Here is a 144,179-nt window from a genome sequence, read left to right as displayed (position 1 = left end):
TTTTCTCCTGCTTGAAAGAGAGGGGACCTGCAGTTGATGCTGTCATACAGTGTAATCTTGATAGGTATGAAGCTTAAAAGCAATGTAATGGAAGAAACTATTTTGGACTTGTTCAAGTTTCCTAATGTAGACCAAGACCAAGTAGTGTGGGGACCACACTGAAGAACAATACTCGAGGTGAGACCTGACCAAGGAGAAGTAAAGAACTCTAATACTGGATACGTTTGTAAAATCACGAGTTGTTCTTTTTACAAAACCCAGCATTTTCATAGATGTTTGAATGACATTGATGATGTGAGTATTGAAACAAAGAGAATTTTCCAGTGTAATCCCCAAGTCCTTGATTTTATTTACAGTGTTGAGCAATTGGCCATCAATGTAATAGTTTGATAATATTGGGTGGTGAGTACGATTAAAGTTAATTACATGACATTTGTTGGAATTAAGGTTCATACCGTTAAGTGAACACCATAAGAGTGGTTAGTCAGTTCTAATTGCAATATGGCAGCACCATAATGATTTTTTATAACTTTAAAGTACTTTCAAGTCATCAGCAAATAGCAAGGCGTTACAATCGTGAAAACAGTTGGTAATATCATTAATAAATATATTAAAGAGTAATGGACCCAAATGGGACCCCTGTGGTACACCTGACTTAACTGAAAAAGTTTGTGAGTAAAAGTGGTTCACTCGAACCTGTTGAAATCTCTCAGTTAAATAACTCTGTAACCACTGCAACAAAGGTCCACTTATGCCGTAGGAGCTAAGCTTTCGAATCAGGAGTTCATGATAATCAGGTACTCTTATTAAGTTGTAGTTTCATGTTAACATTATTGCTGAAGTATAATATGTATTGATGTTTTAAAGTTATTAAATATTACGTTTATATGGAATTGAACTAAAATTGATTGTAATGAAAATTACATTTTTTTACTAATGTTTGATGCTTCAATAGATTGAATTGACCAAATCAAATGGATGCAAAAGGACGAAAATTCAGCAATATATTTTCAACCTGAAAATGGAACATGGATAATATATTTCCAATTATTAAGTTGTAGTTTCATGTTAACATTATTGCTGAAGTATAATATCCCTAATAGCACAAGGACGTCCAATGGACGTCCATTGGACGTCCTTCACGTACTTTAGGGACGTCCATTGGACGTCCGTTTTCGTCCGAGGAACGTCCTTTATACGTCCTATTTTGGTCCAAATGTCGCGCTACCGAACGTCCATTGGACGTCCATCTAAGGTCCGAGGGGACGTATATTGGACCTTAATCGGACGTAAATTGGACCTTAATCGGACGTCCTAGGGGACGTAAATTGGACCTTAATCGGACGTAAATTGTACCTTAACCGGACGTAAATTGGACCTTAATCGGACGTAAATTGGACCTCAATCGGACGTAAATTGGACCTTAATCGGACGTAAATTGGACCTTAATCGGACGTAAATTGGACCTTAATCGGACGTAAATTGGACTTTAATCGGACGTAAATTAGACCTTAATCGGACGTAAATTGGACCTTAATCGGACGTAAATTGGACCTTAATCGGACGTAACTTGGACCTTAATCGGACGTAAATTGGACCTTAATCGGACGTAAGTTGGACCTTAATCGGACGTAAATTGGACCTTAATCGGACGTAAATGGGACCTTAATTGGACGTAAATTGGACCTTAATCGGACGTAAATTGGACCTTAATCGGACGTAAATTGGACCTTAATCGGACGTAAATTGGACTTTAATCGGACGTAAATTGGACCTTAATCGGACGTAAATGGGACCTTAATTGGACGTAAATTGGACCTTAATCGGACGTAAATCGGACCTTAATCGGACGTCCTAGGGGACGTGAATTGGACCTTAACAGGACGTCCAATTTTGGTCCAAATTCCACTTTGCCAAACGTCCAATGGAGGTCCACCTAACGTCCAAGGGGACGTTCGGTGGACGTCAATTGGGCCTTCATAGGGCGTCCCAGTTTGGTCCAATGTCTTGCTGCCGAACATCCATCTAACGTCCTGGGAGGACGTTCGGTGGACGTCTATAGTTGATATTTAGACCTGTGAAGAATGTATTGTGGGAAATAAAAAATATATTTTTTAAGAAACTTATATTACATCTTATATTAAATTACAATTATTGGATATTACATTATTTACATTAAATTACAATACACTTCTCCAAGAAATTAACGCACCACCTTAAATATGGGGTATTTTTGATGTCTCGTATTTCCTAAACCTGTTGTCCCATCTAAGTGATTTTTTTATAATATTATAGCCTAGGCTATAGGTTACCTCCTTAAGCTTGTCATGCACAGGGAGCTATGCTGTAATATATGTATATTATATCATATCGCTCTCTATAGTAATGAGTGAGCCTGCAGACAGGAAACAAATGGTTCCGTATGTGCAGGCTCACTCATTACTATAGAGAGCGATGTGATATAATATATACAGAGAGGTCCTAAATTATGGAATAAATTAATTTTCTCTAAAATGGACGACTATAGAGAAAAATCCGGAAACAGGTCGATTTTTGTGTTTAAATTACAACTTTTTGACATATATTTCATACTAGTGATGTCACCCATCTGAGCGTGATGACGTAATCAATGATTTTTTTAAATGGGAATAGGGGTTGTGTGGCACCTCAGTTGAAAGGGTTTTCAATTCTCTATTCAGTAATTTTGAATGTGTACGTTCCAATTAAACTATTACTGAGGTACCATTAGTTAAACAGAATGTTTTTAAAACTTTTTTGCCTCTTTGTATTTTTTTCGATAAGGCACGTTTTATCGAGATCTGGCTTCTTTTTTAATATGGTTCAAAATATACCTAAAAATGTAAAGCATAAATAAGTTTGCATAATATTACCAAGTCTCCATAATGGTACTTAACCATATACAAATATGTGGTGGATTTGACAAATATTCAAAATATTTCGATAAAAATTAACTTTTCGAAAAAGCAATAACAGGCAAAAAAGTTTTTAAAACGTTGTGTTTAAATGGTACTACAATAATAATTAATAATAATAATAATAATAATAAAACCATATCTCCAAACCGACCATCTCCCATATTATCAATACGTCCCTGAGAGTATGCTTGAGGATGGCAACTACAAGCTATACTGGGACCCCACTGTGCTCACAGACCAAACAGTGGCGCATAATAGACCAGATCTCGTATTAGTCAATAAATTAACGAGACAAACAACCCTCATTGATGTGGCACACGGAACTAATGGTTCCGTGTGTGCAGGCTCACTCATTACTATAGAGAGCGATGTGATATAATATATATTACAGTATATAGCTCCCCGTGCATGACAAGCTTAAGAGGAAACAGTAGCGAGCAACAGGTAGCGAAAACGCGTTCCAAGATTGCGGCTGTAATTTTGAATATTTTTTTGAGATATTTGGCACACGCATTCGTAATATAATAAAGAATGGCGGTACAGAGCCCAATTTGAAAAATATAATAATATGTGAAAATTACTCTGTAATTAAATACAATATTAAAAAAACGAGCCTGTACCGCCATTAAGAAGAACAAAAAAATACACTTTCTTCAAATAAACTTTTTTATCCAATGCCTAGATGTTGTGTCATTTTGGAACTACTAATGAAATAAAAAATTTTAGTAGTTCCAAAATGACACAAAATCTAGGCATCGCATAAAAAAGTTTATTTGAAGAAAGTGTATTTTTTGTTCTTCTTAATGGCGGTACAGGCTTGTTTTTTTAATATTGTATTTAATTACAGAGTAATTTCCACATATTAATATATTTTTCAAATTGGGCTCTGTACCGCCATTCTTTATTATATTACGAATACGTGTGCCAAATATCTCGAAAAAATATTCAAAATTACAGCCGCAATCTTGGAACGCGTTTTTGCTACCTGTTGATCGCTACTGTATCACCTTAAGGAGGATATTATAAAAAAAATCACCTAGATGGGACAACTGGTTTAGGAAATTCGAGACATCAAAAATGCTCAATTTTTAAGGTGGTGCGTAATGGGCTGTATATTATACATATATTTCAAATCGACACCTTGCTCATTTGGAGATAATGGACAATTTCTTAAAAAGAAAATATTCTATCTATGTATACTTATTATATAGTGTAATATTATATTATAATAATCATTCAACTTTTGTCTAATTTTTTTTCATCCGCCTTCGCTTAGATATTTCAATATTATAAATAGATTATAAAATACTGAGATAAATACCTTTTGCTTACCAGGTACATACCAACCCAATCTGTTTGACAAAAGAACCGTTGGGTAGAAAGTAGTAGAAAGACGAACAAAGGGGCCACCGAGCTAGCGGAAATTTCCTTTAACAATAAATTTTAAATTCAAATCCAAGAAGTTACATTGCAGTAAAAATTCAAGGAAGTCTATACTTTATAGAAAATCAAAAAGATTGGCTAGAATGCAATTATGTACTTATACAGAGTGTTTGGTAAAGAATAGGCCATAGATTAACCTTAGATTTCGGAGGGTAAAATAGGTCGATTTAAGTTAACTTACATTAGTACTAAAGTTGATAATAACTGAAATACAAGGTGTCAAATTTAAACTTTTATTTTATTTATTCTTGAATATTTCCTAACAAGCATGGGATAATATCACGAAATTTGGTAAGCGGGGGTTTTTTGGGACAAGAAATCTAAATTCAACACCAAAAATGATGTATTGCCCAGGAAATAATCAAGAATAAAATAAAAGTTTAAATTTGACACCCTGTATTTCGGTTATTATCATCTTTCGTACTAAAGTAAGTTAGCTTAAATCGACCTATTTTAAGCTCAGTAATCCAAGGTTAAGCTATGGCCCATTCTTTACCAAACACCCATAAGATTGAAAAATGTATGAAAAATATACCAGAAAGCATAAGAAATATATCAAAGAGCATGAAAAAATATGTAAATGTAATAAAAAACGTAAATAATACCAATGTTTGGATACCAGTTGTCCTGGCTGGTGGTTTTGTCCACCATTCTCGGCGAGTTTGTCCTCTAGGCCATCAGGAATCGATAGGCTATGTCCAGACGGTGGTAGCAGCAGAGTCTGAATGCTTCCTCTTTGGCGTTCACTTACCAAGAAGTGACTGGCTGCAACGTGGAGCTCCAGTAGCTGTCTGGGGTTGATGGCTCCGAAAACTTCTCATCTGATCGAGGAATCAGGAACATAGACTGTTTCGGCACTTCAGAAAATCTCCAGGAGCAGGAATCCTCAGGGTGGTAGATTAAAATGTTGTGCGCCTATGTCAAAGGGGCACATAATAATCCATTGGATGGACTTATGCATTGATGCTCTAAATGGCCCGATGAGGCGGTCGGACTCTGTGTTATGTTGTGAAACAGCGTCTTCATAGTTTTACGTAATATATAGTATATGTATAAGTATATTACACTTTAATTCGTATATAATATAATTTCTTACATTATGAAAATCAGTGGTTAATGAATAAAACTCTACGCGGAGCCCTAACGACGACAACGACTGAGAGATCAACTCTCCAACTTCGAACTGATACTGATATCGGTGGGTGAATCGAAAATCTATCGCCTATCGCTATAGTTTTGTCAACAGAGGAACCAAGTAGTGGGGGTGATTTTCAGACGTCCACAAAAAGTCCGTATTTCGTCCAGTACGGACGTCCAAAGGACGTTCGTATTTATTCCACCATCGGACGTCCACCATCGGACGTCCGAAGGACGTACATATTTAGTCCACCGTATTCATATTTATTCCACCCGAAGTACGTCTAACGTCGGACGTCCAAAGGACATCCATTTATAGTCCATAGACATTAGGACTAAGACTGGACCTATTTTGAGCACGTATATTCAACTTCAAAAAGATGCTCTTAAGATTCATTTGTAGTACGGATACATTGATAAAAATTATATTTTTGCTTACTAGAATTAATTAGCAAACTTATGTGATCTTGGTAACTAGAATAATAAAACATTGTAACAAATAATTTACAAATAAGATTTTCACACTTTACAAAAAAAAAACAAAAACATGTTTAGAATATTAAACTGTGCAATTTTGAATTAAATATAATTATCTTTTCGATGTAAACTATTTTATTAACATAAAATATTTTATTGAATTATTTTGCTATTTTATCCCGTAATTCGTATAATATGTCCAATATAGACGATCAGCAAACGTCCGTATTTCGTCCAGTACGGACGTCCAAAGGACGTTCATATTTATTCCACCCGAAGGACGTCCAACATCGGACGTCCGAAGGACGTACATATTTAGTCCACCGAAGGACGTCCGAAGGACGTACATATTTAGTCCACCGAAGGACGTCCAACGCCGGACGTCCAAAGAACGTCCATTTATAGTCCATGGACGTTAGGACCAAAAATGGACCTATTTTGGACGTCGTGTGCTATTAGGGAAGCGTTCATAAAACGTCCGTATTTCGTCCAGTATATGGACGTCCAAAGGACGTTCATATTTATTCCATCCGAAGGACGTCCAACGTCGGACGTCCAAAGGACGTCCATTTTTATTCCGTCCGAAGGACGTCCAACGTCGGACGTCCAAAGGACGTCCATATTTATTCCTTCCGAAGGACGTCCAAAGTCGGACGTCCAAAGGACGTCCATTTTTATTCCGTCCGAAGGACGTCCAAAGTCGGACGTCCAAAGGACGTCCATATTTATTCCTTCCGAAGGACGTCCAACGTGGGACGTCCAAAGGACGTCCATTTATAGTCCATGGACGTTAGGACCAAAAATGGACCTATTTTGGACGTCCATTGGACGTCGTGTGCTATTAGGGATGTATTGATGTTTTAAAGTTATTAAATATTACGTTTATATGGAATTGAACTAAAATTGATTGTAATGAAAATTACATTTTTTTACTAATGTTTGATGCTTCAATAGATTGAATTGACCAAATCAAATGGATGCAAAAGGACGAAAATTCAGCAATATATTTTTCAACCTGAAAATGGAACATGGATAATATATTTCCAATCTTTAAATTCTGTTTTTTGTAATATTTTTGCCACTGCAACATCTATAGTAGTTTTACCATATGATTTAAAGGTTGGGGGAAACTTATAGAAAGCCTTAAATCAAGAATAAGGTTCAATGAACCAAATCATGCAAAAATACAACGATTGCACTGGACAGGTCACCTTATAAGAATGGATAATGACTGAACAACTAGTAGAACACTTAGTGGAACTATGGAGGGATGTCGGCCAGTAGGAAGGTAGATATTGGAAGGTAGGTATTGAGGGTGGATAACTGGAAGAGAGCAACCAAAGACAGAGATACTTGGAGGCAGATGCTGGGGAGCGGGGGAGGCCAGGACACGACTTGGGCCCTAGTGCCATAACTAAAATATCTATTCAAAAGAGTAAATACTATTCAATCATATTTAGACTGTGCACCAGATATCAGTATAAAACAACAAAAAATAATGATTTCACAGAATAAACGAAAATTTCTTAGGATTTATGAAAGTAGATGACTCAACAGGCAGCAGTTTATTTGACGAAATAACAGCAATATAAGATAAATTGAATATTCCCATTATTGATGATATATTATGGAAAATGGACGGTAAAATTTAATTTTAAGAAAAAATCCTCAGGATTCTTTTCTTTCATGTGTTGCGAACATATTAAAAACAATAATTGATGCTGCAAAAGTAAATTCTGATATAGTCTGTTCGCTAAACTCAGACGCAACCGGCTACATATTTTAGTCGATAATTTTTTTGTTTTTTGCCAATTTTGCAAAAGTTGGCGAAATTACTAACTATTTAGTGATTATTAACTATTTAGTAATTATTTTTTGCCAATTTTACTAAAATTGGCAAAATTACCGACTAAAATATCTAGAAAGTTGCGTCTGAGTTTAGCGAACAGACTATACAATAAGTTTTTTTTAACAGTTCAAGAAATATACAGTTTTTTTCATTTTTTCCAAAACGTTACAACTACGATTCTATTACAATTTATATCAAAAACTCTAAAGCCTTTTACAATATCAGTCAGGAAAAATTGATGATGCTCTTTTGGAAATTTTAAATAATGATAACTTTGATATTGAAATTAAACATGAAGTAAAAATTCGATGCTTTAAGGGCGTAGGCGCAAAATTTGGGCTGTAATGATTTTTAAATGCATTCATTTTTTTCGAATCTTTCAAATTAAAGTATCTTTCGAATCAAAGTATTTTTGAAAAATTTAAACGCAGAATGAAAGTAAGACGGCTATCTCCATGCCATATTTAAGTTGAATTATAGACTGCTTTGTAAACTGACGACTTAATTTTTTAGACGTCAGGGTCGGTTGGGTTAAATAGACGGGGACAGATTGGTACAGTGTATCAAACTGCCCCTCAAGCTAAATTATGGATTTTTCTAGCTGATACAGGATGATATCAGCTCTAGGTATACTTAAACTTGACAATGTAGCTAAACTGTCATGTCCCACCGAAATGCCAGAGAGTACCAGAAAGCTGACATCTTATTTTAAACTATTTCCTCTTTCGTTTATGAGCTGTGGTATAAACTTTGGATTGTTTTATGAAAATCACAAATAACTTTATCAAAAAGATCAATTTTATTATTAGTTCCAAGTTTCTCACCATTTGGGCATGAGAATATGTGTTCCAAACTGCCCCACCATGGGGCACATTGGGAAAATTATGTATGTAATTTTATTTAAATTTTTTTCATAAACTATTTAAAAATGTATACCTATTTCACAAAAAATAATATCGTTAAACCTCATACTAACTATTTCCATGTTTACTGGATTTGTTAATATGTACAACCAGTACCAAAATATAAGCTCCCGAAAAAAAGTGTGCTTACCAAACTACCCCACCCTCCCCTAAGCTGTAGAAAAAATGTTTCAAACAAGAAATGTAGCTGAGATAATTTTGAATAAAAATGTTTATTACGTAGCACTTTTTGTGTAGATAGAACCATTCTCTCACAAACAATGCTTAATTGAAGCGACCAGCGATTTTGAATGCCGGTTACGTGCGCGATATCAATTTTTTAAATAAAATGTGTATCAACTCGAGGGTAAAAATTCGATATCTTTTGATTAGTGTGTCCTATCGACAAAAATCAAAATTTGTTTTAAAGCTGAAAAGTGCAGTTCGGTATGCAATTTTTCATTTTGCCTTTGTCACAAACTAATTATCATTTTCTATAAAGCTGTTGATACTGAGATCAGGGGCGGCCCGTGCTAGTACAAGATGGTGAGGCACACTACACTTGAGGAATATTATTATTGTGGTTAGCTTCTCTTTAATGGGCGAAAGGTCAATTTTGTGACGTCATAAACGTGAGGCCGTCTACAGAACATTGCTGTATTTATTAAAACCCTTGCAAATCATATTAAATAAATATTTTATTGGCAAAAATAGCAACGAAAGCTCGGATACCATTTTACGTGGCAGGATGGTATTTAGAGAGAGACAAATTATTTTCTGGTCAAGTCTGTGATAGGTTCATAAATAGTAACAGTTTTTTAGCTAATAATAATTACTTATCACCATCATCATGGTGCTAACAGCCCTTAGAGGGCCTCGACCTTCTCAAGCATTCTACGCCATTCTGTTCTGTCCCTTGCCTGCACTTTCCAGTTGCCGACTCCGATCTTCTCGGCATCTTGTGTTACACCGTCCATCCACCTCAACTTTGGTTTACCCCGTCTTCTCATTCCCACGTGTTGAGCTGTTAGAATCCATTTTATCATGTTCGATTCAGGGGCTCGGGCTACATGTCCTGCCCACTGCAGGCGATTTCGCTTAATTATAGTGATCATATCTTTTCCACCAAACGTTTGCTTGTAGATATTCTGCAGTTCAAAGTTATATCTACGCCTCCTAATAATTACCTATACCACATAAAAAACAGTATGCATCACATATTTCGTCCTTCCTGGGTCTCATCAGCGTTGTATAGCCATATTAAGCAAAATTTACATTAGAAACTACATGAGAACAACGGACAACAACTGATTTTGTTTAATCAGTTGCCAAAATCAAATTATTGTACGCAAACAATATATGTACCTACAAACACGTGATAATTTAATTTTAGAACCAATCTTATATTGTAAATCCTATTGAATATAGGGCAATACAAACAGTCAAGAAACAAATTACTGTTTTATTATAAGAATGATTTTTATGTTAAATAAACTAAGGGTTAAATTTTGTTTTTTTATATAAAAAGTGTAAAAGAAAATTAATTATTATGAAATTAAAATAATAAAATGAAAATAAATGAAATAAAGTTATTTTTTACGAAATATAAAGGTATTGTAGCGTGATTAGTGTAATTACTTCTAATTACAATAAAACTAGCGGTTCGTAATTTATATACGACTTTATTTATATAAGTTACAGACGAATTTATCTTATACACTAAACTTATTCACAAAATATGCCCGTATTTATACCCAGTTGTTATTCTGGAACAATCGACTCCCATCTCGAGCTATCGGCTTGTTCCGCCTACGTGACGTACCTTCCAGAATTCTCCGGCGAGGCCTAGCACATCCGATTACGTCATTCTCGAGGTGTTTACTGTTATACGGGGATCGGCCAAGATTTCTCTTCCGCTACACTGCTCCCCTCTTAAGATCTGAGCGTCTCGATCAGCAACTCTAAATGAAGGCCCAGGATGGCGGAATCTACACGACTCTCCAGCTCTGCATACACCCTTCAAGAAGAAATAACAGTCTACTGTCTTTGAAGGGTACGACATCTTCGGGTTCATGCAACACACAGTGATTTGTACACCAGTTCCTCTGAAGACCACTTCAAGCATGCTTCTCACAATCTTCCAATCCAGATTTTCTACTGCATGGCCTATTTTTGGTAAAGCCAAATTTTTGATGTCATAATTACACACGATTTTCTTCAAATTAGTTAGAACACGCCATATGTTCTCGTAGCTTGGCGTGTCCGTATAAGACTTTCTGGTCACCATATACAGCAAAGATCGAGGACCATCTTCCAATCGCAGTACTCTTCCAATTTTAGGCTGCTGATTTCTTAACTCGTCCAGGCGGCCGAACTTTCTATTGAATACGGACGATATTCCTTTAGTCATCTCGAGGTCTTGGGCAACACAGTGGGCCAGAGAGACGTTTTCTGGAACACCAAACAGATCTTGCTGAACTTCTGTGGTCACGCCGAATCTAGCACTCTTTCTCGCTGCGTAATTTGACATAAATTGATTAAAACTTGGCTGTGCGACATCTTTCATCTCCTGTTGGAGGACTCGTGCTTCTTCTGTTTCATTTGAGCCAGCATATGGTGCAAGACGATTTATGTGAATAACTTTTGGTTTACCGTTTGGCAACTTCTTAATTCTATATATTACGTCATTTATTTTCTTCTTAACTTCATATGGACCTTCCCATTGTCTTTGCAGTTTAGGACATAAGCCTCGACGACGTTGCGGATTATAAAGCCAGACAAGATCACCTACTTCGAAGCTTTCATTCTTGCATCGAGAATCATATTGATCTTTCATTCTGTCACTGGCTATCTGGATGTGTTGTCGGGCAAGTTCATGAATGTTGTTCATTCGTAATTTCAGGCGGTCAACGTAGTCTTCGCCTGCAACATGTTCCTCGGAAGGTCCGCAGCCAAACTCTAGGTCGCAGGGCAACCGAACTTCACGACCCAACATCAGGCAGGTTGGTGTTTGACCTGTAGTTTCATTTACGGCCGAGCGGTAGGCCATCAGGAATAAATGAATGTGTTGGTCCCAATCTCGCTGATGTTCAGATACAACTTTGGACAAGTGTTTACCCATCGTTCGGTTCATCCTCTCGACCATCCCATCTGATTGAGGATGCAGGGGTGTTGTTCTGGTCTTATTGGCACCAATCAATTTACAAACGTTTTGGAAAAGAGCTGACTCAAAGTTTCGCCCTTGGTCGGAGTGGATCTCCAAGGGAACACCAAATCGGCTAAAGAATTCTTTAACAAGTACCTCTGCAACGGTAGCAGCTTCTTGATTTGGTAATGCATAGGCCTCAGTCCATTTTGTAAAATAATCCATGGCTACCAGGATGTATTTATTTCCAGCATCGGTTTCTGGAAATGGACCTGCAATGTCGATAGCTACTCTTTCCATAGGACTTCCAACATTGTACTGTCTCATGGGAGCTCTCTTTTTACCAACCGGACCATTACCGGATGCACACGGTTCACATTTTCGGCACCATATTCTTACATCATCTTTACAGTTCACCCAATAGAACCGTTCTCGAACCTTTTGCAGAGTCTTCGTAATACTAAAGTGTCCACCTGATGTACCGTCATGCAACTGACGCAATACTTCTGACACTTTACTTTTAGGTACAATTAACTGAAGCTTAGACTCTGTACCATCATCGTTCTCAAAGGTTCTGTACAGAAGATCATCTTTTAGTACCAGGCAATTCCATTGGCTCCAGTAGGCCTTGACTTCTGGACTACATGCACTAATGTTCTGCCAACTAGGTCTCTCACCTTGCCGCATCCAATCCAATACTCTTTTTATACATGGATCATCTTCTTGGGCGTCTTGTAACTGTTGGGGCTGCCATTGCTCATTAATTACGGTGGTTCGTCTCACGGGGCAAAATCGTTCCTCTAATTTGGCACAGTGATTACAATTCGCACTGCATGGTCGTCTCGAAAGGGCATCAGCATTTGAGTGAACTCTTCCGGCCCTGTGTTCTATCTCGTAATCATATTCTTGTAATCGTTCTAACCATCTTGCCATCTGGCCCTCTGGATTACGGAATTGTATGAGCCATTTTAGAGCAGCGTGATCGGTGCGAAGAAGGAACTTTCTGCCATACAAGTATTTATGGAAATGTTCGCAAGCCTTCACTACACCCAGCAGTTCTCTTCTGGTAACGCAATAGTTTCTTTCCGGTTTCGACAGGACTTTGCTGAAATAAGCGATGACTTTTTCCTGTCCGTCCTGGATTTGGGAGAGAACAGCTCCTATAGCACTGTTGCTAGCATCGGTATCCAAAACAAATTTTCCTGCCTGTCCCGGGTAGCTTAATATCGGTGCACTGATCAGAGCCATTTGTAGTTGTTCGAAAGCTTTTTGGCACTCTTCACTCCATGTATATTCTTTGCCCTCCTCCGTCAACTTTGTTAGGGGCTTGGAGATATTGGCAAATCCTTTGACAAATCGTCGGTAATATGTACATAGGCCAAGGAAACTTCTAATTTCATGTTTATCTTTTGGTACTGGCCAATCTTTAATTGCTTCAATCTTTTCAGGATCAGCTGTTACACCATTACTCGATACAATATGTCCCAAATACTTAACTTCTCGTCGAAACATGTGACATTTCTTCGGACTTAACTTCAAGTTCGCTGCCCTCAATCGTTGAAAGACTTCTATTAGATTCTTGGCATGTTCATCAAAGGACCTTCCAACCACAATTACATCATCCAAGTAAACCAGGCATGTTTTCCATGTTAGACCTCTTAAAACTGCCTCCATTAATCTTTCAAATGTGGCAGGGGCATTACATAAACCAAACGGCATAGCCGTAAACTGCCAAAGCCCTGATCCTATCGAAAATGCGGTTTTCTCCCGATCGGCTGGCTCCATGTCTACTTGCCAATATCCACTTTTTAAATCGAGTGTGGAAAACCAACGAGAACCGGAGAGAGTATCCAATGTATCGTCTATTCTGGGCAAAGGATAACTATCTTTTTTTGTTACCGCATTGAGCTGGCGGTAGTCGATACAAAAACGCGTTGAACCATCTTTCTTCTTTACCAGAACTACTGGTGATGTCCATGGACTGTTCGATGGTTCAATTACCCCTTGTTTGTCCATATCCTTGATAATCTCTTCGGCTTCATCTCTTTTCGCAAATGGAAGTCGTCTAGGCCGTTGTCTGATTGGCTGAGCGTCTCCGGTATTTATTTTATGCGTTACTATGCTTGTTTTGCCCTTATCCTTCTTATCAATAGCAAAAACATCTTGATACTCTATCAGCATAGACCTTACTTTTTCCGTTCGTTCATAGTCAAGGTCTTGGCATCTTTCAATGATCATCTCGACAAGGTCTTTTGGATACTTTGACTTTGATGATTTCTCATTGGTATTCATAGAGCAAATTGAAGCCACGGGAACACACTGTCCGATCAAAGCTCCTCTACTTAACTTAATAGCAGTTTCCCTTAAATTCATAACTCTTACAGGGATGACATCTCGAACTTTTACCAAAGTTTTCCCCGTTAGGAACTCGACATTTTCTACATCTTCGACCATCCTTAAACTTCCCTCTCGGCAGTGTCCATCAAGCATGGTCATCAGAATTTTCTCACTATTACCGGGTATGGTTACGTCGCATGTAGTTAGTAAGCGGATGACATCTTCTTTGTCGTCGTGAAAGGGCAACTCTTCACCGTTGATCCTGAGAACTCCATTTTGAACATCCAATATTGCCCCCACTTTTCGTAGTACGTCCATCCCCAATATGAACTCGTCGGAGATCTCGGCAATTAATACTTGATGTTCAACTGTGGTCTGGCCAATGGATACTGACATATTAGCCTCGCCATATATATTAATTAGCTCACCAGTCGCTGTTCTAAGCTTTACTGTTGCAGGTGATAATTTATTATGGTCTCGTACTACATCTGGACGTGCGATAGTTCTCGTTGCACCTGTATCCACCAAAAATGATCTACATCTATTACTGATACGACCTTCGATGTATAAGTTGTGGATTCCACCGGAGGACGTAAGGTTGACAGTTACTATGGGGGCTCTAGTTCTCGAGGTCGGCAGTTGCCCCTTGGTGTCGACCCGCTCTAGTTTTCCGACGGCTGAACGATCTTCTTACAATTACGACGAATGTGGCCTACGTCTCCACAATTCCAACATCTAGGCTCGCGTCTCTTTGGCATCTGATTACTTAATACTCTCCGTATCATTTCCTCCAGACGTTCATCGTTGTGTTCGTCACTTTCTTCAATGGTTCTTACTCTATGGCCTCGTGAAGTTTGACTAGCCGTTTCGTGTTCCAATGCAATAGCAAGTGCTTCATCTAAAACTTTCGGTCTTGCTAGTCGTAAAGCTTTCTGTAGTTCATTATCTTTCAGCCCATTGACGAAGGTATCTACTGCAATTTCTTCTAAAACGCTGTCTGGCACCTCTGGATAAGCCAACCGCACCACACGAGCCACATCTGCTTCAAATTCTTGCAGATTCTCACTTGCTCGTTGACTTCTACTTCGCAGTTGTGCTTTGTATACTTGTTGTAGATGGGCATCTCCATAGCGTTTTTCTAGACGAGTGAACAAGGTCTGGTAACAATTTTCTTGACCCTTGGGAATTGACCTTAATATATCTGCAGCATCACCTCGTAAAGCAGCAGTCAAGGAAACAGCCTTTTCTTGTTCGGTCCAATGATTGGCGGTCGCAATAGCTTCAAACTGTCTAAGATATATGGACCAAGAGGACTTTCCATCAAATGGTGGTAATTTGAATCTCATATTATGCGACGTTTCGTCTCTCGGTAGTTCATCTTTCACTAAAGGATCTAACGCTGCTGCATTAACTGATGGTTGTACTTTTGTATCGGTTATCCTGCTCTCTAGCTGTTTGATCTTTTCTTCTACGGTCTCTACACTTTTCTGCATCTTATCGAATGTTCTAGAAACTTCTTCAAATTTCTCATTGTTCTGTTTACAAACTTCTTCTAGTTTTTCGTTGTTTTGCCTACAGACCTCTTTAATTATTTGAGAAGTCTCATCGAATCTTGTAGCAACATTTTCGAATTTCTCGTCGCTTTTTCTAGAAGTTTCATCGATCGTTTCAGAAACAGTTTTTAATTTCGATAAGATTACTTGTTCTGCTGACTGGAAGTGGAACGTCTTTGGGTCTTCTCCGTTCTTCGTGAGGACATCCTCGAGTCGTGCTTGTAGGACTATCTTGAGCCCACTGCTGTCCAGATCCCGTTCCTCGAGCTGTTCACGGAGCTGTTTTACTGTAAGTTCTTGTAGCAACATCTTTGGTCGGCACACACGTACTTTCCAAAATGTCTTTTAACAGTCTTTCCGAATACCGAACAATCAACGCACTTTAACTATTCCCGACGAATAAAGTCCAAAAGTATTTTAAAGTCTTTCCGAATACCGAACAATTAACGCACTCCGGTTATTCCCGACGAATAAAGTTCAAAAGTCTTTTAAAGTCTCTCTGTAATTCACTTATTTATATCGCACTAAGTTAACCGAACACCGACACCAACTGTAGCGTGATTAGTGTAATTACTTCTAATTACAATAAAACTAGCGGTTCGTAATTTATATACGACTTTATTTATATAAGTTACAGACGAATTTATCTTATACACTAAACTTATTCACAAAATATGCCCGTATTTATACCCAGTTGTTATTCTGGAACAATCGACTCCCATCTCGAGCTATCGGCTTGTTCCGCCTACGTGACGTACCTTCCAGAATTCTCCGGCGAGGCCTAGCACATCCGATTACGTCATTCTCGAGGTGTTTACTGTTATACGGGGATCGGCCAAGATTTCTCTTCCGCTACAGTATATATTGAGCACTGAGTTTTATTCAATCTTGTCCAAGTATACTTTCGCTCCTAGAGCATCTACAGGGGTATTTCGTCAAAAAGGAAGGTATCCTCGAATATCATTAATTGTCTGAAGTGGTGGCAACTTAAATTAACATATATCTAACAAATATTTAACATACACTACACGAAGGACAAACAGATAAATTTGAGTGCAGGTAATTTTGGTACTTATACATTTTGAAGTTGGAGGTACAAACAGATAAATGTAGGTATCTGTTTGTACGTTACAGTGTTGTGTAAGTTAAGTATTTGTTAGATATATGTTAATTTAAGTTACCACAACTTCAGACAATTAATGACATTCGAGGATACCTTCCTTTTTTTGACGAATATGCCCCTGAAGATGCTCTAGGAGCGAAAGGATACTTGAGCAAGATTAAATAAAACTCACTGCTTGATATCTGCCTTTTATTTCGTAAAATTCATATATTCGAACCACTTCCTATTTTGAAGTTATTTTAGTAAAACACTTCATAAAATATAAATGATAAATAGAAAACGGAGTTCTAAATTCTTTTTTTTTATTAATCAAAGAAACTTTGCGAGACTTCTGTTCTGAAAAATTATCTATTACCTCGTCTATAAAAGCGTTCTCATCCTGTGCTTTTATAAATAATTTTTCAATTGATATTTTTACCATATTACTCAATCGTGTCTATGCAGTTAAAAACTGCATACAAAGTTCTAAATCATTATCGCGAAAAAAGTCTCTCTCTATCGTGAAAAACGCCATAGTAGATAGAGGATCCGATATAAGATCGAACTGCACCGATCTGCTTAATGGATAAAAATTATTGGATAATATCCATATATTATATGTCATTTAGTAGGTATGTTAATATTTATAAAATACAAGTGGTGCCTATCTCATTTTGTTGATCGTTTGATTGTTTTCAAGTTATAAACAGTTTAAAACTGAACAAAGAACGAAAGATGGCGATTTTCATGGCTCAAAATAAAGAGTAAATAATATTATTTTTGTAATCATCGAATACTTAAATTCAAGTTCAAACCTTCTTATATCAGGTCCCGGTAAAAATGTTTACCATGTTCTATTCTAAAATGTATTTTTTAAATTGTTAATGAGGAAGGTTCCTTATAGGAAGACGGGCGATCGGGCTGCATTAACAACTAAAAACAATGCTTTATAATGAAATAACTCCAAAATAATTATCAAGAACTGATAGACTAATGTTTGAACTTGAATTTAGGTACTTTGTATTTTCAAAAATAATATTTTTTTCTTGTTTTCGAGCGTTGAAAATCGTCATCTTTCGATCTTTTTTCAGTTTTAAATTATTAACTCTAAAACGATCAACAAGAGAAAAATTACAAAAGACGATTGTTTAGAATGATTCAAAAAATCTAAAATAATATCTGCCTGGGCCGAAATGTTTTTTAATTTATAGAAAGTTATTTTTTAATAAAAAAATAATTATTATTCATTATAGACAGAAGAAAATTAGATCGGACACCTCTTGCTTTTTTGCATTTTATAATTGTTAACATACTAAATTACACATCCAATAATTTTTATCCATTAAACAGATCGGTGCAGTTCGACCCTATACGCTTAATATATCGTATTTTACACTAGAGAGGCATGCTTCAGGCAGGATATTTGAATCGCCGTTCGAAATTGTTTGAATTTTGTTGCTGGTCGGTCTAGTCCCTTTACGAAACCGTAAGCTAGACATAGAACCGATGCCGGCTGGCCCAGGCTTGCCTCTCCAGGGCCGTACGTATTTTTATTTTATATCATAAAAATAAAGTTATTTAACAAATTTCAAAAAGTTAAATTGTATTTAATGAATTGATTATGGGATAAAGAAATAACGTAAATAGTGGATTGATATACTGGTGAGGCACTGCCTCACCTGCCTCATAGGACCAGCCGCCACTGACTAAGATCAGAAAACAGATAAAAGAAGCAAAACAAATGGCTGACTTCGAGGATCATCTGCCAAAATAGAAAAACGCTAGATAGACAATGTAACGATTAGTGCGCCCCATTAGTCTGATGATATTATACTAAAAGAAGCAGGAATTAACAACCAAGATCTGAAAATAATTAGAAACTTTTACTGGAATCAGACTGCAAACCTCAGTTGACGGTGAACACACCGAATATGTGAAAATCATGCGTGGATTGAGGCAGGGCTGCATTTTGTCCCCCCTAATTTTCAATCTTTACTCTGAAAGAATATTTATCGAAGCTTTGCACGAAACTGAAAAAGGTATTCTACTATAAACGGGTACCGGCTGAATAACATCAAATATGCAGATGACACAATAGTATTTGCTGACAACCTAGAAGACCTACAAGTCCTCATGAGCAAAATCACGTATTACAGTCAACAATAATATGGACTCAATATAAACGTAAAGAAGACAAAGCTTATGATCGTCAGCGCAAGAAAAAGATAACAGAAGGTCAACTCTATATCGACCAAACCCCTGTATAGAAAGGATGAGGCACTACAACTACCTCGGCACCATAATAAATGAAGAATGGACCAACAACCAAGAGATAAGAGCGCGCATCGGAAAAGCTAGATCAATCTTCAACCTTTTTCAAGAGCCACACGACCTTTCTCTTGGTATAAAAGTAAGAATGCTGAGATGCTACGTCTTCTCTGTCCTTTTTTATGGTGTTGAATCATGGACCTTGAACGACGATATGTGTCGAAAATTGGAAGCATATTAGAGATGAGCATATATACCGGACAATTCTTAAAATCCCATGGACTGTTCGGGTCACAAATGAGGAGGTCCTTAGAAGAATGGGGAAGAACCGAGAAGTACCTACTAACCATCATAAAATCTCGAAAGTTGGAATACTTTGGACACATTATGCGAAATGAATCCAGATATGCCCTCCTATACAAGCCATCCTGCAAGGAAAAATATTTGGAAAGCGAGGTCCAGGAAGAAGAAGAACATCCTGGTTAAAGAACCTCAGAACCTGGTTCAATACAACATCGGTGCAGCTTTTCAGCGTAACTGCAGATGAAGTGAAGATTTCCATGATGATCGTCAACATTCGTCACGGATATAGGCACATCAACAAGAAGAGGTCCGATGTCTCATATACTGAAAATGTTATCTATTAATATCCAGAGATGGTTGGATATTAACCGAAGCGTCTGTTTAATATATTACAGGCTTTCAATAAGATCCGTCACAAACACATATAATGGATGCCCTAAAAATAAAACAAATAAACTATAACGACCTTTGAATAATTATAGAGAAGAGAATCTATATTATGATTGCCAACATCACGCAAGCCAGTCCTGACATATCTAGATGCTTCTATGGAGACCGAATCAAACGAACCGAGAACTAGTTTTGACCCCTTTTAGACGCGAGGCGCCAATTCGTCTGAAGTCTGAATGTATTCAATTCGATTTTATTCTATTTGTTCCAGGCCCGGTCTAGTATACATTGGAGAACAAAGTCGGGGAGTATGTACTTAAATTGAAGATCGGATTGTAGACATTCATTGATATTTTGACTGGTAATTGGGCGCTAGTATAAATGTATTGAATAAATTAACGTAATTAGTAAATCTAATAAATATTTAAAAAATAAGTAAATAACGACTATATAATAAATAAACTGTTCTACATATAAATAAAGAAGAGGAGAAGAATAATTATTGCTAAATTTAAGGCAAATATAGAATATAGCGCCCGCTACGAACAAGACGACGAAGATTGTGTAGGAGCGAAAGGGGCTAGGTAATAGCGTTGATTGAAATATCGTTGATTGAAATCCTGAATCAACGGTAATAGGTACTACATATTGTCATTTTCTTAAGGCTTTATTTTAGAAAAGCAAAATATTAAAAGATTATTATTTGAAAAATATTAACATTCATAAAACATGTCTTTGAAAATAATCTCCATAAGTTCATGCGTCTTATTAAAAATATGCACATTGCACACTTTTATTAAAAATTAGGATAAAAGTTATTGTGCATGTTCTAGTAGGTATGTATAAGTAAAAGATAATGTAAGATAACTTATATATAACGGTTCAATTAAATGTAAATGTTTATTTATCTAAAATTATCATGTTTCCTCAGAGCTTATTTTACTTCAAATCAGGCCGAGGCACTACATAATTTTCGGGCCCCTAACAAAAATTTAATATTAATGATAATAATAACTTTTTTAAATGTATTAATTATTTAATAGAAATATAGTTGCACCAGAAATTTAAATTTTATTAACAATAAATAAAATTTATATTTAAATAATTAAACAATGTTTAATTGTTTAAGGTGCAAAAATTACCGTGGAATTTCTCTACTATGTACAGCATATAATATGTATGTATAAAGTCCTCACGTAAATATTTTATAAACCAGCGGCTTCAACCACTAGCAGATAATATTATTGGAGACTATTGGAGAGTATCAGTATCAGACCGGCTTCAGACTGGGAAGATCGATAATGGAACGTATTTACAGTCAAGCAGGTCTTGAGTAAATCATGGGAACGCGACATTGATGTTCACAACGTGTTTGTAGATTTCAAACAGGCATACGATTGAGTCAAAAGGAAGAGACTATACTATATATTGGCTGAATTGGTAATAACATACAAGCTAATTAGACTCACAAATGGATGAAACTCAGGCATGTCTACGGGTACAAAACCACCGGACAGACTTTTTCAAAATCTCGCAGTGACTGAAGTAGGGACATGGGCTGGCCACAACATTGTTTAACCTGGCACTGGAGTATGCGGTTAGGCAAATGCAAACTGGACGAGTAAACCTACTGACCAACAGAACCGTTCAACTGGCCGCCTATGCCGATTATATTAATATTATGAGTAAAACATCAACAGGAGCACAGAAAACACACACAGAGTTAAAAGCGCAAACGAAAAGGCTAGGTCTGGAAATTAACACAGAAAAAACAAAGACAATGATACAGATGAGAAGAAATATATTCCCACAAAACATTATACATGAAGATGACATTGAAACGGTTGGAAAGTTTACATACCTAGGAGTAGAAATATATGCCGACGGATCAGAAGATGGAGAAAAAATACGAAAGAGAATAACGCAGGCAAACAGAGCTTATTTTGCCCTCTCCCATATATTTCGGTCTAAAAGTGTCCACCGAAATACAAAAATGAGAATCTATAAAACATAAATTCGACCAATAGCATGCTATGGCAGTGAAGCATGGGTCCTGAAAGAAACATCCAAAAACAAACTCGACATACTCGAAAGGAAAGTACTGAGGAGAATACTAGGACCTGTGAGGGAAAACGGAACCTTCAGAATTTTCGATGCAACAACGAGCTTTATCATAACTTAAGGAAACACCAATGTCAGACTTCATTAGAATACAAAGATTGCAATGGGCCGGCCATGTGATAAGAATAAGAAAGAAAAGGCCATCAAATAGAGCAATGAACGTTAGGATGCAGGGGAAGACACCGGTTGGAAAGCCAAGAAAGTGCTGGGAAGACACAGTAAGCAGCGATGCACAATCATTTATAATAGTCCGTGTATGGAGAAGAGCAGCCACAGATAAATAAGGGTGAAGGCAAAAAACAAAGGATGCCAAGGCTCAATTTGGGCTGTAGTAAATTAGAAGAAGCAGAAGAACAGGATGTGAGGACGAACTTCCTGTGCACTGTTTTGAGATGTAAAATATGATAAATGGGATCTTTTGGTGCCTGCCGTTCCTATCCTTTTAATTTTTGTTTTTTTTTTCGCTGCCACTTAAGTGTTTGTAACTCATGATAATAATGAAACGATTACTCAGTTAAGAGTAATGAGCATTTAAAGGAATTTAATAAAACGACTAATGATTAATGAATAGATTAATTGAACTTTGAATTAGCTTAAAAATCACAGGACTGAAAACTAATATGTACAAAAGCAAGCAATACCTTATCTTTGCAAGAAAACGGCGTCAAATCATCAAACTTAATATTAAATTTAAAAGTGCATTTTGAATAAATATTATGACAATACGTGACGATACCTCTTGCTAATCCTACCTCTTGATAATCCTTCGGAGTGGTGTCTAAATTTTGCTTATTGTTATGCCGACAAGGCAATCTACCTACTCTTATTACAGTTTTATGATAAGAATGGTTTATGTTGGTTTATGGTTTATGAATATCACTCTACCCCAATTTGTTATCATTTATCATTTCCTGTTCGTAAAATGAAATAATTTTGAAAATTTATTTTGTTTTTTCAATAAAAATTTTCTTTCAGTGATCTTTTCGGGCCCCATTAAAATGCGGGCCCGAAGCAGGGGCCTCATAGGCCTAGTGGTAAAATAGGCCCTGTGTTTCCTAAAATACCTCATATCATTTTGGGAATATTGGTGTGAGTCTTATTAACTTATGAAATATTTTTAAAATTTTTATGCACAATTGGAGTTTGCAAAATAAGATAAAAAAATTCTCATTGCTTCTAGTTATTTCGGGTTAATACAGAAAACGTATTGAGTAATAAATTGAGTACAAAAAAAATCATAATCAATAATACGTTTATAATTTTCTCAAAGATCCGTCTTCCATCTGCAGGTCAATTTCAAAAGCCATTTCCTGCTTCCTGCTAAATTTGACATTTGACAGACATGACACTAGTGACAGTGACATTTCTCGACAAATGAGAAATGAACATAAAAATAAAGATTTTGTAAACAGAAATCCCCAACATTATTTTAACATGGAACTGTTTCGTACAAATGATTTCTACATATTTGTTAAGGGAGAATACTCTTTGTGGTGGGACCGGCAAACAGGTGCTTTTATTCCGAAAACAGGTTCGTTAAGTTTTCATTCATTTTGCATTATTTAAAAATTTATTTCTTAAACGTAACGCCCCCGGATTCATTTCAATTTGTGGAATTAGCTTTGATTAAAGTTTTACGTTTTATTTGTTAATCAATTGTGGTTAATACGCGTTTTATTCATTTATAATCTCTGTAAAGAGGGGCCAATTGTTTAGTATATCTACCTGTCCTGTAATATTTAATTAATGATTAGGTATACACATAATTAATATATTCATTAACCTTAAGACTTTTTGCTCTAAAGTACATTTAATTTTAATGTCATGGAAATTTTTGATTTGCAAGATTTCTCTATTGATTTGCTCTATTGATTTCTCTTACAGGAATAATCGAAAAAATAGAGAATTGATTGATCAGAAAATTATGTAAATTTAGACAGGAAACGCATACATTTCTTTAGAAACTAGTTTCATCAGAATAATGCTTCTGATTGCTTAGAGGTTTTCATTCAAGAACTGATGTAATCTAATATCTCAGTACAGGCTGAGTTGATACTCCATGAAAAACCTTTCATTTGGTATAAAGTATTAATATAAATGCTACAAAGACTTCTTGTCATAACTAGAATTAAGTCAATACATTCACTGCCTTGTTGGTCCTATAGAACCAACGTTGATGCTGCCACAGCAGTCCACATTGGTCGGATGACATTGTACACATATCTGCCTTACCAGGCTGTGTAGGTACCCTCGGATCCACTTATTTTATAATAGCTGCTCTGCCATTAGAGCATATTTAACTGTGTATGATTGTAGAAATGGGTCATCATGGTCTAGACCAGTGGTTCTCAACTTTTTTGAGTCATGTATAGGGTTACCATACGTCCGGATTTCGTCTGGACAGTCCGGATTTGAAAGACATGTCCGGATTGGCGTCCAGATATAAGAAATGTCCGGATTTTTTTTTTAATAAAAAAATATGGAAAACACGGCCCAACGGTGGGAAATTTTATTCTGCGCAGCACCTAGAAGTTGGTCACTGCTTGTCATGTTAAAACATAAGTGTAAGTATACATATTTTAAACTGGCAGAGATTTTCAATGTTGCGAATTGCAATTGCGAATTACGATGTTGCACATTGTTGCGAAACAGCTGTACTTTTAATTGTGCCATATTCATTTCGCATATATGTAGAGGTAGCAATGTAGAGGTAGCAACACAGTCCAATTCACATTTTACATTTTCTACAACCCCTTGGACTACCCCTGTCCGGATTTGGCTTTAATAAATTATGGCAACCCTAGTCATGTACTATTGCAAATAATGATATGTACCACCTGTGGTACATGTACCACAGATTGAGAACCCCCTTGTCTAGACACTATAATATGGCACACATACAATTTTTTAGATTAGATTTTTTATCATGAGAAACATGGTTCCTATTGGAACATGATCCATATAAAAATCATAATACAGTGGAACATTGATAGGTCAGATTAATCAGGACAGCGGCTGATCTGGGTTATCGAAAATCTGGGTTAGCCGGAGAATATGGTAAAAATTAATAAAATACGGTATCCTTACAGATCATATATATCCTATAATCTCCATTATAATTGCAAAAACATGAAATGCATAATATGCACAATACATCTAGATTACGTACAGTTGTATACAGTATTGTTCATTTCTTGGTAAAAAAATTAAGTCAGTTTCAGTTTTGTCAGTATTAAGTTTTTATTGTTGAAATGTTTGTCTGATGAAAATCGGGGTCTGGGTTAGCCGGACTTCCGGGTTATCGGAGGCTGACTTATCAGGCTTCCACTGTACAAGAGGGTTCTGGCTTAAAATAAACTTTATTTAACAAATAAACATGTTGACATGAATAAAATAATGAATAAACATTAAGTAAATGCTATACAAAAAAAAAAAAAAAAATGAAAATATGCATCTTATTGTGATTAATTTTTATAAAGTTCATTAAAACACTGTATGCACAAAAATTGCTCATTTGCACAACTTTTATAAAAGGTATCTACCTTTTATTTTTATTAATTGAATATTGGTGCCCTCTTCACTGCCATTCAAGCAACTAACCCCAAAAAATCAAGTATTTTTTGTCGGAACCTAGTCATGCAAGCTAGAGCTTGGTTTTGCATCGGTACTTATAAGACTCTGTGTTGCATACATATTTGTTTGATTACAAATCATGTGGATAACTCTGTTGTCGATGACTGCATCAAAAAAATCTCCCAGTTTACCAATTAATAGCCAGTAATGCTGCTACTTCTGAATTTACTTCTGACTCGATGAAGAGAATTCTTACCATATTGCAGTACTTTATACAAATATCTAATATTTAATATGTATTTTGGTAGCTGTTATATACATTTTTATAGTGTTGTTTTAATCATTGTCATTGTATGGCCCTCAGAGCCACAATTTGAGCATTTTTAGATTAATATATCAATAAAAGGCAACATGAGATCTTCAGATTAACAGGTGCCTACATAACCTACCTCTATATTTGGCTAGATGGCACTACATAATTTCTTGTTGCTTCAACAAATATAATGGAAATACAAATTTAATGCAAAGATTGCATTTATCTCAAAACTTCGTTTTTGGACTTAGACCACTGCTGTTCTGATAGCTTCTTATTATTTTACTTTATCTAATCTTTATCACTTTTTTGCAGGATGGGATTTAACTGACGCAGATGATCCAGCATGCCTGGGTATCTGTGATGGAATAATAGGAAAAGTTGAACACAGTCCACTCTTTGACACCAGACTGTTGCTAATTAAAGAAAGTCTTCCAGTAGGCAAACTCCATGGCGAAAATATGGTCTACAAAATAAAAAGCGTTGTATTTCTACCTCTAGGCCCAGAAAACGTCGACCTCAATTTAACACCATGCCCTAAGCACAAAATAATGGAATTGAAACAAAACCCCAACAGCTCTTTGTTATTTGATATACAGAAGAATAGCGCTTTTACCAAAACGTGGGGCACTTTGAAGAGTGCTGGGAATACGTTGAAGTACACAACTCAGCAAGCTGCCATGGCAGCTGCCGGTGTGCAGAAAAAGAACAATTTCAAAGACAAAGAGCGATTCGAAAAACAAATTGTCGAAGAATTTTATAAAATATTTAATGATACAAATTCTTTCTATTATTCGCATACTACAGACATCACAAATTCTCTGCAGAGATTATGTAATTTGTCCAAACAGGGTGCAGATTCTCAATCTATATGGAAAAATGTGGATGAGAGGTTTTTTTGGAATGGCCACATGCTAAAAGGCATCTTAGAACTGGAGGTAAACCTATAAATTTGTTGTATTTGATTTTCATACCATATTTGGGATAATTACTTAGGTTTTTCATAGAATTCACAATTTCTATCATTTTCTTGAATATTTCTGTTATATGCTTAACTCAATCTACTGTAGTATGATCATCTGCGATATTGTTGCAAAATATCCAATGTATTGGATTGGATTTAGATATTGAATGTGTTTTGCAATACCATGTATAATGCTTAAAGCCAATCAAATTGTTTATTAAAGCACCAATCCATGTTTTGGGAAAATATTTACAATCATTCCATGTTTTTAGAACCCTTTATGTGATCCATGGATATTACCTATTATACAGGGATATATTCAAATCGAGGATTGTAAAGTAGAGATGGATAGAGATTTGGTCGAAGCCAAAGAAAAACGATATGATACTTTTACATTATGTCTCATATCTCGAAGAAGTAGATATCGTGCTGGTACAAGGTAAAATCTTTTTAAACATGAAGAGGTATTTATATTAATTCGTTAATATAGTACAATCTTTATAAAAGCAGTATTTAAAATACATACTATCAGCATTACCAACATCGTCAGAAAAAATGGTAATAAATTATAGTGCAACTTAATACTAACTTACCACAATTTTTTAACTTTAATGTGACTTTGGTGACTGTCATCCTGACTGACCTACCAGAACTTGTATTGTTGTTAAATTTGCCCTTATTCATTTTTTGAAGAAATTTTTAAAACATATTTGGTTCATCAGGTTTATCATACTATAGCAGTACTTGCAAAATAATGAAATTTTTAGGTATAAAAGGCGAGGTGTAGATGATAATGGCGAAGTAGCAAATTATGTAGAAACTGAACAGATTATTTCGTATCAAACACATGAAGTATCATTTGTCCAGGTACGAGGATCAGTTCCTGTATTTTGGTCCCAACCAGGATATAAATACAGACCCCCTCCCAGAATTGATAAAGGTATTAAAATTTTAGTAATTAATATTATTATTATGATTATGAAGATATAATTTCTTAAAGAGAAATGTAACCATAATTTCTATGTTTTAATAATGATCAAAATTTACTTCTTAAAAAAATACCTCTTATCTCTCATAGTAAGGAAGATATCAGAAGAAGTGATTTCTCTTGTTTATATCTTTAACTTATAAATGATTTCCCCTATCTTCAACTTATCCATCATTCCACAGTTCCTCATTGGTACTATGTGATCTATGATACACACTTTCCTCATATTTATTTAAGACTAATTATTTTTAATGTTTGAAATTTTAGGTGAAGCTGAAACACAGGTGGCTTTTGAAAAGCATTTTACTAAAGAGATTCATAGTTACGGTCCCATATGTATAGTCAATTTGATTGACCAAATGGGGAAAGAAAGAGTAATATTCGATGCTTATTCCAACCACGTTTTTCAGTACAATAGTCCGTTTATAACATACGCGACGTTTGATTTTCATGAGTACTGGTAAGTAAAGTTATGTATGACTAATAGTTATTTGGTAAGTAGGCAGGAATAAAATGTTAATATACTTACTTAAAAATCTGTTTATTTCTGTAGTCGCATTCTGAGTTCCCTTAATGGCAAAATTATGAGTACTTTTGCAGTGTAACCGATTTAGAGTAATGGCACAGATGACCTTTTTTTCTCAAAGTACCTATTAAAAATGTTTATATTAACATTTTCTAAGCTGTCTGGTTATAGAATATAAAATACTCAGAAGCCAAAATTTGTACATAGTTTTGTATTAGAATGGCTGCGGATGTTAATTTTGTCTTTTGTAAGTCTATCTATTAATTAAGCCTAATTAACTGTCTGCTTTTCGCCTTAACTAGGCGAAAAATCTCAAGGACCTTTTTTCCTTTTTTAGTTACCGCTGTTCTATCCTCTTACCAATTTTTGACTCGCTGTCTTTACAAATAGAATTTCAGCTTATATTATTATATTGAACTTTTTTTTATTGCAGTAGAGGAATGCATTTTGAGAACGTTTCGATACTTATAAATGCTGTTAGTGATATTCTAAAAGACATGAATTACTGTTGGAGAGATAGCCAAGGACATATTTGCTCTCAAAACGGTGTTTTTAGAGTAAACTGTATCGACTGTTTGGATAGGACTAACGTAGTGCAGGTAAATTTTAATTCTATACAAAATAACAACAAATAGTTCTTAATGTTGTTGTAATAGCTCAGTTTATTATTTTTTTTTTGTTTTTAGACAGCAATAGGTAAAGCAGTTATGGAAATACAGTTCTGTAAGTTAGGATTAATTTCACCAGAAGGAATTATACCAAATAGTATTAAAAATACATTTCAGTTGTTATGGGCCAATAATGGCGATACTATTAGCAAACAATATGCTGGAACAAATGCTTTAAAGGTAATCACAAAAGAAACAATTTTAATAAACACATAGGTTTGGAATTAAAAATTTAATGAAAATGACCTGGTAAATAGTAAATTTTAAAATGTTCTCTATAATAAACGTTATTCAAAACAAAAAAACAATGAAGATAAAAAAATATAAAACAAGAATTTACGTTGGTCATGGTCATGTAGTAAAAAAAAACATTTTATAAAAAATAACAAAAAAAAAATAATAAAAAAAAACAAATTAACAATATAAAAAAATGCAACAAAAAATACAAAAAAAAAAAATAAAAATTTATAAAAAAAAAAAATGAACAACCAAAATAGAGTATTATTTAGATAATAATTGTAGCTAATAATGTTAGTTTGTTATGTATTTAGAGTTAGAAATACAGAAAAAAATTCCTCTGATTGAAAAATCAAATTTGTTTGTTTTTAAAATAACAAAATGTCTGGCTAATTGGCTCGGCCAAGGCCATCAAATTCACTCAAAAAAAAGGTCATATCATGATATAAGAACAATAACAATTTAAAATATACCTCTGACATACTGATAGGTACATGTTTTTAACAGTTCACTGCTCACTGGATACTTTGAAGGGAAGAAAAATTTAGCATATATGTTAAAACTTCGGAATCGGTACCTTTTAAGCGGATTATTATAGTGGGTAGTCGAAAAATAAAAACTTTATGGTTGTTTTGTTGGGAAATATTAGTGGTACCTATAAAATAATTTCTTGAGAAAAAAAACTAATATATACTGAATATTATAAAAAAATGGTATAGTAAAAGAAAATTAGAAAAAATATAACACATTAACTTTTCGGCATGTTACAAACAGTATCAATGTATCAAACATATAAAATGTAGCTAGGTGTATAATATTCTATGTTTTAGGGAGATTATACGAGAACTGGCGAAAGAAAATTTACCGGTATCATGAAGGATGGAATGAACTCAGCTAATAGGTTTGTTAATTGTATGTATTATTAAAATAGATTAAAACGAAATTGATAAGAAACATAAATGATATTAGTATGCTCTTCTGGTTAAATTGGATTACTTACGATATTTTATTGCAATGGCCACTGGATATTTACGACATACAACATATATTTAAAGATAAAAAACACATACGCTGATTTAAACCGTCAATATGACCTAAACTTTTTTGTCTGTCAAATTACGTATCCCTTAGGTTGAAAAAAGTGGTTTCTATTTTGTTTTTTCCTATCATTCTACGGCTATTTTTGGTTTTTATCAAATTTTTATTTTTTTTCTTCCCTTGTACAATTTCCATTGATTATTTTTTTATCAATCTCTGTGACTTTTATTTTTCTTCTAATTCTGTTTTCCCTCTTTTCTTTTAACTTAATTTCGTATGTTTCTTCTATTTCTGAATCCGTTTCCTCTTGTTTAATATTTTATTTCTTATTTTAATTTTTATTATGGCGCTGATGACAACTGGCTGATTATAATGATAATGTTTGAACAGTACTCTACATCGTCATCTGAGTTGGGTATGGTACCGACAGACCAATAATTTGTCACCAAATGTTAATTTAATGTACGCGAACTGATCATTGATATAATTGTCTAACACATCTATATAGAAACAAACTATAGTTTTTTTACTACAAAATACGCTTACGCAATTCAAGATTTCTGACGTTAGAGCATTGCCAAAACATTAGAATATTACTTTTCATCATAGCCATGTGCCTTTTACAGTGAGAAGCTAGGCATCATTACTTGTCAGAGATATTTTTCTTTGTTCTTGTTTACTATATAAATAATCCACGAGGAACAAAGTTTTCCTGTAGCTGGCTCTATACCATATATTACAAAAAACAAGTAAAATCTTTTATAAAAGGTATATTTATTATTAAAATTCCCTAAAAAGGGCTACATCACAAGCAGAACTAGTTTTCAATCTGATAACAGATCATCATCAGTGCTGACAAGGTGCTGACATGCTAACCACCCAAATACAAAAATATTAGGATAAAAACCCTTTAAATTTGATCAGTCATGGAAACATTGACTATAGTTGTGAAATTAAACATGGATGCACAAAATATCACATGTATTATGCTCAGGGTACCATTTGACCCCAAATTGAGTTGTTCACATGTTGGTTCACATTCAACCATATTGGAGTTGTCACCAACCATTCAACATGTGATCAACTCAATTTGGGGTTAAATGGTACCCTGGGCATAATACATGTGCTATTTTGTGCATCCATGTTTAATTTCACAACTATAGTCAATTTTTCCATGACTGATCAAGTTTAAAGGGTTGTTTTTTGGTCAATTTTGGTGGTTAGTATGTCAGCATCTTGTCAGCACTGATGATGATCTGTTATCAGATTAAAAACTAGTTCTGCTTGTGATGTAGCCCTTTTTAGCGAATTTTAATAAATATAAAGGATTTTACTTGTTTTTTTGAAGTTATACTTCTTTAGGCGCGATTGAGAGTAAAATTTCATAATACTGCGCGCATGCGCACACAGACAGTATGGCGTTTAGTTGCTGAATCTTTCAAGTTATGTATAAATATATCAGTGCAAGAAAAGGTGTGAAAAGAATATATTAGTGTTTTTAGTAAATATATTTATTTTAATTTTTGTGTCTTTGGATTTGTTTTCCTCAGGAGTAAGATGAGTATTATTAAAACATTTTATTGTATATTTATTATACTTCACCTTGCTTGTTTGTTACCGTGAATTGTCAATAGGTACGTCCGAACCGATACAGACACAGTACTCGTAGCGTATTTGGTATTGGGACCGTGCAAGTTCGGCAAAGCGACCTCTATTTCTACGCTCTGTACTTTTATTCGCACTTTTAATTATATTGGCCAATTATATTAGTCCTGGTTGCTGGATAATTGTCAAGACCATAGTCCAAAAAAATAATAAGAAGAAAAAATAAGATACAGGTTATGTTTAGCAAACGTAAACAATTGTATGTAGTAAATAAAATCAGTTATTAAAATGCAGTACTGCAAGCAAAATACAATTAATTAAATTTACCTTTATATAATAATTTCATATCATATCAATATTGTGGAGCAATATATAATTTTTCTGCGTCAATGACAGAAGGTATGAAATATACGTCAATTTGACAATTTCAATTGACAATATGAATTATTTAAGATAGATGCAATATTTCTCCGCGACTCGCGCACGGTCGTTTCTCGTTTCCCTTTCCAAGTACTTGCACACCGCGAATAGCAATCGGCCAGAGATGGAGAGGTCTTGAGTTCGAATCCGGAGCAATCCTATACTTTTTTTTAATTTTTTTGAAAGCGGTAAGCACAAAATTAGTTTGGTGTTTAAAAAAATTAAAACAAACTGTTTAAAGTATATTTCATTTTAAGAAATCATATAATATAAGTATAACTTCTTACGTGCGTACAAAGTACACACACATTCTTTTTATATAAATAATATCTATAATTCTTTATTCAAATTAACGTCAATCCGTTTTCATTATATTCAATATTATCATAGTATCTATATAATCAATAAAATAGATTATTTCATTCATAGGAGATTCTGACCAATAGAAAGCTACAGAAATAAAAATTACAGTGATTATTTTTTAATGATTTTAACTTCCAATCGTATAGTAAGATATTTGATCACGTGTTTAATTCTGTCCAATCAGATTAAAATTATACTGAGAATTATTTACTGTAGAAAATTACCGATATAATTTTTTTAAGTAGATTGTTTCTGTTTAATGGCAACCAGTTTCCTAGTTTTGACAACTGTCACATTTAAGAAAATATCCATAATATACGTATTAAAAAATAATCTTACGAATATCACACGACAGTAAGAATAAATAAGAAAATAATGCTTCATTTTTACTCAAATTTGTTGTCATTGGGCAATAGCCACTCGAGCCCTGCGGGCTCTCGTGTCTATTGCCAGACAACAAATTTTCGAAAAACTGTCGCATTATTTTCAATTTATTCTCACTCTCTTGTGATATTATACCCGATAATTTTTGATAATATCCCGTCGTCAAGCATTACGTCAGATGCCCGTCGCCGTCGCTACTACGCAAAAATGAACATTCAGTGACATTAATGACAATTAATGTCCGACTGGTGTATTATTTGACAAATAATGACATTATTTCGAAGCTATTAAGTACGATATAAGGCCCAAGGGCGTGTTATTGAAAAATAATGCCCTAGGGTCTATTAAATTTAAATAACGAGTTAAATACTGTCAAGTTGACAAATAAAACTCTAAGTAAAACTATGGTTACCACAATTACCTTACGACTATTGCCGCTAAATGTACTTATTTAAAAACTAATTAATTCAAAATTCATTCAAATCTTCTGCGTATAAAGAATAATTTTGTCGGACATTAAACGTTGAAGGCACCACGGGCATTATAATAATAACGCTTTCGGTCAACGTATATACCTCGGGCCAAGGGTCCTCGGTCTATACACCATTGACCTCAAGCGTTATTATCCTTATAATACCCTTGGTACCTTAATAACTATAATGTTTTACAACTTTTCACAGAGAACACCAAGAAACAGGTTTATCAAATATTCAGGTGAAGATATCAATAAAATATTAGTTAAAATTATTTAAAAAGACAGTTTTATTCATGAAATAATCTCAGCGAATTACCCTTGATCTTTAAAATTATTATAGACTTGTTGCCCTCGTGCCACTTTGACATAATTTCACTCCTCTTCGGGTCGTGAAATTAAAACTGTGAAAGTGTCACTCGGGAAATAAATCGACAATTTTAGAGCTCTCGTCGTGCAATTACTAAGATAATTTAATATTTTAAGGCTAAGAATGACAGATGCATGTACTGAATAGTATCTAATACAAGTAAAATATTGTAGGTATAATAGCACGAGGTTGTTTATAAAGTTATAAAGGTTTTGGATTTTTTTATCTAAATTATGTGTTTACAGGTACTTTATTATTATTCATATTACTAACCTAACACAAAAATACTAAAGTATAGCTATTGAAATAAAAATACAAATATCTATAAAGAATACATTTCCTCAACTAGCAAATGAATTTTTTTTATTTGATTATTATTATGGTACTTGTACTAAAACAAACTACGAAGTCCACCGTGTCGTTATGGAGTGTGTAAAGGTAGGGCCACACATATCCGCACCGAGCCCGCACCGCGTCCGGGCCAGCATGGCCATTGGCCAGCCTGATTGGTGCGGGCGCGGTGCTGACTCGGTGCGCATATGTGTGTCCCGACATTAAGACTAATACACGCTATAAACAGTGGCGGCGCCTGGTGTAAAATATTGGGGGTGCACACATAATGTTAACATATAAAAAGACTTTGAGACCCCATTTCCGTAGGTAAAATTTTTTGAGTGTCTTCAAATTATAAAAATCAGAGGACCTTATTAAAAATTACAATAAATAATGTATTTTATTGACTTAAAATTATAATTTAGTGTTTAAATGTTACAAGGAAGTTGTAACGAAAGTCAGTGGCCTGTTATTTTTTAGAAAAATTATTCACAAACAAACTCAGTAAAATTTGGAATTTCTTGAATCATTTTTTTAAATTGAAAACATTGCGAGTGCAGTTAATCGATTCTGGCCCATATCTATTCTAAGGAAAGTTTTGATACGTTTCAATGCAGAGAGACATCGGTCTGTTTCTGCAGTTGTCACTGGCATCGTAACAAGTACATAATTGGAGAATTCAAATTATTTCAGAAAAATCGTCTTGTAAATTATTTTCAATCAAAAATTTAGTTAAGTGGACTGCGCCGGATAGTTAAAATCGTATCTTCTATTTTATTCATTATGCTTCCTCTTCTCCAAATATGTGCTTCACAGCTACACAATTTGTAAGTTTTTACACAAATCTCCATTTTAAATAATCATTTATAATCCCGACGTTTGCACTTTGGTACATTCTTAATTAACAAATTAGACCAGTAAGGATCTGTTTTTAGGTGGATGTGAGAGGTGGCATTCAGATTTTTGCGGATAAAGTTAGGTGATAACTTCGTTAATAATAATTGATTTATGCTCCTTCTCAAATATGCCCGGAACATTAATAAAAAAAAAAAATATTCAAAAATTTCGTTTTTTTTTCTACTTTTTTTTGCTTATAACTTAAAAATTATTCATTTTAAAACAAAGTCGTATAAGAATAATACAAAGATAATTAAATTTTCTATCAGATGCGATTGGTTAAAAATGTCTTAATTTATCACCCTTACTTCAAAATAGCAACTAATATAAAATAAGGGGGCAAAACAAGCCTGTCCTTATTCAATGATTTTCGATCACTTAGGTTACACTTGGAACTTCCTAATTCGCTTAGAAAATTTTTGTAATGTGCTAAAACCTTACACCAAATTTCATTAAAATTGACTTACTAGATTTTGCATAATAATTTTGCAATCTAAACTTTTTTTGAAATCTTGCACAAGAAAAACTAGAACATAAAAAGATTTGTCAATTTTTTCACATATAAAGAAGTACTCCACCTATTTAATACACTTTAAAAAATTGAAATCGGATTATTTAAGCAGCCTGGGCAATGTTTTAAAGTTATTAACAATTTTTTGGCTTATAAACAAATTAGTGCTGTGGCCAGGAGGGGGTGCTACGGGCTCCTTTATTTAGATGGACGTACCCAAGTTTTTTTATGTATTTTGACCCGTAGAACACGAATTTTTTGGGTAACAGTTGATCCGGATGTCGATGAGATTGTTATAAACAAAGAACTTGAGGAATTACATAACATCGATTTTTCGCAAAATAAAACATTTTTTTTGTATTTCTTGGGTAATTCTAAGCAAACAATGTTCTTACAAGTTTTTTCGTAGGATGCATAGTTTTCGAGATAAACGCGGTGGAACTTTCAAAAAATCGAGAAATTGCAATTTTTGAACGCGAATAACGTTTGATTAAAAAATAAAAATAGCAATTCTGCTGACAGCATTTGAAAGTTTAATTTAAATTAAACCGGTTTGAATTATTTGCATTGCTGAAAATTAATTTTTTTATTTTTAAACAAAGCTATTTGTTTATAAGCTAAAAAATTGTTTCTAAATTTAAAACATTGCTGAGGCCCCTTAAATAATCCGATTTTAATTCTATAAAGTGTATTAGATAGGTAGAGCACCTCTTTATATGTAAAAAACTAACAGACTTCTAAATGGTCTACTTTTTGTTCAGAAAGATTTTAAAAAATTTGAACTTTTTTAAAAACATTTAGATTGCAAATTTATTCTGCAAAATTTATTAGATCGATTTTAATGAAATTTGGTACACGATTTAAGGATGTTACAAAGAATTTCCTAAGCGAATTAACAAGGCTTTAAGTGCCACCAAAGTGGTTAAAAAATATTGAATAACAACAGACTTATTTTGCCCCCTTATTTTGTATTTATTGCTATATTGCAGAAAAGGTAATACCTTAAGACATTTTTTACCAGTCGTATGTCATACAAAATTCGATTATCTTTATTTTATTTTTCTACGACTTTGTTCCAAAACGAATCGTTTTAAAGTTATAAGCAAAGAAGCAGAAAAAAATCGATGTTTTTCGAAATTTTTAAATATTTTAATTTTTTTATTAATGTTCCGGGCATATTTGAGAAGGAGCATAAGTCAATTATTATTACTGAAGGTGTCACCTAACTTTATCTGCAAAAATCCGAATGCCACCTCTCACATCCAAAAATATACGTTTTTTCGCAGATCCTTACTGGTATAAATTGGGTTTCGGCATTTTTAATTTTTCTTCTAAATATAATGAGGAAAATTTAATTGATTTTAAATATTCCACGCTAACATTTACATCCACAAATCCTTATAGTTCAAGCAAAATTTAAACATACGTGTGCCGTGCACGTTGAAAACACCATAAGATCATGCCATAAGATCACATCCGACTTGTGATCCTATGGCCATCTAAACTTGTGGGCTATAGCGGGTAGCGGGGCGGGTGGTGAGTTGTATTTTGCGGTATGAAAAGTCATTGGTATAGGAACCACCTTGAGAGCGGTGAACGCGGGGTTCTGTCTAAGGCCTCGCATCCGTGAAGTTTCTCCTTTGAAATAGAATAAAAATAATTAAATGTTACCTATTAGATACCTACTTATAAACTCCTTGAATCTGTTATTTCGAATTTAAATTACTGTATAGTTAGATTAAAATGTTATTTATAGAATGATAAATATTACATATATGAATGTTGATGTGAAAATAATTTTGGGGGTTCACGTGCACATGTGCACTTATGGAGAAACCGCCACTGCCTATAAATCATTTAAACACTACACATTATTTTATAACTTTTCCAAAGTCTTTATTTATTTATAAACAATCTCGTGCTAATAACTATACAATATTTTATTTGTATTAAATACTATTCAGTACATGCAACTGTCTAGCCGTAAAATTTTATACGATCTATTTTATTGATTGTACGCTATAATATTGTTGTTAATTAATAGGTATATTTCGGGAAACTATTCATAAAGTAATGAAAAGCGATTGACATCATTATTAATTAGAAAAAAGAATTATGTATTATTTGTACAGTAAACAAGAACAAAGAAACATATCTCTGACAAGAAATGATGCCTAACTACTCACTGTACGAGGAACATGGTCATAATGAAAAGTCCTGTTCTAATATTTTGGTAACGCTCTGACGTCAGAAATCTTGAATGACGTAAGTGTATTTTTGTAGTAAGAAAACCATACAAATGTTTTTTTTTACACATTTCTATTTCTTATTTGGTATTAAGAGTAATTAAAACTTTTGATTTTACACAGTTTATTATTGTAGATATTACAAAAACCACTTCAAAGATACCCTACGTCAGTATTGCTTAGATCTTATGCAAGGGGTAAAGTTATACGAAGTAGAAATACAAGATTTTTGGTCGAACTTACTTAGAATTGGCGGCATAGCCAATGAAATTCTACCGGAGGAGATACCCTCCGTCGCACCCCATTTAGCCCTTCAACCAGAATTTGAATTTGCACGTGCCGTTTATCAAATTTCTAGGTCAGTCCCCGATTTGGAGAAACATTTATTGAAGTCACTTGTATCGAATGAAATTAAATATAAAATATCAATTTAATATTTTGTTACTGTTATTAACTTATTTAGATAGAAATGAGTTTCAATTGGGGGTATGAAGGACGGTTTTCTATACAAAATTCAATTTAAAAATTTAGATAAATAATCATTTAGTTGTAAGACGAAATAAGAGCCATTTTATATTTCAGTTCGTTCAGAGAGGTTTCAAACCTTATTAGATTATCATCAGAGAGTGCATATATGATGATCTCTGAACACACTAAAATTTGGGCTGTCAGTATCGATTCACAACGAAATAACATGATGGTATGGATGTCGTGGCGACATCTGCTTAAAACTATCTGATGATAACCTAATAAGGTTTGAAACCGGTTAGGGCGCTTATGATGATCTCTGAACGAACTGAAATATAAGAGGGCTCTTGTTTGGTTTCACAACGAAATGGTTATTTATTTATATTAGTTTTGCTCCTATCTGAGTATGCGGGACCATTTTTCGTTGGAGTATTTGCCGCGCTGAACAGGCGAGAAGTGAGATGTAACTTTTAGATCAACCTCAGCCTTCTGTGTTCCAGCAATTCGTTGGTTTACAAATTTTAGAAACCACGAAGGTGTTATCAGAAAATTGGTCCCAATAAAGTTTTATTTTTAATGTTATTTTAATTTTATTAAAAGTAAAACTTTTGTGTTATAAATTTACATTCAATTTATAAAGACATCTGGAACAAATTCGCATGCTTAATCTTAAGAATTTACGGAGAAAAGTCACTAAATTACGTACGAGATTTTAGATAGAGATTTTATGATGAAATGAATCCACGCTATCATTGTCACTATCTTCGTGCAAATGTATGATGAATTCATCACAATATTTAACACCATTTTGAAATTAGAAATCCACCTATTGATCTATCACATATTGTTTTAGAGCAGCTCACACTAATTAAATTGGACTTGAGTTCGGCTGGTGAAGTGAATGATTGTCTTCCATTAAATTTTTTTTGTTATGCGTCGCAAAGTAGGAACTCGTTTTGCGCGACATTAAAATATTATACGACAAAGTAAACCTGTGTCAAAATCGTCCAAGTCGGATTTTGGACTTTCATTCTTTTCTTTGACCTCGAAAATTATATTGAAACGAGTAAACAATGGACTACCCCAGCTAATTGAAATAATATTCGAAAATATTACTTCAACCAACCAAGATAGCCATCGTTACACCCTTAGCTTAGCTCAGTCACTTAGGTGTGTGTTCGTCTTGTCTTAACCTCAGATATGAACTCTGAAAATTTAGAATGGAAGCAAACAAAACAGTATTTTTAACTAATCATGTTTATTGTTCATAAAGATATAATAAAAATATGACTTAGTAAATTGCATTAACAAATATATTCAAATTCTTGCCAAAAACTAACAATTCTGGATTATACTTATGGCTTTTGGCAGCTGATGGTAACTTCTTGACGTCGTATGGTACTGCTGTAGACTTCTTGTAGGCCTGGACGGATCTTCGGCCCTAGGCCCCTGCAGTTGTAGATGGTAATTGTTGCAGTCTAGTTGCTGGTCTCCATTGTGTCAGCCTTAGTTTCATCACCGGTGTGGATGGCTTGAAGCTCCCGAAGGGAGAAAAGTTTGATTTCTTTCCAAAAACTGTAACATTAAAACACATATCAACAATCAAGAAGTTAATAACCAAACTGTACCTTTGCCAAATAGTATTCAGAAATAGTAAATGGCAAGGGTGAATTAAATGGAATTTAGATGAGGAGAATAGTTAAAATTTTGATTACTAAACGTGCATACATGTAAATTAGAAAGAAATATTTAATAGATGAGAATGTAAAATATAGAAACTAAACACATGGTTTAACATTTGAAGGTTAGATATAAAAAATATTAGAAAAACTGTTAGATGTTGAACTGTGATTACAAAAAAATAATAATGATTTCTTACCCCAAGAGAGTGAAAGTCTGGAAATAGATAGGGCCTTATGGGCCCCTCTTTAAATAGATTTATTTTTCCCTTTCATTTTGATCTTGTGTCAGCGAGTAGGGATGAAGTGTCACTTTCCAGTGGCGGGCATGTTCCGTATTGAGACAGATACTTCCAGAGTAAGAATACGGGGTATGTTCAGTATGTTCAGTTGATGATTTAAATAAAAAAAGATATAGTAAAAGAGGATAATAAAAGAGGGCGCCAACGAGTTTTTAACGAAGAAAACTGGTAAAACAAATAGAAGAAAATTATTGTTAGTGAAATATAAAATAAAATAAAATAATTATTTAAAAATAAAATATCAAAGATGTGACGTTTGTAACGTTACAATATCGAAATACCTTCTTTTCGGTTTTTTATTTCTTAAAATCTTTTCAACAGGCTGATTTTGTACCGCTTTTTGCTTCATAGAGCAATTAATAATAGTCTGCCTTTGTACCGCTAGCAAAGCTTTAGGATTATAGCAGGATAGTCTCATATCTCTTGGACCTACGGTATACAAGGAAGATAACAGGACAAATGCTACGCTTCAACCGCCTAATATTACCCCTACTTTCAGCTCAGGTACTCATTTTACTCAGACTGAGTCGATATTCTCGCTGGCGTTGGAATGGATCCTCGGTCTTATGCCTGCTAGTCAGACACTCTACCGCCTGAGCTATCCGGCCGATGTTATTTTTTAACCTCCCAATTTATTTACAATCTGTAAAACAAGTTACAATGAGTAAATGTTGTGACCACTAATGTAGGAGACTTAGAGAAAATGATTCATTAATCATTTTCTTTACAAATATTTTACATAGATATAAAATTGTTTGTCTCTGGGAATTACGGCACATATAACTAAAATCGCGATGGTAAATCACTAGATGTTGTGTCAGTCTGTCTTCGTATTTCTGTGCGAAGTTAGTAATTTCTTCTTTTACTGTTGCAATTTCTAGATCGCGTCTAATAATATTATTTGCAACATACCATGGGACATTTGTTATTATTCGAAGAACCTTTGATTGGAACCTCTCCAAGATTTCGATATTGGAGTTTGATGCAGTACCCCAAAGTTGGATCCCGTAACTCCATATTGGCTTCAAAATTGCTTTGTAGACAAGTACTTTATTTTTCATCGAAAGTGATGATTTGTGACCAATCAGCCAGTATAGATTGTGTAATTTGAGACAAGTTATTTACGCTTCATAAAAATGTGTGTTCTCCAGTTTAATCTTTGGTCTAAGTGCATTCCAAGGTATTTGACTGTTGCTTGCTGTTTTAGTTGGTGGTTGTTGCCCATGTATAAAAACAATTAAATTTGCTACAAACTCCCTCGTTTGTACAGACAAGACTCTGCTTTCAAATCTTAATTGAAAATTCATGTTAACGATTTAAACACTCAAATCTATCACGGTAACACCTCTTAAAATACAGGCAAAAGAAAAAACAATACTTTTTTCGCAAACTGTACAACTACGTCTCTTTTAGTAATCGCAAAATAATAATGACGAATTTTGTTGCTGTCCACTGCGCATCGGATGTGGAGTCTAATGTAAAAAAAAACAAGTCTCAAGCTATATTTGTTAAGTAGTACCGGATATACAAGTACCTATCTTTTAGTAATCGCAAAATAATAATGACGAATTTTGTTGCTGTCCACTGCGCATCGGAGGTGGAGTCTAATGTAAAAAAACAAGTCTCAAGCTATATTTGTTAAGTAGTACCGGATATACAAGTACATACCTATCTTTTAGTAATCGCAAAATAATAATGACGAATTTTGTTGCTGTCCACTGCGCATCGGAGGTGGAGTCTAATGTAAAAAAACAAGTCTCAAGCTATATTTGTTAAGTAGTACCGGATATACAAGTACCTCTCTTTTAGTAATCGCAAAATAATAATGACGAATTTTGTTGCTGTCCACTGCGCATCGGAGGTGGAGTCTAATGTAAAAAAAAACAAGTCTCAAGCTATATTTGTTAAGTAGTACCGGATATACAAGTACCTATCTTTTAGTAATCGCAAAATAATAATGACGAATTTTGTTGCTGTCCACTGCGCATCGGAGGTGGAGTCTAATGTAAAAAAAAAAAACAAGTCTCAAGCTATATTTGTTAAGTAGTACCGGATATACAAGTACCTCTCTTTTAGTAATCGCAAAATAATAATGACGAATTTTGTTGCTGTCCACTGCGCATCGGAGGTGGAGTCTAATGTAAAAAAAAAACAAGTCTCAAGCTATATTTGTTAAGTAGTACCGGATATACAAGTACCTCTCATTTAGTAATCGCAAAATAATAATGACGAATTTTGTTGCTGTCCACTGCGCATCGGAGGTGGAGTCTAATGTAAAAAAACAAGTCTCAAGCTATATTTGTTAAGTAGTACCGGATATCACCCTCTTCTTACTTGATTGTAAACTATATGAAAATAACAATAACCCACATCATGACTGAATTTTGTGGCGTTGTGTAATTTTGGGAAAATCATAGCCGTTTAAAGATTTCGCCCTAACTCGATTTCATTTATATTTTAAAACCTTTTTATATACTTGGCTTGGTTGGTGTCACGGACTCCGCAAATTTTGTAATCCATTTTAAAAATATTTCTAGGCTACCTAGACACCTGAACTTTTCAGGACAGCTTAGAACTAGCTAACAATGCAATATTTAACTGCTATTATACAGGGTGATTAATTATATAGTGGGGTGAAGCTCCGTAGATCCGTTATAGTAATGTATAGCGATAAAACTTAATAACAAAAATTGTAGCGAACTTTGAGCTTCATATTACAAAATTAGTAAGAATGTTACAGGGTGTTCGATAACATAGTGGCAGACCAAACTTATGTCTTTTTAAATAAAACACCCTGTATTTTATTTTATATTCGAAATCTTCGTAACTTTTCGATTACAAAAATATTAAAGTTTGGTATGTTATACGGGGTATTTACAAAGTTACAATAAAAGCAAGAACAAGGTCAATAGTTTATTGACGTCATAATTTTTTATTTATTGTCAAAATTTTCGTAAATGTTTGTTTTGCTATTTTTCTTTATATTGAATACAGGGTGAGTCAAAACGCAAGTACATTATTTTCTCAGTAATTTTAAATAGAACACCCTGTATTTTATATCATTATCGAAAAGTACCATTACCATACTATACTTTTTGTATAACATTCCCTATGTGTAAATTTATTAGTTTTCGAGATATTTTCATTTTTCAGAGCAAAATTATTAATAATTACGGGTCTAAATCTTTCCAAATTTTAAGTAAGCCATGGCTGAATAATTGTCTAAAACTTAAAATTTACGATTACTTATTATCAATCTGTAATCAAAGTTGACTACAATTTTTGTTATTAACTGTTACTTATATAACGGATCTACAAAGCTTTACCCCATGACCAATCACACTGTATGGATAAATCGCTTTTTTTTTAATTTCAAACTATTTTAAAAATGTGACTAATGCAATGATATTTTAAAGTACGTTAATAAATCGATATCTACAAATTGATGGTGCCTCAGTGGCATTAGACTGCAGATCGAGAGGTCCCCAGTTGGAACCCGGCTGTTGCGTATCTTTTTTTAATTGTTTTAATAAATAATTAAAAGTTTATATACTTAAAATTATATATACCATTTTAAACAACCGTGGTATTATAAAAAATACTATTTTATACTAGTGTAATTTTTGGAATGATAATTATAAATAACAGCTAATACACCTACTAAAAATTCATATTTTATAAGTTAATTATTCTTTCCAAACATGTTGTGTCCTACATAATATGTACATGTACATATTATGTACATGTACAATAACAAAACCGTGATATTATAAAAAGTACTTTTTATTAAAGTGTAATTTTTGGATTTTAAGCATTTTATCGTTAAATCGTTTATCGTTAAATTATTTTATATTCTTTCCTATAAATAATAAAAAGGTTTTATTATAAAAAAGTTCTTTTTTATAAAAGTGTAATTGATTTATTATTTATATGGCAAATAAGCCACAATTAAAATGAAAAAATAATTTTATTAACGTTTCGACGTTTTTCCTGGTTTTCCCTTGTGATTTACTATGAAGTCTCTAACACGAGAATTTTACTGTCGTTGCATTTGGTTGTCTTTTTAAAGACAGATCACATGCTATAATTTTCTTGTGACGGATATTCTTGACCTGGGGTTGATTTCATGTAATCGAATGAACTATCTTTCAGTAAGTCGTCCCAGGAACGCAACTCATAAATATAAATGAGCCAGATTAAATAAATTAGTAGAAGAATTTTTTACTTAGCAACAACATTTCTGTTTATTTTAGTAATATTTTGTATTTTGACAACGGCACCCGATTTGGGCGTCGAAACGTTAATAAAATTATTTTTTCATTTTAATTGTGGCTTATTTCCCATATAAATAATTAATCATAAAAATGCCACAAGGAAATAGCTTCAAAAGTGTAATTATTTACCACACAGCTTCGAAGTTTGCCAGCTCTAAATTAGCTGTTAATACTCTAATAGCTGTTAACTATAAATACAGTTTGTGTACACTGGTCATAAAAAACTTAGAAGTGTTTCTATGTACAAAATTGACAAAATTCGATAAGTTAGAAAACAGTCCTTCATTTATATGTATAATAAAACAGTGAATGATTGCGTTGGTTTTTAACAGAAAGCTGGATTATAAAAAATAGTTAAAAGAGGGGACGATGCATTACTAACTGTCTAACCATATTATTGGAGCCAAAAAGTGCTGCTTTTTTTGACTTGCTTAAATTTTACTTTATGAAATGTTATAAAACGAAGGTAAAGAATATTAATTTAGATTTAGTAATAGTTTTACTCATAATTACTTTGTTTTAGATATTACCTAAGTAGATTTAAGGATACTACTAGACAAGGAACAATAGATTTGATGTTAGGTAAGTAAACCCACTGGATTATTCTAACACCTAGTTATTTCTTTTTTTTTTATTATTTGCGTAATTAGGTCGACAGTAACATTGTAGGATTCTTTGTTTTGCTTCTCGTTTTGTATCACATTTTTGGGCGTTATCGCTCCTCCTGTACAATTGATTGTTCCCTTCTCTTTGGAAAGTAGTGCAAGCAGAAATGAAGTGTTCTGCGTCGTCTATGACGCCACAATCTATACACAAATCATTTGTGGTCTTCTTTATTTTATACGTGTACAACCTAAAGGAGCCATGACCGATGAGAAATTGCGTAAAATAATAATTTATTGAATAATAATTTGTAAATTGCAACTTTTAAAATTCCCTCTTGTCTTCACTGCAGCATCCATCTGGCTTGCAATTTTTAGAAGCCATGGAGGTGTCACCAGGAAAATGGTCCAATAAGTTTTTCAATTAAATACCTTTTAAAAATACTTTTAAATATTTTTATTAGGTTGAAAAACTGACTTTCATTTAGAAGATGTCGCTAGGCACCTATTCGATAAAGTCAGTTGCAGTGCGAGGACTAACTCTCAGCGTTTGTCACTTGGGGCAGAGAACAGCAAACCTACGCCTCTCTGATAATGCCTCCAACAAGAGGCGAAAATCGTCGATTTAGAGTGCTGGTTTGCGCTCTCTGTACTAAGTGAAAAATAAGACAGTTTTGCCTTCGCATTGCAACTGAATAAAAATGGTATACCTACAGTTTTATTTTTCTATTAGTATTACTTCTATAGAGTAACTAGGTCCATTTTCCGTTGGAATTTACCAAGCTGTAGACTGGGTTGTGAATTGCAACTTTTAGAATCCCCTCTTGTCTTCACTGCAGCATCCATCTGTCACCTGAGGTGTCACAGGAAAATGGTCCAATAAGTGTTTCAATTAAATATCTTTTAAAAATATTTTTATTAGGTTGAAAAACTTTGACTTTGACTTTAATAATTTAACCTTCTGAATCTACATTTGAACCATGCTACCACATCAACGATTAATATTTGGTCCAATGAGCCCTCGCTGTTTGTGCCTCTCATTCACTTTACCATATTTGAAGCATATGTTACTTACAGTCCGTCTAATTTACTTACCGTTGAACGTCATTATCTACGCCAGAGATCTAAGTTGACATAGTTGCCAAAGTATAAAAAAACCCTGAATCCATTTTAAATCAAATAGATCACATTCACATAATTATTGTAAACGTGGATTATACAACAAAACAAAATAATATTCAATGTAAATAAATAAAAACTTTAGAGATAGAGAACAAGAATTAAGTTATAATCTTACGTTAAAGTAAATAATAAAAACAGTAAATATAATAAAACAAATTCTTATAGTAAAGAATATAAACAAATATGAAGTGTCATCACCGCAACTGTCAAATAAATGTTACCAATTTATTATAAAATGTTACCTTCGTTCGATTACAGTTACAGTGTGTTCCGAGCAAATGTGCTTCATAAAAACGCTTTATAATCCATTTATACAAATTAAATGAAACATATTATTGTGTATTTCTTTAGGTTAATATTAATAGAAATCTTCAAATATTATTTCTACGCGTATATAATAAAATATGTCTAGTGGCTGTAATTCTAGTATACTAGGCAAAATGATTCTAAAAAGGAACACACCTACCGCCTAAATATTTCGTGTTGGTATCATGTGACATCACAGGCTATGACGCGGATGATGTGCAACGGTAAGTAAATTAGACGAAGTATATATGTATCACTGAAGCATATGTATTACTTCTGATTTTATTTCTGGTAAATGACCGTTTTCTTTGTTATACAGAATTACTCTTTCTTTAGCTAGGAGGTGAATGGGGAGCGTACCCGTTATGACCTGTGTAGGGCAGTTGCAGAAGTAGTGCGGTAAGCGCTTGCTACCTTTATAGGGGCTTTTATTGTGTCTTTGTAAGCAGTTCTTTATATATAGCCATTCTCAAGGTTTCATACCATATGGGGCGCCGTATAAGAGGGTAGAATGTACAATCTGAAGGTACATTCTTCTTTTGAGATCTAGATTTCTTGAATCCATACTCTTTGTCAGATATACTTCTGTCGTTTTTAACCTAGTTTTTTTTTTCTTTTTTTTTTAACCACTTTTAACTACTGATCTGCGCTCATGTTTCTTAATTGATTTCTATGAATGTTTTATAGTATTATATATTTATGACCTTAATCTTTATGAACGTATATTTGTAGGTAATTATGTACCAGAAGATATTTTCAACGAATCCAAAGCGTCACAGTTTGAAGAAGACAACGTGATCACCGCTGAACATGTCAAACTTCTGATCGAAGATTGCAAGAAGATGCTAATCAACCAACCGGAGCAGGTAGTCGGAGCTTGGGGTTTGATAAACGCGGACCCGTTCACGGGAGATCCGAACGAAACCGAAATGGATTCCATCCTGATCCTGACCAGGGACTCATACTTCGTAGCAGACTACGACGACCAGGTCGACAAAGTTACCAATTATCAAAAAGTGTTGTTGGAAGACGTTGTTCTGTTGGAGTTCGGAATGGCGGAATCGAGTACTTCGTTGTTCAAAACGTCCAAACATCGATATAGCATTAGGATTAATTATAAGGTTAATAACGTTAGCGGATATTATCACATGTTTAGGTCGACGAACTTTAGGTTCTTCAATAATATGGCAGTTGTCGTGAAGAATATAGAAGAAGAGATTGGTAAGTAAAATATTGTGTATTTTCATAATGGTTTACTATTTTGTTGGTAACTAGTATTAGTATAAATTTTTGCTAGTGTTACAATTGGCGCCCAACGTGGCGTTCAAAAACACCTTTACCACTATACTTGGTTAATATACAGTTGTTCCAACGGATCTTTGCACATGCACGAAATTATTCACGAATTACTGTATTGCTAGGTCTCTTTTTTACTTACAGAAACTAATATCGCAAAATTAAGCCGCCACAGACATTTTTCGAACGGATTAACTTAGACTTTTGAGGTGCTATGTCTTCTCTGTGCTGCTGTATGGAGTCGAGGCATGCACGCCAAAAAATAGATCGCCGATAAATTGGAGGCTTTCGAAATGTGTGCTTAAAGAAGAGTATTTAGAATCACTGAAATCACTGAATTTAGAAATCTCATTAGGTTTTTAGCTTTGGTGCATTGTGTGACTCTAGCTGTAAAAACAACAACTTTAATATCCTTAATGCCCGACTGGTGTATTATTTGACAAATAGTGACACGATATCAAAGTCAGTTAAATATGATATATTTCCTTGGTGCGTTATTTTTAAAAATAACACCCTAGGCCCTATTAAATTTACGAATAATTTGGCAATAAATAAGCCATCAAAATCGGCGACACAAGCGCATCCACAGCTTTAGCAGCTTTCACTAAAATATCTTGGGGGAGATCGGCTTTTTCGGACATTTCGAACATTTTATGCCTCAATCGCAAAATTATTTTTTACGTACTGTGAAGTTAACAAATACAAACCTAAGTAAAATTATGGTTACCACAATTACGTTACGACTATTCAGGTATAAACACTGGTACTTGTTTGAAAACTAATTTATTCAAAATTCATTCAAATTTTTCTCATATTATAAAGAATATTTAGTCGGACATTAAAGGTTGAAGGCACATGGGTATTACGGGTAATAACGCTTTCGGTCAACCTATACAGACCGTTGACCTCAAGTGTTATTATCTTTATAATACCCTTCATACCTATTAACTATATACAGGGTGTAACAAAAATACAGGTCATAAATTTAATCGCATATTTTGGGACCAAAAATAGTTCGATTGAACCTAACTTACCTTTGTACAAATGTGCACGGAAAAAAAGTTACAGCCCTTTGAAGTTACAAAATGAAAATCGATTTTTCCCAATATATCGAAAACTATTAGATATTTTTTATTGAAAATGGACATGTGGTATTCTTATGCCAGTAGTATTTTAAGAAAAAATTATAATGAAATTTGGACACCCTATAAAAATTTTATGGGGGTTTGGTTCCTTTAAACCGCCCCAAACTTTTGTTTACGTTCCAATTTAATTATTATTGTAGAGCCGTTAGTTAAACACAAGTTTTTAAAAACTTTTTTGTCTCTTAGTACTTTTTTCAAAAGTCAGTTTTTATCGAGATATTTGAATATTTGTCAAATCCACCACATATTTGTATATGGTAAAGTACGGTTATGGAGACTTGGTAATAATATGAAAATTTATTTATGATTTACATTTTTAAGTATATTTTGAACCATATTAAAAAAGAAGCCACATCTCGATAAAAGATGCTTTATCAAAAAAAAAAAATACAAAGAGGCAAAATAGTTTTAAAAACACTGTGTTTAACTAATGGTACCGCAGTAATAGTTTAATTGGAACGTACACAAATATTTGGGGGGTTTAAAAGAACAAAACCCTCATAAAATTTTTATGTAAACATATTAAAAAAGAAGCTCAACTCGATAAAAACTGCCTTATCGAAAAAATAATAAGAGGCAAAAAAGTTTTAAAAATATTGAATTTAACTAATGGCACCACAATAATAATTTATTTGGAACGGACACAACAGTTTGGGGGGTTTAAGGGAACAAAACCCCCATAAAATTTTTATGGGGTGCACAAATATCACTATAATTTTTCTTTAAGATGTTCTTTCCATAAAAATGCTACATGTCCATTTTCAACAAAAAACCTCTAATAGTTTTCGATATATTAAAAAAAATCGATTTTCATTTTGTAACTTCAAAGGGCTGTAACTTCTTTTGTGTGCATATTTGTACTAAGGTAAGTTAGGTTCATTCGAACTATTTTTGGTCCCAGAATATATGGTTTAATTTATGACCTGTATTTTTGTTACACCCTGTATACTACACTTTATAAAAGATAATCCATTTTTTTTATAGAATCCTTGAAGTCCATCTGTGAAGGATATCTGGTCGCACTAGACATTTGTGGATTGAAACCTGTTCCCTTCGTTCAAGGACAAGCATTAGATAGACGAAAATCGAAAGTTATCAGTGTCGGTAGGTCTTCTAATAGTATCTACTTAGATATAACTTCTTTACCTCAAATGACTCGAAATGTTTCTGAAAGTCAGTTGCTCTCGTTAAAGAATGTTGGTAAGTTCGTAACCTACTTGCATGAATATTAGTTGATTTTGGGATTAGTTCAAATGCTCCAATAAACAAAAATTAGAGGCTTGAAATTTAATTAACTAATGGTTAATATACGACACATCTAACTAGAATACAGGATCAGCACAGATATATTCATGGTTTGTCAATTGCACGAAAAATGCATGAACTAACTGCTAACATAAAAAAATATTAATGGTTTACATTTTATTTGTTTTTTTTATATCATCTACTTATTACAAATTTCATCATTTTTTTTACAGTTACAATATTGTAATATCTACTATTTTTTTTGGGAAATAAGCCAAAATTTTTGTTTGAAATTAAATTTGACGTTTCGACTTCCACTTCGGAAATCGTTATTAAAGTACCAAACAATAAATTAAACAAATTTTGTTTTTGTTTCTTGATAAAAAAAATTCTTCTTATAGTTAGAAAAACTATTATACATTTAAAAGTAGACGACTCTAAAATGATATTGCCAATATTTGAGTTGCGTTCCTGGGACAACTTTATTGGAAACTAGTTCATTCGATTACATGAAATCAACTTTAACTTACGAATATCCATCAGAAAAATCAAAACATGTGATTTGTCTTTAAAAAGACAACCACATGCAATCATGACAGTAAAATTCTGGTGTTAGTGATTCTATAGGAAATCGCGAGGAAAAAACCAGGAAAAAACTCATGATACTATTCCGATATGGTAAATATTTGGTCTTACATTCAGTTTACTCTCAAAATTAACATAAAACTCTGATATTATATGTATGTTAATTTAAAATATAAATGATGTATCTTCGATATGGTATTGACTTACTGATCGTGGTATTTTCTTTCTATTGATTTCCTCTTTTAATATGGGTAACCACATCCTACTGCATTCTGCCGAGGAATTTGCGATACAATTGGTTTCATTTAACATAATTAGAGCCGCTTCTTTGATTTTTCTCTTTTTATCATCTGTTTCATATCACATATTTCATTGTCATATCATTAAATAAAGCTTTGATCCATTCTAAACCTTGTATTTATTTTGATTTAATATAATGAACTTGTTTACTGAACTAGTTCTATTATTAAAGTTTCTTTTACTTTTTCAAAAACAGATAAACAGTGGGTTTTTTCTAATCTTTTTTAGTTATAAAATAAACGGTGCATTTGATGTTTTCTTTTGGATCCATTTAACCTGACCATACCTGGCATTCGCTGTATTCTTTTTCTTATTGCACCATCTTATTTAAAAGATTGACATTCCAAATGGCAATTTTAGCTTTGGGAACTGCGAAAAATTTCTGCGAATGAGCGGTCAAACCATCTCATCAGGTCTTTCTGCTACCAGTTCTGTCGTCTTCCTACTGATATTTTGCCCTATACACTAACTTACAGTATGATTTGGAGTAATTCATATCGTTCAGCTTTCAACCTCTCAATTTGCTGTATGTGATAACTTTATTATACTTTAGTCATAATTTAATAATCATGATAGCAAAATCACATTGTTGGTAATTTCATTGTAAATGATGAGGAATACCAGATGGGAATAACTGATGGTAGTGTGAGTCATGCTTTCCAATGAGTTTCATGATCACGCCCTTCCGGGTTTTATGGGGGGATCTATGGAGGAGTATCACCAAGCCGCAAGCCCTTATCTCTTGCCGTACTGCTTCACCATTGGTCGATCAGACACCAGTTGTATTCTAGTCTCCTTTTTCTTCGTAGTTTGCCTATCCCTGACGAATATTGGCGATCAATATAGCAATCTTTATCTTGTCTACAGTAGCGCGGAAAAGATGCACAGATGTTGTGTTAAACCAGGTTCTGATGTTATTTAACCAGGATGTTCTTCGCTTTCCAAATATTTTTCATTAGATGACTAAAGAAAATTTCCTATGAATTAAATTATAGAACAAGTCAATTTCAGTTGAGGATTTTGTTAAAGTTTATATATTGTGACATTTGAACTACATATTTTTTGCAAGTAACGTAAACCGATAGATAATTAGATCTTGCATACCTCTGGATTTTAGTACATACACCACCTGCTTCTTTGAAGAATGTAAGTAATTGGCTGCATAATACTTGAAAATTTGTTTTTAATTCTAGTTGATATGTAGAATACTAGTGTATAAAGTATATACAGATTTTTGAATGAATAGATGTAGATATTTGTGAAATTCGGTAAAGATGATTGCATAAAATTTTTTTAGTCTAATTTTTTTTGTCCATTTTTTAATTTTGTTTCATACGTACTTAGTGTAGTACAGCGTAAAGTAGAATATTTCTAGGAAGTATGTGGAATTTGCCTCTTTCATAATTTAGTATATTGTAATATATCTATGGTGAATTTTAATCGAAAATATGTAAATAATTTTTGCATAAAAGGTCTTTGCATCTAATAGTTACTGAGTAAATGTAACACAGGACATTAAAATAAACAGTGACTTAACGAGTAACATAAGATATGCCAATGACACGGTGATCCTTGTCAGCAGTATAGATGAATTACAACAGTCAAAGGAAAGGGTTAATGCAATCAGTCGGAACTTCAAGAAGATAAAATACATGCTGATTAGCAAAAATGCAACAACCTGCTCGACAGTTACTGATAAACAATCTACTAATTGACGATGTAGAATCTTACGTTAACTTTGGCACTAATCTAAATGCAAAGTGGGAACAGGCCTCAGAAATTAAGGCGAGAATAGGACGAGCTAGAGCCTTTAATACTATGAAAAAGCTCCTCATAAGCAAGGATTTGTCTCTTCCTCTAAAACTACAAGTTAAATTCTACATTTTACCGATCTTATTATATTGTGCAAAGGTCTGGACGCTGATCGAGACGCTCATGAATAAAATAGAAGCATTTGAAATGTGGATGTATCGGCGGATTTTTGGTATATCCTGGACGGAACATTGTGAGCACAATTGTACAAAGAAAACTTGAATATCTAGGCCACATATTGAGATACGATAAGTACCGCCTAATTCAATAATTGATTATCCAGGGAAAAATAGTCAGTTGGCGTGGGCTAGGCAGGAGAAGACACTCGTGTCTCCAAAATCTGCAGAAATGGTTCGGGCTCGCATCGGTGGAACTATCCAAAAGTGCCGCTAGCAAGATCAGAATTGATATTTTAAGAGCCAACGTTCGCAGAGAAGAGGGCACCCGAAGAAGAAGAAGATAATTCGTATTTTTGGAAGCAGCCTGATCGAAAACAGACAGTTGTGTGTTGATGCACCAGAGATGTTTATTTTTATAGCGTTGTGTTACACAGGTTTACAAAAAAAAAAATAAATGTTGGACTATTTGACGAAATCATCTGACTAGGGGGTTTTTGGGGTCGCCGATCACGAATCCGGGGTTCGCTAACCTCTATCACGTCAAGTACACGTCATTTCAAGGTCAAATCAAGATAAATCGACAATCGCTCTGAAAAAGTATATTAGGGGGTTTTTGGAGTCGCTGATCACGAATCCGGGGTCCGCTGACCTCTCTCACGTCTAGCTCAAGGTCATTTCAAGGTCAAATTAAGATAAATCGAAACACTCGCTCTGAAATAGTATATTAGGTGGTTCTTGGGGTCGCTGATCACAAAAACTGGGGTCCGTTGATCTCTACCACGTCAGGTAAAGGTCATTTCAAGGTCAAATCATGACAAGACCACAAAACTGATTTGACCTTGAAATGACCTTTATCTGACGTGGTAGAGCTTAACGGACCCCAGTTTTGTCATCAGCGACACCAAAAATCCCCTAATATACTTTTTCAGAGCGATTGTGTCGATTTATCTTGATTTGACCTTGAAATGAACTTGAGCTAGACGTGAGAGAAGGTAGCGGATGCCGGATTCGTGATCAGCGATCCCAAAAACCCCCTAATATACTTTTTTTAGAGTGATTGTCGATTTATCTTGATGTGACCTTGAAATGACCTTTACCTGACGTAATAGAGGTCAGCAGACCTCGGATTCGTGATCAGCGACCCCAAAAACCACCTAGTCAGATGGTTTCGTCAAATAGTCCAAAATTTTTTTTTTGTAAACCTGTGCTATTTAAATACATTTTTAAATTCCGCATATTTTCTAGTTGTACTATTACTATATTCTATTTTTGAATCACAATGTAGATATCTATAAAAATTACTTCTCATTCTAAAGTTCATTTCAACTTTATATTTCCATGGAGTCGTAACAAAAAGTTGCATTTTACAACTTTTTTAGATTTATTTTGCTCGTCTCTTCTATAATGTTAGTAAGTTGTTATACACACGTATGAGTTGAATTTGAATTTCATTTCGCATCGATTAGTATGAAAAACATTTCTTAATTTTAAATTTCGTTATGATCGATCCAAAACAAGATTTCTAAGGTAGGTTATGTAGCTGAGATATTTTCACCAGCTCCTAGAAATAATTTTCACGAAACTAAGGTCGTTGAAGTGTAGAGGAAAGACAGGATGCGGAACCCCAAATGAAAATGTAATACCGGGAATAACGAGAAATGAAATTCTCGAGACTTTTAATATAATGAAAAATCGTAAGACAGTAGCACCTAAAGGCGCATTTAAATTCGTTCGTTAACTTTATTGTATTTGTACAGCGAATTGAGCACGACCGAACGAATTCGTTCGCATTCGCACATGTTCCAACCGATGTCGGTAAGTGAGCGAATCATCAAAGGAAATCGTCGTTCAATGTGGACAGTGGATAGACGGTAGCGAACAAATTCGTTCAGAAGTACTGATTTAATTTATTTACGAACATTAGTTTGAGAGGGTTGTTTATTGTGTAGTCGTGAAAACATAATTTTGCAATATGGAATGGACTTTGTACAGCGAATCGAGCACGATCGAACGAATTCGTTCGCATTCGCACATGTCCCAACCATATCGGTAAGTTAGCGAATCATCAAAGGAAATCGTCGTTCAATGTGGACAGTGGATAGACGGTAGCGAACAAATTCGTTCAGAAGTACTGATTTAATTTATTTACGAACATTAGTTTGAGAGGGTTGTTTATTGTGTAGTCGTGAAAACATAATTTTGCAATATGGAATGGACTTTGTACAGCGAATCGAGCACGATCGAACGAATTCGTTTGCATTCGCACATGTCCCAACCGATATCGGTAAGTTAGCGAATCATCAAAGGAAATCGTCGTTCACAGTGGATAGACGGTAGCGAACAAATTCGTTCAGAAGTACTGATTTAATTTATTTACGAACATTAGTTTGAGAGGGTTGTTTATTGTGTAGTCGTGAAAACATAATTTTGCAATATGGAATGGACTTTGTACAGCGAATCGAGCACGATCGAACGAATTCGTTCGCATTCGCACATGTCCCAACCATATCGGTAAGTTAGCGAATCATCAAAGGAAATCGTCGTTCAATGTGGACAGTGGATAGACGGTAGCGAACAAATTCGTTCAGAAGTACTGATTTAATTTATTTACGAACATTAGTTTGAGAGGGTTGTTTATTGTGTAGTCGTGAAAACATAATTTTGCAATATGGAATGGACTTTGTACAGCGAATCGAGCACGATCGAACGAATTCGTTCGCATTCGCACATGTCACAACCATATCGGTAAGTTAGCGAATCATCAAAGGAAATCGTCGTTCAATGTGGACAGTGGATAGACGGTAGCGAACAAATTCGTTCAGAAGTACTGATTTAATTTATTTACGAACATTAGTTTGAGAGGGTTGTTTATTGTGTAGTCGTGAAAACATAATTTTGCAATATGGAATGGACTTTGTACAGCGAATCGAGCACGATCGAACGAATTCGTTCGCATTCGCACATGTCCCAACCATATCGGTAAGTTAGCGAATCATCAAAGGAAATCGTCGTTCAATGTGGACAGTGGATAGACGGTAGCGAACAAGTTCGTTCAGAAGTACTGATTTAATTTATTTACGAACATTAGTTTGAGAGGGTTGTTTATTGTGTAGTCGTGAAAACATAATTTTGCAATATGGAATGGACTTTGTACAGCGAATCGAGCACGATCGAACGAATTCGTTTGCATTCGCACATGTCCCAACCATATCGGTAAGTTAGCGAATCATCAAAGGAAATCGTCGTTCAATGTGGACAGTGGATAGACGGTAGCGAACAAATTCGTTCAGAAGTACTGATTTAATTTATTTACGAACATTAGTTTGAGAGGGTTGTTTATTGTGTAGTCGTGAAAACATAATTTTGCAATATGGAATGGACTTTGTACAGCGAATCGAGCACGATCGAACGAATTCGTTCGCATTCGCACATGTCCCAACCATATCGGTAAGTTAGCGAATCATCAAAGGAAATCGTCGTTCAATGTGGACAGTGGATAGACGGTAGCGAACAAATTCGTTCAGAAGTACTGATTTAATTTATTTACGAACATTAGTTTGAGAGGGTTGTTTATTGTGTAGTCGTGAAAACATAATTTTGCAATATGGAATGGACTTTGTACAGCGAATCGAGCACGATCGAACGAATTCGTTTGCATTCGCACATGTCCCAACCATATCGGTAAGTTAGCGAATCATCAAAGGAAATCGTCGTTCAATGTGGACAGTGGATAGACGGTAGCGAACAAATTCGTTCAGAAGTACTGATTTAATTTATTTACGAACATTAGTTTGAGAGGGTTGTTTATTGTGTAGTCGTGAAAACATAATTTTGCAATATGGAATGGACTTTGTACAGCGAATCGAGCACGATCGAACGAATTCGTTTGCATTCGCACATGTCCCAACCGATATCGGTAAGTTAGCGAATCATCAAAGGAAATCGTCGTTCAATGTGGACAGTGGATAGACGGTAGCGAACAAATTCGTTCAGAAGTACTGATTTAATTTATTTACGAACATTAGTTTGAGAGGGTTGTTTATTGTGTAGTCGTGAAAACATAATTTTGCAATATGGAATGGACTTTGTACAGCGAATCGAGCACGATCGAACGAATTCGTTCGCATTCGCACATGTCCCAACCATATCGGTAAGTTAGCGAATCATCAAAGGAAATCGTCGTTCAATGTGGACAGTGGATAGACGGTAGCGAACAAATTCGTTCAGAAGTACTGATTTAATTTATTTACGAACATTAGTTTGAGAGGGTTGTTTATTGTGTAGTCGTGAAAACATAATTTTGCAATATGGAATGGACTTTGTACAGCGAATCGAGCACGATCGAACGAATTCGTTTGCATTCGCACATGTCCCAACCATATCGGTAAGTTAGCGAATCATCAAAGGAAATCGTCGTTCAATGTGGACAGTGGATAGACGGTAGCGAACAAATTCGTTCAGAAGTACTGATTTAATTTATTTACGAACATTAGTTTGAGAGGGTTGTTTATTGTGTAGTCGTGAAAACATAATTTTGCAATATGGAATGGACTTTGTACAGCGAATCGAGCACGATCGAACGAATTCGTTTGCATTCGCACATGTCCCAACCGATATCGGTAAGTTAGCGAATCATCAAAGGAAATCGTCGTTCAATGTGGACAGTGGATAGACGGTAACGAACAAATTCGTTTAGAAGTACTGATTTAATTTATTTTCGAACATTAGTTTGAAAGGGTTGTTTATTGTGTAGTCGTGAAAACATAATTTTGCAATATGGAATGGACCAATGAAAAGATACTTCAATTAATTGAGTTAGGTATATACAGGGTGAGGCAGATAAAGGGCCTATTAGAAATATCTCCAGAACTAAAGCAAAAAGAATCTTGAAAATTGGAATACAGGGGTTTTGAGGTATGAACTATTTAATGAAAATATTTTCTTCTCTTTGCTACTTCCGGTTATACCGGAAGTTGATTGTAACTTCGTTTTTTTTAAATAGGACACCCTGTATGTTTTTACATTTTTGGATTCTCCTCGATTTCTTCTTTCTTAAAATATAAGGTTTTGTAATATTATACAGGGTAGGTTAAAAGATAATTACGTTTTCTTATTAATTTCGTAGCAACATTAACACCCTGTAGGATTGTAGTAGATTGTCATAATAAAATCTGTTAATGTTCAAATGATTTTTAATATAGTCTACTATTGTTAAGAGTTTTGGTATAGTTAAATTTTTCATTTTAGTATACAGGGTTGGTCGAAACTAGGAATGAGTATTTTCTGAGTTCTTAAATGGAACACCCTGTATTTTAGTATTGTAATAAAATGTTATTTTATGGTACTTTTTAATTTCTTAAGCATTCCCTATACCTAACTTCTTTAATTTGTGAGTTATTGGTGATTCAAGCCAAACATTAATTGCAACACAAAATAGGTGAAATTGTATTAGGTTGGCCGTGAAATTATTTAGTCACAAATAATTTTTTGGAAATAAACCCATATTAATCTATACTGATACTTAAAATTGCCAATAGTGGTTGAGGTATCAAAATACCATCGAAGTTAAGATTGTTGGTGCGATTAACAATTAAGCACAAACTAAAGCAGTTAGGTATAGGGAATGCTTAATAAGTAAAAAGTACCATGAAATATCATTTCATTACAATACTAAAATATAGGGTGTTCTATTTAAGAAAACTCGGAAAATACTCATTCCGAGTTTCGACCCACCCTGTATACTAAAATTAAAAATTTAGCTACCCTAATAGCTGTTAACAATAGTAGACTATCTTAAAAATCATTTGAACATAATAAAGTTTATTATGTCAAACTACTACAATCCTACAGGGTGTGAATATTGCTACGAAATTAATAAGAAAACGTAATTATCTTTTAACCTACCCTGTATAATATTACAAAACCTTATATTTTAAGAAAGAAGAAATCGAGGAGAATCCAAAAATGTAAAAATATACAGGGTGTCCCATTTAAAATCACGAAGTTATAAGCAACTTCCGGTATAACCGGAAGTACCAAATAGATGAAAATATTTTCATTAAATAGATCAGTCTTCAAAACCCCCTTATTCCAATTTTCATAATTCAGTTGTCTTTGGTTCTCGAGAAATTTCTAATAGGCCCTTTATCTGCCTCACCCTATAGAAATGAAGAATGCCTATGAAACCCGAAATCGAAGCTATAAAAAAAAAAACTATATTTCATATCGAAACTATATTTTATATATAAAATAATACACAGAAAAACTGATGCTTGTTTTAACATTTAGACGAGAAAGACAAAAAGAGGGTTCGAAGTGGTTTGCTTTTAAAAGCCTAATGGTTTTATTGGATAAATTTCAACTCAGAAAGACTAATGAGGTAAGCAAATCAAATTAATTGCTAAAATTAATTAAAAGCAAATTTATTTTGATACACCAATTTTACAATTTATTATTTGAACATAATATAGTCATAATGCCAAGAACAAGCAACTTTTTTCGAGGAAGAATTTTAAGAAAGCTGGTTCTTTAATATATTATTCTCTATGCTCCCTCAAACAGCGTATAATACCTGCTACCTGGCTGCTGATACAGATTGCGTTCATTAGTTCGAAGCACATTACAGGTACCTACCTAAATATATTGAATTCAAAATTATTTTAAGAAGATAATTTTTTTTGTCATTACTTTTGTCATTATTAGAAATATGAATACAAATATTTTGTCAGTAATTTATATGCTAAAAAGTGTTACGTTTGACCTGTGCTCTTGTGCGGAATGGCAGCATGGGCGTTAAAGGCCAGTTCCATTAACAAATTTGAAGTGTTTGAAATGTGATGCCTACGTCGAATGCTTAGAATATCATGGACGGACAGAGTCAAAAATGATTAAGTACTAAGAAGAGCGGGTTTACAGGATAGGGAACTTTTTAATTATGTTAAAAGTAAGAAGACTGCATACTTGGGCACATATTACGAGGGGAACGATACACTTTCAGCAACTGATACTCGACGGAAAGATAGAGGGTAAGAGGGATCTGGGAAAAAGATGTCATGGCTGCGTAATCGCCACCGCCAGTGGACAAGAATCCACGGCTATGAAATGCTTTGCAATGCTGCTAAAAACAGTAATATTTTATAAACAAGAAATGCACGGCATCTTAACAAGAAGAAGAAATATGAATTTATAATTGCTAGACATTTTTGGACGTTTTATTTATCTCACACTTTAGTTGATAATGCCAGATTTAAATAAAATATTAATAAATAAAGCTTATCAAAATTTTTAACAAAATTATAAAAAAGATCGGGATAAATTATTTTTGAGTGTGAAAATAATTTTTATTTTATTTTAATTATTAAAATCAAATTTTTTAAATTAAATAATTATAGAATAGAGACAGGACAAAATGAAATTATTGAAGTCGTATCAAAATTTATACTTATATTTATGAATATGGCATATTTTTTTCCTTACAGAACACACATTGCATTTTATAAGCTATTATTGTATTAAAATGTTCCCAACAAGAAACACGACAATAAACTTACTGACACAATGTGTGACTGGCCATCTTAAATACATCTGCGGGCAATATGCACTCGCGATCATCAAAGAATGCGAACGTTCGCTTCAATGTAAATGGTCCTACTTTGTAGCGAACGAATGACCAAGCGAACACCTACGAATTCGTTCCTTCGTTCGTGTTCGCTTTGATTTAAATGCGCCTTAATAGAATACCTGTGGATTCATTTAGCGGTAGGTCTATCTATGGATATTTACCAGTACAAAGGCGAAACAGTTCATTACAGAACATTCGCCAAAATTACGGTAGACCTAACAAGCAAAAACAGGGAAACAGCCAAAGCCATAGTAGGTCTGCTAACAGGGTACTCTAAGCTGAATAGGCAGTTGAAGCTGATTAGATTGGCAGATGATGACCCATGCAGATTCCTTCACCTAGAAAAAGAAACAACAGCACATTTTATGTCAGTGTGACAACCTGGCAAATGTGCGGTTATTAGAAGGCAAAGTTAGATTAACGGAAGAATACGATGGCTACTTCCCTATTAAAATACTACTCTGAATGATAAACTTTCGATAAATGTCAGGTACTAACATTTTATATTTGATTTTTTCCAACACGAAACTCGTTTTCAAATTTTTTTTAAATAACCATTATCTTAGCCTGTAAATACTTAGTAGCGGTAGTTAGTAATACCAATTTGACATTTGACTAGTTGGCGGTCAGTTACAGAATCTCTTTGCATACCATTGATATCATGTTTCAGTTACGGGTATTATTGACTTTCAGACTTTCATATACAGTGAAGTTGATATGATTATTGTTACTTGCCTCTACCAAAAGGTTTTTATGGTTTAAATTTTCAAAAAAATGATTTGGTGTGAGTATTAAGTAATAACTAAAGAAGTAATTTTTATTTTTATAACATTGTGAACATTACTGTGATCTTATTTATAATTTAAACATATAGCTATGTTTCAATTTTAGGTTCAAAGGCAATTTCAAATGTGACTCAACAATTTTCCAAACTGAATAAAATCGGCAACTCATTCAAAACCAGTAGGCTAAAACCGAAGTTCACTGTTGGCCAGAAGAATAAAAATGAAACGTCCAGCGATTCAGATGAGGAATACGAAAATTCTATCTTCCAGCCTGATATTCAAACAGGCATTTCCCCACAGAGTATGGATTCGCCTGGAAATCGTAGCATTGAACAAGGTAAATAAACAATATGTCAATAATACTTAATGAAATGTAATATATAGTCAGTTGCGATATGACAGCTGAAGAACTATTTCGCGCAATACCTAATAGAGAAACCTCCCAAAAACATAAAAATGATGATAGCCAGCGTTTGATCGCACACAAGGCACAAGGTATCTCAGAAATAAGATTTTTTTATGCTTCAAACGCCTCATTGGGCGTCTTAAAACCTTTACCGCGTAGCCTGATTTTGATTTTTGGGAATACAAAAAAAAACACACACACACACACAGTGCCAAGTCCGGACTGTATGCAGGATGGTCCACATCCAAATGTCAACATTTACGAAATTTATATACGAAGTTGAGTAACTTCCGCTAAATAGCTTCAGGTCAGTAAACTCATACGTAAAATTCGTTTTAATATGCTCAGTATTCGTTATCATCTAAAGAATATAGTCTAGAGAAATAAGATTTTTCTCGTGACATATCCTCCTCCAAGTCGAAACCAAATTTTTTGAGCAGTATGGACATCGATATTAATAACCTATATGTTTCCTGCAAGCGATTTTGATATACATAGTTATAAACAAATGAAGATAAAAAAACAGTAAATTTTCACTTTTTTCATCTATTACCAAAAATTTAAGCATTTTAAACAAATTTGAGAGTAAGAAACTCATAAATCGTATAAAAAACTTCAATATGGCGTTCGCTGAATATGTCTATCCTTATTTGTTGCTTAGAAAATTGCAAAATAAGTCATAAATTTTGAGATTTTATAAATGTACATAACTTATGTAAAAATTAAGTTAAAACCTTCTTATTACACGGAATGCTGAGACTTCTTGTGCTTAAATCATATTTTAAATTTCAAAGCAATTGGTCAAATAGTTTAAAAGTTATTTAATTTGCTTATCCCAAATTCATTTTTTTTTGCAACACTGTCAGAAAATTATGAGGTTACAGTAATACTTCGGACAGTTTATGAAAGAAGGGCTTTAATTAAAAAAAAAAATGACAAAATGTAATTTTAAACAGTGTAAAATTATTTTGCAAACTCATGTCGATTTTTTGCTTATTTATAAACAATTAGAATAACTTTTTAACCGTTACCCGTAGAAAAATTATTTTTTCTTATTTAGAAAGACTGAATTTTTATACACATTTAGAAAGAAAAACAATTCTTCTTCTTCTTCTTCAGGTGCCATCTCCGCTACGGAGGTTGGAAATCATCATAGCTATTTTAATTTTTGAGGCAGTAGCTCTAAATAGTTGTTTCGAGCTGCATCCAAACCACTCTCTCAGGTTCTTCAACCATGAAATTCGTCTTCTTCCGATGCTTCTTCTGCCATCTATCTTTCCTTGCATTATGAGTCGTAGGATGCCATACTTCTCGCCCCGCATCACATGTCCGAGATACTGTAGCTTCTTTTCTTTAATTGTAAGTTCAACTTCCTTTTCTTTACCTATTCTTCTCAGTACTTCATTGTTTGTAACTCTATCTACCCAGGAAACCCTCATAATTTTTCTATAGGTCCACATTTCAAAGGCGTTAAGTCGTCTCATTGTCTCTACATTTAACGTCCATGATTCCACTCCATAGTATAGAACACTGTAGATGTAACATTTTGTTAGGAGTACTTTAAGAGCTAATGTTAAATCTTTGCTACATAGGACCTTTTTCATTTTTATAAAATTAGAACGTGCTTTTTCGATTCTGACTTTTATTTCTGCAGTGTAGTCATTATTTTCTGTTATAAGTGTTCCTAGGTAAGTGTACTTTTTTACTCTTTCGATCTGCTGGCCCTCTACTATCAAGATTTCGTTAGTATTATGGTTGTTTTTACTAATTTTCATAAACTTCGTCTTTTTGATATTGAGAGAGAGTCCGTACTCCCTACTACACCTTACTATTTTACTCATGAGTCTTTGCAGGTCTTGTAAACTATCGGCTATTATTACTGTATCATCTGCATATCTGATGTTGTTAACTAAGACTCCATTTACTCTTATGCCGACTGTTTCATCTTCCAGAGTTTCTCGCATTACCTCTTCAGAATAAGCGTTAAATAATAGAGGTGATAGTATGCAGCCTTGCCTGACTCCTCTCTTTATTTCCATTTCTTCAGATGTTTCTTTTTCAATTCTTACTATTGCTCGCTGATTGTAATAGAGGTGTGTTATTAGTCTTAAATCTCTTTCATCTAGGTTTTTATTTTTTAGGATTTCCATGAGTCGATCATGTTTTACTTTATCAAACGCCTTATTGTAGTCTATAAAACAGACGTAAAGAGGATGGTTAACATCCAAACATCTCTGTGTCAGCACGTTGAAGGAGAATAATGCCTCTCTGGTACCCATACCATTGCGGAACCCATATTGAGTGTCACTAATATCCAGCTCCAGTTTAGAGTGTATTCTGGCGTGGATAATTTTCAAGGTATGTGACATTAAGCTTATGGTTCGGTAGTTACTGCATTCTTTTGCATTCACCTTCTTTGGCAAACACACAAAGGCTGATGTCAACATTTCTCTAGGGATGATTCCTGTAGTATAGATAGCGTTGTACAGTTCTACTATTATGTCCAGGTTTTTCTCGTTGACCAACTTTATCAGCTCGCTAGGCAATTCATCTGGACCAGCAGATTTATTGGTTTTCATAGAGTTTATTGCCTGACTAACCTCTGATTTGGTTATCTCTGGGCCTACATCTCCCGTTTGGCTATCTACGGATGTACTAGCTTCTCTCTGGTCATGAAATAGTTCCTCGATATACTCTTTCCATCGTCGTAGTTTTCGTTTTGTCTCCATTATAATATTTCCATTTTTGTCGAGCAATATATTTGAGGTTCTTCTATTTCCTATTCCGGCTAAACAAAAAACAATTATCCTAGGACAATTAGGGACGAAGTTAGCTCCCCCTTTTTTTTAATTCACATATTCTTGCAAAATAATTTTGCAATATTTAGAATTACTTTTTGTCATTTTTTTAATTAAATTAATAGTGTAAATCTTCTTCTTTCATAAACTATCCAAAGTATTACTGTAACTTCATCATTTTCTGACTTATTAGTGTTGCAAAAAAAATTAATTTGGGATAAACAAATTAAATAACTTTTAAACTATTTGACCAATTGCTTTGAAATGTAGAGTATGATTTAAGCACCAGAAGTCTCAGCATTCCGTGTAATAAGAAGGTTCTAAGTTAATTTTTACATAAGTTATGAATATTTATAAAAACTAAAAAATGTATGATTTATTTTGCAATTTTCTAAGCAACCAATAAGGATATACATATTCCGCGAACGCCATATTGAAGTTTTTTATACGATTTATGAATTTTTTGCTCTCAAATTGTTTAGAATGCTTTACTTTTTAGTAATACAGTGGAACTTGGTTATAGCGTCATTGAAGGGTCCAGTAAAAAAATGACGCTATATCAGAGTGACGTTATAAAAGAGGTAGAAAAAAAAAAGAAATTTTAACAAGGCAAAATTTTATTACAGTATTATTTGCACTATTTTATTACAGCAGAAAATTTGACTCTATGATGGCACTGACAAATAATAAGAAATCATAAACTGCCACTGTACACAAAGGGATAATGGGCCTTTGTCACATTCTTGGAAGGAGCAATGTCGCAAAGCTGGAAACGCATTGCACTTTATTCTTCATAAAATGAAAAAACAACAACCTACTGTAAAATTTTATGACGCTATAGACGAGGGTTACTTTATTTTTACCGTTAAAACCGGGTTTTTAATAATGTTATCGAATAGTTTTTGGCCGGACCTATTAAAAATTGACGTTACAACCGAGGTGACGTAACTACCGAGGCCGTAATATCCAAGTTCCACTGTAAACGAAAAAAGCGAAAATTAACCTTTTTTGATCTTCATTTGTTTATAACTATGTTTATCATCAAAATCGGCTGCAGGAAACATATCGTTGGTATACTACGAAAACCAGATAAATGTCGAAATACCGAAATCGAGAAAAAACGTTTTAAAGTTTAGTGCTTTATTTTGAATTAAGCGTACCAGTTGTGTTTGATATTCGATATGCTAGTGAAAGATGCATATATCAGAAATAATATTTTATCATTAGTTTGAAATAGTTAGGAGACCTAGCTGATTAAACCTAAATTTAATATTGAGGTGCGATCACTTACCTGGTTTTACCTGTAAATCAAAATAAATCACACTGTATTAAAGACACTTATCACCTTTTTACTGAATATGGTAGATATACAACAGTAGAAATATATTGTTGTCCGGCAAATATATATGTGCGCTTAGTTGGTTTTACATGCAACCGAACTTTGATTTTATGGAAGTAAGTAGCGATCTATTGTTTTATTTGAAAATGAAAAGTTGGTTAGGTGTAACTTATTTGTTTATTACACAAATTATCTGCTGAATGGTAAGTCGATCATTTATTGGGTTTTACCTGTATGTAGAGTGTAAAAAGCTGAAAATTTTGGTATACTTAACTTAATATTTTAAAATTGGTCATTTATCTGGTTTTCGCAGTATACCGACGATATCGCTTATTATTATAGATGTCCATAATAGTCAAAACATTTGGTTTCGGCCGGAGGGGGTCGTGTCACCAACAGGATATTTTTTTCCTTATTTCTCTGAACTAATGAGCAATATATCCTTATTAGTGTATATTGAATCTAATACATAGTTTTATTTATTTTAATATACATGTATATTTGTAGGCCTTGAAGCTACTGAAGACATAGACATTACTCCCAAAATCGATGCCTTCCTACCGAGCGTAGGCATAGTCATGGGCAACACAACCGATAATGTAGACGGCGTCTTAGAGCAAAGACATAATTTATTAACTAGAACAGACTCTTCTCACATGGACGACGTTAAACTATCCAGTATTATGCAAAGCGTTTCTATTAGTTCTGGCTTGAGTCCAACGCCGGAAATTCAAATTAATTCCGAAAATATGGACGACTCTTCGAAAAAGAACCCTCCAAACTCGTTGGCTTTGGATAAAAAGTTTAGCAAATCGTCAATTGAAGTGAATGACACAAAAGATAAGGTAAGTATACAATTTTTTATAATCAAAGAGTATGAGCTAATCACTTTGGTTCTCGTTATTCGATATTTACGTAAATCTTTTTGGATGTATATTGTCTGGTGTCGCTTGAAGTATATAACTATTAGTGGAGTTAATGGAGTTTTTACTTACGGAAAAAATCAAACAAGATAGAAATTTATACAATTTCATTAAGAAATGTATAATACATATCAAAAAGTGGGTGCTTAATTTTTTATTAAAGAAATGAACTGTGAGATTATTTGTTTTTTAAATACCTACAAAAATATAATTTTTAGAAAAAATTGACTTAGCCATTGAAAAATTCAGACAATTTTACACAAAGAACCTTGTATACAGATTTTTATAAAATTAAATCTAGAGCTTCTATAATTGTTTATTTATAACGCTCGAGTCACCCCTCTCACAAACATTAGCACACGGTATAGTAACGTTCGGCGGAGCGCGCTATTGAGTTAATTTGACATAATTTTTTAACTAATTGATCAAATTAAATTTTACATTTAATTGGAAATGAAAGAAGAACATTAAAGCTATCTCATAGTTATATTACAACGAAAAAAAAATATGTGAATAAGTACAATATAGGCGGAAAGTGAGACAAATTACTTCCCAAACATCGTACTAAACGATGTTTCATTCAAAAAAATCTCAAAAATTTAGTTCAAATAATACGACGTCTCAAAAAATGTAATTTTTGAAAACTTCTTAGTTTTACAGAATTACTACCACTTTAAGAGGATATTACTCAAGTTTAAAGGTATATTACAATTTTATACGTGTTTTTAAAGCTGTAATGTAGTCTTTAAAGTGTACTAAATTATTTTATTTTGAACATTAAAAAAACAACTTATTTTTGAGAAAATTAAGAAACATAAAAAAATGTAATACAAAAACAGAAAAATATCAGTTAAACAATGTTTATACAAAATCATCAAAACTTTTTTCTGTACTACTTACCAAAAATATATTTAATAACAAGCTTTTGAGCTCTTATACAGTATGTCTGCGTAACTTAGAACCTATGGGAATAATTTTTATTATCAATTCTACGAAAAATTCTTACGTATTCGTAGGTATTCTTCATAAAATGCTCTGCATAGTATAAAATTTAAGATTCAACCATCAGATATTGTCTAAATTTTACCAATTTTTTACGAGGTATGTCAAAAAATAATAATTTCGCTTAAGAATAAAGTACCTTTATATTTCACAATATTGAAAAATATTATTATAAAAAGTTGTTCGAAATTAAAAACTGTTTCAATATGCCATTGGATCCTCCTAATTGAAATATTGTGAACTATAAAGGTAGGTACTTTACTCTTGAGCGAAATTCATATTTTTTGACATACCTCGTATAAAATTGATAAAATTTGATATCTGATGATTGTTTCTTAGATTTTAGACCATTCAGAGCATTTTATGAAGGATACCTTTTTTTCGTAAAATTGATAATAAAGAAGTTTCCCATATTGTTCCAAGTTACGCAGACATATTGTAAAAGTACTCAAATCTTTTTATTAATTTTCAAATTGTAATGTCAGATTCAAATTCAGCATAATCAAAAAGAAAATTAATAAAAAAATTGTGATCAAAGTAGAATGATGAATTCACCGATATTTTAAAAAAATTGATATGACGAAAGTTAAAATGGTCGAACTAAAAATAATCTTGTCCAGTAGTCCGTATAATATTTACAATGCATAATATACAACTATTGTATATATATATATATATATATATATATATATATATATATATATATATATATATATATATATATATATAATAATATACAACTATTGTATATATATATATATATATATATATATATGGATAGTTGGTCAGCTCAATAGGAAAATTTGTTTGATTCAAATTGAGATAGTCACCCCACAATAATTCTGTCAGGGTCGCAACGTCAAAATGCATAGACACCAAGTTGGATACGATTCTATTCATAACACCCCAACTCGCATATATATTAAGAAAACTAAATATATATGGAAGAATACATTTAGAAATTGAATTAATGATGTCATGCTATTACATATATAATATATAGTAGCATGACATCATTAATTTAATTTCTAAATATACTCTTCTAATATATATTTATTTTTCTTAATATGTATGCGAGTTGGAGTGTCATGAATAGGATCGTATCCAACTTGGTGTCTATGCATTTTTACGTTGGAACCCTGACAGAAATTGTGGGGACATCTGGTGATTGTCTCAATTTGAATCAAATATATTTACCTATTGGGCTGACCAACTATCTTCCTATATAAACAATGATACAACTTTTCTTACAACAATATATTTTTTAGATCGAATACAAGCCCATTGACCGTTCAACTTCCGACTATGATGTTCAGCTAAACATTTCTCAATCCCAAAGTGAGTCCGCTTTGAGAAAAATGAGCACAATGACTCCAATGGAAACCACCAAAGACTTAGTAAGTCATTCTTATGTATAAACGAGTACTCAACAAAAATGGTACATTCCATGTCAAATCACTCAGGCAAAATATTTTGGATTTCCGATTTGTCTGAAAATCGGTATATAGCTTCTGCGGGACGTAAAAATACGATATTTAAGGTCAAAAAATCTTCTTTTTTCCTCAAAATGTTATTTTATGCGATTTTACAGTGATTTGGTGTTTATTTAAATAAATTTGCATTTTCTATCGTAAAGTATCAATGAAAATCATAATATTTTAATAGAAGGGACTCAAAAATGTCATTATATGGCATTATAACAAGCTATTTTGATTCAACACAAGTTTTTGATCAAATTTTATAGTGTAGAAAGCTTTAAAATACCGTTTTTACATTTTCCTCCATTGCCAAAATACATCATCATCGATTTGGCTGAAAATTTGCCCACAGATAGCCAAAATATAGGACTTTAAGCGGTTAGAAAGATTTGAATTATATTACAATGCCAAAAAAGCTACATGCAGTAATATCAGACTCAAAAGTATATTAGTCCAATCGGGATAGCATTTGACCTTGCATGCCGAGCTGCCCAAAATTTTATTTTTCTAATCTATACTAGTCTAAATTTAAAATCACGAATGAATTCCTCCGTTACGTTAGCCGCCATCTTGATTTTAAAGGAGAACCTGTTTTGCTCAATATATCCGCCATTTTTAACTTTTCTACAAAAATGTTAGGAACTGAAATTGTTCCAAATAAATCGTATTTACAATTATTACAATTTCTTTTTAACAGTTTTTGTCGTGAGATCGATATTTTCGAGTTAATTGTACTTACAGTAGACGCCTATATTTTTGACTATGATATTGCATGTAACTTTTTTGGTATTGTAATATAATTCAAATAATTCTCACCACTTAAAGCAATATATTTTGGCTATCTGTGGGCAAATTTTCAGCCAAATTGATTATGATGTATTTTAGGAATGGAGAAAAATGTAAAAAAACGGTATTTAACGTTTTCTACACTATAAAATTTGATCAAAAACTTGTTTTGAATCAAAGTAACCTGTTATAATGCCATATAATGACATTTTTGAGTCCCTTCTATTAAAATATTATGTTTTCCATAGATACTTTACGATATAAAATGCAAATTTGTTTAAATAAACACCAAAACACTGTAAAATCGCATAACACAACATTTTGAGAAAAAAAGAAGATTTTTTGACTTTAAATATCTTATTTTTACGTCCCGCAGAAGCTATATACCAATTTTCAGACAAATCGGAGATCCAAAATTTTTTTAGCTCCAAAATTAAGTGATTTGAAATAGAATCACCATTGTTACCGAGAAAAGACCTATATTTGACAACTCAACTTCATTTCTGTTTAATAATAGCAAACGACATATTCTTTCCTGTAATTCTATTTATACAGTAGAGTAGTAGAGCTTAGATTACTCTTATTTTTTCAGGTACTATCCCCGTTGAGCAAATTGGCTAAAGGCGTTCAAAACATCGGTGCCAATTTGGATCCAAGAAAACTGAGCGGACAAGTACGACACATCAGCGAAAGAGAAATGGAGGAACACAAAAAATTACAGCAGCGTTGGCAGAATAGTAAAACTAGACTTATTGCTCTGTAAATTTTAGCGCTAGCTTTGAGGTCATTTTAAGCTTCATATCTTGTTTAATTTATTTGTCACCCTTAGTCTTACACAGAAAAAATACTGCGTTAAATATACAGGATGTTAGTAAATAAGTATGAAAAACTTTAAGGGATAATTTCTACATGAAAAAATAATGGCAGTTTGGTCTATAAACATATGTCCGCAAATGCTTTGTTTCCGAGATACAGGGTGTCGAAATTTTTATTTCAAACTGTCAATTTTTTATTGCTCTAAGACCGGTTGAAATATGAAAATTAAATTTGGTGGGTATCAAGAGGTAGTTATTGCGCATTTTTTGGCAAACAAATAACAATTTTATATTCATCATTAGCGCGCCTACGGGTAATGGTCTGAATTTTTTTAAAGAAAAAAATGGTACGCCACTGAGATATTTCAAATTAAAAATTATTTTTGTATTCCACGTTTAATTTATGAAAAAGAACCTTTCTTGTATTTTTTTCCTATGGTGCACCGTTCTTATGCGAAAAAATAAAACATCTTCGAGCGTATTTTCATTTCTTAAAAGTTATTGTTCTCAAAGTAGAACAATAACAGAAAATATTACTAAAAAGATTTTAACTAGGTGCAAAGCTACAACAAATGTTCAAAATTACCTCCTTTAAAGGTGACGGAATAATTTTATATTCACCATTGGCACCCGCACAGGTAATGGTCTGAATTTTTTAAAGAAAAAAAAAGTACGCCTCTGAGAAACGTCAAATTAAAAATAATTTTTGAATTCCTCGTTCAATTTACGACAAAAAATCATTCTTGTCTTTTTTTCATATGCGGCGCCGTTTTTATACAAAAAATAAAACATCTTAACGCTTACAAATAATTCGAGGTAGATTCCAAATGCATAGAAACTTATTTTAAATACTTTGTAAACGTTAAGATATTTTATTTTTTTGCATAAAAACGGCGCCTTATATGAAAAAAAGACAAAAACGATTTTTTTTCGTAAATTGAACGAGGAATTCAAAAATGATTTTTAATTGGGCATACCTCAGTGGCGTACTATTTTTTTCTTTAAAAAATTCGAGCCATTACCCGTACGCGCGCCAATGGTGAATGTAAAATTACTCTGTCACCTTTAAGGGAGGTAATTTTGAACATTTGTTGTAGCCTTGCACATAGTTAAAATCTTTTTAGAAATATTTCCTGTGATAGAGTGGTCATTAAGAAGGATATATTGGAAATAGGTTTTCAGTAGGTATGGCAGCGCCTTAGTACATTATCTTGGCCTTTAACTAAGAGTAATCAAGAAACATCAACGAACCTCTAATAGACGGAGAGGCAGCACTGAAAAATCTCTTTGAATTTACTAAAGCTAAATTTTTCACAGTTGATTACTGTGATTGTGTAGAGAAACATACTGCGGTCGGTCAAGCGAAACGTAGAACAGGGGTTACTGAGAGGGTATCAAAGTTGCTTTCCCACGAAGGTAATTAAATCCATTTACTAAGGCTGAAAATTAGTACACACATTCTAAATTAAATATAAATAAAAGTTATTATAGTCGGTCAGCTGTATGACGGGAGAGAGCCGGTCGGTCGGCCCCAATGAATGTACAGGGTTATTCACTATATTTTGACCCCCTTGTAAACTGCTTTATTTACAGAATTAGAAAAAAATGTAAAGTACAAAAGTTATTCGATTTTTTAATTATGATTTTTTGACATATATATCGTACTAGTAACGTCATCCATGTGGGCGTGATGACGTAATCGACTATTTTTTTAAATGAGAATAGGAGTCGTGTGCTAGCTCATTTGAAAGGTTATTCAATTCTCTATTCAGTACTATAAACATTAAGATCATTATTTATACAGGGTGTCCAAATTTTTTTTTAATTATTAATTAAACAATTAATTTAATTAAAATTTTTTTTTAACAACCTCTATAATTAATCATGTTAATGTTTATATTACTGAATAGGGAATTGCATAACCTTTCAAATGAGCTAGCACTCGACCCCTATTCCCATTTAAAAAAATAGTCGATTACGTCATTACGCCCAATTGGATGACGTCACTAGTACGATATGTATGTCAAAAAATCATAATTAAAAAATCGAATAACTTTTGTATTTTACATTTTTACATTTTCTAATTCTGTAAATAAGGCAGTTTACAAGGGGGTCAAAATGTAGTGAATAACCCTGTACATTCACTGGGTCAGACCGACCGGCTCTGTCCCGTCAGACAGCTGACCGACTATAATAACTTTTATGTATATTTAATTTAGAATGTGCGTACTGATTTTCAGCCTTAGTAAATGGATTTAATTACTTTCGTAGGAAAGCAGCTTTGATACCCTCTCAGTAACCCCTGTTCTACGTTTCGCTTGACCGACCGCAGTATGTTTCTCTACACACTCACAGTAATCAACTGTGAAAAATCTAGCTTTAGTAAATTCAAAGAGATTTTTCAGCGCTGCCTCTTGGACTATAAGTAGCTGCTTTAACGCTTGAAATCAACGATTGGTACAGAGCAGAAAAGAGTACAGAGCATAAAAAAGATGCCCCCGTTAAGATAGGCTGCCCTCACTCTCAGAATTAAATTTTTTTCACTTTTGTACCTTCCATGTGTTTAAAAAATAACACTCAGTGCAATGTTAGAGCCCACAACCCTCCCCTCCACCCTCTTCCATTACCTCAGGGATACTGGACAACTTCTGGAGTTTTCTGTTAATTTGTTTATTTCGTGTATTACTCGAAAAACAAGTCTATAAAATGGAGAAAATTTCCCAAAAACCCCTACAAAAGTAGTTTTTCGGATTTTTGACGGTTTAGGGAAAAATCTGAAAAATCAGAAATATATTTTTTGGTAAAAAATACAAAATAAAAAAGAATGTGTGTGTACTTTGTACGCACGTAAGAAGTTATACTTCTATTATATAATTTCAACGAAATAAATATACTTAACAGTTTATTTGTATTATATTAAACTAACTTTCTTTCATTTTTTTTTATTAAAACAATACCAAAAATAATAATAAAAAAAAAGAATATGAATCATCCTAGATTTGAACCCGGGACCTCTCGATCTCTGGTCCAATGCTCTACCAAACAAGCTATCAAGCCCCGTGTACGTGACGTCTCGGATATAATTACACATCACGGTGACAAATAGATCAAGTGAAGTATAAAAATGTTATAATAGATATTTTATTATCTTACGCCCGAGGAAGACAAATCCAAAGACACAAAAATTATAATAAATAATACATTTACTAAAAACACTAATATATTCTTTTAATGACTTATTTGCGCTGATACATACTTGAAAGATTAGCAACGAACTACATACTGTCTGTGTGCGCATGCGCCCAGAATTATAAAATTTCACTCTCAATCGTAAAGAAGTGTAACTTAAAAAAAAATAGATCTGCAGCCATCTCCAAAAAAAGTTTACGCTTTTTTCGAAAAACAGAAAAATGCATTTTTAGGTACACATCTTATGAGTCTATGAAAAATAGGAAGTTTTGTAAAAGACTCAACGGCAACAATGCGTGTGAATATTTGGAAATTTTTATTTTAATTGCAAAATAATTAAAAACGAAAATTACGTTTTACGCGGTAGGGGGAGGGGGTGGCGGGGTGGAGTCTTATTTTTTAAACACCAAACGTTATGATTAACCCAGCAAAAACTTGCAAAAATCCGTAGAAATCACTAAAAATCATGGTTTTTCGGGTTTAAAGGTGTTTCGAGCAATTTTTGAATGTCATGAAGGATTTCAAATTATACAGGGTGTAGCAAAAATACAGGTCATAAATTAAATCACATATTCTGGGACCAAAAATAGTTAGATTGAACCTAACTATAGTACTATATACCTAGTACAAACCTAGTACTAGAGCCTAACTATACCTTAGTACAAATGTGCACATAAAAAAGTTATAGCCCCTTGAAGTTACAAAATAAAAATCGATTTTTTCCAAAATATTGAAAACTATTTTAGATTTTTTATTGAAAATGGACATGTGGCTTTCCTATGGCAGCAAAAAATAAAAGTGAAATTTGTGCACCCCATTAAAATTTTATGGGGGTTTTGTTCCCTTAAACCCCCCCAAATATTTGTGTACGTTCCAATTAAATTATTATTGTGGTACCATCAGTTAAACAAAATGTTTTTAAAACTTTTCCGTCTCTTTGTAATTTTTCGATAAGTCAGTTTTTATCAAGATATTTTGAACATTTGTAAAATCCATCACAATCTTTTACATGGTAAGTAAGATTATAGAGACCTGATAATAATATGAAAATTATTTATTGTGAATTTACATTTTTTGGGTATATTTTGAAACATATTAATATCTCGATAAAAAATCGGTTATCGAAAAAATACTAGGAGACAAAAAAGTTTTAAAAATATTGTGTTTAACTAATGGTACCACAATAATAGTTTAATTTGAAGGTACACAAACATTTAGGGCGTTTAAGGGAACAACACCCCCATAAAATCTTTATGTAAACATATTAAAAAAGAAGCCGCATCTCGATAAAAACTGCCTTATCGAAAAAATACTTATAAAATTTTTTATGGGGTGTACAAATTTAACTATTATTATTATTTTTTAAATATTCTTACCATAAGAATACCACATGTCCATTTTTAATAAAAAATCTTTAACAGTTTTCGATATATTGGAAAAAAACGATTTTCATTTTGTAACTCCAGAGGGCTGTAACTTTTTTTATGTGCACATTTCTACTAAGGTAAGTTAGGTTCAATCGAGCTATTTTTGGTCCCAGAATATGTGATGTAATTTATGACCTGCATTTTTGTTACACCATGTATATAACCTATAAAAATCTTTAATTGATCTGTTTTGAAGTCTATAAAAGAGAGAAAATCCTCCAAAACCCCCAAAATACCAGTTTTTCGCGGTTTTGAAGTTGGCGCACGTTACGGAAAATCTGAAAAACATCAGGAATATATTTTTTGATAAAATACACCTAATAAGAAAATTAGACCTGCAGCCATCTCCAAAAAAGAAGTTAAACTCTTTTTTGCTAAAAGAAAAATGCAGCTGTAGGTTATATACCTACGTCTTGCTGGGACACACCCAGGGTTGACAAAAACCAAGGTTTTTTCAAAAAATCCAAAAATAAACCAGGTTTATGTGATACAAAGTATCATTAGTCTAAATACTTTAAAAATGAATAAATTATTCTATAAAATAATAGTAATCAGCAATGAAAAAAATGATTAAGACAACGTTTACTTTTATTTACACACACAAAAAATTAAAATAACAAAAAAAAACATCTTCAAACGTAATAATATTCAAAATAGCTAAGTTCGGAAGTAAAAAAATATAATTTATTTATCTTAATTTTCTTCATTTGCGGCAGCTGTATTAAAGACTTTAAATAAAAACACCAGTTTGGAGGCTCAATAAAAAATCCAGGTTTTTGAAGTTATACTTCTTTAGGCACGAGGGCGAGTTTTTATATTCCCTGGGGCATGCGCACACTGACAGTATGTTGTTAGTTGCTAAATCATCCAAGTTATAATGTATGTATTATCAGCGCAACTAAGGTTTGAAAATAATATATTAGTGTTTTTAGTAAATATATTTATTATAATTTTTGTGTCTTTGGATTTGTCTTCCTTGGGAGTAAGATAATACGTATTTTAAACATTTTTATATTTAATACTTCACTTGATCTATTTGTCACCGTCGTTTGTAATTACGTCCCAGAAGCCGTAAAAACATAACCCTGATGGGTTATTGGTAGAGCATTCGACTACATAACGTGAAGGTCCCGGGTTCAAATCCTGACACGGACGATTGTAATCTTTTTTTTTTTTTTTTTTTTTTTAATAAAAAATTTTTAAAAGTGGTAATATCAAAATTATGTAGTTTATTAATTAAATAAAATACAAATAAACTTTTAAGTATATTTATTTCGTTGAAATCATATAATAGAAGTATAACTTCTTACGTGCGTACAAAGTACACACACATTCTTTTTTTTCTTAAAAAACCAGTTGATTTAAACCATGGTTTAAACCAAGGTTTTAAGCATGTTGGTTTAAACCTGCCAACCCTGGACACACCGTTTGATTTTTTATTAAGCAGTTACGATATTTATGTAACACTCAAAACTAATTCATAAAATTTCTTTATCTTTTATTGGGTGACAAATATTTTAAACTTGTTCTAGATTCAGCTCAACTCAACAGAAGTAGTGATTATTTAGTGATATGTACAAAATGTTATCGCATATATTTATTACGTGATTGTAAATATGTAGATGATGTTATAATTTATTTTCTTTATACTCATATTTATTTTAGAATCATTTAAGTCCAATCATTTATTTACTAATTTTAACGTACCAGGTGTTGATAATATATTGTTTGTACTTATATTTTTATGGATTATATTATATTACATAATTGTTTAAGGAATTCGATGAAATATGACTATTTTAGGTTTTTCATTGTCGTTGAACATATCCCATATTATTCACTGAGTGGTTACCAACATAGTACTCCTTCAGTTTGTGCATGTTTAGTTTCTATCATATATGAAACATTTCTAATTCCGCAAAACTTCCATTTTAACGTAGATATCCTTATTTGACTGTCAATATTATACTGGATAATTTAAGTTCTGTTCAATTGTCGAAAGTGAGAGGCCTTAAAATTAACATCAAAGACAAAGTGGATGGCAGTTGGAAAGATTAATATAGATCAATGTCTCTTTCTCTTAATATGGAGACGAAATAGAACGTTGCAGAATGATAATAACCGGGATCGAAATATCATGTAAGGATTTTATGACCTGGAATCCAGTTTTATGTAAAAGAAAGCGGTCGATGCATATTCGCAAGAAAGTCCTGAAATGTTATGCAGGGTGTATCCTATTATATGAAATGTGAACAAGAAATCAAATAGACTACATCCTAATAAGATCAAGATGAAAGTCGTCGGCCATCAACTGTAAAACATATCCTGGCGCAGACTGTGGAAGCGATCATCAACTCCTGGTATTGAACGTTCGACTTCGTTTTAAAGTCCCCAAAAGAAGACCCCAGAGAAAAGTCATGTCTCTAAATCCATCAAAAATCAATGACTTCCAACAAAACCTAGAAGAAGCTCTTTCTTTAGACCAAGTAAATAGTGACCCTGAGAGCACTTGGATCTATCTCAAAGGTAAGGTAATCGAGGCTGCAAAAGACTGTGGGGCAGAGGTTTCCACTGGCCGTAAGCCATGGATATCCGATAATACGTGGACTGTGATTCAACGCAGAAAAGAACATAAAACTAGATACGGAACAAACGATGAATACAGAGCGTTATCGAAAAAAATCAGAAAACAGTGCCGCAAAGACAAAGCTGATTACATCTCTCAAATATGCAGAGAGATAGAGGAATATAGCTGTCGAAATGAACCGAGGGATTTATTCCAGAAGATCAAACTCCGTACCAGAGAATTTAAACCTCAAAAGTGGTCTGTAATACATAAGGAAGGTAATATCAAGACCGTCGTCGTTGACGATGACGGTATTGCATTTGGTTGTCTTTTTAAAGACAGATCACATGCTGTGATTTTTTTGTGACGGATATTCTTGAGTTGGGATTGATTTCATGTAATCGAATGAACTATCTTTTAGTAACGTCGTCCCAGGAACGCAACTCATAAATATTGGCGATATCATTTTAAAGTCTTCTACTTTAAAATGTATAATATACGTCTGAATTGCCAATATAAATGAGTCAGATTGAATAAATTATTAGAAGAATTTTTTTTACTTAGCAACAACATTTTTGTTTATTCTAGTAGTATTTTGTATTTTGACAACGAAACCCGATTTGGGCTTCGAAACGTTAATAAAATCATTTTTTTGGTAAAATTGTGGCTTATTCCCATTAGAAATACAGTAAAACCTCGATAGAACGGACCTCTATTTAACGGACTTCGGATATAACGGACAAAAATCCGATCGAATGAAAAAAAATTTGAATGCAAAAAAATATGAAAAATCGAATTCTGGAAGAAAAATTAGCGAGGAAAGGATCGCGGCACTAGTTTGTACTCAAGCCGATGGATCGCATGGATTGACTGTTATAACTATTGGCAAATCTCATAAATCTATGTAGAGTAGTCAAAGATATAATGCATCATCTGCTCGTTTCATATTATCGCTCTAATAAGGCATGGTTCACCACAGATATTTTCAAAAATTGTTTTTTTTTTAAGAATTTGTACCTGCAGTGAGAAAATTTCAAGAGAAGAAACTGGAAATACCGCCGAAAGAGGTGAATTGTTTATTGATTTTAGACAACACTCCTGCTTATCCCCCTGAAAATATTCGTCATTCAGAAGATGGTAACTTTAATTGAATCGTTTTTTCCAAAAAAATACATAGCTTATTCAACGCATGGATCAGTGAATAATTTTGGCAACCAAACGAGTATATTGTAAAAAGTTTTGAGATGAAGTCGAGAAGTAAAAAAGTACCAAACAAAACTTAATTCCTCTCTTAACTTAGAGATTTGTACACTGTATCTAAAGTACTACGGCATATATTAAAAAAAAAAACATTTTTGATTGATTTTAGACCTATTTTTATATAACGGATTTTCGGCTTTAACAGACATATCGTCCCCCCAATTAGTCCGTTATATCGAGGTTTTACTGTAGTTGATTATAAAAATGCCACAAGGAAATAGCTTCAGAACAACATAAAGATATAATTGTCAAGTTTTCATTAAATTTATTGTAATATTCTTCCTTCAATAGTTATAAAAATCTGTGATTTACTGATAAACTAAGTTTGGTTTACTGAACATTACCTACATATATTTCATTATATTGTTTTATGCATATGATGATTAAAATCTAGGACCTATATGTAAAATTGTTAGGGTGTAAGAAAAGGCTAAAGGTAGAATAAATACATAGCTTTTATCAGTTCATACGATAAAAGTTAGGACATCAGCTGTGCTTGATAGCAACATAATGGAACGGCTAAATACCCCTATACTTTAAAACGAATTATTTAAACTCAAAAGACTTCTGTATTTATGGAAAACTAATCGTTCTGTCATTTTTATAAACATTTACAAGTTTTATCTTTAGTTCAATTAGTTCACTCATAGACTCATAGTCAATCTTGATAGTCTATGGTGCCATTTATTAGAAAAGTATAAAAAAGGATGCACCTACAAGCTTATCCTTCCTAGTGTTCTTTTCAGCAAGTGTTGTAAATATCTCACTTCGATACACTTCATTGTTTAATCACGTTGACCAGTCCATGCGTTTGATACTTTTGACCCTTTTTTGGACTTTTTAACGTTTGACAAGTCAGTGACATGGTAGCGGTACGTTAGCGACATGTAACGTTTTGAAAAAGTGCCAAAACCGTCAATAATGCTGACTCAGTTTTGCAGGCGTGGTCTCAGTGACAGGGGATTGTGTTGTCATGATGGAAACATAGACGTATATAAATTAACATAGACCGAGCACATCTGCACGTCTGCTCGTGCTGACGACAAGATCCCTTGTGGTTGTTCGATTTGTCACTCTCTAGCGCACTAAACCTGCTCACTCTCTCTCTTCTCTACAAAAAAGAGACGCTACTATACTTACTTCATGTAAAACAAGGAAAAGAGATACAAGGAAAACAAAGAAAAAAATATGGTGTCGTCACAAACTGCTCTATCTTTGTGAATATACACGTCTATACGTCTATTAATGTAAGTGGTTTACGGACTAAATATAGCGAAAGGGTTTACTACATATTAAGTATTTTTACACATTAAATTACAAATTCACATATACCCCATTCCACGAATATACGACCCTCTTGGATTATCGCGACAACGAATATTTTACTGTGCAAAATATGAAGAACAAAAGTAAATTGCAAATTATATTGTTGTTTATTGGAGTAATTATTACAGCAAAATACTTTCGTACTTCTTATGTTGCACACTAAAATATTCGTTGTCGCAATAATCCAAAACAGACTTATATTCGTGGAATACACCATAGTATATTTTATTACCTCTTAATTTTCCAATTTAAATAGTATCAATAAAAACGATTAGTTTTTTTTAAATTAAAGTAAATAATGGGAACATACAGTATGACTGAAAAATTAAAAAATTAAAATATTCTGCGAGATTCTATTATATTTAATTCGTATTTTGCTGTTTCATAGATTTGTAGACATTTCATGTTAGCTAAGAGTGTTATACCTTATCACCAGGAATGCTTACATTAAAATAAGAATGTAATTTGAATTCTAAAATTGTTTAAAGTAAATAATAATATGTGATATTACGAAACATAAAAGGTTAGTGTAAATCGCTGTGACATTTTAAATTTCCCTATGTAGGATGTAGGTACATTCCATTTTTTGTTTCTTATGATTGTACACAGTTTCCCAACACATGTTCAAATTAGCAGCCATTTTGTATTTCTAATCTATATTACATTTTGTGTGTTCAATAAACCTCTTAATGTGTTAGAGATGCCATACCATGTAATTTTGTGGAGCGATTATGTTGTTATATGTCATGTTATTACATATATCCCAACAACCATATTCATCGACCTTGATCCCTTGCTGCTTTTTACTGTCCCCAAAACTGAAAAATAAACCATGACAGGGCGAAGGTTTACCAGGAAGGAATTTCGTGTCTTAATAAAGCATTGATTTTTGGCGAAAGAAATACTGTTGAAGCCAAAGCTTGGCTTGATAAACATTATTCGGACTCTGCACCAGGAAAATTAACCGTTGAGAAATGGTTTGCTAAGTTTAAACGAGGCGAAATGAGCACCGAAGACGATGCACGCAGTGGACGCCCTAAAGAGGTTACCGACGAAAACGTCAAAAAAGTCCACAAAATAATTTTGGATGACCGTAAAGTGAAGTTGTTCGAGATAGCTGAGACTCTAAAGATATCAAAGGAACGTATTGGGATATATTGTGCATAAATATTTGGGTATGCGAAAGCTCTGTGCAAAGTGGGTGTCGCGAGAGCTCACAATCGATCAAAAACAACAACGAATTGATGATTCTGAGATGTGTTTGAAGCTCTTCAATCGTAATAAAACCGAATTTTTGCGTCGAAATATTACAATGGATGAAACATGGCTCCATCATTTCACACCAGAGTCCAATCGACAGTCTGCCGAGTGGACTGCACGTAATGAACCGACTCCAAAGCGTGGAAAGACGCAAGACTCGGCTGGAAAGGTTACGATATCAGTATTTTGGGATGCGCATGGTATAATATTCATCGACTCTCTTGAAAAGGGAAGAACCATTAACAGCGACTATTCGAAAAAACGGCCCCATATGAAGACAAAAAAAGTGCTATTTCACCAAGACAACGCACCGTGTCACAAATCAATGAAAACGATGGCAAAATTTTATGAATTGGGCTTCGAATTGCTTCTGCAGCCACCGTATTCGCCAGATATGGTTCCCAGCGACTACCACCTGTTCCCTGACCTCAAGAGATAAGATAATGCTCGCTGGAAAGAAATTTAGCACAAATAAGAAGGTAATCGCCGAAACTGAGGCTTATTTTGAGGATAAGGACAAATTGTATTATAAAAATGATATTAAAAAGTTGTATAACTGCTATATCGTTGTATCGTTCTCGAAGGTAGCTATATTGAATAATAAATTCAAATTGTATCAAAAAAAATTCTTTCTTTGTTAGCCTACGAACTTTCAGCCCAACGATTATGCGAAGAGACTTTTTGAATTTGAAGGACAAAACGGCTTTAGAGCAAGTCGATCATCTATAAACAGTTTTTTCTGCCAATCTTAAGTAATCGAGAAGAGAACGCTGAGATCTCGAGAGCTACATCTGCTCCTGGACCCAGAGCACGCCAAATAGAATTCTATTTTGCTGACGTCACAAAATAGAATTTCATAATGGCAGAATCGACGGTTGCTAGGCAACGTGACGTCACTAAAATATAATTCTATTTGGCGTGCTTCCGCATCTGGTCGATTTAACAAATGCATCCTATACTGTATCTGTTGCGAAATTATAGTAAACAAGAGTATAATAAATAAACGTTACGCTATTAACACTATTAAAGAAATAAATATACAATAATACAGTAACAAAGGTTAAAATAGGAAATCAAATATACAACGGTTTTAAGTTAGCTAAAGACCTTAAACAAGGATGCTGCCTGTCCCTAATCCTGTTCAATATATACTTAGAAGAAGTTTATTATATTTATGAGGCTATTATACTTATTTCGATGTATACACTTTTGTCAATGTTAATATAGTCACCTGTTATAACTTTAGTTTATTTAGCAGAAGCTGGTGATAAGGTTAACAATCCGTACAAGCAGATACTACAAAAATTGTTAGAAGTGTGCCTTTAATGAATGCTGATTTTTTGCACTTCAAAGCAAATTTAGTGAATGTTAGGCAATGCAGTTTTGTACGCCAATTAAATGTCAATGAATATTTAAATAATTAATTTGTTATTTTGCTATTTTACTGGGGAAATAAGCCACAATTCAAGTTGGAAATAAAATTTATTCAACGTTTCGACTCCCTTTTTGAAAATCGTTATCAAAATAAGATGCCACAAATAAATAGCTTCAGAACAAAATTAATTTGTTTATCAATATGTCACTTAATATTAGCACATAAAAGTATATGTAACATTAAGTTAAACTAATAGTATATTATACGTATATTATGCAACGAGCATTTAATGATGGCCATTATGAAGCGAGTATATAGAGTACGAGCTTCATAATGATAATTAAATGCAAGTTGTATACACGATTTTTTCTATGATCATTCACAACAAAAAATATGTTCAAATTTATTAATTTTGTAACGCAAACAAATCAAGTAGTTTGTCAGTTTGTTTACATATTGAGAACTGTCAAAGCGTATGTATTTGACTCGCCATTGGTCACTGCGTGGGCCACCTTCATCGCAAATGTCATATCGCGATTCTATTGGTTAAAAATCTGTATTGTAATGAAAATCTGTATCATAATGAAGTTCATTATGATACAGGTAGTGAAATCATAATTGATATATATATAGGGCTTTTCATCGATTGTCATTTGTTTCGAGCTTTTGTCATATGTTGTATAATCTGTATATATTAAAATTATACACGGATTATACGAAATATGACAGAAGCTCGAAACAAATGACTGTAAATGAAAAGCCCTATTATAGTATGAGAATAGAAAAAGTATTTTATACTATTGAAAACGGAGTGTTTATAACCCAGACAAAATAAACCAAAAAATACATATACAGTCAAACCCGCTTATTAGAATACCGCTTAAAAGAATATCCCGGTTTAAGGAATAAAAATTTGAGGTCCCGAAACGTTTCTACTAGCGACCAATGATCGGTTATTAGAATATACCGGTTATAAGAATAGTTTTGTTTGGCACGAAGGCTATTCCAATAAGCGGGTTCGACTGTATTACATTTTTTAAACATTATAATCGAAATTCTAATAACATATGTGCATCATATTTTAAATTTTCGCAAGTTAAGTACTTGCAGTTTTAACTTAAATATCTTATCTATTTATTATAATATAACAATTGAATGAACATCGGAAATAAAAATTAATTTACAATTTTCGGATTTTATATATTGGTTAAGCGGCGGTTCATATAAATCATTACAATTTTCTATAGGGTTACCTTCTATAATTTCACAATATAATATACACAAAACGATAATACGAAAAATAAAGAAAATTGTAAAAAAATGTTTATAACAAACTAAAACCAAAATAAAATTGAAAAATGATTATTTATTGCAAAAAATAATTGTGTAGTTATTATTTTCAAGCGCTATCCTAGACTCTTAAGACTAACAAAATCAGCCAAATTGGTCCGTTATCACCGGATATATTGCAAATTTTCAAGCGCTTTTAATTCTTTAAGTCTTTTTTTTGTAGCAGTAACTGACGTCTAAACTTTATGTTTGGAGGTACTTAAACACTTTTAGAATGTGGAAATATTGCAAGCTAAAATACTTACAGCACAATGAAATTTTCTTCCTAAATTCATATCCAATGTATGTCAAGTTGTCCGTCTTAGCAAAAAAAGCTTGTGAGATTAGTGGAGAAGATTTTAACTTTAATCCCCTAGTTTAAGAAAGCTAGTGGATTGAAGTGCAGCCAAATTAAGTTTATGGGTATAAGACTGAAATTTTATATCTACTTGACAATATTTCAGAAATGTAGGATCTAAATCGTTATTTTCTCCTGCCATTCCAGCGGCACTGTTATAACTGTGAACCAGTAGTTTATGAACACAGTTCAATTTACCAAAAATTTGTAAATTGTGACAATAGTAAAGAGTACTTTATTAATTAAAATATTCATTGACATTTAAATTTAGTTCGATATGTATTAGAAATTAACCAACATGTCAATTATTATCTTACACGAGAAATATACGAACATGTGAATAGCTAGATTGTGTTTTATTTATATACAAGTACAGTGGAACCTCGTTAACTCGGATTAATCGGGACCGCGGCCGATCCGGGTTATCGAAAATCCGGGTTAGCCGGAGAATATGGTAAAAATTAATAAAATAGGGTATACTTACAGATAAACTCAGAAAGAAATAGGGTATACTACAAGAAATGCAAAGAGATCGAGGATCTCCAAAAAAGATACGATCTATTTAACCTACATAAGAAAGTCAAAGAAATGGCTGGACTAAGAAAGCAAAATCTAACTGGTGCACTTCTGGATAGACACGGGGTCGCTATAACAGAGACCGATGAGAAAGTACAACGTTGGGCAGAATAAATCGCTGAACTGTTCGATGATGAAAGAGGGTACCTGGAACACATAGAACTTACTTCAGGAGAAATAGGTCCATATATTACAACGGAAGAAATAATACATGCGTTAAAAACAATGAAGAACAGAAAAAGCCCAGGACCTGACATGCTTCCTATCGACCTTTTGAAAATTATAGATGAGCAGCATATTGATATTTTAGTGGTACTCTTGAACAAAATTTATATCTCAGGCACATTACCCAAAGAATGGTTGACGTCGATCTTTATTTGCCTCCCTAAAAAGAAAAACGCACGAGAATGCGGCGACTACCGCACCATTAGTTTGATGTCCCATGTGCTAAAGTTGCTACTGAAAGTCATCCATAACCGAATATATCATAAACTAGACATAGACATTAATGATACGCAATTTGGGTTTCGCAAAGGCCTGGGAACTCGTGAAGCTCTTTTTTCACTTAACATACTTATACAAAGGTGCCTGGACGTCAATCAAGATATATATGCGTGTTTTATTGACTATAATAAAGCATTCGACAAAGTACGACATGAACAATTAATGCATGTTCTGGAATCAAGGAAGCTGGACTACAATGACCTCAGGATTATATCGAATTTATACTATAAGCAACGAGCAAAAGTACGTGTTAACGATCAGCTGTCGGAGGAAATTGAAATCAGACGTGGAGTGAGACAGGGATGCGTGTTGTCGCCGGTTCTTTTTAATGCCTACTCGGAAGAGATCTTGAAAAAAGCTCTGGATGGTGAAACAGCTGGAATAAAGGTAAATGGAGTTCCCATTAACAACATTAGATATGCGGATGATACTGTCATCTTAGCTGAAAATATTGGGGATCTTCAGAGGCTGGTGACCAGAATAGCAGAGTTTGGAGAAGAATACGGGCTAACAATGAATGTCAAGAAGACAAAGTTTATGAGAATATCGAAAACTCAAAGAAATAACGAAAATCTCGTCATCAACGGATCCAATATCGAACGAGTCGATCAATATGCATACCTTTGAACAATGATCAACTCCACAGGAGATTACTTACAGGAAATCAAAATCAGGATAGAAAAGGCTAGAGCAAATTTTAACAAAATGAGGAAAGTGCTCTGCACAAGAGATTTGAAGTTGGAGCTAAGAGTTAGGTTGGCTAAATGCTACGTTTTCTCGACTCTGTTTTATGGAATGGAAGCTTGGACCTTGAATGCTGCATCAATGAAAAAACTAGAATCATTCGAGCTGTGGGTGTACAGAAGAATTCTGAAAATATCGTGGACAGAACACGTTACAAACAAAGAGGTTCTGAGAAGGATGAATAAAGAAATGGAAATCCTAAATACCATCAAAACAAGAAAATTGGAATATCTCGGACATATTACACGTGGAGAGAGATACAGCTTGCTCCAATTGATTATGCAGGGAAAGATTCAAGGAAAGAGAAGCATAGGGCGACGCAGAATATCGTGGCTGCGCAACCTGAGAGAGTGGTACGGATGTACATCTAATGAACTTTTCAGAGCAGCCATCTCTAAAATACGAATAGCTATGATGATTGCCGACCTCCGCCGCGGAGATGGCACTTAAAGAAGAAGACAGATAAACTCGAAATAACATGAAATATATATGCACAGTACACATCTAAATTACGTATCAATTACGCCTTTATCAATTCTACCTAATGCTTCTAGTTTCTTTTCCATTATCACTAAAACATTTTTACGTTTTGTTGCCATTACGTAGACAAAAAAACACGCAAACACAAAATCTGAATAGATTTACGAACGATTACAGAACGGAAGCGAACAATACGACTGTACTACACACAATACGGTCTCAATCGCAAAGGTGTTATGTTATTTAATAACAGTGAAGACTAAGGCCATTGTTTAAAAAATAATTTTTTAATAGTCTTTTAGTTTTTTAAACAATGCTAAGACAGTTTGAAATAAATAAAGGATACTACAGGTGCCTGTTGTTTCCGATAACACAACAATGAACGTCGTGTGCCATGAGTAATTTTTACTATCGTATATGTAGTTCAAATTACACAAATACCCATTATCTCTCAAATATTATATTACATACATTTTTATTGTTGAAATGTTTGTCTGATAAAAATCGGTCCGGGTTAGCCGGACTTCCGGGTTATCGGGGACCAACTTATCGGGGTTCCACTGTACTCAGATAAATCAGAAGAGTAAGTTTAGGTTGGGGTGCATTCGGAAAAATGAGAGACGTGTTTAAAACAAATATCCCAATCCATTTAAGGGCAGCCAAAGTCCGAAAATTGAATTTTTTAAGTTTTTTGGGTTATGATTGAAAATTATTCGCTGAAATATTCTCTTTCCAACGATATACAAGGTGTCCCAAAAGTAGGGGAACGGTCGAATATTTCGCGAACTAAACATCGGATCGAAAAACTGACAAATACGTGTTCAATCATTTTCAAAAATCTATCCAATGACACCAAACACCAACCCCCACTACACCCCCTGGAGGTGGGGTGGGGGTAACTTTAAAATCTTAAATGGAAACCCCCAGTTTTTCTTGCAGATTATAATTCGTTACGTAAGCAACTTTTATTCAAGACATTTTTTCGAACTGTGGATAGATGGCGCTATAATTGGGAAAAACGATTTATCCTGATACCATAGGTAAATTATAGAAACGGTCTCTTATCTCACGAAATACACTTCCAAATGAGAAACTAAAAAACAGATTTTTAATCTTTTTCGAAAACCTTTCGAATAACACCAAACGTGACCCACCAACCCACCCCCTGGGGGTGGGGTAGGGGGTAACTTTACAATCTTAAATAGCAACTCCCACTTCTTATTACAGATTCGGATCCGTCCCGAAAAATTAAGCAACATTTATTCGAAACATTTTTTAGAATTGTTAATAGATGGCGCTTTAATTGGAAAAATACGATTTATTAGCGCCATCTATCAGAAATTTAAAAAAATGTTTCGAATAAATGTTGCTTAATTTTTTATGGCGAATCCGAATCTGCAATAAAAAGTGGGGGTTGCTATTTAAGATTTTAAAGTTACTCCCCACCCCACCTCCAGGGGGTGGGTTGGAGGGTCATGTTTGGTGTTATTCGATAGTTTTTCGAAAAAGATTAAAAATCTGTTTTTCGGTTTCTCATTTGGAAGTGTATTTCGTGAGATATTAGACCGTTTCTATAATTTACCTATGGTATCAGGATAAATCGTTTTTCCCAATTATAGCGCCATCTATCCACAATTCGAAAAAATGTCTTGAATAGAAGTTGCCTACTTTTACGCAACGAATCCAAATTTGCAAGAAAAACTGGGGGTTTCCATTTGAGATTTTAAAGTTACCCCCCACCCCACCTCCAGGGGGTGTAGTGGGGATTGGTGTTTGGTGTCATTGGATAGATTTTTAAAAATGATTGAACATGTATTTTTCAGTTTTTTGATCCGATGTTTAGTTCGCGAAATATTCGACCGTTCCGCTACTTTTGGGACACCCTATATAACACATTATAGTATAAAATATCCATGGTTACAAAACTATTTGTTTTCTGAACGTCTGCACTCAACTTACCGTGTACCAGTAGCTTTATAACCTGTTAGAGTGTTTTATGTTTTTGCGATTTCCCGAATACTAGTTTTTTAACTTTTGATCTCTGGATCCTTAGATGATAGAAGGTCCAAATTTTTACAGTAGTTGTAGATAGATAATATCAAGTTCCGCGTAAAGTTTTATAGAAAAATGTGCAAAAACAAGTAAAATTAAAAATAAAATCCAAACTTTTTTGGGTTTTTTTTGTAAGAGTATTTAAATTTTTTTTAATGGTCGGGACATGTTGCAAGAATGAAAGACGACAGATGGACAAACAAACTGCTTGAGTGGAGATCACGGGCAGACAAGCGAAGCCGAGGAAGACTCCGAACGCGATGGGCCGACGACCTCAAAAGAATTGTGACCAAGAGGATAGCAGACGCGGAGAACAGAAGGAGATGGAAATATCTGGAGGAGGCCTATGTTCGACAATGGACAAATCAGGGCTGATTGATGATTGACTCAGATATGTGTTTTTCTTTGGCTGACAGAGCGGGCCTGTACAGAAAATATTAGCTTTGGTTATCTCGGTAGTGTATTGGATACATCGTGCTGATATAAAAAGTATTCAGACTTTAAATATACGAAAATCTTCAAGGTCGTAATAATAAAAAGAACTGCAACATAATTAAAATTGAACTAAAATGATGACATCTCCTGAATATGGCTAGGGAAGAGTATTCGGAACACAAAAACAAACACCATCTTGAGAAGTGGTTTAATCCGGAGCAGTTGCGCCGTGAGAAAAAATCTCACATTTTACCCTTTTCCGTGATAACTTGATGAAAAATTTTGCAACATTGCTTTCCACTCGTAAGTGCCTCGAGGAGGATCATAGTAATGCGTGGAAATTATTTTTTAATTTTTATTGTTTTTTTTTATTCTTTGTGTGGAATTTATGGCTTTGGTAAGAACCAATTAGCTTTAAAATTGTTAAAAAAAGGTATTTTTATTAAACGCTTTTCTTTACTTCAATAGTTTGCATAAAATCTTTAGACGTTAATTTGACTGACTTTTCTTCAATGCAAATGAATGAACATCTGCAGACATAGGCATTCGCGGGAACAATACACAAATAGTCAATAAAAAAAATTTATTAATTGTTAAATAAAAAAAAAAACGATTTTAATGAAAAATGCTTAAATTCTCTTGTTTTTTTACAATGTAGAAACTTGAAATTTTTACGGATTGTAGCTAATGATATGAACTATACATAATTTCACTTTTTACGTTAATTGTTTACGTTATGCTTCATAAATAAACAATAAAGTTTCAAAGTTTGAACGCTCATATTTTTGTTTATATATAAATCGGCGTTTATTCGTGTCAAATTTCAATACGATAGGAAACAAAACTTCAACCAAAACTCGAATTAAAAAAATTCGTGTTTTTATCGTAGTCTTAGAAATACCACCGGTAGAGACGTTTTGTGCTACAATTAACATTAGAATTCGTTTTGTCGTATTAATTAATTAAACGCTTTTCTTTAGTTCAATCGTTTGGGTCAAATTTTTGGAGGTTAATTTGACTGCCTTTTCTTCAATGCAAATGAATGAAAATTTGCAGACATATGCATTCGCGGGAAAAATACACAGGTAGTCAATAAAAAAAAATTATTAATTGTTTAAATAAAAAAAAACGATTTTAATGAAAAATGCTTAAATTCTCTTGTTTTTTTTACAATGTAGAAACTTGAAATTTTTACGGATTGTAGCTAATGATATGAACTATACATAATTTCACTTTTTACATTAATTGTTTACGTTATGCTTCATAAATAAACAATAAAGTTTCAAAGTTTGAACGCTCATATTTTTGTTTATATATAAATCGGCGTTTATTCGTGTCAAATTTCAATACGATACGAAACAAAACTTCAACCAAAACTCGAATTCAAAAAATTCGTGTTTTTATCGTAGTCTTAGAAAAACCACCGGTAGAGACATTTTGTGCTACAATTAACATTAGAATTCGTTTTGTCGTATTAATTAATTAAACGCTTTTCTTTAGTTCAATCGTTTGGGTCAAATCTTTGGAGGTTAATTTGACTGCCTTTTCTTCAATGCAAATGACTAAAAATTTGCAGACATATGCATTCGCTGGAACAATACACGAATAGTCAATAAACAAGAATGTGTGTGTACTTTGTACGCACGTAAGAAGTTATACTTCTACTACATATTATGTGATTTTTAAGACTATACCAAAAATTAAAAAAAATAAAAGAATAAAACGCACACAAACACATTGAAAAATGCCACAAAGAAAAAATGATTTCTGGACGATAATAATTGTTGGCAAAAATTTTAAATACGCATTTGCTGAAAAAAAAATTATATAACAAATATACTTACAATCATAATATGCATAAAAAAATAAAACTTGCATCGGGAATTGAACCCTTGAATTTCGTGCCGCTTTGACTCGTAATCGAAGCGTAGACTCACTCGTCCAATCGCACATTATTTATCATGTGGAAAAATATGGTAACTGAACGTTTTACTGTTTGACAATTGTTTTGAAAATTATGTAGTTTAAATTTTGTGGAAGAAAATATAAAAATATAACAAAACAGTAAGAAAACAATATATTAGATGAAGATTGGTAGAACTTTTGTTGGTAATCAAATTAAGTATGTAAATCAAAGCATTACATACCTACTAGATAAATAAATCTACGCCAAAAAATCATAATTTAAAAATAAAAATCGAACCTAATTTGGGATTTCTCTCTAAAATCCGCATTCTTGAGAAAATAAATGTATGTATTTCAACCTAATCCAAATGTATAATTACAATATGATTATAATAAAAACTAGGTACTTACCAAATTAGAATGAGTTTTCCTTTTCCAAAATAGTCCAAAAGTCCAAAAATATAGGTATATATATGAAAACTATTTAAAAAGGCAGTATAAGTATTAACTAACTTTTGTTTGTTGTTTCTTTTCACACAAATTTTAAAACGCAACAACCATAAATAATCTAACTACAGCTGTGCCACAGCCGCCATATTGAATAATTTTTGACATGTCATTTGAACATCCAATCAGAACAAAGTTATAATGCGCATGCGTCCGGTCGCTAGGTTTTCCCATACAAAAATTTACCCTCTATCGCCGGTAAAGAAGTATAACTTCAAAAATTTTTTGTTTATTAATAGTTTAAAGAAAAAATAAAAAAAAACGATTTTAACGGAAAATGCTTAAATTCTCTTGCTTTTTACAATGAAGAAACTTGAAACTTTTACAGATTGTAGCTAATTATATGAACTATACATAATTTCACTTATTACGTTAATTGTTTACGTTATGCTTTATAAATAAACAATAAAGTTTCAAATTTCTGGCCGATTCCGACTACTTTTCATGTTTGTACATAATGTTTTATACAAATTTTAATAAACATGACGATATATTTTAATGTTTGAAAAGTGTACCTAAGACTAAAAAGCAAAAAATAAAAAAAATTGAAAAAATCGAACACATTCGTTAAAGAAAAGCGTGGGGCAAAAACCGTTTATTCGATGAAGACGCGCCACGCTTTTCTTTGACGAGTGTGTTAGATTTTTTCAATTTTGTTTATTAACATAACAAGTAAATAAAAATATTATAAATGATTTTTTTTTAAATTCGTATTTAAATTTGTATTGTGAGATTTTTTCTCTACGCGCGACTATCTACGTGACAGAAGTGAGCGCAACTGCTCCCTGGTTAAACACAGCAATAAACAATTTGGGGTGATATTTATAGGCGATAATAAACACCCCGATAATAAAACATAAGCCTGTGAATCTTGGGCATTAACAAAAAGACAAAAGAATAGACTAATAAGCAAAGAAATAAGATTTTTGAGAACAATAGAGGAAAAAACCAGGAAAGATAAAATTAGAAATCAAACCTTTAGAGAAAACCTGAAAATACACCCAGTTACAACAACAATCGAACAAGGACAACTTAGATAGCTCGGACATGTACTGAGAAGAGGAGAAGAAAAAATAGTAAGACAGATATATGAAGCGAAATATATGGGAAGAAAGAAGAAAGGAAGACCAAGAAAGACGTGGACAGAATAAGTGAGCGAAGCGGCTGACAAAAGAGGAATAAAATGGGAGGAGGAAACAAAAGCATTGGCCATGGATAGAAGGAAATGGAAGGAAATGTGGAAGAAAACGACGGAGAACCCAACTCCGTAATAACTGACACTGAAAGGTAGACGAGTTCTGGATTAAGCAAGTAAGTAATAAACACCTCAACAATTATCAAGCAGTTAATAAACGAATTTGTAGGATATGGATAAAAACTCACTTCTTCAACGTATTCACTGCCCAACGCAGTGGCGGCTCGTGGCCTTGGAGACAGGGTCGGCAAGGTTTTTTTGTCTCCTCATATAGGTATAGGTACCTTCAAACTAAAAGGCTTAAATCATCATAGGAGATTTTGTTCTTTTTTGTTTTTTTTTATTTGATCTACTTGACATTCTTGTTTCATGGTGTTTCGACAATACGTGTTGATTCTTTTGAGACAAGATAAATCCCGTTTATTTGAGGCAGAAATTGGTGGTAATAAGAAAATTGATGAACAGTTTGTTGTAATGAATTGCAGTACTTACTACATAGAATTATACATACATATTTTGTAACTTATTCCACTTTCTGAAAATATTTGGATCGGCATAATTTTTAAGTACCTAACTTGTAATAATAAATATCTTGGAAATTCTTTGGCGAAGGTAACTTTTAAATTCTGAATCGTCAAAGAGGTCAAAAATTTGCAAATCTTCAAAATTCGAAAAACGAGTATCTATTTGCATATAATAGTAGGTGTCCAAAATTTCAAGATATACCTACTCGTTTTTCGAGATATTGCACCAGCTTTCGTATTCTATTTTGGGAATAAATAATGTCAGTTGACTGATTTTGAACATCAATGAATATCTTGGGCAAACTCTAACTTAAAAATATTTATAAAAGAATATTGAAAGAGTAATTAGTTAATAAAGTTCTCAAACCGATTGCTTTACGGATCGAGGTATCGCCACTTTCAAAATCGTCGCCATCGATAATACAATCAAAAACTTCCAAAAGCTTTTCACGAAAATCTGCTACAGATACTAAAACTACCAGAGATAATCTGCTTAGATAAAACTAACCGAGATTTAAAATTTCATCGCGTCTGACAAACTGTTCGCTTTTTTTTTTCGAAACTTTGTTCTAAAGCAGTAATCCGTTTAGGTGAGCTAAACTGGCAAGAAAAGATGATATTCTTTATTTTTTTACACGTATCCTGCAAAACTAAATTCATTCTATTCCCATGACAGTGAGTAAATAAAGCTTGTGATGCAATAGTTTTAACTTTTGCCTGGAGACCATTCAATTCACCACACATCACAGCAACGCCGTCATAAGATTGCCCCAGTTTGCGCTATCAATTTATTTTTGATATCAAAAAATTTTAATCTGTTCTTTAAAACACCAAAAATATATTCTGCCTTATTGCTTTTACTCACGTCTCTAAAATCTAAAAACCTCTCATAAATATTACCACGTAACGCGTATCGAACAACAATAATTGATAATTGTGAATGACATGATATTCAGAAGTTTCATCTACTTCCAGCGAAAAGCAAATAGTTTTCTATATCTCAGATTCAATAACGTTATTCAAAATGTAACTATTTGATTATATGTATTAGTTCATTCTGCATTACGAATACACTTCGAAACAGAAAGTAAATATTTCTAAAGCAATTTTATTAATTCTCTATAATTAATTTTATTTTTAACAAATGCTTCGATCCATCATGTCCACTAAATGATAATTCTTGACAACTTAAAAAAATTACAATATCAATTAAACGACGTAAAACGGCGTGATTATTTTTGACAATTTCTGCCGATGCTTCCAAATGAAACACCGACCGGCAGATTTAAATGTGCCGTACCTGCCGCTTAATGCCTACGGAGAAAATGTATGTTCGCTTGCACATCGGCTTGTTATTTCGTTGAGTTTTACGAGTAAATCGTCAAGCTACGGATGAGTTGGGGACGGCTAGCCGAAAAGTCAGATGAATGGCTCGGATCATTCATTTTTTGAGAAGTCTGTTATGCGCAGGGATCACTTAACGCTCGGATTGATCAAATCCTTTTAAAAACCATGAATAAAATTTAGTCTGTATTATCTGACAGATTTTTTTTACTTCACAGATACAAATATTAAAAAAATCTATATATATAAATGTGTGGGTCAGCACTGCCGACCCTGACCGGCCACCACTGGCCCAACGAAAGAATAAGATGAGAAAACCAAAGTAGATTTTTACCAATTATTAGAGCAAAGATAGGCGATCTGATATAGGTGACACAAACGCAACGTTAGGAATTGAAAAAGAATACATCGGAATAATATCCTACATAGAGACACGAATGAAAATGAGCAATATTTTATTGAGCAGCTAGTAAAAACATGATCATTAGTTCTACTATATTTCCCCACAAAAACACACCCAAAGACACATGGATAGTGGATATCTACTAGTGGTCATTTGTGAACCAAAGAGACCATTTCTTGATAGAAAAGTGGTAAGCCACAGGAATTTTGGACATAGAAAGTAGACGAGGTGCATGCTACTATTTCAGGAATAGTTCAGATGTAGGATCAGCCAACAGGCAAAGGAGAATCAACCAAGGAAAAAAATTACAGATATGAGAAAACTGAAAAGACCCAAAACTCAAAAGAAATTTGAGAAGAAATAAATACGGACGCTGACTGAATATAAAGGAAATGAAGAGAGAACATTAGAAAACTAGTGGAACCTAATATGTAGAACCACATTAACTGTTGCAAAATCGATGCTAGGAACTAAAGAAAATGGTTTGATAACGAGTGTAAGCTTGCAATTGAACAACCCAGTGAAGCACATATAATACCTATATTTGACTAGAATAGAGAAATATGATATATTTGAAATTAAAAGACTAATACCTAGCTGATAATTGGTGTAAACAAAAAAAAAAAAGACGTAAAGAGAAAACAAGGAAACCAAACAATAAATAAATGAATGAATGGAAAAAAGAAACAAAATACATTAACAATCGAATGATTATTGAAGAATTAATATTCTTTTTTCTATCGGAAGTGAAGAATTACAACATTTGTAATAATTAAAAATAATGTTCGGTCTCAATAATTTGAGAAAAATTTGCAAAATTCTTTTTTTAATTCCAAACAACTTTTCATAATAACAATTTTTGATATTCTAAAATATAAAAGTACTTTACTCTTGAGCGAAATTCGTAAGTATTTTTTGACATACCTCGTATAAAATTGATAAAGTTTGATATCTGATGGTTGCATCTTAGGTTTTAGACTATGCAGAGCTTTTTATGAAGAAGAATTTTTTTTCGTAAAATTAATAATAAAAAAGTGTCTCATATGGATCCAACTTCCCACATAAAAATTTCATGTTCTTGGTAGATTCATAGAACATACTTTTCAGAAAAAATATATACTGAGAATATGCGTAATTACCATTACGAATGTGCAGAGCAGACGCTGAGTATATACTACATTACAGTACTTAAACGTTCTATGTATATACTTAGAATGTACTACACTTCTTTTCAGTATATACCAAGAATATACTTTTTAGAACATTCCAAGCAAGTGCTATGAACTTTCTATTTATATACTTAGAATATACTACCGTACATCTTTTAGTATGTGGGAAGAATATACTTTTTACATATTCAAATTGCATACGAGAATGTAATTAGTACATTAGTAATTAGTACAATATTACTTAAAAAGTAAGTAGGTACATGTAAATTTTAGTTATTTGTATAAATATTATATAGGTAAGTATGTATATATTATATTTAGGTATTATGTGCATATCAAAATAAACATGCTGAATATATAAATATAATACCTAGATATAAATATTATACAGTGAGCACGTAAAGGTCGGAATAAATTCATTTTCTCAAGAATGGACGACTTTGGGAAAAAATCCCGAAACCACATGGTTATTTATTCTGTGACTAAACTATCACTAAAATTTATATATTTTGTACTTACCTACTATTTAAGTAATACGGTAGTATTACTATAATATACTATATAATATACTATAATAATAAACTAGTTCCTATTAGTATACTTTGTCGTTCGTCTTCCTCCTAACCTACCACAGCATCAAGCATAGATTGGATACAAATACAAATGCCTGTGCACTGTGCCATGTGCCTGTTTAGTGTTTGTGTTTGCGTTTTTATTTTCATAAAACCTTTGTGAATTCCTATGCAGGTCAGGGCTGCTTTATCCATTAGGCAATATAGGCAGTTGCCTAGGGCGGCAAATTATAAGAGGGCGGCAAAAATACTGTACAAAAATATTTGTATATAAAAATTAAAATCGAATAACATTTAAGTACATAGTACATCCATCAATGGAATATAAGTGGGCATTCATTTCTAGAAAACAAATTGCACCTTCTTAACACTATTCATTAAAAAAGGACAAAAGTCGTAAATTTGGGGATTATTGGGCCGTCGGCAGCACCGCAAAGGCGGCGGGCGCACTGTTCTATAATTTTTTTTAAACTTAATCTTTTTGGGTTATTCGTCGTTGAAAATTTGCCATCTTCATTGAAAAATGTCGCCTTTTCGGACGGTTTTTTGCGAATACCTTAAAAATTATGCATCTAACGAAAAAACCTATGTAAAACATTTTTGTAGCTTATGAAAATCAAAGAGATTCGTTCCTTTATAAGTCTTCTAGTGATAACATAAAAAGAGATATGGTAGGTGAAAAGAAATTTTTTTGTGCATGCTCAAATAGGTGTGTTCAACTTAATAGAGAAATGGTCGATTTTAAGGGTATAATGCTATCAATACCATTTGTAAGTACTGCCTGAAAAGATCTTTAAAACGACCGCACTGTTAAATTTCGATTACATTCAAACTAAGCGAGATATGGTGCAACAAAAAAGGATGACTAATTTATTTTAAGCTCAAATGCGAAGTATGTATATTTTAACCCATCATCCACCAGATTTAAATGCATCGTTTTGCTTCTACAATACCTTTTACTATAGTGTTATTTCTATGTTCAACAAGTTGGAAGGGTTTAAAATGTATGATTTTTGAAAAAAATAAGATCAGATTATAGAGAGCATTTTTATTTTTTTTTAAATCTTCCTTTTTCTCCATGTAAATCAAAAATGATAATGAGATACAGTAATGAAAGAAAAATACAATTGTTATCTAAAAGAAAACCTACATTTTTGTAAGGTATTTTTTTACGTATCTCTTATCCCTTTCAAATTACATGGAGAAAAAGTAAGATTTTTAAGAAAATTTAAAAATGCGCTCTATAATTTGATCTTATTCTTTTCAAAAACCATTCATTTTAAACCCGTCCAACTTTTTGAATATAGAAATAACACTATAGTATAAGGTATTCTAGAAGCAAAATGATGCATTTAAATTCTGGTGGATGAGGGGTTAAATATACTTCTCATTTTTCCTTAAAATACATTAGTCATAAGTTTTTTTGCACCATATCTTGCTTAGTTTGAATGTAACCGACATTTAACAGTTCTCGTTTTAAAGGTCTTTTCAAGCACGTATTCGTAGCATTATACCCCTAAAATCGACAATTTCTCTGTTATTTTAAGTTGAATACACCGATTTGAGCATGCACCAAAAAAATCTTTTTTCACCTACCATCTCTTTTTTTATTAAAACTAGAAGATTTATGAAAAAATGAATCTCTCTGATTTTTCATAAACTACAAAAATGTTTTATATAGTTTTTTTCGTAAGATGCACATATTTATGGTATTCCAAAAAAAAACAGTCTTCGAAAAGTGTCATTTTTCTGAAATTGGCAAATTGGCTGAAATGAAAATGGCAAATTTTTAACCACGAATAACTCAAAAAGCAATGAGTTTTCAAAAAAAAATTATAAAAGAGTTATTGCTTAGAATTAGGTTCTCTGGCCACTTCCGGTGTTAGTTTGATAAAAAAAAATTTCCACCCCCGATAACGGGTGGGAACCACCCCCCAAGTTAAAAGCGTCATAGGATATAGCGTAGACTTTGTTTCTTGAGCTATTCCCTACTTACAGTGAAAATATCAAGTAAATTGATGCAGTAGGATGGAATTCGGAGCCAAATACCCTCACTGACTGCACTAATAGATACCTACATCATTCATACATGAATGCATTCACTTAAAGGGTCATTTGGATACCACAATAAAATCACCAATCACCAATAATTGACATATCTAAATATTTAAAGAAGAGTGGATTGAAAGATATTTTCCCTAATTTTGATATTCCTTTGCGCATTTATTTGTGCCTCCCAGTTGCCAACCAACGTGTCCGCTGAAAGGTCATTTTCGAAAATGTCAAGAATTTAAAATAGTCATGAAAATAATTTCCGATCAAGTATGAGGCATGAACGTCTTAACAATTTGTCGATTTTGTCCATAGAAAGTGACGTAACAAAGGAGATAAATTATGACGGCATTATAGATGATTTTTTCAAAGAAAAATCAAGAAAGAAATCTGATGTGAACTGGAATGACAATTTTTATGTATTCTTATTTAAATAAAAAAATCTCCTTGCAATTTTTTTTTTCGCAAAAATGGTAGGTACATTCTTGAAGGGCGGCTTCTAGAGAATTGCCTAGGGCGTCAATTGACCTAAACGCGGCCCTGATGCAGGTAGAATGAGAAGGGTCATTTCCGTTATTCCGTTTGCATTATTCCGATCTTTTACGATCTGGTAATGGTGTATTCTTTTATAAACAGCAACTGCATGTATTTAATAAATTCCAACGATGAAAAAATACTCATGGTAAAATCAAAATGGTAAATTCATTTCAATTATGAAAACGAAATTTTTTATTTATAAACTTTTTTATTATACCTGCAATTAAAACAATTTTAAGAAATGAATTCGTCCGGGATAGCTACATACATAAATTTTATTCATTATTCTAAAAATAATAAGTGGATAATCTATAAGGCTAACATTATTCTTCCTATACATACATATTATTTTTAAGATATTTTAAAAGTACATACGTACAAGTATGTGTTAAAGCACATACTTTTAAAGTATATTCGATGAAGGTATATTCCAATAATATACTTTTACGAATATTCTGAGATACTACGTACACGAATGTGGTCAGTATATTCGGTACGAGAATATTCTTTAAAGTATATGCAAAGAACATGAAATTTAGAATGTTTTTTAGGGTACATGCTATGCTTGTACTACGCATGTACTAAAAAGAATATACTCTGTCGAATGTTGGTAGTATATGCTTTGACCATGATGCGAACATCATTGTTATGTGGGTTACGCAGATACAAGCAGACGATTAAAATGAAATTTGAAAACTCCTTAATTTATTTCTAAATTTAAAGCTTGTTATTGTGTCCAGTTATGTAGAAAATAAAATCATAATCGTACAATAAATTCACGATTTAATTAAGTCTTTTGGTAGAAATCAACATTAAAAGGTGAAAATTTAGTGCTATATTATCTTCGTACAAAAAAATGTTACTGTAACACAAGAGCAAAATAATACTGAATCCAAACTAGAATACATTCCTGTGTAGCCAATTATCAAGGTGCCTTAAAATGTACAAATAACCAGAACAAAGAAACCCATTTCGAACGAATTAAACGACTTGTCCTGAAACAAAAGCATTCCCTCAGAATTAAACTATCGCTCTTTTCGTCTCTCAAAAGCCAATACTGCTTTACAAAAGAAGACCAAAGTATCTAATTCGGTGTCACACCTGAAAAACAACAATGCAAAATAAAAAAGGGTCTTTTAAACTCAATTTCTGTGACCCATATTCACGTACTTCTCAATTTTGTCAAGATAATCAAATAAAAAGTTGATTGCGGCTAAGTACTTCCAGTTTTTTCCCGAATAATAAATTGCCGGAGTGCCATCTGGTCTTTATTAAAATGGAATAAGACGGTGGCCAGAAGTGGGAGGAGCGGTGGAAAGAATACGCATTTTTGGAGTTTCAATGTATACGCCTACAGAAATTATATTCCGAATTTTTGGGTCGTCGTATCCTTAGATTAGGTTTGTGTACGGTTTTAAACGATGCTACAAATTTTTTAAGTTCTCGACGTTTTATTAAATTGGACGATTGAAACGTAAATGGAATGTAAAAAATATTTGCAAATATTTACGTAGTATTATAGTCAGTAGGCTTTAAAATTGTACCATTCAGATATACAGTGCGTCCATAAAGTAACGCATAAATTCATTATTAGCTAAATATACAAACAGGTCGATTTTTATTTTTAAATTTACATTTTTTTGGCATATATATCATACTAGTGACGTCATCCATTTGAGAGTAATGATGTAATCGGTGATGTTGTAAATGGGAATAGGGGTCATGTAGGGCGCTCCACGTTGGGCGCCAAATATAAGGGAAGTTAGATCTTGTTGTCCCTATAATTATTACTGTGGCTTCGTGGGATTACTCTTCTTAGGGAAAGTAATGTATATTCAATGGTAATTGTTGTATTTGGTTACTGCATTTAAAACTATTTTTACAATGAACAAACAATTAAAAGTATAAAAGACTTCAAAACAATACATTTTACATTGCAGAAGTCTTTTATACTTTTAATTGTTTGTTCATTGTAAAAATAGTTTTAAGTGCAGTAAGCAAATACAACAATTACCATTGAATATATAGCCCAAACTTGGATAAAATAATAAAGACACAAAGAGCCATGGAGAGAGCAATGTTAGGAGTAAAATTGACAGACAAAAAGCAAAAAAACTGGGTCAGAAATAGAACAAAAGTCAAAGACGCAGGTCAACATATAACCAGGCTAAAATGGAGCTTCGCAGGTCATAACGCTAGACAAACGGACAATAGGTGGAATAGCACGATACAACAATGGAGACCATGGACAGGAAAGAGAGCAAGAGGACGACCCCAGATGAGATGGGGAGACGACATTAAAAAGATAGGAGGAACGCACTGGAAACAGAAAGCACTAAACAGAAGCGAATGGAGGAAACTGGGGGAAGCCTATGTTCAGAATTGGACGAATTAAAGGGCAAAAGAAGAAGAAGAAGAAGATATAGCCCGATCAAGGAACACAAAATTTTACGAAAACCTCCAAAAAAATAAAGGAAGGATGAAAATTTGGGAAAAGGTAGTTGAAATTGTCTATTATTGTATAAGAAAAAGTTTACAATTCTACATCCCCTCCATTTTACAAAAATTGGAAAATACGGGGTGAAAAAATTTTTCTCGGGGTGAAAAAAAAATACGTTCAAAGTAAGTCCGGAATTGGATATAATGACTAATTCTAAGCAACTTTTGTTCTATAGAGTTTTTTTACAAAGTCGATACAATTCGAGTTATCTGTTAGTGAATATGTTCATTTTTAACAAAAAAAAACATGTTTTTGGACGGTTTTTCGGAGATAACTCAAAAAGTAAGTATTTTAGCGAAAAAAATTTTGTATAAATATATAGTAAAAATATAGCTTATAAAAAATTGAAAAAAATGGTGTATGTGTGAGGTCTGCAGACACAGTAGAAGCAGAGTTGCAGTTAATGAAAAGTAGGTTCTGTTTCGTCAAATTCCAAATCGGATATTTAAATGTGAAATAACCAAAAAACGGAGCACTTTTCTGGGAAAATTTATAACAACTTTTTTAAAGTGTTTAAAAAAAAGGTTTATTTTTGTTTTTTAAAAAAACTTCTAATATTAAAAGTAAGTGATTTACGCTCAAAATATTGTTGGTCCCTTTTATTTTTTGGTAAAAAAATGACGAAATCACCCCTTAATTAGCTTCTCAAATAAAATTAATCGTTACCGCTTCACAAGTTACTTTATTTATGTATTATTTATATTATCTATAAATTTCATTGGTTTAAAGTGCTCAGTTTTGAAAAAAAAATGGGGTTTAATATAAATCATTTTCTTTTACTTTGAAAAAAATCTGAATTGTTTATGGAATTAACTTAAAAATTATTAGTAATACCAAAAATCTCAAAAAGTAATAAAATGTACCTTTTGCTTTTCTGAATATTTTTGACTTTTTGTTTTCTTGTTAGACAAAAATTGGTTATGCTAGGGCTGTTCCAAATTTGCCTAAACTTGTGATTAGTTTCTCGCTCAGGCCATTTTAACTACATCTTTTTCAAAAAGAAGCACTTTAAACCGATGAAACTTACAGATCATATAAATAATACATAGACAAAGTAACTTGTAAAGTGGTAATGATAAATTTTATTTGTGATGCTAATTAGGGGGTGATTTTCGTGATTTTTTTTACCAAAAAATAAAAGGGACCAACAATATTTTGAGCCTAACTCACTTATTTTTAATGTTAAAAGTTTTTTTAAAAAACAAAAATAAACCTTTTTTTAAACACTTTAAAAAAGTTAAAATGAATTTTCCCCGAAAAGTGCTTCATATTTGGATTATTTCACATTGAAATATTCGATTTGGAATTTAACGAAGAAGAACCTACTTTTCATTAGCTGCAACTCTACTTCTACTGGATCTACAGACCTCATGCATACATAATTTTTTCAATTTTTTATGAGCTATATTTTTGCTAAGAATATTTTTTTCGCTAAAATACTTACTTTTTGAGTTATCTCCGAAAAACCGTCCAAAAACATGTTTTATTTTGTTAAACATGAACATATTCACTCGCAAATAACTCGAAAAGTATCGACTTAGTGAAAAAACTCTATAGAAGAAAAGTTGTTTAGAATTAGTCATTTTATCCAATTCCGGTCTTCCTTTGAATGTATTTCTTTTACCTTCAAAAGGGGGGCATTCCCCTCCATTTTTGTAAAATGGAGGGGATGTAGAATTGTAAACTTTTTCTTATATAATAATAGACAATTTCAACTACCTATTCCCAAATTTTCATGCTTCCTTTATTTTTTTGGGGTCAGATTGTTCGGGAGATCGGGCTAATACTTCTTTTTCTAAAAAGAGTAATCCCACGAACCCACAGTAATAATTAGAGTGAAAACAAGATCTAACCTTCCTTATACATTTAAGAAAAGGACAATAGATTAATAACAGGTTCTCAGTTAAAAAGTGGCTACAAATAATTTTATTTAAATTAATAGTAAATCATTTTTGAAAAAACAATCCGTTCATGACGTAGATGTATGTATTTTTTATATCAAATTACAGCTAATTTTTTTCTCATACGAGGTTGTGAGGTTGCTTGTGAAAAAGTGGTAGCAAAGTAGGGTTGCCAGCTGTTAAAAACGCGAGGTATCAGAGATAAAGTGAAAGAGAGCTAGCGGGCACCGCCACGGGTTTGACAAGGTTATAAGGTTTGATGGCGAGTGCAAGTTGTTAAAGCAGTTATTTATTTTCAGTTTATTTATTTTATAAATAAATATAAATGTATTAATAAAATGCTCTGTAAAGTGTTTATTTTATCACTTTGTAGTATAACGTACAAGAATAAAAAACCGCTAAACGCCGTAAAAATAAGTGGCGCATACATTATTCCAGCTACAAAAGATCTGATGTGAAAATTATGTGGCGCGAAAATGTATTTTCATTTTGATACAAAACAAAATTCTAGTTTAATTTTAAAAGATTTTTCCATAATATTTGCTAAATTTGAAGTAAACGCGCCACAAAAGAGTAACTTTGATACAGTTTGAATTTTGAAACTCTTTTGTGGCGCGTTTACTTCAAATTTAGCACATATTATGGAAAAATCTTTTAAAATAAAACTAGAATTTTGTTTTGTATCAAAGTGAAAATACATTTTCGTGCCACGTTATATTCATATCAGCTCTTTTGTAGCTGGAATATTGCGTGTGCCACTCTTTTTTACGGCGTTTAGCGGTTTTTTATTCTTGTATCAAGAGTTTTTCAAGTTATTTACAAATTAAATGTATGAAGTTGAATGCAATTTTTCTCGATTACTTTTCTTTGCAAGATATTTCGGATTTAATCATATTTATCATTTATTAAAGTACCTTTAATTTTTGGATAGAATTTAAAATTGAACCTAATGTAACGAAAGACTAAGGGTTACTATTCGTTACAGCATTAACGGAGTACAGTCATTTTGTGCTTGATATCGTCCCAGTCTCTTAATCTAGGGAATTCCATCCGAATTATCTTGCAACGGATAGTACACTTTAAGCTTTATAAATGGTCACCGTTGTCGCATTATCTCCCAAATGATCTAGTGTCCATCAAATGTACACTAGATTTTTTTCTAGTCGAAATAGATTGAATAAAAATATTGGGATGGCCGGTAAATGAACTCGGATTACCCGTTGAAGATCAAATTTAACGTCGTAACCACTACAATTACATAAACCATTTCGGGAATAATCGTTAATTGGATTATACTTTTAAAGCTTAATAACTTTTAAACGGCTTAACCGATTTTGATCACTAAACATGAGTTTGAAACATATTGACAAGTAATATCTGATACATCTAAGGTCAAGTATAAAAACTAAAGCTATTACAGGAATTATTGAGCTAGAAAACCCATTTTTCCCACAGGAAATAGATTTGATCATATTTATGAAGCCTATAACTTAATAATTCGAATTTTCCTGGATATGAGGTAAACACCGTTAGATTCGTCTAGAGTACTTCTACAAACGCTCAGTTATTGGCGCAATTTGTAGGTTGAAATTTTGAGTAATTGTCGAAAAACCAAAATTTTCAATGTTTAGTTTTTCAGTTTTTCGGCTATACTGAGCCGTGTGTATGTCTGAGCTTAATCGCTTAGGCACCATTTGAAAGCTTAACTCAACCCTATTGATTTGGTGTATTTGCGATTTTCCTGTCTCTCCTTGAACTTAAGATATATACGCCCAAAAAATTTGCCATTTTGTATCTACCTAGCCCTATAGCTGGCTTACGGGTAGTCAGAAGTCAAAAATTACACCGGTTCGAAATCGGCCCTCACACCCTCTTGAAACACAGAAAAAAGAATTCAGATCGGTGTAACTTTTCCACACACATACATACATATCCACAAACATTTTCCCCTTTTTAAATAAAAATTGAGTCCCACGTCTGAGCTCGGTATCTTTTGAATGGTATAACCGATTTTCAAAATTAAACATGCGTTAGAAAGGTAATGATCTGTGCTATCAGAAGCCGCAAAGGTCGGAATTAAATTTTTGAAATTTTTGGGAGTTTTGGGGACGAGAACGAAAAACAGACCCTAAATGGGAAGGGCCGTAAAATCCACACCCTTGGACCAAAATCGAGAAGTAACATATGGATGGACGAGTCTTTTCCTAAATTTAAGATGGGATTTGGCTCAACTTTCAATTTAGTCAGGTTTAGAAAATCGAAAATTTCGTGTATATATAGTGTCGCATGTAGGGGTGTTGTGGTTGTGCGCCACTGGCGAGAACTGCCGCTGGTAATGTCCCTAAAGTTTTCGGAAAAAATAAATATGTATTTGTGCTTGTAAATTAAGTTTATTTTTTAAATAAATACGGGAAATGAAGTCTACATGTTATTTAAGGTTTATAATGTATTTTTCCGCAAATCGCCAGGAAATTTTGACATTCCTGTCAAAATTTCTTGAAGAAAAAGTCAGGACTTCCTTACTGTAAGGAAATGTCATTTCCTTACTGTAAGGAAATGATATTTCCGTACAGTTGTTAGTTTGACAATTCAACCTCAATACGTTTCCATAGTAACCCAAGTAATTTTATTAGGAATTTCAAAGCACCATTTATTTGGGAATAAAATTATCGCGTTTTTTTTAAATCAATCAATATCTGTCGAATTTTAAACGATTTGCGGAAAAATAGTATGTTTACCTCGTAGGAAAAGCCACATTCCTGGACTCTGTGTTGCTAAGTCTCGGCTTGCGCCTCGACTTAGCAATCTTCACAGTCGTCCAGGAATGTTAAGCTTTTCCTACCCGGTAAACAATGTACTATTTCTAGAACAGAAAGATGTCAGTGATCTTCGATGGCAGGTAAATTTAGTCTTGCATGTGCAATAAGTCTTTGGACTGTTTCTAAATCGATCTCACGAAATTTTTGCAAAATTCTTCGTCTCAGCTGATCTTCATTTTGGGCTTTTAAACACCATTCTACTCAAAACAGCCCAAAACTCTTCTACATGCCTGAGGCACATTTGGAGGGTTGTCGCTCTTGGGAACAAAATTTATATTTTGAGCAATTAACCAATCTCTCGTTCTCCTGGCGTAATGGCATGGCGCTAGGTTAGGCCAAAATATCATTTCATCATTGGGGAGATACCTAAGTATTTATAAATTGAACAAGCCTTGTAAGACACCTGTCAATGTAAATGTCAGCATTGAGAGATTCACCGCGAACAAACGGCTGTGAAACACCTACTTCTGAGATGGAACACCATACCAAAATTTTATCGGCAAAATTCACTATCCCCTTAAACCTAACTTCGTCCGGTGCATCTTGTACATTTCGTGCATAAAATTAGTCGTTACCCTTCTAGTCTAAGAGCTGGGAGCGGATTTTGTGTGTGATAAGTAATATGGAAAAACTATACGTGGATATGTTGAATTAGTTGTGTACATGACTTTCACCAACGGCCGGAAACCAGAGTGGGGGCGAGGGTAGTTATAAGGGGTCAAAGTCGCGGTTTTTAATATTGTTTTTTATGAAGCTCATGATCGAGATAGTGCACCAAAATTTGGGAATAAGTAGATCATGACGTAACTAAGTAAAATCTCCAGGAGTGGAACGCTGCGTGGCCGACAAAGGGGTGGATCAGGGGTGAACATAAAAAAATATAAGGGATTTTTGCGACGTTCTTGATTGAGATAGTGCACCAAAATTTGGGAATAAGTAGACCATGACATAACTAAGTAAAATCTCCAGGGGCGGAACGCTGCGTGGGGGACACATGTTGTGCCAGGTCACAAAAAAACAATACACACTGCGACTTTGACCCCTTAAAACTACCCTCATCCCCAACTCTGGTTTCTGGCTCTGGGGATATTACTTAGCTAAGTCATGGTCTACTTGTTCCCAAATTTTGGTGCACTATCTCAATCTAGAACGTCGCAAAAACCCCTTATATTTTTTATATTCGCACCTACCCTCACTCCTTTATCGGCCACGCAGCGTTCCACCCCTGGAGATTATACTTAGTTACCTCATGACCTACTTATTCCCAAATTTTGGTGCACTATCTCGATCATGAGCGTCACAAAAAAAAATAATAAAAACGGTGACATTGACCCCTTATAACTACCCTCGTCCCCCACCTCGGGTTTCCGGCTCTGAGGATTTTACTTAGTTATGTTATGGTCTATATATTGCCAAATTTTGGTGCACTCTCTCAATCACAAACGTCGCAAAAAACCCTTTATATTTTTTATATTCACCCCTACCCCCACCCCTTTGTCGGCCACGCAGCGTTCCGCCCCTAGAGATTTCACTTAGTTACGTCATGACCTACTTATTCCCAAATTTTGGTGCACTATCTCGATCATGTGCGTCATAAAAAAAAAATAAAAACCGCGACTTTGACCCCTTGTAACTACCCTCGGCCCCCACTCTGGTTTCCGGCCGTTGGTGAAAGTCATGTACACAACTAATTCGACATATCCCCGTATAGTTTTTCCATATTACTTATCACGCACAAAATCCGCTTCTATCTCTCCGACTATTCATTTCGGAATTGGATAAAGTAATAGCTATTTGTATAACAAGGGAGGAAAGTGCTACTTTTCCTCCCGAGAATGAAGTTTACTGCCCGACGCGTAGCGGAGGGCAGTAATCATTCAAGGGAGGAAAAGGCACTTTACTCCCATGTAGGGATGGCGGTTTTTGACAAAACACCGGTTTTCGGTTATACCGGTTTCTTTTGCTTACGGTTTAACCTGGCGGTTATAACCGGCCAAAAACCGGTTTTTGGTTTTTTTAATCCAATAGGTAACAGTGTTACATTTACAATGCACTTTAGTTTGAGATACGCCATTCGACTCGATACTCGATATCAATATGATCAAAATCAGTACTGTCGAAAGAACATCAATATCAATATAAATAAAACACAATTTTTAATAAAACCATTTTATTCTATTAATTATTATATTTATTTATTATTTTATTATTATATATTTATTGATTATTATTAAATATAATATAGCGTAAGATTAATATATACATATTGCAATAATATACAATTTAACGCAACCATTTCAACTTATAAAAAATTTCCCAGACTCTTTCAAATGGGATTTAAAAAAAAATAATATCAACATAAATATTTTACTTAAAAATAAATTGGATAATGCAATTTATCTTTTATTTTTACTACCATCAAAAAGAATTTATCATGTATTTCTTTTAATACGTTTGTATATTTGTATAATAGGTACATTTTAACTCATTTAGTACTTCCTGTAGGGGTCTAGGACGTTTCATCGCCGCCGTTTCGATGCCGCCAGTTCGATGCCGATGCCGGCCGATTCATCGCCAGTCAATTAATCGCTATCTGATATATTTCCGAATTTTCGACAGTTACAATTATTAGTTATTTTTAGTATTAATTAGGAATTCTAGAAAATGCGAGATATGACGGCGATGAAATGGACTGGCGATGAACCGGCGGCATCGAAACGGCCGGCGGTGAACCGGCGGCATCGAAACGTCCCATTCCGTCCTGTAGGGGGGTATCGTTTTGAAAACGTAGGAAAATCCTTGGAGATTCGTATTCGTAATCGGTAATTCGATATTCATAGTCAGAATATTATTTTTGGTAATCAGAAAAAGTCATTCACCCACTTTCACTGCCAAGAGTCAAGTGTGAAAAATAGATGATATTTGCGTCTACTTCAACCAGATCACTTCTTATGTAAATATTATGATTACAAATACCTTTTCAACGAAATATTATAATAAAACTTAATTGTTTCTGGCTGATGTGAGTTTGCACTTTCAGTTTACTTCTGTATTTATAAAATAAAATTTGAATTATGGTTTTGTTTGGAATAATTACTTGAGAATAATAATTATGATTGGGATCCAAAATAATACCTAACCTAATCCTAATCACCGTAAAAACCTAATAAGCGGTTTTTACTTTAAAAAGAAAAAACCGGTTATAACCGGGACAAAAAAAAACAACCGGTAAAACCGGTTATTGCGAAGTAAAAAAACCGGTTTTAGGTTAAAACCGGTAGGTTTTTCCCTTCCCTACTCCCATGTTATACATATGGTTTTTTCACCTTCCTCAAATAACAAGTCATTTTTTCATTTTTACTTAATTCGTTTATGTAACTAACCAACAAAATTTATTAGAACTAAAACTAAGAAGTAGGTACAATATAACTGTCAACTGTCAAATATAAGTCAAATTATTAATGTAAACATTGTTAAATTAGAATAGCTATTTGTATAACAAGGGAGGAAAGTGTTACTTTTCCTCCCGAGAATGAAGTTTACTGCCCGACGCGTAGCGGAGGGCAGTAATCATTCAAGGGAGGAAAAGGCACTTTACTCCCATGTTATACATATGGTTTTTCCACCTTCCTCAAATATCAAATAATTTTTTCATTTTTACTTAACTTATTTATGTAACTAACCAACAAAATTTATTAAAACTGAAACTAACAAGGAGGTACAATATAACTGTCAACTGTCAAATATAAGTCAAATTATTAATGTAAACATTGTTAAATCAAAATAACAATTTACTGTTTTTTACGATTCTGCAAAATACAGGGTGTTTTATAAATAAACGTTAAAATATATAGATACTTACGTAATAGCAAATAGATATTGTACAGGGCGTCAATAAGTTATATTTCATGAATGAAATACCGTAACCTCACTTTTACTTTTCCTCCCTAGGGAGGAAAAATATTTTCCTCCCTAGGGAGGAAAAGTACAACTTTGCTCCCTACAATCAGGTCCGGAAAAGTATACTTTCGGTAGAGGTAGGTGGAAATAACAATTTACTGTTTTTTACCATTCTGCAAAATACAGAGTGTTTTTAAATAAACGTTAAAACGTATAGATACTTACTTAATAGAAAATAGATATTGTACAGGGCGTCAATAAGTTATATTTCATGAATGAAATAACATGATGTCACTTTTACTTTTCCTCCCTAGGGAGGAAAAAATATTTTCCTCCCTAGGGAGGAAAAGTACAACTTTGCTCCCTACAATCAGGTCCGGAAAAGTATACTTTCGGTAGAGGTAGGTGGAAAAATACTTTTCATCATCCATAATGAGAATTTTATCAGAAAAATGAATACGGCTCAATGCACGGCAACATCTAGGAATTTTTTGTAACTGGGTTGGTGTGTACTTAGGAGCTTTTTCCTTTTATATCGTTTTAAATTATTTTTAGAAATTGTTCTACATACAGTCATTCGTGAAACAATAGGTTTGTTCTAGCAAACAGTCAAACTAGTCACAAACCGTCAGCAAACAGTTGGTCAGTGAGAGAACATAATACAGTCATCAGTGCTATCCCCCCTACTCGCGCTGGTCCATTATTCGCTGATGGTTTCAAACCGTTTGAAACTGATGCTAGAATAAACCTATTAGTATCTTCGGCCAACATTTCGCAAATATTTTCCTAATTGATTCTCCATACTCTGAATTAATCTCTGTTCCCGAGCATAAGCTCTGTTCTCTTCCACTTTTGGACAAATTAAGGCATGGTATACCATTTTCGCACTCTTTATTTGACTGGTAAATCATTAAAATTATTGACACAGAATACTTTAAACACTAAAATTCTTACAATATCGCGTTTTGGTACATGTCCAACTAAACGATAAATACTTTGACGAATATTAAGTTTGTATGACATCTTAACTGTTTTGACATCTGTTTATATCGTTTAAGTTGTTTACTAACTTTGGTTTCCAACAGCAACTTGATCCAATGCTTATTCCTACCAATAATATTTTAAATCTAAAATTTTCCGAAAACTTTAGGGACATACGTTCCTACTGCAAATGTACTGTTTATATACGAATTTTTTTCAAATAAATCAATTTGACAAAAGAACTCCGTGTTATAAAACAAATATTAGTTTAAATTGCCAAAACAAACAAACCAGCTCACATCAACATATGCGACCTCACGCGGCTTGCTTTCCGAACGCATTAGTTCTCTCCCTTTATTAATTTACCCAATTAAAGGTAGTCTAATTGAATCTATTGCATGGCCACGCGTACTGTGTTGTTTACGAGATTGTTGTAATTGGGTTTATAAAGCTTAACGATTTGACGAGACAATTTTTTATTTGCCTCGGTTCGCATGCAGAGCGAGAACACGATTCCAATTTCGTTTTAGTCCATGTGGTGAGGCCGCTCCCTTATGAAAAAACTTCTTGAAGCCTATTGCAAGAAAAACCTTAACAAATGGAACGAGGCAAGACTAAAATATATGGAGAAATCATATGACGAAAATAAAAATGAATATGAAGCGGCGAGAAGAAACACGAAAAAATTGTGTAGGAAGAAGAAAATGAGTCGGTATATGGATAAAAAGCTTCAAGAGATTGAAGAGTAAATTACATTAATAATAGTGTAAGAAACTTCTACCAGGGAGCGAAAAGGAGCTGTGATCAATGTGCCAAGAATGTACAAGAAAACAGAATTACTACAAGAGTAAAGAAGGGCACCTAATAGGAGATAAGCAGGGAAAGCTAGGTAGATCGCAGGATCATTTTAGAAAGGTGCTTAATGAAGAATCGGATGTAAGTGATGAGGGGCAAGTGGAAATGGTAGAGGAAGTTAATGACCCGGCGGAAACAATATAGTCCTGTCGCCAGGGGGGGTACAACGGCCTCCTTAATTCAGATGGACTTACCCAAGTTTTTTTTTATATATTTTGACCCGTAGAATACGAATTTTTTGGGTAACAGTTGATCCGGATGTCGATAAGATTGTTATAGACAAAGAACTTGAGGAATTATATAACAGCGATTTCTCGCAAAACAAAACATATTTTTGTATTTTTTGGGTCATTTTAAGCAAAAAATATTCCTACAAGTTTTTTCGTAGAATGCATAGTTTTCGAGATAACCGCGGTTGAACTTTCAAAAAATCGAAAAATTGCAATTTTTGAACCCGAATAACTTTTGATTAAAAAATAAAGTAGCAAGTCTGCTTACCGCATTTGAAAGTATAAGTCAAATTATACCGGTTTTGATTATTTTCATTGCTAAAAATTAATTTTTTTATTGTTAAACTAATCTATAAACACATAGCGTTTCCCGTGCCTAATACATGCGTTTTAACGCATGCTACGTAGAAATTGCCTCGCTTGCACTTGTAGCTACTCTACCTACTCGTTCGATTTTAAATGGGAAATCATTGAAAACATCACTCACATACTAGGTATTTATATCTTTGTTTAACAATAAAATAATAAATTTTTAGCAATGAAAATAATCAAAACCGATATAATTTGACTTAAACTTTCAAATGCGGTAAGCAGAATTGCTAGTTTATTTTTTAATCAAAAGTTATTCGGGTTCAAAAATTATAATTTTTCGATTTTTTGAAAGTTCAACCGCGGTTTTCTCGAAAACTATGCATTCTACGAAAAAACTTGTAGGAATATTTTTTGCTTAAAATGACCCAAAAAATACAAAAAGATGTTTTGTTTTGCGAGAAATCGTTGTTATGTAATTCCTCAAGTTCTTTGTCTATAACAATCTTATCGACATCCGAATCAACTGTTACCCAAAAAATTCGTATTCTGCGGGTCAAAATATATAAAAAAAACTTGGGTAAGTCCATCTGAATTAAGGAGGCCGTTGTACCCCCCCTGGCGACAGGACTAATAGAGACTCCAGCCGTGGATGAAATAAGAGAAATCATACATAGCATGATAGTGTCACCAACTTATTCAGTCGAACTCGAGAGAAGGCTAAAAAAAAATACCTGAAATCCGGGACTTTTCAATGAAAATAGGGCCATTTTTTTTTAAATATAAAACTTTAATATCATCATTTTATTGATTACTTAACATTTTTATGTTCGATATAATTGATTGATTCGACCGTTACTTGATGGAAGTTCATTTTATCTAACAATAAAACACTGAAAACCTTTGTTTTCTATACTTCCACAAAATTTATTATAACTATGTATTTGACTACAGCTGTTTCGGCAGAGTGCCTTTCTCAAGTGATTTAGTTTACTATGTGTTTGCTTTTTTAAAGTCTTTATTCGAACAGGTTGAGGAGTGGGGAGCTGTTTGTCTCGAGTTGGTCATTCAGAATTATATCTGTATTTTTTTATTTATTAATTTCCATAGGTTCTAATAAAGACAGCTTAAGGCCTTTATTTTGAATATGCAGAATTTGAAACTCTTCATTAAAATAATGATTAGGATCTAGAACAGTACCGGCGCTAGGGTATAAGGCGCCCGCCTGCAAAAGAAGCTTAGGCGCCCTTCGGTGTCTTTTAAATTAATATTTTGTATAGCACCGACAGAAAAAAGGTCATTTTGGTGCCCCCAAACAGGGGCGCTCGCCTGCAGTGCATCCCTTGCAGGCCCGTTATCGCCGGCCCTGATCTAGAAGGTGAAGTGCGTATGTAGAAGTGTCTGTTTTTCTATTGTTGAAAGCCCTTTTGTGCTCTGCTATCCGTTTGTCAAAGGTTCTGCCAGTTTGACCGATGTATAGATAGTTTGATAAACTAACATGTGGTGACTGTCCGAAAACTTACATCGGTCAAACTGGCAGAACGTTTGACAAACGGAGAGCAGAACACAAAAGGGCTTTCAACAATAGAAAAACAGACACTTCTACATACGCACTTCACCTTCTAGATCATAATCATTCTTTTAATGAAGAGTTTCAAATTCTGCATATTCAAAATAAAGGCCTTAAGCTATCTTTATTAGAATCTATGGAAATTAATAAATTAAAAAATACAGATATAATTCTGAATGACCAACTCAAGACAAACAGCTCCTCACTCCTCAACCTCTTCAGTTAAAGACTTTAAAAAGGCAAACACATAGTAAACTAAATCTCTCTAGAAAGGCACTCTGCCGAAACAGCTGTAGTCAAATAGTTATAATAAATTTTGTGGAAGTATAGAAAACAAACGTTTTCAGTGTTTTATTGTTAGATTCTTATGTTCACAATGTTATTTTTGTTGGGATTAAGCGACAATAATTGGTTGTAATGATAACTACATTTTTCTTAGTTTTTGACGTTTCGACTCCCAATCTGGAAATCCTTCTCAAAAAAGGAAATTTTTGATGTGGTATTCGTATTACAAAGAGCACTGAACGCTAGAATGCTGGGAAAGAGACCGGTTGGAAAGCCAAGAAAGCGCTGGGAAGACACAGTAAACAGCGACGCACAAGTACTTTTAGGAGTCCGTGTATGGAGAAGAGCAGCCACAGATAAACAAGGGTGGAGGCAAAAAATAAAGGAGGCCAAGGCTCAATTTCGGCTGCAGTGCCGTAGCAGAAAAAAATTAGTATTACATTCTAGAAATTGTCAACTTTTTTGCCTCCCACCAATTCAATTTGATGTGAGTTCTTAAAAGAATAACGTATTCAAAATTTTAAAATAAAATTTTACCAAAACGTTGAAAATTCGGATGGCCCGGAAGACTTGTCCGGGACGCGACTTCGTAATTCGGGCTATATCCCGGATTTTTCGGGCTAGTTAGTCACACTAGATATGAACAACAATAAAAGTGCAGGCAGCAATGGTATTAGGTACTGCAGAATTAATCAATCATGAAGGGGAAGCACTTATAACGCGGATATATAGCCGGCTGATGAAAATCTGGGAGCGACATGAAATTTCAGAAGTACGGAGATAGAATAGTATGTCCCATTCATAAGAAGGAAGAGAGAACAGTGTGCGAAAACTACAGGAGTATCACTCTCCTATCATAGATGTAACATATAAGGTAGTCGCCAGAGTCATAAGAAGCAGACTGGAATCTGGAAAGGCACTTAAACTTAAATGACAAGAGACCTTTTTTGGTTAAAATATGCTATAAATAAAAAAAATATTTTATGGTGCAAACAGCTGATCTTCTGAATCTGTTTAGTTAGTTAGTTAGTTATCTTTATTCCAAAAAATCACAAATTTACAATAAATATAATTTTAACAAAAATATTTGTACAAGAACAATATGTGATTTTAGCCTAAGCGTTGGAACCGTCTAGATCATTAAAATTTATTAAAAAGAATTCATCCAGACTATAAAAAACATATTGACCTAACAATTTTTTAATTTTTTTTTAAACTTACATATTGAGAGTGCTTTAATCTCAGTGGGCAAATGGTTGTATACTTTAATACCGGAGTACAATGGACCATTTCGAGTACGTCTATAATTATAATTGGGAAGAACTATATCTTGCCTGCGTGTATTGTGACTGTGTATATCAGAAGGTTTTAACAATTCATGTCGTTTTCTATGTATAAGTAGAGACATCTTATAAATATAAATATTAATGAGCGTCATTATTCCATGATCTTTGAAGAGAGGTCTACATGAAGTTCTATTTGTTAAGTTGAATAGTGCTCGAATTGCTCGTTTTTGAGCCACAAATGTGGATTCTGCTGTGCTAGCCGCGCCCCAAAATTCCACACCATATTGCATAATAATTTTAAATTGAGCAAAATAAACTATTTCTGCCACACAAAAATTTGTATTTTGTCTAATTGCTCTTATGGCATATGTAGCTCTGCTGAGGGTTTTATTAAGTTCAGTTATGTGGTAACTCCAATCAAGTTTGCTGTCTATGTTTATGCCTAAAAATTTAATTGTATGACAAGAAGTAAAGCTTTCTTGATCTACTTTAATAACAACATCTTCCACATTTTGATACAAATTAAAACGGATACTTTGTGTTTTACTAATATTCAGAACCAATTTATTGGCGAGAAACCAGTCTGATACCTCTTCAACTGTAGTAGCGGCACAGGATATTAATGTATCAGAACTATCGCCTTTAATTACTATACTCGTATCATCTGCAAAAAGTGAAAATGTGGTATTCGGGAAACTAGCTACCAAGTCATTGATATAGATAAGAAACAGTGTTGGTCCTAAAACAGACCCTTGTGGAACTCCACACTGAACTTCTGCGAAATTTGAATAGGATGCTTCACAGCTACTGTCAGAATTATTTATTCTAACACACATTTTTCTGTGTGATAGGTATGTCTGAAACCATTTATGTGGTGTACCTCTAATGCCGTAGTAGTAGATCTTGTCCAGTAGTATTTGATGGTCTACGCAATCGAATGCTTTCGATAAATCACAGAAAATACCAAGAGGATGGTGTTTTGCTTCCAAGATTTTATGCACATTTTCGATTAGAGAAATTGCTGCATCTGTAGTACTCATATCAGATCTAAAGCCATATTGAGAAGTTGTTCTGAAGCTATTTCCTTGTGGCATTTTTATGATTAATTATTTATATGGGAAATAAGCCACAATTAAAATGAAAAAAATAATTTTATTAACGTTTCGACGCCCAAATCGGGTGCCGTTGTCAAAATACAAAATATTACTAAAATAAACTAAAGTGTTGTTGCTAAGCAAAAAAATTCTTCTAATAATTTATTTAATCTCACTCATTTATATTGGCAATTCAGACATATATTATACATTTTAAAGTAGAAGACTTTAAAATGATATTGCCAATATTTATGAGTTGCGTTCCTGGGACGACTTACTGAAAGATAGTTCATTAGATTACATGAAATTAACCCCAACTCAAGAATATCCGTCATAAAAAATTATAGCATGCGATATGTCTTTAAAAAGACAACCAAATGCAACGACAGTAAAATTCTCGCGTTAGAGACTTCATAGTAAGTCACAAGGGAAAACCAGGAAAAACCTTGTGATACTATCCCGACATCGTAAGTATTTGGTCTTACATTAATTTACTCTCAAAAAATAATACCAAATTCTGACTTGTAACATGTTTAAATTATAAATAATATTAATAATACTAGATATATCAGTAATACTAAAATATAAAATATGTACTAGCTCGATATTATTGACTTACTAATCTTGGTATTTTCTTTTTATTGACTTCCTCTTTCAGTATGGGTAACCACATCCTACTGCATTCTACCGAAGACTTTGCGACACAATTGGTTTCATTTAGCATAATTAGAGCCGCTTCTTTGATTTTTCTCTTTTTACTATCTGATTCTTTCAGGACTATACTTGAATCTCTCCACTGAACTCTATGTTCATTATCCCATGCGTGTTGACATATTTGAGATCTCTCAAATTCTCTATTTTTAATATAAGATTGATGTTCACTTATTCTAACGTCTAATGGTCTTGATGTCTCACCTAAATAAAATTGTTCGCATTCACAAGGTATTTTATAAATGCAATTCTTTGTTCTTTCTTGATCATTGTTAGGTTTAGTTTTAGATAGAATAGATCTCAATGTGTTTGTTGTTTTGAATGTTGTTGAAATGTTGAATTTATTTCCTATTGTTTTAAGTTTCTCGTATAGTCCTTTTATATATGGTATTGATATTTTCCTCGTATTATGTCTGGTGAATGTTGTAGGATCCCGTTCTAAGTTGTTCTGTTCCATTCATTGAATCGATTAAAAACGTCTTCTAAATTCTTCAGGTGGTCTTCAAATGTCTCCCCCAAAACGATTATGTCGTCTAAATACACCAGGCACGTCTTCCAAGATAACCCTCTCAACACATTTTCCATAAGCCTCTCAAATGTCGCAGGTGCGTTACAGAGTCCAAACGGCATAACGTTGAATTCCCATAATCCAGATCCTGTCGTAAAGGCCGTCTTCTCTTTGTCCACTGGATCCATCTCTACCTGCCAATATCCAGACTTCAAGTCCAACGTAGAAAACAATTTACTTCCAGCCAATGTGTCCAGCGTGTCGTCGATCCGAGGCAGAGGATAACTATCTTTCTTGGTAACATTGTTCAACAAACGGTAGTCCACACAGAACCTCGTAGTTCCATCTTTCTTCTTGACCAGGACCACCGGAGAGACCCATGGGCTCGTAGAAGTTTCTATCACCCCGTCTTTCTTGATTTCTTGTACAATCCTTTCAGCTTCCTCTCTCTTCGCCTGTGGTAATCGTCGAGCTGTTTGACGAATTGGCCTAGCGGTACCAGTGTCAATTTTATATTTGACAACTGTCGTTCTTCCTGTCTTTCCTCCTTTCGGTACGAATATGTCACGATATTGCCTAAGAAATTCCCTTAATTTCCTTTTTTCCATTTGATTTAGAGACTGGCCTGCAACTGCAACCATTTGGTCGAACTTGTCGTTGGAATTATCTGATGTTGTCGTCTGACGGATTATGGACGTCACGGGTACACAAGTTCCTACTTTTGTCTCCTTCTTGATGGTCACTGGGTAGTCATTGACATTAATCAATCTCACGGGAATTTCTTTAGCAGAAGTAACCAATTCCTTTCCAATTATGATTCCTCGGCCAACCTCCTCGTCATGGTTCCATGGCTCCATCATAACAGGCGTTCCTTCTTCTACAGTTCCCTGTAGCCGCGCTACGATGATCGTTTCACTCCTCGCAGGCACAACTGTATCTTCTTTAATGGCTGCTAGCACAGTTCTGTCATCATGTGGATGAAGAAATACTTCCTCGTTGCCAGCTTTGATTACCCTATTCTTAAAATCCAATTGAAATCCATGCAAATTCATTACGTCCATTCCTAATATAACATCTTCTTCGATGTCTGCAACTATGACAGTATGGACGAACTTTTCTGCTCCAATCCCTAATTGTATCTGGATTTCTCCATGGGTGTTGGCGTTTTCACCTGTGGCAGTCCGCAGTCGCAACCTCGTTGGTAAGAGTTTCTTACGGCTGTTTAAAACTGACGGTCGTATAATGGTCCTGGTCGCTCCGGTATCCACCAACAATGTATACTTTTTACCATTTATTTCTCCATCCACATATACACTATCTTCACGACATTTCAAAGAAGCTATTAGTATGAGAGGGTCTTTGGAAAAGTTGCGGGTCGAAGCTGCCCCCCTAAGGCCGACCCGTTCTAGTTTTCCTGCTGGTGAGTCTCTTGATTGTTATTGTACCTAGGGTACTTACATGAACCCCGTACATGTCCCATTTCACCACAGTTCCAGCACCTTATGGTCTTCGTTTTCTTGAATGCAATGTCTTTCATCATATTAACAAGCTGGTCAAGTTTGTCCTCATCCTGTTCCTCTTTCACAGTCCTCACTTTACTGTACCCACCAGAGGCCTGGGTAGCTGATTCGTATTCGAGGGCGGCAGACAAGACATCGACCAGCGTCTTGTGACGAGCTAATCGCAGTGTTCTTTGCATTTCATGATCACGAAGGCCATCAATAAATGTTTGAACAGCCAACTTTTCCATCATGTCTTCGGGAGCTGTTGGATATGCATATCGTACCAACCTGGCAATATCGACCTCGTATTCTTGAAGAGCTTCATCTTTCTTTTGTCTTCGATTTTTAAACTGCGACTGATAGACATGCTCTAAATGTTCGTGCCCGTATCGCATATTCAGTCTCTTCTTCAGCTGCTCGAAGTCATCTGTCTCCTCTACGGCTATGGTCCGGAGGACATCCAAAGCGTCGCCTCGAAGAGCACTAGTGAGGTTTACAGCTTTTTCTTTTTCGGACCATCCGTTCGCTCTGGCCGCAGATTCGAACTGTTTCATGTAGTTGTTCCATGATGACTTTCCGTCGAAATTTGGCACCTTAACACGAGCATGACCTACACTCCCTTCAACTATCGACCGTGGCTCCAATTTGTATTTGGTTTCATCATCTTTAATATCTGTTAAGATGGGTTCCACCACTTTGTCCACTTTTTCAGTTTCCTCCAGTTTCTTTTCTATTTCCTTGATCTTTTCTTCAAAAGTAGATTTTATGGACGACATCTTGTCGTCAAAATCCGAAGTGACCTTAGAGATGTTAGCAGAAATCTCGTTAGTCATTTTGCTTTCAAGGGATGAAATATCACCCGAAACTTTCTTCTCTAACGATGCAATGTCTGTCGAAACTTTCAAAACATCCGAGGAAACTTGGGAGATTTCACTAGAAACTTTGTTCTCTAAAGATGTAATGTCTGTCGATACTTTGTTCTCTAACGATGTAATGTCTGTCGATACTTTGTTCTCTAACGATGTAATGTCTGTCGAAACCTTCGAAATCGACGAGATCACAGCAGCATGCTTGTCTTCAAACAAATAGGTTTCTGGATCTTGGCCCTCTTCTTGAAGAGCGTTCTTTAGACGTTCGACTAGATCAGCCTTTTTTCCAGTAGAACTCAGATCCCTTTCTTCCAATTCAAGTCTCAGGTCTGCAATTTTTAGCTTACACAAGGTAGACATGATCACACACTTTATTTAATACGATTTATATTTTATTTATTTTTAAAGGTTCCACACTCTATTTAAACCGAAAATTTACGTTGAATTGATTTATTTCAAGTATCCTCACTTCTGCACCATTTGTGGCGTAATTGTCTTTTTACGTGATTGACTCTACTATTTTATTGTTTATGTTTTTAGGCACTAAGTTTAATTTAATTGACTTTATTTATTTTTAATAACTTACACTTAAAGAAATAAAGAACACTGAATTTATATCCTTTAATAACACTAATTTACAAACTTAACATTAAAATACTACATTATTTTTATTCGTTACAAAATAACCACGGCTTTATTAAAGATTACACTAAAACAACAATTTATCTAAATGTCTAATATGTACCATTTACATTTACATTTATTTCGCGTCCGAACATCGAAAAATGTTACTCGACCGACGACTACAAATTTATAACTAACTCTAATTTCAAAAATGTCTCTTTATATAGTTATAAAAATTATTCTACTGATTTCCAGAAAAAATCGAAAGATATGTATTATTTACAAAGCAATAAAAAAAAGGTGTATTCGGTGATTCTTCTAGATATGCCGATACGTAAATAGCTGTCTCGCCGACGAACAGGGTTTCAGACACTTCGGCGCCAGAGAGTTCTGGCGTTGACAGGACCGGCCTGGGACCGTGACATTACTCTAGTAGGTTCTAAAATAGTTGGTATTAAATTATACATTGTCAATATGTCTTCAAAATCAAAAACATTCCTATTCTTACAATCTAAGTCTATATTAAAATCGCCGCAAATTATATAATTGTAATTTCTGTATTTTAAATACAGTTCACTTAACAAATCGCACAACACATTAAAAAATATTTGCAAATCTCCCGAGGGGGTCTATAAATACAAGAAATTACTAATTTTAAATTATGATTGTTTACAACGGTAAATTCAATTTTGTTATCTACTGAAACAGTTTCTAAATTAACAACTGGACTAAAATCCAACTTTTTATTAGAAAAAACGGCCGCTCCACCATGGGAATCCGTTTTCCTACAATATTTGTTTATTAATTGATAGTCCTCTAAAGAGTAAAAGTCAAATTCTCCCTCTTGCATCCAATGCTCTGTGAAACAGATCACGTCAATTCTGAACTATAATCGTCAATAAAAATATTTATGTCATCAACTTTATTGCGAATTGAATGAACATTAAGATGCATTAATGAGAATTTTTGCGAACATTGTTCAGTTGAATTCGGATTTAGCTCCGTATTCCACTTCTCAAACTGTAGTTTTTTGAAGACGATGATGAATTTTGTTGTTGCTGTGATGAAATTGGTTTTTCAGAATCGTCGAATTTTTGCTTAATATCTGTCAAAAACATTTTTTTGTTGTCCACTATTATATAATTATGTCTAATAAAAGCCGTTGCACCAGAATCTTTAATTTTCTTCAAGTAAGGGACCAGTTGTTTTCTTTCTTCTATCGTTTTTTTACTAAACTGCTCTGATACACTATAACTGGTGTCTTTTAATTTCCTAGCATTTCTCATAATTTGATATTTTTTTTGAATTGAATTAAGTCTTATAACTGTCGGTCGATCTCTGCGTTCTTTTTTATAGCCAATCCTATAGACATCCTGTATATCACGTTCTTCCAACTTGACTTCCATTTTCTCATTAACTACCGATAATACCTCTTCTATAATTGCGTCTTGGTTTATAAAAAGATTTTCTTTCAGTCCATATACAACTACATTGTTTTTATTTCGATTATTTTCCAGATTTACTATTTTATTTTCAAGTTGACTGACTTTTAATTTCAATTCATCGTTTTCTTGTCGCATTAGTTCCATGCCAGTTTTTATTGAATGGATATCAGATTTCATTTCTTCTGTTGTTTGAATTAGTTTATCAAGTTTTTGCTCCATTGTATGTTTTTGCTCACGATGAATTCACATACAAAAATAAACGTTTGGTGTACTTACATGTACCTTGTATTTTATGTTTATTTTACGTGTTCACTCAACAGTGTCTAGACTACTACTCTTTTAAAAAACATTTCACCCAGCACCCTTCTGATTTGTTTAAAGAGAACACAGAGATTTGTTAAAATCAGCAAAGAATCCGAATCAAACATTTTTTTGATATGGGAGCTACTTCACAGCATGGACTAATTCCAATTTCGTTTCAGACACGTCGTTATGTGATTTACAAAAAAGGACTATAATGCGAATACAATTTATAGGGTATTTACATTAAAAATATGTGTCGTTATGTAGATGTGAACATAGCGGCTTAAAAAACTGAAACAGTTTTATGAATGTATGAATAAATAACTCAAGCTTCTTCAGGATATAAGGTACTAAGATGATTGCTATTATAATAGGCTATTGATTATGCACTATAGAAAGGAACTACAACGTTAACGGGCTTTTATTATTTCATATGGTCAATGAATCTCTATATATGAAAAAACCGCGGAGTGCTACCATTTAAAGGGGTGCGTTTTTGAGAAATGGGTGAATTAGTCCCTGGGCACAGGTTACATTAGGGTGAGTTCTATGCACTTTTGGTACAAACACGTCTACATAAAAATTGTTCCTGGTTAAATTTCCTATCAAAATAAAACTTTTTAAAGTCAATGATACTTTTTTTTACAAAAATATATTCAAAAGAAAAAGCACAAAGAAACCCAAAAGAAAGCAATTCTGTTTTTTGTCCCATAACTTTTGTCCACGGGGATATAGGTATAGACATTGCTTCACAGAAAAAAAACTTACATATTTTGTCTTTAAAATGATGTTTGGTATAGGTCATTAGGATTTACAGTTTTCGAAATATGATTTTTCAAAGTTCGCCACTCACAGCAATTTTCCTTGTTATTTCGCAAATATTGTTCTGTAACTTTTTCTAGGTAACTTTAGGCATATGCAATGGTACATGTAAGAGGTAGAAATCAATTACCTTTAAAATGTTCTACTGTATAATGTTGTACGACTTCTTTTAAAGAGGTTATCTTTTTCAAGACTTTATACTTTTAACGAGTTTTTATATTTTTTACGATTATTTTTTAAATTCCCCATTACAACTTTTTTTCTACATAAAAACTGCGGTTGTAGGAAGATAGGAATTAGTTGTTCAATATTCTGCAAAGGGTGCATGTGCATGGGTACTAATTGTGGGAACTCTAAGGGTTTGCTCACTACGGAGAGAAATGGATTGTATCCTCGCTCCGACCCTTGCTCCCTGGTATTTATATTCGCAAATTCTCGCATTTAAAATAATGTATTTATTTTACATAGCTATCGAAACTATATTATCGATCGCTATGTAAAATAAATACATTATTTTAAATGCGAAAATTCACGAATATAACGAATATAAATACCAGGGAGCAAGGGTCGGAGCGAGGATACAATCCATTGCTCTCCGTAGTGAGCACAACTTAAGATAACTGAGGTGTCAGAGGAAGATAATATTGAAGCTAATGCTAACGAAGAGATGGACTTTGATTTTGAAATTTTTTTAAATGTCAACGTTTAAATAATTTTAACTAAAGTGATGTTTACTAAGACTAATGTTTGTATAATTTTTGTAAAAGAAATAATTTTAAATAATACAGTTAAAAAAATATCAAAGAATCACTCGGTTTCCATTACATATTATGTATTTAAATATAGATCATACACCATTTTAAAGAACAGAAATTAAGCCCTCTTTATTCAGCAATATATAGTATATTCATGTACAAGAAAAAAAGTTATAATGAGAAATTTCAAAAATAATCGTAAAAAATGTAAAAAATACTATTTTTTTTATATTAGGTATTATATAATTAATAATATATAGTATAATATTATATTATATATAATATAATATTATTTAATATATAATATATTATATAATAATATTATTTTATTTTTATATTATATTATAAAAAATCGTTAAAAGTATAAAACCTTGAAAAACCATAATCCCTTTAAAAAAATTCGTACAACGTTATAAAGTACACCATTTTAAAGGTAATTGATTTCTATTCCTATAACATGTACCATTGCATATACCTAAAGTTACGCAGAAAAAAGTTACAGAACAATATTTGCAAAATAACAAGGAGAATTGCCCAAAATTGCTGTGAGTGGCAAACTTTGAAAAATCATATTTCGAAAACTATAAATCCTAATTACCTCTACTAAACAACATTTTAAAAAAGAAATATGTAGATTTTTTTTCTGTAAAGCAATGTCTATACCTATATCCTCGTGGACAAAAGTTATGGGACAAAAAACAAAATTTCTTTCTTTTGGGTTTCTTTGTGCTTTTTCTTTTGAATATATTTTTGTAAAAAAAAGTATCATTGACTTTAAAAAGTGATATTTACATAGGAAATTTAACCAGGAACAATTTTTATGTAGATATGTTTGTACCAAAAGTGCATAGAACTCACCCTAATGTAACCTGTGCCCAGGGACTAATTCATCCATTTCTCAAAAACGCACCCCTTTAAATGGTAGCACTCCACGGTTTTTTCATATATAGATATCCATTGACCATATGAAATAATAAAACCCCGTTAACGTTGTAGTTCCTTTTATCTATCTTATTTTGAATATAATCAATAGCCTATAATAGCACTTGATACAAATAACACAGCAACAAAAATCCAAGAAAGTGAATTTTTATAATAGCCTCATCATCAATTTACAATCAAAATGTAATTCAGTGCAGGTTGGAACAAATTTTATATCAAAGTTTAGGTGAAAACAAAAGATATTTGCATTAAAAATAAGCACTAAATGTTATCTTTTGCAGGACAAGTTGCGTTATGTTACCAATAAAAAACAAAAAAAGATTAAAAAAGAATTACAAAAATCCATTTTAAAAGGTATATTTTTAATAAAACCCTAAGGTACTAATCACAGGTAATACAATCATTCAAGCTTAAAATGGATCTAAACCTCTCAATTCTAATTGCCTTCATTGATCTTCTTGAAAATTTGGAATTAAGTTCATTTTATCCTCCTCTTCAAATCTGACTTGGTCGCAAAGTATGCTTTTTATTTTTAAGCGGTGAAAACTACCCCTTACTCCAATAAATTGAAAACTAATGAATTAAAACGGAAATGGGCTGTAACTATGTTCAAATATGTTAAATGTTCATTTTTTTGAATCATTACTTTAATATTACGCAGTGGCGGCCGGTCAGGGTCGGCATGGTCGGCAGTGCCGACCCACCCATTTATAGATATAGATTTTTTAAATATTTGTATCTCTGAAATAAAAAAAAATCTATCAGATAATACAGACTAAATTTTATTCATGGTTTTTAAAAGAATTTGATCAATCCGAGCGTTAAGTGATCCCTGCGCATAACAGACTTCTCAAAAAATCAATGATCCGAGCCATTTATCTGACTTTTCGGCTAGCCGTCCCTAACATCCGTAGCTTGACAATTTACACGTAAAACTCAACGACGACGTAACAAGTCGATGAGCAAGCGAGAAGCGAACATTACTTTTCTCCGTGGGCAATAGAAGTACGGCATGGCAGGTTACGCGCCAAGTACGGCACATTTAGGTCTGCCGGTCGGTGTTTCATTTGGAAGCATGCATCGGTAGAAATTGTCAAAAATAATCACGCCGTTTTACGTCGTTTAATTGATATTGTAATTTTTTTAAGTTGTCAGGAATTATCATTTAGTGGACATGATGGATCGAAGCATTTGTTAAACATCAAAGTAATTATAGAGAATTAATAAAATTGTTTTAGAAATACCTATTTACTTTCTGATTCGAAGTGTATTCGTAATACAGAATGAACTACATAATACATATAATCAAATAGTTAAATTTTGAATAACGTTGTTGAATCTGAGATTTAGAAAACCATTTGCTTTTCACTGAAAGTAGATGAAACTTCTGATTATCATGTCATTCATAATTATCAATTATTTTGTTCGATACGCGTTACGTGGTAATATTTATGAGAGGTTTTTAGGTTTTAGAGATGTGAGTAAAAGCAATAAGGCAGAATATATTTTTGGTGTTTTAACAGATTCAAATTTTTTTTATACCAAAAATAAATTGGTAGGGCAAACTGGGGCAATCTTATGACGGCGTTGCTGTGATGAGTGGTGAATTGAATAGTCTCCAGGCAAAAGTTAAAACTATTGCATCACAAGCTTTATTTACTCACTATTATGCGCATATAATGAATTTAGTTTTACATGATACGTGTAAAAAAATAAAGAATATCGACTTTTCTTGCCAGTTTAGCTCACCTAAACGGATTACTGCTTTAGAACAAATTTGTTTCGAAAAAAAAAGCGAACAGTTTGTCAGACGCGATGAAATTTTAAATCTCGATTAGTTTTATCTAAGCAGATTATCTCTTATAGTTTTAGTATCTGTAGCAGATTTTCGTGAACAGCTTTTGGAAGTTTTTGATTTTATTATCGAAGGCGATGATTTTGAAAGTGGCGATACCTCGATCCGTGAAGCAATCGGTTTGAGAACTTTATTAAATACTAATGACTCTTTCAATATTTTTTTAAATATTTTTAAGACAGAGTTTGCCCAAGATATTCCTTGTTGTTCAAAATCAGTCAACTGACATTATTTATTCTAAAAATAGAATACGAAAGCTGGTGCAAAATCTCAGAGATTTTCGTAATGATAGTAGTTTCCAATATATACGCAGTGACGTTTTGGATTCGCTTGATATTTCCGAATCACCCCAAAAAAGACAACGACATGATACATATTCTCGAAAAACGAGTAAGTATATCTTGAAATTTTGGATACCTACTATTATATGCAAATAGATACTCGTTTTTCGAATTTTGAAGATTTGCAAATTTTTGACCTCTTTGACGATTTAAAATTAAAAAGTTACGTTCGCCAAAGAATTTACAAGATATTTATTATTACAAGTTAGGTACTTAAAAATTATGCTGGTCCAAATATTTTCAGAAAGTGGGATAAATTGCACAATATGTATGTATAATTCTATGTAGTAAGTACTGCAATTCATTACAACAAACTGTTTATCAATTTTCTTATTACCACCAATTTCTGCCTAAAAAAAACGGGATTTACCTTGTCTCAAAAGAATCAACACGTATTGTCGAAACACCATGAAACAAGAGAGAATGTCAAGTACATCAAATAAAAAAAAGCAAAAAACAACAAAATCTCCTATGATGAATTAAGCCTTTTAGTTTGATGGTATAGCTATATGAGGGGACAAAAAAACCTTGCCGACCCTGTCTCCAAGGCCACGAGCCGCCACTGATATTACGATATTTTACAGCTCACAACCACTTAAAAACAACCCCTCATATAAAGAATATTTAAAAAATATGTTCAATTTTTTTAGTTTGGATCGTAATGGAAGCATTTATTTCCTTCAAGTACAAGAAATCTGACACTTAATTTTTTTTATTAAAACAACCACCAAATACCACCCCTAACAATGAAACTTGGGAAGAAATTGAAAATTAATAAATGGAAGCAGTTATAGACATCAATATGTTTAAACATGTTAATTTTTGTTATTTTTCTACAATGTAACTAATAGTTAGATATTTTTATATGTAACTACCCTTAAAAACTACCCCTCATAAAGTTATTAAAAAATGGTTGAGATTATCAAATCATTTTATTTTCGATTTTAAATAGAAAAAATATATATTATTTAAATATAAAAAACCTGATTCAAGTTTTTAGTTTGAATCAACCCCTAAAAACTACCCCTTCTTATAAAAATTGGGGAAAAATCTTTTTGAAAGCTCGAAGTAATGGAATTCGTTAAGAAAATGAAACTTAATTGTTGCTTATGATATAATGATATTGAGTAATAATTGTTCTAAATAATTAAAACTTTTGGAACGTATTGTTAGTCCTGTCGCCAGGGGGAGCACAACGGCCTCCTGTATTCAGATGGACTTACCCAAGTTTTTTTTTATGTATTTTGACCTGTAGAACACGAATTTTTTGGGTAGCAGTTGATCCGGATGTCGATAAGATTGTTATAAACCAAGAAGTTGAGGAATCACATAACACCGATTTCTTGCAAAAGAAAACATTTTTTTGTATTTTTTGGGCCATTCTAACCAAAAAATGTTCCTACAATTTTTTTCGTAGGATGCATAGTTTTCGAGATAAACGCGGTTGAACTTTCAAAAAATCGAAAAATTGCAATTTTTGAACCCGAATAACTTTTGATTACAAAATAAAATAGCAATTCTGCTTACCGCATTTGAAAGTTCAAGTCAAATTATATCGGTTTTAATTATTCGTATTGCTACAAATTTATTATTTTATTGTTAAAACAAAGCTATAAACACGTAGTGCTTGAGTGATGTTTTCAATGATTTCTCATTTACAATCGAATGAGTAGCTAGAGGAGGTAAAAGTGCTGAGTAGCTAGAGGAGGTAAAAGTGCTGAGTAGCTAGAGGAGGTAAAAGTGCAAGCGGGGCTATTTCTACGTAGCATGCGTTAAAACGCATGTATTAGGCACGGGAAACACTATGTGTTTATAGCTTTTTTTAACAATCGAAGAATAAATTATTAGCAATGCAAATATTCAAAACAGATAAAATTTGACTTAAACTTTTAAAGGCGGTAAGCAGAATTGCTATTTTATTTTTTATTCAAAAGTTATTCGGGTTCAAAAATTGCAATTTTTCGATTTTTTGAAAGTTCAACCGCGTTTATCTCGAAAACTATGCATCCTACGAAAAAACTTGTAGGAACATTTTTTGGTTAGAATGGCTCAAAAAATACAAAAAATTGTTTTGTTTTGCGAGAAATCGCTGTTATGTAATTCCTCAACTTCTTTGTTTATAACAATCTTATCGACATCGGGATCAACTGTTACCCAAAAAATTCGTGTTCTACGGGCCAAAATACATAAAAAAAACTTGGGTAAGTCCATCTGAATTAAGAAGGCCGTTGTACCCCCCCTGGCGACAGGACTATGTCGGAACCACAAACCATACATACTCATAGACGTTTCACGGCCATGTTAATCTTTCGGATCGAATTAACGCCATCTCTTGATTGGAATGGGAACTAAATTGACAAATTTTAGTTATGTGAGAATTTCACATTATAAATTTTGCGAATTTTTGATGAAATTTCGCAGGAAATTAAAACAACAGAAAGATAATTCAATGTTTTATTCAATGTTTTACTGAAAACTTCAAATATTCCAATTTGTTTTCAAAATGCTAAACACTACCGCCATGTGTCACGTGAAAGCACTGATGTGTAATATTGAGTTGAATGAAAATTTTTGAAAGAATCTTGTAGGATGATTGTTTAGATAAATACCTTTATAATCTTTTACAAACTTCCAAAAATATATAGGCCCGAAATGTTGATGACACACTTGTCTATTGGAATAAACTGTTTCAGGATCTATTATATTGTTTTTTTAAATGTGGAGAAACACAACACGGGATGATCAATGTAAACTAAAAATTCTACTCATAAAAACGGAGAGGAGGTTAATACAATTGATTAAAATTGTGATTAAATCTAATTAAAAACGTAACACCATTATAATAAAATAATTAAGCCACAAACTGTAAAATAAAAAGTAAATGACAAATTAATTTAATTGTCAACTGTCAGTTGTTAAATATGACAAGAGGATTGACTGACAGCGACATCTCTGGATTGGAATGGTAACTAATTTGCTGTCTTGACCTTGACAATTTACGTGAAACGTCTATGAGTATGTATGGTCTGTGGTCGGAACATAAATAAAATCAATTTTACACGGGCTACGATTAACATTAATTTTGACGCACATGGCAGACATTTTACCGTCATTTTTTCTTTTATAAATTCGAGGTATTTGACTAATTTTCGTCATAACTCGCTTAATTGTCATGCTAGAGGATTTTGTCAAAGCTTATTTTGAAGGTATAAAAATTACTTAAATACTGTTTGTTAACATTTTCTATGAAAAATTAATCGTTTGCTTAACTATTAATTTGAGCTCAAATCTTTGCATAAATTTACGAAAAACAAAAAATTCGTTTTCAATGACATAAATTGCTTAACATTATCTAAAAAATTTAATTAAAACTGACTAGTTTCTTTGTTTTTTTATAAGCCTCAATTTTAATAAGAATAATTTTTTCCTGAAAATGCGTAATTTTCGTGTTATTCACGAAAAACTATTGAAAAACGTGTTTTTATTTGGAATCTTCAATCGCGAATAACTCAGAAATTCTTAACCCATTAACGCCCAGCGTACCTGCAAGGGTACGGCAAATATAATTTTCTGCTGACGCTGACGCCATATATGGTTGAAAATCTCAATATCTAGGACACAAGACGTTTCTGCATAGTTTTATCTTTCAGACGGTGTAACAGATTACTGTATTTTTTCGCGTGGTTTTAAGATACAGCACTTTGAAAAAGCCATTGCCGTTGTGATTTGAGGTTAAATTGTGATACGTAAACATTTTTGTCAATAACGTTCTGTATTCATGAATTTATTTTGTTGCATGCCTGAAATTTGTTTTATTATATATATATGTGTAAGAATATTGAGTGAATACACACACCGGCAAAATTAGCCGAACACGTTAAAAATGGGACATGTTTGATGTCTGGTATTTCATAAACCAGTGGTCCGATTTGAGTGATTCTTTTAGTATGTTATAGCCTTCGTATTTAAGAATATCGGTGTAATAATATTGTTGCTAGACAGGTAAATCTCATTTTATACCGGGTGTAACAAGCATACTGTGTTTTTTCTTAAAGTTCGGAACACCCTGTAGAATATTGCAGCATATATAAAATATTACAATTAAAACTCAATTGTAGAATTATGCTTTCTTAACATTTTCTTTTTTGATTCATTTGCTTATGTTGGATTGTGAAGAGTGGGTGCTACAACCAAAAAAAGTTAAGTTAAGTTTTTCATAAAGTGTGGGACTCTCCATTTTTCAATTTAATTTACATTTCCACCAATCGTTTTTTTTTCGATTACAGCGCCATTTATCCATAATAGGAAAAAATGTTGCGAATAAAAATTGCTTATTTTTACGTCAAGGATCCAAATCTGCAATAAAAATTGGGGGCTCCTATTTAATATTTTAATGTAACCCCCACCCCACATCCGTGGGGGGTCGTGTTTGGTGCCATTCGGTAGATTTTTATGAGTTTTACGATCTGATGTTCATTTCGCAAAATATCGCAGGGTTCGTATTTATAATTTTTAATTTACCCCCCACCCCTCTCCGTGGGGTGTCACGAGCCCCACGGAGGTGGGGTGGGGGATTTAATTTAAAATCGTAAATAGGAGCCCCCAATTTTTATTGCAGATTTGGATTCTTTACGTAAAAATAAGCAACTTTTATTCGACATATTTTTTCGAATTATGGATAGATAGCGGTATAATCGGAGAAAAATGATTGTTTCAAATGGAAAATTTAATTAAAAAATGAAAATTCCCCCACTTTATGGAAAACTTAACTTAACCTTTTTCTGATTTTAGCACATACTCTTCACAATCCAATAGGTACCCATAACGCTCGAGTAACTGCGCAAATTTAATATACTTTCCTCCCCTACTATGAGGATTTATTGATGAAAAACATGGATAGCTGTTAACGCACATAACTTTTTTATTATCTTCAGTCCGATTTGAATCGGTTGAATGAATGGTGCAGCAACAATGACATGGTTCTCAACTCCTGCAAATGTTTTCACATTTCATTCACGCGTTCGAAAAGTCCTATCTCTTTCACTTACAAAATAGGTGATATAAATATCACAACAGTCACATCCATAAAAGATCTTGGTGTTACACTTGACTCTGGACTATCTTTCAATATTCATATAAGCAATATCATCTCAAAATCGCTTCAACTGTTAGGTTTTATTAAAAGATGCTCCCAAGACTTTAAGCAGTTGAGATCGTTTAAACTGTTGTACTGTGCAATGGTGAGGCCAATCGTGGAATATGCATCTTGCGTCTGGTCACCCGCCTATGAGACATACAACTGTAAGATTGAAAGGATCCAGCACCTATTCCTTAGGTTCGTCGCATTCAAAACAAACCGTAGAGACTGGAATTATATGGATCTTGAACTAGAACTTAACATTGACACCTTATCAAGCAGACGGAAAAAGAAGGACATGTACATGTTGTATAATATTATAAATTCAATTCACGACTGCCCTGAGCTCCTTGAGGAAGTAGGTTTACATATTCCCTCCAGAATCACACGTTCAAGATCTACGTTTCATACTCCCATCAGCAGAACTAACTTCACTGCAAATTCTTTCATCTCGAGGGTTTCTAGACAGGCAAATGCTTGCTCCAATTGTGTGGATTTCTTTGCGGATAGTTCGCGATTTTTAAAAACGCTAAAGGATTGCACCCTCTAGTTTTATGTTCTTGAATATTTTAAACTTGTGATTATATATCTTTACCTGTTATTTTTACTTTTTGACTTGCTTTATTGTCGTAGTGTTTATTGTATCTTATTGTATTTTACGTATATTTGTAATATTTTGTTAGTTCTTCATATCTTCTGTAATGTTTTATTGTAATGAGCTTTGCTCGTAAATATATATAAATAAATAAATAAATAAATCTCACATAAGTAAATGAATCGAAAAGGAAAATATTAAGCAAGCCTAAGTCTACAATCGAGTATTAATTCTAATATTTTACATATGCTAGAATATTCCACAGGGTGTTCCAAACTTTAAGAAAAAAACACAGTATGATTTGTACACCCGGTATAAAATGGTATTTACCTGTATAGCAACAATATTATTACAACGATATTCTTAAATAATAAGGCTATAACATACTAAAAGAATCACTCAAATCGGATCACTGGTTTATGAAATACGAGACATCAAACATGTCCCATTTTTAACGTGTTCGGCTAATTTTGCCGGTGTGTGTATAATTTTATCACATATTTGTTTTACCTCGGAGATTTAACAAACTAAACTTCTTTGTACCTGCTTAGGTACATTGGGCAAAAGGGTATACAATATAATATACATTTTTTAGGTCTGAAATTCTACGATGAGTCTTCCTGAAATAACCACGTCTGCATTTTATGGAAAAAGGTATCAAACGCTTGCAGCAGCTGTAAATGATATTGAAAGGGTAGAGATTACCAATAGTGCTGAAATAGATCTGGTAATAATTTCACCAAATGTTGACTACCAAACGGATGAGGAGGAGTTTGATGAAGATGATTTGATAACAACCCAAATGCCTAACGATGTTCCTGGAGAACTTGAAGTTATTATTGACGAGTCCGAAGATGAGGATGATCCTAACTACGATGATTTTGATAATAGAAATGACCCGGATGAAACAGATGATGACATTCCATTGTCCAAACGAATAAAATCATCAAAGAGGGAACTGACAGCTAACAAACTTCCAAAAAAGAACTTACTGAAGAAGCCCGGAGATCCCAAATGGTGTCGTAAAACAGTGAATACGAGCATGAATGGTACCAATGGAAGCTATAAACGAATGGAAAAGGTAAAAGCTGAGCTTGCAGAACTAACTACATTACAAGTTTTTGAAAAGTTATTTGATGATGAAGTTATAAATCATATTGTAGAGCAAACCAATCTGTACGCAGCAGCCTTCAATAATCATCATTTTATAATTACAAAAGATGAGATCAAAATTTTTGTTGGAATTCTTCTTTTTACCGGGTACCATAAATTACCCCGTGAAAGGATGTATTGGAATTTGGATGAAGATCTGAATGTTCCATTTATTTCCAACGCAATGAGCAGAAATATGTTTACAGAAATTAGAAAGTATATACATTTGGCAGACAATACTAAACTCAACAAAATTGATAAAATGTGTAAACTACGACCGCTTATGGATTTACTGAATGCTAAGTTTCAACAATGGGGCATTTTTCATAAAAATTTATTCATCGATGAGGTAATGGTGAAATACTTTGGTCATCATTCGGAGAAGCAATTCATCAAATCAAAGTCCGTACGTTTTGGCTACAAGGATTGGATGTTGTGCAGTTCTACTGGCTACTGTTATGCTTTTGATACGTACTGCGGAGCTAAGCCTTCAGCTAACGAAGAACAAATGAAACCGAAAAAGTCTAAACTGCCTCTAGGATCACAAGTTGTTTTAGACCTCCTGAGTATTATTACAGTTTCAACTGATCACATAATATTTTTCAATAACTATTTTGCGAGTTATGGACTTTTAGTGACATTGAAATAAAAAAGTATCAGAGCTACGGGCACTGTTCGTGATAATCGTATCAAAAAATGTCCTCTTATTTACGGCAAAGACATGAAGAGAAAAGATCGTGGATATTATGATCATTGCTACGATGAAGAAAGTGCTATATTATTTGTAAGATGGAACGACAACAGTGTTGTAACCATGGGTACCAATTACGATACCGTAGAGCCCCTTGCACAAGTGAAGCGTTAGTGTGCAAAACAAAAAGAAAAAGTAGCAGTGTCACAACCTCAGTTATTCAAATCCTACAATTTATCAATGGGGGTGTGGACTTACTCGATCAAGGAGTAAATAATTACAGAATCGGCATACATGGAACCAAATGGTGGTGGGTACTCTTTACCCATATGATAAATGTGACGGTTGTCAATGCGTGGAAACTATATAGAATTACAAATGAAAATGACAAAATAGATTTGCTACTATTTCAAAGAAATATTGCCCGCCATTACTGCAGAGCTTTCAACAAAGCCATACAAAGACGATCCACATCTATCAAACCATCTGGTTCGCTGCCAAAGAGTATACTGGATACTCCTAATGGCCATTTTCCTAAAAGAACCACGAACCCTCGAAGATGTCGCCAATGCCACATGAGAGTTAGATGGATGTGTGAAAAATGCAATGTAACTCTTTGCACTGAGTAGAGAGAGTGTTTCAAAATATTTCACTCATAATTAATTATGTGTTTTTTATGTATATGTATGTATTTTTAATAAATGTTTCCTTGGTCTGTATGCATTTTTATGTTCATAAATTCTACTGGTTATATATAATTATATTAGCAAAGTAGGGATAGCATTTGACCTTGCATTAGGAGCTGCCCCAAATTTTATTGATGTGAAAACTTCTTTAGGCACGTTGTGCACTTTCTTTGGATAGGGGAAAAAGCATTGAATTCGCGACCGTCATCGCGACCCTCATCGCGACCGTCATTGCGACCGTCATCGCTCATGCTATATATTATGTGTATGTATATATACATTGTGTAGACGTATTTAAATTTATAATGATTAATTATTTATATGGGAAATAAGCCACAATTAAAATGAAAAAAATAATTTTATTAACGTTTCGACGCCCAAATCGGGTGCCGTTGTCAAAATACAAAATACTACTAATGGAAACAAAAATATTGTTGCTTAGTAAAAAAATTCTTCTAATAATTTATTTAATTTGACTCATTTATATCGGCAATTCAGATACATATGATACATTTTAAAGTAGAAGACTTTAAAATAATATTGCCAATATTTATGAGTTGCGTTCCTGGGACGACTTTACTGAAAGATAGTTCATTCGATTACATGAAATCAACCCCAACTCAAGAATATCCGTCACAAAAAAAATCATAGCATGTGATCTGTCTTTAAAAAGACAACCACATGCAACGGTGACATTAAAATTCTAGTGTTAGAGATCTCATAATAAATCACGAGGGAAAACCAGGAAAAACCTCGTGATACTATCCCGACATCGTAAGTATTTGGTCTTAAATTTAAATTACTCTCAAAATTAATACCAAATTCTGACTTTACTATAATTTTGTTTAAATTATAAATAATATCAATAATATATGGATATATAAGTAATACTAAAATATAAAATATGTACTAACTCGACTATTGACTTATTAATTGTGGTATTTTCTTTCTATTGACTTCCTCTTTCAGTATGGGTATCCACATCCTACTGCATTCCACCGAGGAATTTGCGACACAATTGGTTTCGTTTAGCATAATTAGAGCCGCTTCTTTGATTTTTCTCTTTTTACTATCTGTTTCTTTCAGGACTATACTTGAATCTCTCCACTGAATTCTATGTTCATTATCCCATGCGTGTTGACATATTTGAGATCTATCAAACTCTCTATTTTTAATATAAGATTGATGTTCACTTATTCTAACGTTTAATGGTCTTGATGTTTCACCTATATAAAACTGTTCGCATTCACAAGGTATTTTATAAATACAATTCTTTGTCCTTTCTTGTTCATTGTTAGGTTTAGTCTTAGATAGAATATATCTCAATGTGTTGTTTGTTTTGAATGTTGTTGAAATGTTGAATTTATTTCCTATTGTTTTAAGTTTCTCGGATAGTCCTTTTATGTATGGTATTGATATTTTCCTCGTATTATTTCTTGTGAATGTTGTAGGATCCCGTTCTATGTTGTTCTGTTCCATTCGATCCAATCTTGACAATTCCTTATTTATAAACGATAAAGGATAATCATTTTTTAATAAAACAGATGTTAAGAATTGTTTTTCTTCTAAAAATGAATTTTCGTTAGAACAAGTAATTTTGGCTCTATCATATAAGGATTTTATGATTCCCTTTTTAACGCTGATGTTGTGATTTGATTTGTAATTGAGATATCTGTTGGTATGTGTTGGTTTTCTATACACTTGAGTCTCATATCCAGTATCCTTCTTTGAGACTAAAACATCGAGGAAAGGCAGGGTGTTATTATATTCCTTTTCCATTGTAAATTTTATTGTCTCTTCTTGATCGTTTATAATATTCAGGAATGTATCCAACAATTCTGATCTATGAGGCCATATTGAAAACACATCATCTACATATCTCCACCATACAGTGGGTTTTAAATTTTGTTTAGAAATGATATTAGTTTCGAAATCCTCCATAAATATATTAGCCAATAATGGAGATAAAGAGGAGCCCATTGCTAGACCAAAATTTTGTTTATAAAATTCATTATTTAGTTGAAAATAGGTATTATTAGTACATAATGTCAATAACTCCATTATAGCTGATACATTTAGTTTTGTCCTATTTGTCAATGTATCATAAAAGTTTTATCTAATGGCACATTTGTAAATAAACTGTTTATGTCAAAACTTACTAAAGTATTATTTGGATTAAACTCAATAGTTGATAATTTGTTTAAAAAATGTTTTGTATTTTTTATAAATGTGTCATCATTATTAGCAAATGGTTTTATAATGTTTAATAAAAATTTTTATAGTTCACTACAAGGAGAACTGATGGTACTACAAATGGGTCTAAGTGGTATGTTCGCTTTATGAATTTTCGGCACTCCATAAAAATGTGGTGACTTACTGTAATGAGGTGTCATTAATTTTCTTTGATAGTATGTTAGATCATTTTTAAATTTGAATAAAGTTCTATAGATTTTGTTCTCCAGTGTTTTCGTTGGATCCTTCGTTAATTTGGTATAAGGTCCATTTGTAATTAGATCTGTAATTTTGTCCTCATATTGTATTTTATTCATTATTACAGTTGCATTGCCTTTATCCGCTGGTAGGATTGCAGTAGGATGTGGATACCCATACTGAAAGAGGAAGTCAATAGAAAGAAAATACCACAATTAATAAGTCAATAATCGAGTTAGTACATATTTTATATTTTAGTATTACTTATATATCCATATATTATTGATATTATTTATAATTTAAACAAAATTATAGTAAAGTCAGAATTTGGTATTAATTTTGAGAGTAATTTAAATTTAAGACCAAATACTTACGATGTCGGGATAGTATCACGAGGTTTTTCCTGGTTTTCCCTCGTGATTTATTATGAGATCTCTAACACTAGAATTTTAATGTCACCGTTGCATGTGGTTGTCTTTTTAAAGACAGATCACATGCTATGATTTTTTTTTGTGACGGATATTCTTGAGTTGGGGTTGATTTCATGTAATCGAATGAACTATCTTTCAGTAAAGTCGTCCCAGGAACGCAACTCATAAATATTGGCAATATCATTTTAAAGTCTTCTACTTTAAAATGTATCATATGTATCTGAATTGCCGATATAAATGAGTCAAATTAAATAAATTATTAGAAGAATTTTTTTACTAAGCAACAACATTTTTGTTTCCATTAGTAGTATTTTGTATTTTGACAACGGCACCCGATTTGGGCGTCGAAACGTTAATAAAATTATTTTTTTCATTTTAATTGTGGCTTATTTCCCATATAAATAATTAATCATAAAAATGCCACAAGGAAATAGCTTCAGAACAACATAAATTTATAATAAATGTAAAACCTATTTTACGATGGGGAAAAAAGATTAATTTCGCGACCATCATAGCGACCGTCATCTCTTCGGTGAAATAAATTTTGTATACAGGGTGGTGAATCGGAAAACGGGCCATAGGATACTCAATGTAAATTTCTAAACTGTTGAATTTCTGCTTCCCTAATTATGTTACATCAAAAGTCATGAGAAGTTATTTGTAGAGGATTGAAATCTGTATTAGAAACAGAAGTTACAATTGTTCTACGATTTAAACACATTCCAAAATTTTGAAAAAGTATAATGTATTTACCGCAGTAGGTATGTGTGGGCATGTTAGGCCACACGTTACTATTTAACTGACAGTGAGCACATTATTGACTGAAGAAGATATCTTTATTATTAATACTTCTTAACTAAAGGTATCTTATCAACTTTATTGTGTTTTAAACAGTAAGTGATAAAATAAATAAAAAAATTGACAGTTCAAATTGTTAATATAATAAATTTATTGTCAACAAATGCAACCTTATACACATTATGGTATTGCGTGTGGCCTAACTTTGGCGTATTACTCTGAAAAATGTATTATATTTTTACAAAATTTTGAATAATTATTGTTCGTAGAACAATATTAACAGTTGTTTTCAATACAGATTTCAATTCTCTACAAATAGTTTCTTATGACTTTTGATGTAAAATAATTAGGGAAGGAAGAATTCAACAGTTTAGAATTTAACATTGAGTTTCCTATGGCCCGCTTTCCAATTCACCACCCGGTATATATTAATTTATTATGTGTATGTATATATAAATTGTATAGAAATATTAAATTTAAAATAAATATAAAACCTATTTTACGATGGGGAAAAAAGATTAATTTCGCGACCATCATAGCGACCGTCATCTCTTCGGCGAAATAAATTTTGTAGGTACATATATATATATTTTATGTGTATGTATATATAAATTGTGTTGAAGTATTAAAATTTAAAATAAATGTGAAACCTATTTTTGGATGGTAAAAAAGGATCTATTTCGCGACCGTCATAGCGACCGTCATCTCTTCGACGAAATAAATTTTGTACTTTTCTATATTATGTGTATCTATACATAAATTGTATAGAAGTATTTAAATTTAAAATAAATGTAAAACCTATTTTTCGATAGAAAAAAAGGATTTATTTCGCGACCGTCATCGCGACCGTCATCTCTTCGGCAAAATAAATATTTTGTACGTATATGTATTGAAGTTAAAACTTCTTTAGGGACGTTGTGCACTTTTTGGATGGGAAAAAGTATTAAATTAGCGACCGTCATCGTTTCGACGAAATAATTTTTTGAAGTGAAAATTTCTTTAGACACGTTGTGCACTTTTTAGATAGGGAAAAAGTATTGAACTAGCGAACCTCATCGCGACCATCATCTCTTCGGCAAAATAAATTTTTAAAGTAAAAACTTCTTTTGGGGACGTTGTGCACTTTTTAGATGGGGAAGAAGTATTGAATTAGCGACCGTCATCGCTTCTGCCAAATAAATTTTTGAAGTGAAAACTTCTTTAGGGACGTTGTGCACTTTTTGGATGGGGAAATATTATTAAATTTGAATGGGGAGAAAGTAATAAATAAGCGACCGTCATCGCTTCGACGAAATAAACATTTGAAGTGAAAACTTCTTTAGAGACGTTGTGCTCTTTTTGGATGGAAAAAAGTATTAAATTATCGACCGTCATCACGACCGTCATCGCTTCGATGAAATAAATTTGTAAAGTGAAAACTTCTTGAGGGACGTTGTGCACTTTTTGGATGGGGGAAAAGTATTGAATTAGAGACCGTCATCGCTTCGACGAAATAAATATTTGAAGTGAAACTTCTTTAGGGACGTTGTGCACTTTTTCGATGGAAAAAAGTATTAAATTAGCGATCGTCGTCGTTTCGATGATATCAATTTTTGAAGTGGAAACTTCTTGAGGGACGTTGTGCACTTTTTGGATGGGGAAAAATATTAAATTAGCGACCTTTATCGCTTCGACAAAATAAATGTTTGAAGTCAAAAATTTCTTTAGGGACGTTGTGCACTTTTTGGATGGGGATAAATTACTAAATTAGGGACCGTCATATTTCATGGATGTGGAAAAATATTATATTAGCGACCGTCATCGCTTCGACGAAATACATTTTTGAATTGAAAATTTCTTCAGGGACGTCGTGCACTTTTTAAATGGGAAAAAGTATTAAATTAGCGACCGTCATCGCGACCATCATCGCTTCGACGAAATAAATATTTGAAGTGAAAACTTCTTGAGAGACGTTGTGTACTTTTTGGATGGGGAAAAAGTATTAAATTAGGGAACGTCATCGCTTCGACGAAATAAATTTTGTACGTATATAAATTCCGTGTATGTATACATAAATAGCATAGAGCATACGCATCGCGTATATGATATATATGTATAGCACTTCTTTTTGGATGCGGAAAAAGGATTGAGCTCGTAATTTATTTACTGTAAAAAGTTTTCACTTCTGTCGGCACTCCCACGAGTGCCTTCAATTTTTTTTCCTAATCTTTAGGGAGGGACAATATTAGCATAAATTTAAAATCTCGACTGAATTCCACCGTTGTGTTAGCCGCCATCTTGATTTTAAACAAGAACCGTTTTTGCTCAATATCTCCGCCATTTTCAATTTTTTGACAAAAAGTGTAAAAACTGAAATTGTTTAAAATGCCATTTTCTATAATTTCATTTATTATAATTTTTTTCGTGCGGTCGATATTTTCCGAGTTATGAGGGGAAAATAGTGACAGTTGTAGCATAGTTATTGAATTATTGAATTATCTCGTTTATTATTAGTTTTACAACAAATATATATCTATACAAAAATGAAGAGAATTAAATTTTGTACAATTTTGGTGCCGTTCATTTTTTTGATAAAATCAATATTTAAGGTAGTACGTATGTGGTAAAAGTGCGAGCGTAAGACCTGATTGATTTTGTAGCAATGGTTTTTGTTCAATATCTCCGCCATTTTCAACTTTTCGACAAAAGTGTAAGAACTGAAATTGTTGCAATTACGATTTACTACAATTTTTCGAGGGAACCAGTGGCGGGTCTACAAGGGGGGGAAACGGGACAATTCCCCCCAACAGGGTCCAAAATTAAAAAAAAAATTGTTGAAACATCACGATATATTAGCTGACATAAAACTTAAAATATCGACAGACAAATTCAACCAATAAAACCCGCTAGTTAATAAAATTAAATGAACTTAATACACATAATGTCTTTTTATGTCTTTTATATACTTAGTTTGGTTGATGTTTCATTGGAAGTTTCAAAAATTTTATAAAATATAATATTCTCTTTATTTTTGTTCAGGTACAATTATGTCGTAAAGTTAATAATAAATGAGACAATTCAATAATTATGCTTCCCTTCCGCTTCCATTATTTTCCCCCTTACCTCGGAGAATATTGATCGTATAAAAAAATTGTGCCAAATAAATTGTAGGAAATTTCCAACAATTTTCTTTCCCACCATTTATGTCGAAAGGTTGAAAATGGCGGAGATATTAAGCAACAACAGTTCTCATTTAAAATCAATATGGCGGCTAATGCAACCGCGGAATTCAGTCGAGATTTTAAATTTACACTACTATTGATCTCTCCTTAAGGATAGAATTATAAAATTTGAGGGAGCTCGGAAACAAAATTCAATTCAATAATTATGCTCCCCCCACCACTTTTTACCATTTTCCCATGTAACTCGGAAAATATCAACCGCATGAAAAAAAAGTTAAAAAGAAATTGTAGGAAATTATATTTTGAACAATTTTAGTTGAAAATGGCGTAGATATTGAACAAAAACAATTGCTATAAAATCAATCCGGTCTTACGCTCGCGCCATTACCGCATACGTACTACCTTAAATATTAATTTTAGCAAAAAAATGAAGGAGGTCAAAATTGTGTAGAATTTAATTCTC

At 33.2% G+C, this 144,179-nt stretch overlaps 1 protein-coding gene across 3 annotated transcripts; it reads left to right on the top strand.

The window, feature by feature from the left end:
- The first annotated feature begins 23,326 nt into the window (after positions 1 to 23,326).
- Positions 23,327 to 73,097, top strand: LOC114343019 (phosphatidylinositide phosphatase SAC2). 3 transcript variants are annotated; one of them, XM_028293832.2, is made up of 16 exons: positions 23,327 to 23,494; positions 26,165 to 26,787; positions 27,086 to 27,252; positions 27,581 to 27,753; positions 28,069 to 28,261; positions 28,761 to 28,926; positions 29,014 to 29,175; positions 30,063 to 30,133; positions 38,008 to 38,229; positions 45,118 to 45,176; positions 47,417 to 47,905; positions 50,110 to 50,229; positions 61,699 to 61,929; positions 66,643 to 66,980; positions 69,329 to 69,457; positions 70,917 to 73,097. In XM_028293832.2, exons 1-16 carry the CDS (start codon positions 23,338 to 23,340, stop codon positions 71,085 to 71,087), a joined length of 3,471 nt encoding a protein of 1,156 aa, XP_028149633.1. In that variant the 5' UTR covers positions 23,327 to 23,337; the 3' UTR covers positions 71,088 to 73,097. The 3 variants fall into 3 exon arrangements, with proteins under 3 accessions (XP_028149633.1, XP_028149632.1, XP_028149634.1); XM_028293831.2 differs by having other exon boundaries at positions 50,110 to 50,325; XM_028293833.2 differs by lacking the exon at positions 38,008 to 38,229 and having other exon boundaries at positions 50,110 to 50,325.
- Positions 73,098 to 144,179: the final 71,082 nt, after the last annotated feature.

This window comes from Diabrotica virgifera, chromosome 7 (assembly GCF_917563875.1).
Source record: "Diabrotica virgifera virgifera chromosome 7, PGI_DIABVI_V3a".
Classification (NCBI taxonomy): domain Eukaryota; kingdom Metazoa; phylum Arthropoda; class Insecta; order Coleoptera; family Chrysomelidae; genus Diabrotica; species Diabrotica virgifera.
The sequence above is the reverse complement of the archived record's forward strand: the minus strand, read 5'-3'. Positions and strand labels throughout refer to the sequence as shown.

Coding starts and splice junctions, on each gene's coding strand:
- LOC114343019 (XM_028293831.2), top strand. CDS start 23,338: ATGAGAAATGAACATAAAAATAAAGATTTTGTAAACAGAAATCCCCAA. Junction 27,754..28,068: donor CCCTCCCAGAATTGATAAAG/GTATTAAAATTT, acceptor TTGAAATTTTAG/GTGAAGCTGAAACACAGGTG. Junction 45,177..47,416: donor AACAATAGATTTGATGTTAG/GTAAGTAAACCC, acceptor GTATATTTGTAG/GTAATTATGTACCAGAAGAT.